This window comes from Coloeus monedula (assembly GCF_965178545.1).
Source record: "Coloeus monedula genome assembly, chromosome: 30".
Taxonomy (NCBI): Eukaryota; Metazoa; Chordata; class Aves; order Passeriformes; family Corvidae; genus Coloeus; species Coloeus monedula.
Window position 1 is genome coordinate 1,195,096 of NC_138810.1, and position 139,536 is coordinate 1,334,631.

At 53.4% G+C, this 139,536-nt stretch overlaps 8 protein-coding genes and 1 pseudogene across 9 annotated transcripts; 8 read left to right on the forward strand and 1 right to left on the reverse strand.

Moving 5' to 3' along the window:
- Positions 1 to 6,706: 6,706 nt before the first annotated feature.
- LOC309583466 (keratin, type II cytoskeletal 4-like) lies at positions 6,707 to 12,130 on the forward strand (the record flags this gene model as incomplete). The annotated part of the gene is made up of 9 exons (XM_082299164.1): positions 6,707 to 7,168; positions 8,128 to 8,342; positions 8,715 to 8,775; positions 9,391 to 9,486; positions 10,074 to 10,238; positions 10,318 to 10,443; positions 10,680 to 10,900; positions 11,159 to 11,187; positions 11,652 to 12,130. The coding sequence occupies 9 exons, from the start codon at positions 6,707 to 6,709 to the stop codon at positions 12,128 to 12,130; spliced, it is 1,854 nt and encodes a 617-aa protein (XP_082155290.1).
- Positions 12,131 to 26,997: 14,867 nt separating this feature from the next.
- On the forward strand, positions 26,998 to 33,569 carry LOC309583465 (keratin, type II cytoskeletal 6B-like; the record flags this gene model as incomplete). Its single annotated transcript, XM_082299163.1, has 9 exons — positions 26,998 to 27,543; positions 28,685 to 28,899; positions 29,935 to 29,995; positions 30,269 to 30,364; positions 31,097 to 31,261; positions 31,756 to 31,881; positions 32,444 to 32,664; positions 33,024 to 33,052; positions 33,166 to 33,569. The coding sequence occupies 9 exons, from the start codon at positions 26,998 to 27,000 to the stop codon at positions 33,567 to 33,569; spliced, it is 1,863 nt and encodes a 620-aa protein (XP_082155289.1).
- A 4,829-nt stretch (positions 33,570 to 38,398) lies between these two features.
- On the forward strand, positions 38,399 to 43,767 carry LOC309583459 (keratin, type II cytoskeletal cochleal-like; the record flags this gene model as incomplete). Its single annotated transcript, XM_082299152.1, has 9 exons — positions 38,399 to 39,154; positions 39,972 to 40,192; positions 40,985 to 41,045; positions 41,562 to 41,657; positions 41,764 to 41,928; positions 42,050 to 42,175; positions 42,475 to 42,695; positions 42,808 to 42,842; positions 43,232 to 43,767. The coding sequence occupies 9 exons, from the start codon at positions 38,399 to 38,401 to the stop codon at positions 43,765 to 43,767; spliced, it is 2,217 nt and encodes a 738-aa protein (XP_082155278.1).
- A 6,044-nt stretch (positions 43,768 to 49,811) lies between these two features.
- On the forward strand, positions 49,812 to 55,676 carry LOC309583467 (keratin, type II cytoskeletal 5-like; the record flags this gene model as incomplete). Its single annotated transcript, XM_082299165.1, has 9 exons — positions 49,812 to 50,381; positions 50,947 to 51,161; positions 52,781 to 52,841; positions 53,458 to 53,553; positions 53,811 to 53,975; positions 54,350 to 54,475; positions 54,673 to 54,893; positions 55,201 to 55,235; positions 55,384 to 55,676. The coding sequence occupies 9 exons, from the start codon at positions 49,812 to 49,814 to the stop codon at positions 55,674 to 55,676; spliced, it is 1,782 nt and encodes a 593-aa protein (XP_082155291.1).
- A 7,502-nt stretch (positions 55,677 to 63,178) lies between these two features.
- Positions 63,179 to 67,449, forward strand: LOC309583471 (keratin, type II cytoskeletal 75-like; the record flags this gene model as incomplete). The annotated part of the gene is made up of 9 exons (XM_082299169.1): positions 63,179 to 63,673; positions 64,614 to 64,828; positions 65,342 to 65,402; positions 65,597 to 65,692; positions 65,936 to 66,100; positions 66,279 to 66,404; positions 66,646 to 66,866; positions 67,110 to 67,141; positions 67,253 to 67,449. The coding sequence occupies 9 exons, from the start codon at positions 63,179 to 63,181 to the stop codon at positions 67,447 to 67,449; spliced, it is 1,608 nt and encodes a 535-aa protein (XP_082155295.1).
- Positions 67,450 to 71,965: 4,516 nt separating this feature from the next.
- On the forward strand, positions 71,966 to 75,600 carry LOC309583470 (keratin, type II cytoskeletal 75-like; the record flags this gene model as incomplete). The annotated part of the gene is made up of 9 exons (XM_082299168.1): positions 71,966 to 72,451; positions 72,822 to 73,036; positions 73,317 to 73,377; positions 73,486 to 73,581; positions 73,827 to 73,991; positions 74,259 to 74,384; positions 74,776 to 74,996; positions 75,238 to 75,272; positions 75,392 to 75,600. 9 exons carry the CDS (start codon positions 71,966 to 71,968, stop codon positions 75,598 to 75,600), a joined length of 1,614 nt encoding a protein of 537 aa, XP_082155294.1.
- Positions 75,601 to 78,201: 2,601 nt separating this feature from the next.
- LOC309583381 (keratin, type II cytoskeletal 75-like) lies at positions 78,202 to 83,740 on the forward strand (annotated as a pseudogene). Its single transcript has 9 exons — positions 78,202 to 78,437; positions 78,826 to 79,002; positions 80,881 to 80,941; positions 81,580 to 81,675; positions 81,839 to 82,003; positions 82,371 to 82,496; positions 82,618 to 82,838; positions 83,112 to 83,146; positions 83,544 to 83,740. The product of its transcript is annotated as a keratin, type II cytoskeletal 75-like (transcript).
- Positions 83,741 to 99,953: 16,213 nt separating this feature from the next.
- Positions 99,954 to 109,111, reverse strand: LOC309583472 (keratin, type II cytoskeletal cochleal; the record flags this gene model as incomplete). Its single annotated transcript, XM_082299170.1, has 9 exons — positions 99,954 to 100,141; positions 101,017 to 101,051; positions 101,564 to 101,784; positions 103,143 to 103,268; positions 103,723 to 103,887; positions 104,569 to 104,664; positions 105,291 to 105,351; positions 107,791 to 107,999; positions 108,725 to 109,111. The coding sequence occupies 9 exons, from the start codon at positions 109,109 to 109,111 to the stop codon at positions 99,954 to 99,956; spliced, it is 1,488 nt and encodes a 495-aa protein (XP_082155296.1).
- A 14,835-nt stretch (positions 109,112 to 123,946) lies between these two features.
- KRT80 (keratin 80) lies at positions 123,947 to 138,362 on the forward strand (the record flags this gene model as incomplete). The annotated part of the gene is made up of 9 exons (XM_082299173.1): positions 123,947 to 124,267; positions 127,259 to 127,473; positions 132,950 to 133,010; positions 134,078 to 134,173; positions 136,571 to 136,735; positions 137,112 to 137,237; positions 137,427 to 137,647; positions 138,095 to 138,150; positions 138,222 to 138,362. 9 exons carry the CDS (start codon positions 123,947 to 123,949, stop codon positions 138,335 to 138,337), a joined length of 1,377 nt encoding a protein of 458 aa, XP_082155299.1. The 3' UTR covers positions 138,338 to 138,362.
- Between the last annotated feature and the right edge of the window lie 1,174 nt (positions 138,363 to 139,536).

Sequence of the window (139,536 nt, forward strand, 5' to 3'; positions counted from 1 at the left end):
CCCATGAGGGACTCCCATTATGTTTTCCCACAACAGCGATTCCCATTGGCTCTGGGACTGACCAGGGATGTGGGTCTGGACAGCCCAGAAGATTCAAGTCCTCCTGCAGTGCTGCATCCCGACCCCACAACATTTGTGCCTCTCACAGAGGATTCACTTCCAGAAGTGCGGCTGGCTCCGTAGCCAGGAAATTTATCCCTGGTGCTCCTGGCTGCATCCCCAGGAGAGAGGAATTTGGGGCTGGAGCTGGGGGCTCAGCCTTTCTGGGCACTGGGGCACTTGGGAGGTGTGGGAAGAGCTGCAGGGCTGCCAAGAGCATGGGAAGCTCTGCTCAGCCATGAGGGATGTGTGGGCCAGGGGTGAGGATTTGAGCTGGACCTCCTTGTCCCAGATCTGAACTTCAGCTGTGAGGGTCAGGACAAGCAGGATTTAAGAGCTAAAGTAGAAAAATGAAAGTCCTGCTTCACTTTTAGTGCTAAAAATAACCTCAACTCCACCTCAACAGGAGGCAGAGGCAGATTGGGTGTGAGAACAGTGGAGCATCAGAAGACCACATCAGAGAAGCTCCACCACCGGGATCATATCAGAAAGGGACACTTGAAACATTAAAACCCCCAAATCCTTTTGATTTCCACTCTTTCTTTAAAGGGTTGTTGGTTGTGTTGGGGCACTTATCCTCTTATCACTCAATTCCTGTTTTCCCATCAGGCTCTTTTATTTTTCCTGATTAAACCTTCACTATCTCTGTGCCAAGCCGTGAGATTTAATCCAGAATCTTTTCCCTAAAGTGTTCTGGGAAGTGTTTCTGGAAAGGAGCTCATCAAAGTCTCTCTGATGTAGCTTTAGGAGGGTGACTGGAGTTTTGTGGTGGGACACACGGGGTCACAGAGAGGAAGGAAGGGCTGTAGTGATGTCCTGGGAATGATTGGTCATCCGTATGCAGGCAGGGAAGCCATAAAGGAAATCTTAATTCAGAATTCCACCTGCTGGAGTCAGCAAAGATTAATTACTCCGCTTGTGCTCCTTGGACATCCATAAATTACACCACCCTCACTTCTCCTGGGATGACTCAATGGCTTTAAACCTTTTGCTCCTTTTACAGTAGAACTAACACATTACCATCTGCTTTTAGGTGTTTACCAAAAGTACAGAAATGCCCATTCCTTAATTGCACAAGACATATGGAATGATTAGAAGTCTTAATTAAACAGAGGAGGCAGAGCTGTCTGGAGAGAGTAATGGAATCATGGAATGGCTTGGGATGGGAGGAATCGTAAAGCCCATCCAGTTCCACACCCTGCCGTGGGGAGGGGCACCTTCCACTAGACCAGGTGGCTCCAAGCCCCTTCCAGCCTGGCCTTGGAGACTTCCAGGGGTGGGGCAATGTGGATCCAATGATGTAGATCCAGTCTTTGGCTGGTGTAAATTTAAGCTCTTTTAAGATGATTTGCACCAAATTTGGCTTCTATCTGAATTCAACGGGTGTTTAAAAATTCAGAAGGAAATCATTTCAGTCTTTGTATTTTTATGCCATGTCTGCCACAGACGTGTGACAACAAAACACCTTTTTTTTTTCTATCTCTGCAAAATCTGCTGGAAGAGGGTATTAAGGGAAAAAAACCCCGTAGTGTGCCTGGTTGGTTTTTCAACAGCATTTTCGAGGTCCTATGAGTACTATTCAGGCTTTCAAAAAGATCAGAGGGAGATCTTTTTGTTTCATTGTACATTTGAACAGATTAAAAAAGAAACCAGATGTGAGTAACATAAATCAACATAAAATCAATAATAAAAAAAGGACTAAAGTGTTTTGTGATTAAACTGATGAAAGAGCACAACAAAGAAATGAACCTCAGGTGGGGCAGATACATTTTACCAAAGGGAAATCCAGAGGGAAGGTCTTTCCTTGCCAAAATTATTGGCATTCAGAACTGGAAGAGCTTCCTCTCCCCCCACACTCTCATGTGATAAGAAGTTATTTCCCAATCAAATATGAGAAGCACAAAATAAATCAGGCTCAATCTTTAATGAAGGAAACCACAAGAAAGATTTGACAAGAAAAGAGCAATCAAACAGGTATAAATATTCATTAGGAGGGCTTTGATCTCCAAAGGTTTCCCATTGGAAACAGACCGTCCTCTCGCTTTTTATGCAAGGGGAGAATAAATCAGGGCAATGACGCAGAAGTAGCGTTGTTTCCTTGCCTCCAAACTCCCCTATCACCATTTCAAGATGTGATAAGTTAATTTGGCAAGTGCTGAACTCCAGCCTGGCCTCTGTGAACATCAGACGTTCTGCAGCACCTCCCAAAGCTGCACCAATCCAATCCAATCCAATCCAATCCAACCCAATCCAATCCAACCCAATCCAATCCAATCCATCCCAATCCAATCCAACCCAATCCAATCCAATCCAACCCAATCCAATCCAATCTGACCCAATCCAATCCAATCTGACCCAATCCAATCCAATCCGACCCAACCCAATCTAACCCAATCCAATCCAATCCAATCCAATCCAACCCAATCCAATCCAATCCAATCCAATCCAATCCAATCCGATCCAATCCAATCCAATCCAATCCAATCCAATCCAATCTAACCCAATCCAACCCAATCCAATCCAACCCAATCCAATCCAACCCAACCCAACCCAATCTAACCCAATCCAATCCAATCTGACCCAATCCAACCCAACCCAATCCAATCCAATCCAATCCAATCCAATCCAATCCAATCCAACCCAACCCAGTCCAACCCAATCCAACCCAGTCCAACCCAACCCAACCCAGTCCAATCCAACCCAACCCAGTACAACCTAATCCAACCCAATCCAACCCAATCCAATCCAATCTAATCCAACCCAATCCAACCCAATCCAACCCAATCCAACCCAATCCAACCCAATCCAATCCAACCCAATCCAATCCAATCCAATCCAATCCAATCCAATCCAACCCAATCCAATCCAATCCAATCCAATGCTTTATTTGGGCATTGAACTTTTGACATAACAAGAGGAAGAGCTTTTCTCCTTCTGGCTGAATACGCTTCCCACCTTCCACAGGCAGTTCCTTCCTTGGGGTGGCTCAGGGAATCTCTTCAACTGGAAAACAACTTCAACCAGATGGGATCAGCAATCTTGTAGATTTACAGGGACATTTCTGTAACCTTTTAACAACTGAGGTCCTTTTTTCATCTTTTCTAACACCTTTGCTGTTCCAGGCAGTGGGATGCCATCCTGATCCAGGATTCCCATCCATCCGGCATTCATTTCCACTGCAGGAGGAAGAAAACAACAGGAGGAAGATCAAACCAAGCCTTTGCTTTGTTGGGAGCCTCAGCTCTGATGCCTCTGATCGCAGGATCGGGTGATGTGGCACCGGGAGCCGAGCGGATCCAGGAGCGTGGGATGTTGGGGCTCTCATTAGGACTTCAAAGGTGCTGAAGAAATTTAGTGCCCAAAGGGTGGGACTCATTTCACCTCCCTCAACCTCCCCAAGCGGGCGCCGGGGCCGGTGTCTGGTTGTCTAGACGGCCTCTGGTCTCCAGGAAGAACAGAGCGAAGGAGCTGCAGAGGTGGATTCCTCCCACCTGCTTGTGCTGCCTATTTCAGGAGGTGATGAATCACTGTCTGGAGATGCCAGATCTCTTTCCATCAGCCAGAGAAGGAGTCTCAAAGAGGAAATTAGAATCCATGGCCAGTTTGATGGCTGAAGGAGGGAGGAAAGTGCACCCAGGCCCAGTGTTTGATGAATTTTACGAGGAATATCCCTTGAAAATCCCAGTTTTGACTTCTCACATGGAGTAGGGTGAGGTCAGTGAGAGGCAAAAACACATGACCAGACTGAATTACCTTGGATAACTTTGGCTTTAGGATACAAGAGGCTGTACTAATCAAATCAATCCTCCAACACGTCACGAATGACTTGGACAAGACTCTGCACAGTCCAAGAAACTCTGTAAAAATCCATGTTCCGACCCAATCTTACATGGATCAAATGGTGTTGGCTTAAGCAGGTTCCTGCCATTGTCCAACCTGACTGTGAGGAGCTCTCGATGGCTGAGGATAATTACAGAGCCCTTTGAGACTATCACATAAAACACCTTCTGAGAGCTCGTCCAGAATCATCTCCAGAGGCAACAAACAAATTAGTGAACTCCAGTGTTCCTCTAATGAATTCCCTTTTCGGCAGCCCATTCAGGGAGTGAAATGCTGACAAAGGGAGTGATTGCAAGTTGTCAAAATGACTCATCCAACCCCTCATCAAAATATTTTCCTTTTTGGCTTTCTTGCTCCTTCCCTTTTATTGGTTTGGGGTGGGTTTTTTTTTTTGTTTTTTTGGTTGTTTTTTTTTTTTGAGTCAAAAAGCTGCAAGTTTTTCTTCAGGGTGCTCTCCCCTATCCTACATCCACATTCACAAAAACAAACTGGTGATTCTTGAGGTCTTACACACCATTTATTATTCCTTGAAAGGACCTAAAAGACGTTAAATGAAGCTGCCTTCCCACTGGGATCCAGAAGAAAAACAGGAATTTGGTCAACACACAAATTTTAGCCAATGCTGAGCAACTTTACCCCAAATCTCTTCCCTCTCAAGAACTCAGAGGCTCTGGAGAGTTTGGGAGCTGGGGCTGCTGCAGCACAGCTGTTTCACAGATGTTTAATTGCAGCCTATGCTGCATTCCAGGTGTCTCCCACACATCTGACTGGGATAATGGGGTGCAGAGAGGGAAACATCTTCAGCCTGACTGATGAGCCTGCTTTCCTCCACAGGGTTCCGAACAACCGCTCTTCTTTGGAGTCAAATCTGCATTTTGCGTCTGATAAATCTGTTTAGAACTTCAAGGACCGGGGAAGTGCCAAACTGCATCTTGAAGCCTCTCCTATTTGTTTAATCTGATATTTCCAATTGTACTGGCAGCCCAGTTTGCACCGCAAGCCTGAACTACTATAAACAAAGGTGTAATCTGAACGTTGTAAATATCTGGAATTATCCCTTTCGGGTACAGCAAAAGTAGCAGTTTACACAACTAATTCATACCACCAGCCCCTCAAACTCGCAGAAGTTGCAATTACAGGTCCAATTAATGGCTTTGGGGATCCTGGGGCTGCAGTCACGTCCCACGGTTTCCATGTGCATCTTCTTCTCAACCACTTGATATTAGACAGTTGCGTGTTTGGAGGAGGTTTGGCATAACTTTTATGATCCTGACTCTTGGAGAATGTTTTTGGAAGGGGTTAACGAGGATGAGGGAACATAAAACCTGGGTGTCTCCAGCTGCTATCCCACTGTATAATATGGACATTCCTCCAAGCATTGCTCCCTTCAGAAGGCAGGACCAAAAGGGTGTTCATTTGTTTGCTCTATAATGTCCTTTTTTTCTCCCAAACTTCATCCGCAAAGAGCTGAAAGAGCCCTTTTGCTTTGACTTTCCAACAGCCAGTTTAGAGAAGGTCTGGAGAGGTTTCCTGCCTCACTTCCTTGGGCTGGTGATTAGGAGAGAGGGATTCATTTCCCTGGCGTGAGTCAGAGCCTTCCCTGGTGTCCAGCCTAATCCACTCATTAAGACTTCCTCTCTTGGTGCAGAAAGCCCAGCCCCTGCGGAGAGCAAATCACCCCCATTGCCCTGAGCACAGCCCGGGGGACTCCTTCCCTCAGAGCTGTCTCCCTGGGGAGTGTCAAGGACATGTCTGGCAAAGTCACCCAAATGCAGCCGTCACTTGGTGAATGGGGTGGATCTCACCAAGCTGGAACAGATTATTGTTCCCTTTTTGTTCCCAGTAGAGACTTCCAGGAGGTGAATCTGAAAGGGCTTTGACACCCAGCCTTGGGAGAAGCTGCAGAATAGTGAAAGCCAAAGAATTAACCGTCACAAATAAGAACTTGCAGCATAATTCTAGAAATAACTGGCACTGATGGCACAGAACACAAATCTATGAGCAAATAGAAATATGTCACAGATCCTGGATGAAACCTGGATGGTTCACTGGTGTTTCAGGGAAGGTCATCTCGAAATGCTGGACATTGCCAGGATTCTGCACATTCCCAGAATTCCCAGAATTCTGTGATTCTGTGCATCTATCTGGGGGATATTTTGAGTTTTTGCATACAAATCCAGACCTTAAACTCAGTGAATTTACTGGTGTTTCAGATACAGAAAGGATCCATCACGAGACAACTTCCACAGTGTTTGTTGTTTTACAGTTGACTTTCTTCTTTTATTTTTCCTTTGAGTTACTTTTCGGCAGACAAAATTGTGAAATTACCCCCACAAAATGCAAGTCTGCAAAACATCCCATCACACACACAGCCTTATGAGACACAAAACCCCAAACGACACACTGCAAACAAATCACAAAGAGCTCCTTCAAAAATGTTTCTAAACTATAATTAGCACTAAGTTAGGGGAGCGCTTCAAACTGTAATGTATTCGAAGGCAACTTGCAAAGAGAGCACTTTTAGATTCCTTTTTATTTCCTCAGTAGTTACTATTTGCTGGGCTGGTTTGCATTTTGAGGAGCATTTATTGCTGCAGGGCAAACCAAACCCTTAAGTGCTTAAATTAACGTCCTGATCCTATCAAGGCCAGCTTCCCAAAATATATATAAGGGGCAGCATCCCCGCGTCGCTTCAGTGGGATCCCTGCTCCTCTCCTGCACCAGAGCAGCCCCATAACTTTGCTATTCCACCTTCAAATAAGCCACGATGAGCAGGCAGGCACCGACAGTGAGATCTGTCCTGGGACGAAGAGGCTTCAGTTCAGCCTCGGAGATTTGTGGTCGCAGCTACGCCGCGTCCGTGAGCCAGCCCGTGCGGTGCGGCGCCGGTGCCTACAGCAGCAGGAGCGTTTGCAACCTGGGCGGGAGCAGAAGAATCTCCTATGTCAACGGGGGCTGTGGCACCGGCTGCTTTGGGGAGATGGCGCTCGGAGGCATGGGCTACGGGAATGCTGGAGGAGGAAGGATTGGCCTGTGCGGCCCCCGGGGATACAGCATCGTGCGAGGGTTCCCCGAGCGCAAGGCCGACGGCATCCAAGGGATCTGCATCGACGAGCGGCTGCTGAAGCCTCTCTGCGTTGGGGTGGACCCGCTGGAACATGAGATACGCTGCCAGGAGAAGGAGCAGATCAAGACCCTCAACACGCAGTTCGCCTGTTTCATCGACAAGGTGAGTCCAGACCTGCTCCAGAACTGCTCTTCCTTGAGGAAAACAAAACCTGACCAACCCCTTCCCAAACCCATCTCGTGCCACGAGCCCATCAGCCAAAGCCCCAGTCCAGCTCTGCCATGAATCTCTGAGCTGGGTCCATGCAGGGGTCCAGCTTCCCACAGAGAATTTTAAGATAATTCTAAGAATTTTTAACAACTGATAATCATTTTAAGAGCATGTTGGTCCAGACTGAGATCTTTTTAATGGGGCTTATTTCAACCATGTCCCTGTCCTGGCATTCCACGGCCTTTGAATCATGGCCATGGTTGCACTGGACTTTCTTGCAGGTGTCTCCTCTTGGACAGTCTCAGTTCAAATTGGATTTCTCGCTGCAGCTCAGGTGGAAGTTACAGCCCTGACAGGTTCCTCATTCTGTCCTGTGTTAAATAATTCCAGTAATTCCCTCCTCTCTTTGACTTTAAATATAGTGACAGTTCCAGAAACATTCCTGAAGGCAAAGAAGGTTAATCTTGATCCAGACAAGATCAGGTTAGAGATCAAATCTGATCTGTGACCCAAGGATCCCTTTGTAGAACAAACAGAGAGGAAGTAATTTCACTATCTGGGGACTCAGTTTTATCCTAAAATACATCAGAGGCACCATCTGGAGGAGTTTTGTTCCTAATAATTGTTAAGAAAGGCAGATTTAGATACCGGGCTCCTGGATTTCTAAATAATGTAGACATGATGTATAGATTTCTAAACCATTTAGATGTGCAAATTCTAGATTTTGAATTAATTCAGATGTGTGACATAAAGATTTCTAAATAAGGGCAGACAGCTTCCAGATCACGGTGCTGTATCAGCTCTCACTTCCTGAAAATCCTATTCCTGCACTTGTGGTTAAGAGCAGAGAGTTAAACAGGTGTTGAGTCCCTGCCTTCACCTCTTGAAGAATTGCTATTTTTTGCCTTCAGGTCCGATTCCTGGAACAGCAGAACAAAGTGCTGGAGACCAAGTGGGGCCTTCTGCAGCAGTATGTGCTGCCAAAAAAAGGGAAAAACCTGGAACTGTACTTCGAGAATTACATCTGCGACCTGCGGAAGCGCCTGGACTGTTTGCTGTGCGAAAAGCAGAAACTGGGCAGTGAAGAATGTGCCACGAGCCAGCTGGTGGAGGAGTTCAAGTGCAAGTAAGGACCTTCTGGGCTCCTCTGGCTGATGGCATTTTGCTTTTCTGGTTCATCTTGGGTAACTTCTCCCAGACTTGTGCATGTCCCCTCTGGGAGTACCACATTCTTCTGTCTCACTGGTGAGCACTTTGCATTGGTAATGTTGTTGTTGCTCATGAGGAAGCTTCTGATCTTGGGATGGTTTAATGTTGGTCTCCAGACACTGATCTGGCAGTGCCTGGTGGCAGTCCCTGTGCAAGAGAGAGTTGTCATTTGTACCTGGTAATTATTGTCATTTATACTGGAGGTTATTGTCATTTACACCTGATGGTTGATGTCTGAGGGTCTGAGCATTTTTCTTTCCTCAGCCCTTTTCTCCTCCTTTTCCAACAGGTATGAGGAGGAAATCAACAGGCGCACAACTGTGGAGAATGAGTTTGTGGCACTCAAAAAGGTGAGAAGCTGAAACTACATGAGTGGTTATACCTGTGGTAGGTTTATTTGGGGCAAAACTTGGCTGAAATAGTGAATTATTAACAAAAACCCACAAAAGTGTTATGATGAGCTGAAGGGAGACTTAGAAAGAGGCACACGTCTGGGAAAAGAGGCAAGTAAAAATAATGTCTCCTCAAAGTTGACATCATCAGCATTACAGCACCAGTTTTGTTGCCTCAAAAACATTCCTGAAGTGTGGGAGGGGGACAGACCAGGACAGGTCACACTGGAACACCGGGTTATTTCTGGCTGTCTCTCCACATCCTTTATTCTTGGACATCAGAAAAGCAGGAATCATTTGAAGAATATTAAAAAATTGTGTTTAAATACTCATTAGTCAGTTGTGGGTTTGTAGCTGCATCCTAAGTGATAAATCAACTAATTCCTGTAAGTCGTGTTGGAATGGTTTCGTTTCCCTTCAGGAGGCACCGAGTATCCTGACTCACCCTCTCACACCTTTCTGCTCTTGAATCTTGTTGAGACACATTTCTGTCTTGTTGGTGTTGCCTCTGTGTATTTCTCCAGCATTTACAGCCAGGTTTGGGCTGGAATGTGTGTGTCTCCCCTCTTGCAGGATGCAGACTGCATCTTCTTGAACAAGGAAGAGCTGGAGGTGAAGGTGGATCTGTTAAGGAGGCAGCTGGAGCTGCTGAAATGTGTGTTTGAGGAGGTGAGTTCCTCCGGTCCATCCTGGCACTTTGATGGTCCTGTCTCTTCCTTCAGGTGCTCCAAATTTCTCCTGCTTGAAACCCCACTGGGATGTATCTCATACCAAGCCCTGAATAATTAAAAGCGTGAAAGTACAAGGTTGATGTAAAATTAACATGATGATGCTGGAGATAGGGTGGTTCTCCCTTCCTTCATGCAGCTCCAGGTAGGAATTGGCTGTGTCCTAACTCTACCCTGGAGAAAAGATGCGTCCGTCTCGTTCCTCCGGATTGCAGCTGCCTGATTAGAGCTGAAGCAGCTCCCAGCTCGGTCCTGTCATTAAATCACTCAGGCAGTTGGAGATGAGAGGATACCAAGGGTTAAGTCACTCCAGTTCCTTGCCCTTGATGTGGACAGACTTGCTGCAGGTCAGCACGTAGGTCAGCAGTCACAGGTGGCAACTCATCCTGCTGCAGGATTTTCTGCTGAGCCATCCCGAGGGACATTTCTTGACTTGTTCTATCCCTCAGCCGCTCTGTGTCGCAGCCCTTCCCTCCCTGCAGAGCCTGAGAGGTGAAAAGAGCTGACTAAGCCCTTCCCATCCCGCAGGAACGGGCCCAGGTTGATCGCCAGCTCTGCGACACTTCGGTCATCGTCAAGATGGACAACAACCGAGACCTGGACATGGAGAGCATCATCAAGAACGTCGAGTGCTGGTACCAGGAGATCGCCCAGAAGAGCAAAGAAGAAGTCGATGCTTTCTACCAGACCAGGGTGAGTAAGAGGCCACGAGGGTCTGTGCCTGGCAATGTCACAGGCCCAAAGTGACGACTGTCCTGTTTCTTGGTTCCAGTTTCAGGAGCTGCAGGATAAGAGAGGGAAATACTGCGATGACCTGCAGAGCAACAAGTGTGAGATTTCAGAGCTGACCCGGATGATTCAGAAGCTGCAGTGTGAGCTGGAGAGCGTCAAGAAGCAGGTAGGAGATGCTTCCAGAGACAGCTCAGACACAGGGCAAGGTGATGCATTGATCTTTATGAGACTTGAGATCTGCTCTGGGCCTGGTTGGAAAGTGAAAAGTGGGTGGAGAGGGATGTGATGCTGGTGGGTTTTCCCTGTTTGCAATTGGGAGAGGAGGTTTATCCAAAGCCAGAGTGTCCAAGAACTAGGATAAGAAGCCTTGCAGATGCCTGCACTATTGTCCTCCCCCGACAGGTATCCTGCCTGCAAACCTCCATTTGTGACGTTGAGCAGCGCGGCGATTGTGCCCTCAAAGATGCCCGGGAGAAGCACGTTGAGCTGCAGAACGCTTTGCAGAAGGCCAAGGATGAGCTGGCCTGCATGCTGCGGGACTATCAGGAGCTGCTCAACGTCAAGCTGGCCCTGGACATTGAGATTGCCACCTACAAGACTCTGCTGGAGGGTGAAGAGAGCAGGTGGGTGATACTTTTCCCTCCTGTGTATCTGAGGCTATGGCAGTTCCTGCTCCCAAGTGAATTCTACAGCTCCAGGATCTCCCCAAGCTCAGAGAAACTGGACCTGGAGAGATGCCTGGAGGCCATGGAGGCCACATGGGTGCCAGCAAAAACAGTTCCTCTCCTAGGGATAGTGAGGCATGTTCCAACAATGGACTAAGTGGGCTGGATTGTGGCTGGGAGTTGTGAGTAACATGCATTTCTCTTTTCTCCCTACAGGATATGTGTGGGGAACCCCGTGAGTGTGTGTAAGTAACTGCACATTTTCAGCCATGAAGATTTCTTGTTTTAGGAAAGATACCCTTGGGAGCAGCATTATCTGTCTGCCCCAGGTCCCTCTGCCTCCCTTTTCCACTTCTGGAAAGTTTAGCTCCAGAAATCTCAAATACCTCTGAATTTAAAAAAAACCAGCTCTTTGAGTGAGGGGAAAAGGTCAAATTCAAGACCCTTTTCTGCTCTTGGAGGCAACAAGGAGATGTCCTGGTGACCATGGGATACATATTGAACCTGGGAGGGAACATGGGGAGGGGGAGAATCCATGAGTGGATGTGCTGGGACACGGGGGAGGAGTTGGAAGGCGCAGGGCTCAGAGACGTGTGACAAATCTGGAGGAGATCAGGTTTGGTTGGTTCTGTCACTCAAGACCAGCCTGCCGTGTGAAAGTCTCCCAGTTTTCCTCCCTAACTGCTGATTCCCGTGGGCTCTGTTGCAGCTGTGGTCAGCAGCGGCTACAACATCCCCGAAGACTGCGGGATGCTGGCAGCCAACGGGGCCGCGTGTGGCTACGGCTCCCTGGGCAGGCGGGCCGGGAGACACAGCTCCCAGAGCGGCGGCTTCAGCTCCCGGAGCGCCGGCATCCACCCCAAGAGAGTCCTCAGCTCCGTGGCCAAGCAGTGCATCCCGGAGGTGTTCTGCCAGGCTGGAGGGGTCAGCTGCAAGGCCGGGGGGTTCAGCTCCCGCAGCGGAGGGTACCCGGCCCGCCCCGTGGTCAGCGCCGGCAGCGGAGCCCTGAGCGCCAGGATGGGGCCGTGCCAGGCCGGGGGGGTGCTCAGCTTCGGGAGCCAGGGCTGCGTCATCCGGCAGCTGGGGGGGCCCCCCGTCGTTGTGTCCAGCAGCCCGGAGGTCGTGGGGTGCAACAATGGCGTGGTGGGGAATTTCGGGGTTGTCAGAGACCCCTGCGTGGTCCCGTAGGGCGGCAGAGCCCCCGGACAAGGGCGCTCGGGTGCCGAGAGGATGCAGGGTGATGCCTGCCCGTCAGCAGCAACGCTTGTCACCAAACCCATTCCACATTTATGAACCCCAGATTTATCCCCCCGAGTTTTGTTTTCAGAGTCCCCAAGCCTAAAGACTCCTCTACAAACTTCTCCTGCCGGTGCTCAGCACAGTGTGATTTCTGACTTAATTTAGGTTTTCACAGCTTTAAGGGTTTGTTTGTTGCGCTGCTTCCCCGTCTTTTCCCATAACGAGGATTAATTAACAATATTTCCCCCTCCAAGACCCCTCTTTTTTCTTCCAGCTCCTCCCAAAGCATTTCAGAAAAGAGAGAGAGGATTTAACTGTTTAACTTTCCCAGGAGACACTGCAAAGAGCAGACTCCCTTTATTTTTATCCTATCTATTTTTGATCCAGGAAAACCCCGAGCTGCAAATTTATGCTTAAATCCGAAACAAAGCAATTTTCAAAGGACCTGCTGGTTACTCTGTAGCCATCAGGGTTTTTTGTGTGTGGAATTTGCTTATGGATGAACACGTAGTACTTCAGTTTGCTTCTGCATGTTGGGGTGGCTGGTTCAAGGCCTGCTGATTTTTAGACGAGATCACCCCCTTTCCTTTTTCATTCCCCCAAAATGCCAAGGGAAATTACTGGTGCATAAATTGTCCACATTGACACCTTGTACAGCGTGAACGGAGCTGTTCCCGTTGACTGCTCAAACTTCCCAGCTTCTCACTGTGTCCTCAATAAATTGCTTTGAAAGGACATATTTTGTCTCTCAATTTTTCCATAGACAATATTTAAAGGTGAAAATAGACTCTGGGGAGAAGTAAAGAGAAGTTTGGATTCTCTGTAGGCAGTTTGGGACATGGTGGGGCTCAGGTGCCACTGGCGTTTGCTCTGGTTTATTTATCTCCTCAGAGCATATCACATAAGACATTTTAGAGACCAATTAACAATTGATGTCAAGGATTTCCAGAAACCTCCAAAATAATCCTGAGCACCACATGGTGGTGTTTTCTAGCCTATTGCAACCTCCTAACAGCGTATTGGTTTGATCCTTCCATGTCAGACCAGTTGAATGAAGATGAATTTGACACTGCCCTTCTGGGCTCACAGGTCTGGTGATCAGGGCTGTGGGACCAGAGTCATGTTTCAGACATAACAACTTCGCTTTAGTGGCTTTGGGGATGACAAAGTGTTATTTGAACTGTATGACTTAAAAGGCAATGAGATCTCTTGGCCATAATGGGGTGGGATTGACTTTGCCCTGGCTTTGGAGTCTCCCATGTTGAGCTCAGCAGGGTTGCTGGGGGTTTATTTCATGGAAAAAATGACATTTCCATGGGGTGATTCATCTGGCCAAACACAGGTGCCTAATTTAGCAAGAAATGCATCGAGCTTGAGGCTGTTGGCACCAATGGGATCTGTCCCAGCTCTGGAGGCAGCCCCGGGCAGGGGGATTAACCCAACACAGGCGTCCCATGCCAGGCGCCTGCAAGTTCCCAGGAATCCTCCCTGCCTCTCCCCGCCAGACCTGCAGATGTTATTATCACAGGGAATTTCTTCCCGTCTCCAGCCCAGGAAGAATTACAGGTCACACAACCCCAGTAATCTCCCCACTCTCACAGGGCAAAATTCTAATTACAAACCTGAAAAAAGGGACAATTAAAGGGCGACACGGGGAAGAAGATCAGCACCTTTGGGGAAGGGCAGGGGATGTCATTTCCATGCTGATAGTGGAAAACGCTTCATCCAGCTCTGACCAGCTGCGTGTCAGACCCTGCTGGGGTGAGGTGGATGCTTGTCCTCCACCTGTGCCCTCTCTCCAACGAGGAATCCCAGTTCAGCAGTTTCATTTTTAATTGGCTCCAAGTAGATGGGATGGAGCCGCCTCGGTGGGGAATTCTGCCTCTGAGCTTGCTTCATTCACCACCTGCAAATGGAATTTGGAACGAGGAGTCCCTCACTTCAGGCAGCTCCCATTAATTGTGTGAACATCATGGATTCCCCATGTGGTGTCTGGATGTCACTCAGCCTTGGCCAAGTGTCCAGGAAACAGTGCAGCCCCAAACTTGGGTCTTGTGTCTGTGAGGAGGCCTGGCCATCCCTTCACAATCCATACCTGGAATGACTTGGCTTGGCTTTGTGCCAAGGCCACTTTCTGCTAGGTTTTGCTAAAAAGAGTTTCTTGAGGAAGAGGAGGGGGAGGAAGCCCTGCTTTGGGGCCGGAGTTTGGTCCTCACCTGCTTGACCTGACCCATTGGTCTTCCCTCTTCTCAGCCTTTATGGCCTGGAAAACCAGGAACTGGCTTTGCGTGGCATTCCCAGCTCAGAGGCGTGGGAGCCTGGCAAGCCCCAGGATTTCCAGAGCTTTCCCCCCCTGACCATTAAAGTCAGCCACCGAGGCAGCCCCAGACTAAGAGAGGACTCGAGCCTGGGCTGTCCCTGCAGGGCCTTGGGCTGAGCTCAGACAGGAGCCTGAAATATTCCAAGGGTGACTCTTCCCATTCCCGACTGAGGAAGCAGGAGGTGACTGCCTAATTTCAGAGGAATAATTAACTTTTAGTGGCCTGAATAATAGAGAGAAGAAAGGGAGATGATCCTGCCTCACCCAAAACAAGGGCAGCTCCTTTCCTCCTCCTCCTGGAGCCAACACCCAAATATTCTAAGCTATAATATTAGCAAACCAAAGAGGGAAATGAAGGCTGCATTTATTTTTCTTTCTCTGGCTACAGCTCTTAAGAATTTTATCACAGGAGCAAAGGGAAAAGGTTCACCTCAAATGGTTTTCAAGCCATTCATTAAAGCTGTAAAACAAGCTCAAAATCCTCTCCTGGCAAGGGATTGCTACTTGTCTTCCCAATATAAATTCTGTGTTTTAATCTTGGGGATTGTTTTGACTTTATTATTTTTATTTTCTTTTTAGTCTTAAGGAGTGTTTTGACTATTTTTCCCTTTCCAATAGCAACAAGTTCAAACACTCATTATAAGTTGGGGAAGTGGATTTTCTGTCAATTAAAAATAACCAGAGAAAACATTTTGATATTGGAGCAATGTCTCCATGAAGTTCTTCTAGAAAAAAGAAAATAAAAATACCAATCCAGGAATTTTATTCTATTAAATGTCTTTGGTTTGGTTGACTAATCGAATAAAATTAACTCCATCCCAACCAAACCCAGGACACCAAACCAAAGCCCACCATGGTCAAGGAGATGAAGAAGAGAAGGGGAAGAAGCAAAACCATCCAGGCTGAGTGCATGGTCCAGGTCCTTTCCATCATCCAGGGGACACATGGACCACTCAGAGGATTCCCCCTCCAAAAACTGAACATGTGCTGCCAGAAGAGCAGCATGAGGAGAGGGGAGACTCTGCTCCCGCATCAGGAACCTCCTGCAGACACCTCCCCACCCTTCCTAACCAGCACCTTCCAGTTCAACCCTCCTGAGCAGGGTGGGACAATTCTGCTGTAAATTCAGCTTTAAAATAGCAGAGATTTCTGGCACCGACCCACCCAACCTGAGCTTAATTTATAGACTAGAAAGGTGAGGGTGGGGCCTGGTGCAGGTTGCCGAGAAAAGCTGTGGCTGCCCCATCCCTGGAAGGTCCAAGGCCAGGTTGGACAGGGCTTGGAGCAGCCTGGAATGGGATGGGCTTAAAGATCCTTCAATAAGATTCTTCTTCTCCTACATCATCCCTCTGGACTGAATTCACCAAGACCGGAATGTAGGAAGAGGAGGAAGAGGTGGGACTCTGACCGGAACAGAGAGAAAGCCGTCTCCCAGAAGTCCTGGCCACAGCGTGTCCCTGCAGCACAAGGCAGGAACAGCAGCACAACCGCAGCCCTAGGGGGAAGAACACCCATCTCAGTAAATATTCGAGCTGGTAATTAACCCCCACAGAATTAATGGAACAAGGAAACACTCTCCGAGCCAAGGCTGTCATTTAAGCTTCTCCACTTGCTCATTATTCCCCGTGTGTGAGAGGTACCAAAATGTTTTCTTTATGTCAAAAGCTGACACCAACCACCACAAGCCAAACAAAACCGGGCAGGCTCAAGAGACGTTTCTTTCATCCAGCCTGCATAAGGAATCCAAGATAAGGAATATTTTCTTAAGTCTGCCACTGGACAGGCTCTTTTGCTGGCTTCTCTGCCCCTTCCTTCTCTCCTGACCTGGAATAGGATAAAGATCCTGAACCTCTGCACTTTAGAATTGAATGTGGAGTTTTTGAAGCCTTTTAGCTCAGGAGCAGCAGAAAAGGGAAAACCAAACTCATCCAGCCTTTGAATCAACAGTAACAGCAAAAATTGGATCAGATTCACTGGAACAAGGACCCTCTTCGGGCTTTGTGGAGAGGGTGGTGGTGGAGCACGTCAGAAGGAGGCGAGAGGAACGTGAGGGGAGGACATTTGTGCCTTAGGCTTGGCTTTAATGATCTCAGAATCTGGGGAGTGCAGAGATTTGGGGTTCTGGTAGCAGAGGAGTTGGAGGATGAATCCTGGTCATGGTGATCCCAGTTGCTCTCACTATGCAAACAATGAAATGGCCGGAGCATGAGCAGAGGTCTGGGGATGAATCACCTGGGACTGTGAGAGATAAAGAACTCTCAGGAGCAAATCTGCCTCCTTTGCTGATAAGGCAGCAGTGGGATCTTTGCTTTACTCCACGGTGGATTCCTTACAGAGTCAAACCGGAAGCTGGACAGTCCCCAGTCACACCAGAATGGTTTGGTTTGGAAAATCCCACTTTAAACCAAATCAACCTGTGCCATTTCAGCTTCTGATTTTAGGTGTTAACAAAAAGGTTTAAATGTCTCAGAATTTCCTGGAGGACAGAAGGTGACTGATGAGTCCCCATCCCTGGAGGTGTCCAAGGAATGACTGGACGTGGCATTCAGAGCTCTGCTCTGGGTGACAAGGTGCAGATCAGTCCCAGGTTGGACTTGATGATCCTGGAAGGCTTTTCCAGCCTCAGTGATTCTGGGATTCTGTGATGCAGATGCAGATTTATGGCATCTTTTACCCAGGGAATGATTATCAGGGCTGATCTGGGGTTCCTTGTTTTTGGGTATCCAATTTTCAGTCTGTTTTCAGCTCCTGCGAAGTCCAGTGGTTTTAGTTCCCCTTTGCGACCCCAGATGAGATGGTCCAGCTCTTCTCCTGAGACACTGCTTTCTCTTCACTACCAAACACACCATTTACTACAACCCTTACTCCACTGTTACTCATTCCAGCACACAAAGGTGGAGCCAAGTGGGGGACTTGTAGCTGCACTGACGGGAAATCCAAGGTTGGATTTTCATCCCTGCAGCCCCAGGAAGGCGGGAACAAATGAGATCCAAAGAAGCTGCAACAGAGCAGATTGTGGATAAAGGCAGGTAAGAAATTAGTCCCTAATTAGTTCCTCCTGCCAACACTCATTCCTTGCAGTCAGGCAGCTCCACAATCCACTCTTTATTCCAAAGCAAGTTGTTCCCTGTGATGTGGTCCGTGTTACTAACGGGAGGGAGGGGGAAGGGTTTGGTCAGAGATCTGACTTGTGAATGGGTGGATCAAGGCAGGACAAAGATATTCCAGGCCTGTGGTCCAGGCTTAGCGTGTGGTGGAGGATTCTCCACCTCCTTGGATAAAACAAAGTGGGATCACACAGGGTTTTTTCCTCCTCTGCTTAACACAACTTTCCTTTTAAGGTGGTTTTAGTGGAAATCCCAATTTTTTTTTGATTCTTCAGCCCTGGAATATGGGGAACATTGGACTTATTTCTTTGGTGGCCAAACCAGACATCTGGGTAAATTCTGATCTAAATTTAAGTTGTTCAGGGTTTCTCTTCTACAACCATGAAACCTTCTCAGAGATTTACTCTTCCCAAAGCACAGATGAGCAGATTTATCTCTGTAAAAGTTGGACTTGGTGATCCTTTTGAGTCCCTTCCAACTGAGAATATTCTGTGATTCTGTGATTGTTCCTCTCCACTTTTTCCAGGGCTTTGTCATTGAGGTGGCTCGAGGAAGCTCCCAACCACAGACAACACCCTCCACAAATCTGCTCAGAAGAAAAGAAGGGAACCCAAGCCCCAAGCAGCCATGCAAAGCAGCCGAGTGTGAACCAGAGTCGCTGGTCCTGCCCTGGCTCTGGGAGCTGCGGGGCAGGGTGGGCTGGGAGAGGCAGGGACTGCTGAGATGTGTTTGAAGAGCAGCAATCCCTCCCTTTCTGTCCATAGGGAAATGCAGGTTGGGTTCGCTTTTTTCCTTGGAACACCCTTGTGCTCAGCACAGCCTAGAGCTGGGCTGTGTTACCCACCAGGGGTTATGGGCTGGTTCTGTATGGGAACAAAAATACCACCAATGTTCTTCTGTCTCCACCCAACACTCGCTGGCCATGGTCCAGCTCAGGAGGGGGATTTGTTCATTGCCAGGATTAAAGGAGGCTTCGGTGCTTTCCTGTGCGGTGAATCAGCCGGGTCTGGGCTGTAGCTGCAGGATGGAGACTCCCATTAGATAATTAGTTCTGCATTTCCCCGAAAGTGCTGCAAACGAGGGGTTTCACTCTGGACGGCGGCTTTTCTACAACCTTTAGGCACAAGGTTTGTGATGCCTCCACTGCTGTGGAAATGGACAGTTTTTGGGATATAGGCCCTGTCGGAAATCCCAGAGCACAGCCCAGAGCAGACTTCAAGGCTTTGAACCATAAAAGAAGGAGGAATCAGCTACTGAATATTATTGCCCAAGAGCAGCTTCCAGCTCTGGAGGAGCCCAGATGTTGACCTGAGATAAGGAATTAAACAGGACCTCTGCCAGCTGCCTTGAATTGGGCTATTTTGTACAACAAAAATTAAATTGGCAGCTACTATGTGAATAAAGTAAGGGGAAAGAAGGGAAAGGATAAAAACCGTTCAGATTTTAAGGTTCTTGTTCAGTTTTGGGGTCAAAGAATGAGGATTCAGGGTAAAGGAGTGACCACTCTGCATCCAAGACCTCTGGATTCAGAGTGGGGGCCAAGAGCCTGCCCTGCAGAGCTCTGCGTGTGACAGTGATGAGGGTTTGGGTGGGAAGGAGGTGCTAAACCCTGCGGGGTAACAGGTAATTATGCCAAACCCAGTAGCAATCTCAGAAGCAACTGGTCCCCTTTATCATGAACTCTTGGAGTGACTTGAAAGGAGTTGCTCAAAGGAGCAGTGACGTTCTGGGGACAGCCCGGGGTGTTTGTCAGCCCTTAATGAAATGAGGCTGAGGAAGCCACAGCTGTCGTGCTCAGTAATTAAAGGGAAAGTAAAGCCTCCCATGTGTGCTTTGGGAGCAGCCTGGCTGCAGACGGGATCAGGAAGGCTGAGCTGAGCAGTGACAGCATTGCAAAAACGCCCAGGAGGAAAAAAGACATTAAATTATCTCCAGGTGAAGCCAAGGAGGAGCTTGGAATACCAGGGGGGCAATTATTGGGATGCCTTGAACATCAAGCTGGCTTTGGATCATTGAGATTTCCACATGCAAACCATTCTGCATGAGGAACAAGAGACGCAGGTGCTTCACACTTCCTGGGATCACACGCAGTGCCCAGCAGGTGGATTTCCCCATGGGATATTAAGGGAGAAAATTCAACCACATTATAACAAGAACAAAGGGAATAACAAGGCCAAACATCGATGTGTGTTTGGTGCTCTGAGAAATTACCTGAGTTCCCCCAGTGAGTGTCCCCAGTGTGTCTGTCCTGCTGAGCTGAGGGGGAAGAGGGAGCCTGAATCACTTGGGGTCTCCTGAGCTGGAAATGAAAATGTGAATTTCTAACATCCCACTCAGCACAGTTTGCTCAGAAAAGTGTAGGTTTACCTAATCGTTTTCTTTCATCCTTCAACAGAGCATGGCCAGAGAGTCCTGTTGGTAGGAAACAGGGATTCATGGAATGGGTTGGGTTGGAAGGAACCTGAAAGCCCATCCAGTGCCACCCCTGCCATGGGCAGGGACACCTCCCACTGTCCCAGGCTGCTCCCAGCCCCAATGTCCAGCCTGGCCTTGGGCACTGCCAGGGATCCAGGGGCAGCCACAGCTGCTCTGGGCACCCTGTGCCAGGGCCTCCTCAGCCTCCTGGGGAAGAATTTTTTCCTGATACCTAATCTAAACCTGCTGTCTTTCGGTGGGAAAGACATTCCCCCTTGTCCTGGCACTCCCGGCCCTCAGAAGTAGTCTCTCTCCATGTTTCTTGTTGTTTCCTTCAGGCACTGGAAGGCCACAATTAGGTCATCCCAGAGCCTTCTCTTCTCCAGGCTGAGCAATCCCAGTCCGCCCAGCCTTTCCTCACAGCAGCTGCTCCATCCCTTTAATCTCCATGGCCTCCCCTGGACCTGCTCCAGCAGCTCCACGTCCTGCCTGTGCAGGACCCCGGGGCTGGAGGCAGAACCCCGCCCTTGCCTGATGCCCACACTGGGGCTCAGCCCAGGACAGGATTCACAGGAGGATTTTCCATTCCCATTTCTCTGCGCTGTTTCTTGGCTTTCTTTTCCAGTCATTCACTGCTGGGTTTTCTTGCAGCCCAGGTTCCCAAGCCTGGTGCCAATGGATGTTGAGAGGGGATCAGCTGGGTTTCAAAGCTAGTATGGGCACATCTCTGGCCATGGAAGGAAGAGTTTCCCAAAACAGGAGATCTAAGTCAAACAGTGAAGGAATCCCCATCAGAAACAATGAAATCAGAGTGACTTGGCACCTCTGAAGGAAGCTGTGGCTGCCCTTCCCTGGAAGTGTCCAAGGCCAGGCTGGATGGGGCTTGGAGCGGCCTGGGACAGTGGGAGGTGTCCCTGTCCATGGCAGGGGGCAGAATGAGATGAGCTTTAAGGTCCCTTCCAGCCGAAACCATTCTGTGGTTCTATGATTCCATGGCCTTAGAGGGGGGAGGGATCATCACTCCAGAGGTGCCATGGCTGTTGCTTTCCTTTATCTCCAGGAAAGTGTGGTTTCGTGGCTATTCAGGGTGTTAATCTCTGGAAATGGAGGTTCCAACCCTGCAGGCTTTGCTGAGCCAGGGACATAAAGAGTGTGGAGCCCAGTGATCCATCTGGCTGCTCCAGGGCACTGGAGCTTTAGGGAGCGTTGGAGCAGGTGTTCCTGAGCATTAGGGCTGCAATGGAGCTGGTTGCCAACTCCCCCAGGACAAACCCTGCCTTTATCTCCACTTACTCCAGTGGAGAAACCATCCCACACGGCACACGCACCGAGCTGCCAGCGCTGGGGTGACACACCGAGGCTTTCTGTGTGTTGGTGGCAAAATGAATCACAGGAGTGACTCCAACCATTCATTAAGGTAATGGGTACATCCTCCAGAAGCTCAGCCTTCTGTCATCTCCTTAATCTGAGTGTCCATCTGGGAAGTTTAATGAATAGGTGTTCACCACACCATTGTTACTTCTCCTGCCTCGAATTTGTCCCTTTATTTTGCTGAGGCAGCTGTGGAGAGATAAGAACGTCTGCTCTTGGATCACCCTGCCCGGGCCCTGCTGACTCCTGTCTCCACGTTCTCCTGCAATGGTGGCTTTAGAAAACAATCTTTTCCTTGATGATCCCAAGCTCTCTCGTTGACTGTTCATGGTCTCTCTCTTCAACTTGGTGCCTGGTTTTTAGGCAGCTGAATTTAGGTAAACGACTCATGCTGGAAGTGTTTTTATTTACTGGTTATCTCACCTGCAGAGTTGTTTTTACATGGCCTGTGAGAGGCTTTGACCTCTAACCAACATCTCTCCTTATCCTTCTTCACTTTTAAATTCAGCACAGAGATCGTCTTGCTGATAAAATCTCAGCATTCTCTGCTCCACTGCCAATAAACAGCATGAAATGTTTGTGCATTGGCTCCACTTCACTTTTGCTTTAAAAAAAACCCTAAGTTTACGAAATTAACTCTGTTACATCAAGCACCTGCTCACTGAGCAGCTCCTCCCTGTGGTACTACAGATACTGGTGTGACACACAGACAGATTTCCAGACCTATGGATGGGAACTAGTTGAAATTCTGTGGCTGAATTTCCCTCCTCCCACACTCTCCCCTTTCACTCAGCTGCTGGAAGGCATCTCCGGAGTCCCCGGCTGGCTGCATGCATGAAGGAACACGTTTTCTGATTAAAACCATCTGTACCATAGAAGAGATGAGACAACTCTCCTGTGGAGCAGCACAGCCCTATTTCCCACCTCCAAATCTGATGTCCTCCCCGTGGGTGATTTTTTGCCAAAAGCCACTTCCAGTGGACACCTCGTGCCCTCAGGGGGCTCTCTGTCCACAGGGCGACTCCCTCCACTGCTCCTTCCCAGCTGCTCTGCTTTCATCCCGACACCACCACTCCGGTCCCACCCCATTACTTGGAGCCCTCCTGGTCCCTCAGCCCCGAGCACTGGCACAAAGTTGTCAAAATGCCTCACAAATTCCTACACAAAGGAGGAATGTTCCAAAGGAAGGGGGTGGGCAGTTGTGGTGGTTGGTACAAAACCTCTTTGTCTCTTGCGAAAGGTGACTCCATGTGCTCCTCGTGTGAGACATCACCTTGGGGAGGGGCATTTTACAGACCCATGGAATATCCTGAGTTGGAAAGGACACACCAGAATCATCAGTCCATCTCCTGGCCCTGTACAAGACATCCCAAAAATTCCAAAAGTCATGTGCCTGAGAGCACTGCCCAACATCTCCTGGAGCTCTGGCAGCCTTGGACCCGTGACCATTCCCTGGGGAGCCTGTTCAGTGCCCCACCACCCTCAGAACGTTTTCCCAATATCCACCCCTACCCTCCTGACACAGCTCCAGCTGTTCCCTGGGTGCTGTCCCTGCTCACAGAGAGCAGAGAATGGAGCTGCCCCTTGGGATGAAGATGCAGCCCCTGATGAGTCTCCCCTCAGTCTCCTCCAGGCTGACTTCATATAGACCCTCCAGACTCTTCCCCATCCCCTTCCCCATCCCTCTGTCCCTCCTTTGGACCCTCTCCAACCTCTTTAGGTCTTCCTTATATTGTGGCACCCAAATCTGCCCCCCAAATGGAGGTGAGGCTGCCTCAGCCCGGAGCAGAGCAGGACAATCCCCCTCCCTGGCCTGACCGGGCTGGGCCCGGTGCCCCCAGGACAACAGTCCCTGCTGGCTGCCAGAGCACACAGGTGGATCCTATTGGCTCATTTTGTTCTCTGAGCAGACTGTCACCACACCCAACACTGGTGATGGGACCACACAGGTCACCTACAGTCCAGCATGAGGAAGGGAGAAGTTTTGGGAAGGTCTCACCTGGAAACACCTCAAGTGCAAGTGGTGCATATGGGCAGGAATCATGGAACAGCCTGGAAGGAACCTCAGGAATTATCTTTTCCATCTCTTTGCCCCAAAGCAGCATAAATGGACAGGGACGGTCCAGGCTGAGGGTGACGAGCGGCTGTGGAGCAAGGTTACTGGTTCCCAGTTTCAGACCATCATCTCTACCCCAGTCCCCACTAATCCCTGTCTGCTTTGATGTGGGAGCCGAATCAAGCTGCACTTAAGAGATGGGGAACCTTGGGAGAGCAGGACGAGCAAAACCAGCAGGAGGTGTCCCGGGGGCCTCGTTAACCCTTTTAATGGTGACTTCGTGTCCCTTCTGCAGGGAGCCACAGAACCTGCCCAGCCTGCAGGGAGGGAGGGAGAGCACCACCACCACCAGGCCCCGACAGCTGCGTTGTTCAAGGAGAGGGTCTTAAAAAGCACTTTTCTCACTGGGACATAGCAGACTCAGGAGGCTGTCAGATGGTTTTTCCAGCCAGAATCCCAACAAGAGGTTGGAAATCCCCCTAGGCTCTCCCTGTCTGCAGGGGTGGCTTAGCAGGTCCCAGTTTAGTAGGTGCTTAAGCAGAATGAATTTATCTGGGCACATGTAAATATTGAAGGTGTTAAAGTCTCATGAAAGCCACCACAACTCAAGGAATGTTTAGGGCCAAGCAGCTCAGGGGTTTCCCCTGTAAACCTGGGTGGAAGCTGTAGGTTTAAATCAAAGATGAATCCCTGAGAGAAGCGGTTTCATATCCTCCTTGGAAAGAGGGAGGTTGGTCCCTCTCTGCCAACACCATCTCACCCACAACCAGCCAGGACAAAGTGTGAACACATGAAAATATCTCAAGGAAGATGACCTGTGCATGAAAGTCATCACAACCCTTCTGCTGGGAAGCCCAAATCCCACTGGAGTCCTTCCTGCTTTGAAGTCGGTGGAACCTCCACCGTGTGACTCTGAACTGGCTTTGTGAAAGCTCAGCAGCTGCAAACCACAAGCACTGCCCTGGACTGGCTCCCTCTGATGTGCAAGGCTGGGCACCTGGAAAAGCCACTTCTTAGGGATACGAGCAGGAGCCAGAGGTTGAATATCAGGTTTGTTGTGGAGGAACAGCCCGACAGCTCTTCATTCACTACAAGGGATTGCTGGGCTTGCAGCTGGAGGAGGGTGATTGTCCCATGAGCAGCATTTTCCCTGTTTTCCAACAAACCCAGGGATCTGGAGGGTGTGCAGCCCTGAAATGTGTGTCACCCGTGTGGCACAAGGCACTCCATGGTGGATGGCTGAGCAGAGACATGGGGGATAACTGGGACCTGAGCTCAGCCAGACGCAGATTTCTCCCAGCTGGAAAAACTGGGAAGTTGTTGTCCTCAGGGAAGAAGGGCTGTGTCTTTCTTGCCGTGAAGAGGAGCTGGAGTCTCTCTGTGGTCCTGCTGGGCAGCAGAGCTCGGAGCAGCGGCTGGTCCTGGTCCCGCAGCTGTGCAGGGCTGAGCCACGGAAAGCAGGACTAGAGCCCGGCTTCTCCCTGTTTTCAGCTTGCTCATGGTTGTGCCGGCCTAAAAAAGTTCATGAAAGTCATGTCTGGACCTCCCTAAGGGCTCAGTGCTGCTTTGTCCTATCCGTGAACACCCTGTCCCCAGGCAGTGCTCCACGTTTGACTTCAGACCACACACCCCGTGTCCTCTCCAGGGATTGCACCAACACTTTGGCTCAAAATAAAACTCATTTCCAAAATACTTCTTCTCTTTTCACTTGCATGCAAGAGGTCCCAGTGCTTGGATTACCTCGAAGTGACACGAAGGATGTGGTGCCCAAAAGCTCATTTGATTTCCCCAGCTATCTGCAAATGAGAGTTCTGGGGGAGTGAAACGCGTTCTTGGCCACAACAGGGGGTTGGAATGAGATGAGTTTTAAGGTCTCTTCCAACCCGAACCATTCCATGACTCCATGATTCTGTGAAAGTACATCTCATTGCAAGATGTGCATCCCAATATACTCCGACCAGCATAGCTATAATGCAGCGACTAAGCGATTATCATTAAATACAGTATTTTGATCATTTCAACCCATTATTAGACCTGTTAAAAAAAAAGGAAAGACCCTTCGAGGAAATACTCCACAAATATTCTAAATATCCTGATTCTTTTTCCTGACTTTTAATTCAAGACAATGCATTCCATGTCGACAAAAGCACTGAGTCCTCCCAGAACCAGTTCATTTTGCCCCAGCAAAGATGTAAAGATTTCTCAGGGCAAGCTCTGCAATTCCATGTGTTTCTGTGATTAGACCCCTTTTTTTAAGGCAAAAAAGGAACCTTATTTGTTTCCAAGAAAACTCAAAAATCTTTTTAAGAATTTTAATTAAGACAGGACGATGCCTTCTCATTACCAGTATTACTGGAGGGATTTAATGTCAAAAAGGTGTGTCACGGGAACACCAGGCAAAACCTTCTCTCCAGCTGATATTTCTCAACCTGTTTGTAACACTTCACTTCCCTACTTTGTCACTTCTCCTGTTCTCGTGAATCTGCTGCGTGCCCCAGTCCCATCACTCCCAGATTCGAAATTTAGCACCTTCCCTGGGCACATAACTCAGCAATAAATCACTGCCATTTCCCAGAAATTCCTTATCTTCAATTCCGTGTATTCTGAGCGGCAGAGGAAGCCCCGTTGGGCCCTGGCACAGGGTGCCCAGAGAAGCTGTGGCTGCCCCATCCCTGAAAGTGTCCCAGGCCAGGTTGGATGAGGCTTAGAACAACCTGGGACAGTGGAAGGTGTCCCTGCTCACTGCAGAGGGTGGGATGGGATGAGCTTAAAGGTCCCCTCCAACCCAAACCATTCCATGATTCCATGATTCTGTGAAACCCCAGCTTCCCAGAGCATCCTCCCCATGACCAAACTCATCCTCGGCACCACCTCACGCTGTTCCTTCTCCATGAATACAGAAACCACCAACCCCATCCTGCTGGTCAGCACCTGAATTCTCTCGGAGAGCCACAGCCATCCCCACAAGAGGAAGGAATAAATGCTTACGAGAACACTCCCAGCAACGTCAGTGCTGAGCTGGGATGGATCCGCCTTCCCTCTCCCTGTCACCAGCGGTCATTGCCCAACAGCCTGCCCGGAGCTGGCCACGGACCCTGGAAGGGGCGGCATCGCCACGACATTTTGCAGGAGGTCTTGAAACGTAATTAAACGCTGTGGTGAAACCAAACCGTAAACAAGCCATGAATAAAACCCCCTTGAATTATTTTGCTAAACTATAATTACACAATAAGGAAGCAGATTAATTAAGTAAAATATAAGTCCTGAAACTGAAGCTTGCAAGCAAAGCAGTTTATTTTAATTTCCACATTATTTCATATGAGATAGAAGTGTTTGCTGTGGGTTTAAAATGTTGGAATCCATTCCTTGCTGCCAGGCAGACCAAACCCAGTGGATAAATTAAATTTTTGCATCTGAGGCACCTCCTGAAATGTATATAAGGAGAAGGGCTCTGCCTCAGAGGAGCTAAAGGAGATCTCCTTCTTCCAGTCCCTGCTCCTCTCTTGCTCCTCCGCGTCGCCGTTACTGCCCGCCCGCCCCAGCCACCATGAGCCGACAGTGCTACACCTCTGGCTCCATCCTGGGAAGACGAGGCTTCTCCTCGGCATCTGCCGTCTGTGGCCTGGGCAGGGCCAACAGCAGCTCGGCCTCCGTGTGCCAGCCCGTGGGACGGAGGTGTGGGATCGGCGGCTTCAGCAGCCGCAGCGTCTGTGACCTGGGCAGAGGGCAAAGGATTTCCTTCGGTGGGAGCTGCCGCAGCGGCGTCTACGGCGGTGCTGGCGTTGGGCGCTGCGGTGTCGCTTACGGCGGGGGCCGCTTTGGCACCGTCGTGGGCTTTGGGAACTGTGCGAGCTTCGGGGGCCTGGGCAGCTACAGAGGCCTGGGGGATGGCGTGGCCGTGGGGGGCTACGGCGGTGGCATCGGCATCGGCCTCGGCGGAGGGAGGTCCGAGGGGATTCGCGGCGTCAGCATCCACCCCGAGCTCCTCAAGCCCCTGTGCGTGGGCGTGGACCCTGAGGAGTGCCAAGTGCGGACCCACGAGAAGGAGCAGATCAAGAACCTCAACAACCAGTTCGCCTGTTTCATCGACAAGGTGAGAGCCCACTTTCCCTGCCCCGCGTCCCTCAGCTCCCAGGGCTGCATGTCCCCAGAGACAACATTGGGAGCTATTTCTCCTGGTACCCTGGTATTTAAACATTTCTGATGAACCATGGTGGTCCTGGCCTGGAGACCCTCTGGATTTAAGCCCTGCACCAAGGCAACACCACCAGTGTTGTACCTTTGGATGGTCACCAACCTGCTAAAGAGCTCAGTCAGGAGCAGCTCCAAGGACACAGTAAATGCAAACCTGTGAGTGATGAGATGGAGACACAGAAGGATAGGAAATTTTAATCCAAGTGTATAACCTGATGTTGCTCTCACAAACCTATAAACTCCAAAGGACTTCTGCATTCTTAAAATAGTTTGTGTTTCATGAAGGTGATGTGGAAGGATGAATTTAACTAAAACGGGAGGAACTATTTTAATTTCTCTGTCCCTCTACTCTGTGAATTAAATGATTTGGTGAGTTCCTAAAAAGATGCAATTTATCATTGTTTTCTTGGCTATGTTTAAGGGTTTTCACGACTGTTTAGAGAGCTGTTATGGGAAAGAATTTTTCAAGCAGCAAAGAAAATCTGCTCTGTCTGATCTGATCTTGATTTTCCTGGAGAGTTGTTCTGCAACTGGAAAGACTGAATCCACCCAGGAGCAGCAACTCCTGCTTCCTCCCATTTGTAATATGACTTATTCATGACCCATCAAGGTTTTAGAGAGCCCTTTAATCTAGCAGTGAAAGGCATGATAAGTATCCATGATTGGAGTTTAGATCAGATACATCCAAATGAGGTCCTGGATGGAGCTTTTAGTGCTGAGAAAGACTTGTTACTGCCCTGGGCCTGTCAGGAGGCCAATGATCCGGTTCTGGGGGAGAAGGGGAGGTGTCTGGCTGAACCAGCGTTGGTTGAACCCAGGACTGGCCTCAGCACAGAGTGAAGGCACTGATGTTGCTCAGCCTGAGATTCGAGTCCTGGGTGGGACCAGTTTAGCTCAGAGAAGATGCCGGTCCCATTCAACCCCCTGAGACAGCAGCACCTGGCCATTTGCAATTCTGATTTGATTTTCACGTTTCCCTTTGGGAAGTGGAGAAACCCTGGCACAGGAGGGCCTGACTCTCCCATCTCTTCCCTGCGCAGGTGCGGCTGCTGGAGCAGCAGAACAAGGTGCTGACCACCAAGTGGGAGCTGCTGCAGCAGTATGTGCTCCCAGCTTCCCGGAGAAACTTGGAGCCTGTGTTTGAGAACTTCATCTGCAACCTGAGGAAGCAGCTGGAGTGTGTGATGGGGGAGCGTGAGCGGCTGGAGAATGAGGAGCGGTGCCTGCGGGACCTGGTCCAGGAGTTCAAGTGCAAGTAAGTCACGCACAGGGAAGCAGCAGACCCAGACACTGCTGGCCTGGGGGTGTTCCTGAGTGTGAATCTACGGGAATTGCACTGCATGGATCCAAAAACTGGGGCACAGGGCAAGGCTCCGCAGTACTGGGTGAGTTTCCTGCACTGGACACCCAGTGCTGCACTGGGAGATGCTGGTGCTGGACTGGGAGAGGTTTTCAACCCCAGTTTCTTTAGGGAGCAGGATAGGAAACCATTTTTCCTCAGCCTCCTGCACAGCCCTGTGGTTTGCCATATCAAGTCTCCCCCATCAGCTGTGCTTGTATCTTCCCCAGTGCCATCCATTCCCACAGAACCCTCAGCCAAATTTCTCCACCCCACTCTTTACCCACATCATGTTGGGATACATTCTCTCTTCCCAGAGGGAATGTGGGAATTTCTTTTTCTAATCTAAGCTGCAGATACTCCTAAAAATCTCCCTGTGTACTCTGCTAAGCCACAAACCAGGTCACTGGATCAACCTTTGCCCAGAGTTCATCGTCTCAGGTGTTTTTTCTTGCTGAGCCACCACCGAGCAGGTCCAAGTCACAGAATCAGCATCTTGTGAAAGTTCTTCCAGGTCCCAATTACTGAGTCATTATGCCCTGACTGTGCTCCCGACTGCACCCTGGAGTTTCGCAGGTTGCTCAAGCTCCTGACCTTCCCCTGGGGCATTTTGGCCACAGTCTCCCCATAAACACTCTGAGCAGAGTCCTGCATGCTCTGGAAAAGCATCTCACAAAGCAGCAGGGCTGGAAGCAGCAATCCAAGCCTCCAGCTTTGCATTTCTGGTGGTTTGGCTGGATTTTCCTCTGGCTTCAGCCACCCAAACCGCTGGTTTGGCTAAAACAGATGAATAAATCCCAGCGAGGGGGTAAGAAACAGCAATGAAGCAAAAATAGTGATAAAAAATGAGGTGCAAAGAGAAATCTCATTTTCCATGGTCTGCACTGGCTGGTTGGGTGATGGAGACGGGACCCCCAGGGCTCAGCATCCCCCCACTCCACTTTCCTGCAGGTACGAAGATGAGATCAACAAGCGCACGGCGGCGGAGAATGAGTTCGTGGTGCTCAAGAAGGTGAGTCAGGAGCAGCTGAGGGTAGCCAAACCCTGGGCGTGAGGCCTGTGGGAGAAGTGGGGGGTCCTGGCACCGTGGCACAGCCTGATGGCCCAAAAATGAGGCAACCCAAGGAATCTGGAGGGCCTTTCTGAGGTTTTCAGCACATGCAGCCCAAACCCAGATAGTGCTAAGGGCTGGAAGTAGTGGGGTTTCTCCAAATCTAAAGAAAACCTGGGGTTTGCCACAGTCGCTCCTTCACCTCTTTTCACCTAATTCCTGGTATCTCTCCAGGATGTGGATTGTCTCTACCTGACCAAGGAGGAGCTGGAGGTGAGGGTGGGTCTCCTGCGGCAGCAGCTGGAGTTCCTGAAGTGCATCTACGCTGAGGTAAGAGCCCAATCTGCTCCCTGGGGGAGGCATCATCTCCTGCCCTCCCCACCCAAGTCTTACACCAAGAGTGCAGGGAAAGGTGTTCTTCCTGAAAATCCTGGAATTGCAGCCCAGAACTCTGGCTTTAGATGTGTTTGATAACAACACTGTTGCACCTACTTTGGGAAGGCAAAGGGGGTCTTGGTTGTCTCCTACTTTGCTGCCCACAAAGGGGTTTTTGCCTGAAAACCTCTCAAATTCTAATCCAAACCATCCCTGGGTCGGCTGAATATTTTTAGCACTTGTTCTTTTTACATTAGTCAAAATATTTTTATGAAAATATCACTTCTGTCTAAAATTCCATGAGTTTTTAACAAAACACACAGGGGACACTTTGCACTGACACCTTTTTGAGCTAAACCCCTTTAACTGGGGGCAGCGGGGCCCAAAGAAGCCAGGCCTGAGGGATTCCCAGTCCAGCAGAGCACGGGCACAGCCAGGAATGCAGGAGTGGGTTGCTCCAGCAGGATTCCCCACCCTTCCTTCGGGAGCTGCACGCAGCCATCCCACGTTGTGCCACCAAAACAGGTCCCAGCTGCCAGGTCTTGCTGGACACGAGTCACCCAGCTGGAGAACCCCATGTTGGGAGGTCATGGGAGAACCTCCTCCAACCAGACCTCCCTTGCTGGGGTTGCCACTGGCCTGGCTGGGGCTGGTTGAGGGAATGGGACTGACACTCTGGTCCTGCAGGAGAGAGCTCAGCTGGACTGTCAGCTGTGTGACACCTCTGTCATCGTGCAAATGGACAACAGCCGGGACCTGGACATGGAGGGCATCATCAAAAGCGTGGAGTGCTGCTACGAGGAGATCGCCCAGAAGAGCAAGGCCGAGGTGGAGGCATTCTACCAAACCAGGGTGAGTATTCCATGAATTTTCATGACAGACCATTTCTGAGACCGTTTATGAGACCATTTCTGAGACCATTCCCGTCCTCCATGATGCAACTTTAACCCACTCCACATTGTGTACTAGCTGCAGTTTGCTATAGAAAGTGCCAAAAAAACCCAAACCCAAACCCAAGCCAACCTTCAAAGTGTGGTTTGAGACATTTCGGTACAAGCAGAGCAGATCAGGGCGTTCAGAGATGTCCCCTTTGTGCACCCTCAGGTGCATCCCCACTTCCCAAAGGGCAAATCATAGAACCCTAAGACTGGAAAAGACCTCCAAGATCAGCAAGTCCAGGACTCACCTGAGGCTGTCACCTTGTCCATGCTGAGGCCATGGCTGGGTGGTGCCCTGGGGGCACTGACCCCCGTGCAGCTCCAGAGATTTCCATCTTCCTGGGAAGGTAGGGGGCCTGAGAAGGGGAGATTTGGGTGCATTGACATCATCCTCTTCCTGTGCAACAGCTGGAGGAGCTCCACAGCAGCCGGGGCAAGTTCTGTGATGACCTGAGGAACAACCAGAGTGAGATTGCCGAGCTCAACAGGATGATCCAGAAGCTGCAGTGTGAGTCGGACAACGTGAAGAAACAGGTAGGACCAAGGGATGGATCCAGCTGGGAGCTCAGCTCCTCCGTCAAAGAGCATCGTCCTACCAGCTCCCACCCTGTGGAGCTGCAAAGAACCCCCCGCCCCAGATTAGATCTGTTTTAACTTCTCATCTGCTGGTCATGCACACTAAAAAGCAGATCTCTCCTCACAAATAAGAAGTGCATTGGTTTGGCTGTGCCAGAATCAGTGTTTGCTGTGGGCTCCCACCCAGTTGCAGCCAACAGATCCCATCACCTTCATCCCAAAAAGCTTGGCCACCACAAATCCAGCCTAAATCTTGTCTCTCTGGCACTTCCTGGCTGGGAAGTAAGGGGTCACATGAGCAACCCTGTGGAGATACCCCTTAATATCACCCCGGCTGCCCTCTTGCCCAGAGAAAATGTGGCTGGAAGTGTCTGGGGCCAGGTTGGATGTGGTTTGGAGCAGCCTGGGCTAGTGGAAGGTGGCCCTGCCCATGGCAGGAGATGGGACTGGATAGGCTTTGCTTTGCTTTACTTTACCATACTGAAGCTTTGTGGGAATGTCCTCCTGTGGCTGTCCCCAGATCTCAGCCCTGCAGACGGCCATCTGTGATGCTGAGCAACGGGGGGACTGCGCCCTCAAGGATGCCCGGCAGAAGCTGGTTGACCTGCAGACAGCTCTGCAGCAGGCCAAGGACAAGATGGCCTGTCTGCTCAGGGACTACCAGGAGCTGCTCAATGTCAAGCTGGCCCTGGACATTGAGATTGCCACTTACAGGACGCTGCTGGAGGGAGAAGAGAGCAGGTAGGAGCAGCCCTGGATGCACCTTGTAAGGAGGGTCAGCAAAAGGCAAAGGGAGGGAAAAGAAATGTTGCACCCAGGGGTACAGAGGGGAACAGGGCCCCTTTTCTATCCCCATGGGTGTAGGAGGGGATCATCCTCTCATCCAAAAAGAGGATGGGATGTTAGTATGACCATGGAATTCGGGACCCAACCCTGCAGAGCTTTGGTGGGCAATTTGAACAAGCACCTCTCACCCCGGTGCACCTAAAGGGCTGAAGGACCTGTCAGGTTTCTAAGGAGGCAGTGGCTGGGCTCTGCTTGCCTGCCGTTTGCAGAATATGTCCCTAAATCCACCTCTGAGACGTTTCTTTCCTTGGCAGGATATGCACTGGCAACCCTGTGAGCGTAGGTGAGTTAATGAACCCCCCGTCGTTTCCTTACAAGCCTTTTAAGCCTGTAACCCTCCTTTGAAGCCGGGTTTTCACTGCTCTGGGCATAACCGAGCCTGTTTTTCCCCCGCAGCCGTGGTCAGCGGCGGGGGCACGGTCGGGGAGTGCCGATCCCTGTCTGGAATCGGAGGCAAATGCACCGTCAAGACCGGAGGGGCCGGCGCGGGGCTGGGCATGGTCTCGTCCTTCGGCAACGCCGGGTTCAGCACCCGGAGCGTGGATTGTGTCCCCAAGGTCGGGGCAGGATTCGGGGCCAGAAGCGCCGTCAGCTGCGTGGGGAGGGAAGTGCTCACCGGGGTGGACGGGGTCCAGTGCGCCCCCGGGATGGGCAACCTGGGCAACCTGGGCAACCTGGGCAACGTGGTGTGCGCAGGGGTGGAGCAGTGCGGCGCCGGGCCCGTGCTCATCCCCGGGCCCCCGGGGGTCTGCGGGAACAGGTTCAGCACATCCGTGCGCGTGGTCAGGACGAGCCGGTAGAGACCGGCGGGGCGCGACACGGCAGATTTTATAATAATCAGCATTTCTGCAATAAAACAGTATTCCCCCTCCCTCTGACAGCCACAGGGATCACACAACCATGCGCTAGGACATCGCTCTGCCTAAACCCTTTGCCCGACAAACCCCACCCTCTCTCTGATGTCTTTCTTGGGGGAAACGCCCCCCTGCCCCCCTCAGCCAGGTGAGATTTTCATTTCAGAGACCATTCCTGTCTCCACACATCATCTTGGCTTTTCAATCACCCTTCCCTGCTCGACCCCTTTCCAGCAGAGACTAATGCAGCTATTGCAAAAGGATGAAAAATTTGGTCATCCCAACTTCAGAGAAGCCACAATTTAATTGTCTGAGACGAAGCTGCAGCTGTAATTTAACTTCTTTAATGACAGCAGAAAAATCCAATTTTTCCTGTTTACGAGAGGGTTGGGAATGCTTATGTAAATTGGTCCAGGTTGCTACACCGTGTTTGGTAGAGCAGATTTTAATTATGCCCCGACGAGCACCTTATATTTCTGTAGTTAAATGCATGCGTTGTTTTTCCTGTGTGTAATAGACGGAGTTAAAGCTTTTAATGTGTAAGTGAACAGAGTTATTACCCTTCGCTTACTCCAGACTTTCAGCTGTACCTTCAATAAACTCCATGCATAATTCATGCTGCACTGCCTGGGCTTTATTTCCCTCCCTGATATTGCAAATCATAGAAGTTTCCTCAAACCTGGGTCTCCAAATGGGTGGAGTTTGGAGCTTCAAGAAGTTTTTGTCTGCTCTCCTTCCTGAAGCACCTTTGCATACCTTTATTCCATCCAATGATCAGTGTGGCCACAAGGAAGTCTGGAATGAGGCTCTTTAACCATCCGTGGGATAAGCAGTTTGCTTGGGATCTCTCACAGTGTCTGGGATCTCTGGAGACTGAACAAAAAGGCAGCCAGGCACTTGTTTAAAGAAATCAGTGAGAACCAGCTCAGGGAGTAACAGGAAAATAATCCTACACCACACCTGTGAAACCCTCCCACGAGAGTGGGCTGATTTTAGAAGAAAGTAAGAGGAAAGTGCAGCTTCCCAAAATGCAGCACCAGGGGCTCCTTCCTCAGCCCTCACCTTCCTTAAAATATGTGAACTCACACAAAGAGCAGGGGCTGGACCTGTGGCTGGACATGCCCCTCCATCATCCCTTCCAGGGAGGGAAAACCCTCTCCCACAATTTTAGGAAACTGGGATTTAGGAGAAATCACATCGCCCTCTCCCCTTTCTCTATGAGGGTCGTAGAACCATGGAATATCCTGGGTGGGAAGGGACCCACAAGAATCATCTAATCCACATCCTGACCCTGCACAGGACACCCCAAAAATCCCACCAGATGCTTGACTGTTATCCCAATGCTCCCTGAGTTCTGCAGCGTTCCCAGTTCCCCTGGACAGTGACCCACTGATGGGTCTCTATGACTTGGCTGTGAGGATCTTGCCGTGGTGCCAACTCAACCCAGCCGGATGCACAGCTGGAATCACGGGAAAACCAAGCGGCCCTGCAGCTCCTCCCTTCCCACAGCTCCCCATGGCACAGCCCACGGCCCCTGAGCCAGCTCTGCTCTGCATCACCCTTGGAGAAATCCCTCTGTCCTCGTCCAGCCTGGAAAGGCCCAGGGTGTGGGCAGGTTCATCTGCCCTTGAAAGGCTCACCGAGAACCAGGTGCTGTCATTTATTCCCCGATGTCCCACTCCACTTCCAAGACTTCCCTGCTGGCTCAGGGCTTCTTTCCCTCGACCTCTCCTGGGCTGGAGGATGAGCTCAGTCCCCATCCCAGACTCAGTCTGTCCTTGCTGCTGGGATGGGGATGAACCCACCATGGGATGCACTCTGGCCTCTGCTGCTCTCCCAGCATGGGGCATTCGGGCTCCCCTCGTGGTTTATTGGATGTGATCAACAGGGAGCAGAGCACTAATTGTATTTTAATAAATGCCACAGTGGCTGGGGGGTGGTGAAAGCCAAGTGGGTCAGCCTTGGTGAGAAAGCAAAACTCACCCCCCTAAAAATGTTTTTGGAAACATCTTCATCTTTTCTGCTCCATGAACATGACTCGGGCTCCATCTCATTTCTATGTAAATACCAAGCAGAAACACCCAAACAAGAAGCTTTCAGTGCCCCAACAGCTCATAATTTATGTTGATCACCTCCCTGCAAAGCAATACCTGCACACCAAACACCAGCCAGCTCCCCGGGGGACAAAAGCAGCCTGGCAGCTCTTGCATTTCTGGGAGAAAACCTTTAATCATCCCTGTCCTCAACTCCCAACTATTGCAAAACCCATGTTTGCTGCTGCCTGCTTGAAGATGTCCATGTAGATCAGGGTATTTTGGAGAGAAAAAAGCCGGAAATGTGCGTTTGGGATGGATGGAGGTCAAATCTTGCACAGTGTCACTCCCAGAGTCTTTCGTAAATTCATAGAGTCTAAAACAGTGGATTATCAGAGAGGTTGGGATAGAAAGGATCTTATAAACTGTCTTGTTCCACCCGCTGCCATGGGCAGGGCCACCTTCCACTATCCCAGGGGATATCCTAGCCTGGCCTTGGCCACTTCCAGGGATCCAGGGGCAGCCACAGCTTCTCTGGGAAATCCATTGCAGGGCCTCCCCACGCTCACAGGGAGGAATTTCTTCCACATATTTAACTGTGACTTTCCCTCTTTCAGCTTGAACCCAGAGGCTGGCAGAGTTGATCCAAGCAGACACGTGAAAATGCCACATCTGCCTCTGGGTTTGGAGCCCCAGCCCTCGGCTCCTCCACACCACCAACCAGGCCAGCAAGGAAAGGGAGCGATTTTCAAGTGGCCTTCGCAGCGCTCGCATACCCTGTGGATAACGAGCCGAGGGGAGAGGAGTGTGGGAGCCTAAAGTGACAATTCCCTCTTTCTTGTTGGCAGCCCCACCTTTAATCCCATTACATTCATTCTGCTCTAACATCTGATCTGAACCCGTTCTTCAGCTTCAGGACAAGCTGCCTTTACTGGGGTCAAGCAACCATGAAGACAAAATCTCATTTTCCCATCGCACCCTGGCTTTGAATTTTATGCAAATCATCGAAGCAATGGATGCTCATGAATTTCAAGTGACATTCCAGATTCAGACCCACATTTTCCAAAAAGAAACAAGCTGACCTGTACCATCTGGGAATCATTTCTCACTGCAAAGGGAAATTCTCTTTCAGTGCCCCAGCTCTCCCGTTCGAGCCTGCCTGGCAGCCTTTCTCCAAGCATAATCAGACACTTGGTCTTCTGTGTTCAGTAGCAGCTATTTCATTGTTCTTCCAGAGATGCCAGTGAGAGTTTAGCTCCTCAGTGATTTTGTAGCACTGGGGCACAGGGATGCGTTTTGAAGGGCAAGTAGAGTCCTGTCCTGTAAATGTATTTAAGCTCCAGTTGTGCAGAGTGCAGGCAAAGCCACCAGGACAGCCCCACAGCAAAAACCAGCTGAGCTCTGACATGCAAGGGATGAAACACTCTCAGCACTGCAGTTCCACAAAGTCTGAGATGCCAGAAAGTGTCACCACGCCCTGTTGAATTTGATCTTTTTTCCCAAGGACTCCAAGAAGTAAAATAGGGAGAATTTGTGGGAGTATTTTTCATGCTGGTTAAATCTGCTTTTGGCAGCATTTTGAATGGAAGGTTCAAAGGTCTTTAAAAGAAATCAGAGCGGGAGAGAGCCAGAAACTCAGGACTGACTACATCTTAAAGCAGGCAAATAACATCGTCCCACAGAGCTGGGCAGAGAGTTTTTCAGAAAATCTGCCTCTTCTTTTGAAATGGTTTTTAGGTCAAAATGAAATTGCATCAGTCACATCAGCTAGCTGGAGAAATCCCAACCCAGCCTGTGGGTGGGATGGAGTTGTCCTCTGGAAATGCAAAGAAGAGAAGCCTAGAAAACCTGCCATAGGCTAAATAACGAATATAAATGGACAAAACTTGAGGTGATATTTAAATCTGGAAAGGGCAAAGAGGAAAACTTGATCAGGACCACTTTGTGAAGTCATCCCAATGAGATGGTCCCTGCCCAGGGAGTGGGAACAGCAGACTGGATCAATTAGAGCCCCAAAAGGGATGTCAGGTTTCATGAACATCAAGCTGCCTTCTGCCTTCAGGTGAAGAAACCCCATGAAATATTTTTGTTCAGATTTAACCATTCTGTTCTCACTGTCCTTCACTCGAGTTAGTCCAGAGGACTCTCCACTGATCTCTGTGTTGATGTGCTGCATCTTTTAATTAGAATTGGGGGATGCAAGACTTTATTTCTGGTTTTATAACATTTTAAAATTATTTTCTTTCACAGTGAGGAAATTACAGAATCATGGAATCCCAGAATGGTTTGGGTTGGAAGGGATCTCAAAGACCATCTCATTCCACCCCACCATGGGCAGGGACACCTTGCACCAACTCAGGTTGCTCCAAGCCTCTCCCAACATGGCCTTGGACACTTCCAGGGTTAGGCAAAAGAATATGAAATAAAATAAACAATCTCTGTGAGGATACAGAGGCTTTGCATCAGGCTGAGCTCCCCTGCCAGAAATCTGGGCGTTAGGTAACTCTTCCAGCTGAGCAGATCCAGCCCTAGGAGGTGTGTTTGGGTGCAATCAGGGTTTAACAAGTCTCAGGGAGACAGCTGCCTCCTGGCACGTCAAAACCATGAAGGCACTAAATTGATCACTGGACTTCCATGCAACCAAGCCCAGATCCCTGGGGGATAAAAGGGGCACCCATATTCCCTTTCCTCAGAGAGCTGTGGAGTCTCTCTGGCTGTGCAGGGCCCTTCTCTGCTGCCGCGATGAACCGGACGCTCAGCATGAGGGCAGGAGGTGGAGGCCGATCCTACAGCGCTGCCTCGGCCATAATTCCAAGCAGCAACAGGGCTGGCTTTAGCTCCGTGTCACGATCGGGAGGAGGCGGAGGTGGCTTTGGGAGGCTCATTGGAGGAGGTGGTGCTGGTGCTGGTGGAGGTTTTGGCAGCAGGAGCCTCTACAACCTTGGTGGTAGCAAGAGGATTTCCATCGGGGTTGGAAGCAGCTTCAGAGCGGCTTTTGGGAGTGGAGCTGCCGGTGGCTCCGGCCTGGGAGGTGGCGGTGGTGGGGGTGGCTATGGGCTTGGCGGTGGCGGAGCTGGTGGTGGGCTTGGGCTGGGGCTTGGTGGTGGCGGAGCTGGTGGTGGGCTTGGGCTGGGGCTTGGTGGTGGCGGAGCTGGTGGTGGGCTTGGGCTGGGGCTTGGTGGTGGAGGTGGTGGATTTGGCTTTGGTGGAGGTGCTGGTGGGCTTGGCTTTAGTGGTGGGCAGGGAGGTGGTGGAGGATTTGGCTTGGGTGGACTGGCGGGGCTGGGAGGATTTCCTGGGGGGCTGGGTGGTGGCAGGAACCCGGTGGGATTTTCTGGTGGCCCATCTGGAGTGGGTACAATCCAAGAAGTGACTGTCAACCAGAGTCTGCTGGCACCACTGAACCTGGAGATAGATCCAAACATCCAACAGGTGCGGAAAGATGAGAAGGAGCAAATCAAGACCCTCAACAACAAATTTGCTTCTTTCATTGACAAGGTAAGACCTTGCTGGGTGCTGTGGATCTGTGGTAGAGGGGGAGTGGGGGTCTAGTAGGTACAAAAATAGGACTTCAGAGATCTCCAGTCCTTCACCCATTTCCTCCCTGCATGCCTTTGTTAATTCCCCAAACAATAATGTCCTTATGAACAGTTACAGGGGAGAAAACAAGACAAGAAAATTGTAGGATTAGATCCAGATTTTGTGCCTGAGAAATAACACAGATTAGCTGAAACGGAATAAGCCAGTTTTGGGTCCAGGTCTAGGGGCTCAACCAAACTCCCTCTCTGGGCAATCGCAGCAGATGTGTTGGTCCTTGTTTATTGCCTGCAAGGTGAAATCCTTTATATATTGACCCAATTAACTCAACTGCTCAAGTCCTTCCTTGGCTTTTAATTGGATAAATATGTTGTATGTGTGAGCAAAAGGAAAGGCAATTAGGCCTTTTTGCATTAGTACTCAGACCTTAGCTTTAACGAAGGAACATAAATACCTTACAAGGAAAGAAACCCCAGAGGGTGTGAAAGAAGAACTTCAGTGTCTGATGAAGAAAGACCTGAACCCAAGTTTTCTTACCATTGCTTGTTGGCCTCCTAAATTAAATTGCCTCTGATGGGAACTCTCCACTGAGGGTGGATTTGCTCAGCTACAGGCTGGGCTAACACAGCCCTGGATAATCCTGAGGATATTCCCAGCTTGGAAACTCTTACCTTGGGAATCCCTTGGCTCCTGCTGTGCATCAGTGCCAGTTACTGAATACTGGCTGTCAGCTCACAGATATCTTCTGCCTAAGCCTCTTCTGCTTCCCAATGCTCAGGTTCGCTTCCTGGAGCAGCAGAACAAGGTGCTGGAGACCAAATGGACCCTTCTGCAGGAGCAGGGCCAAAAAAACAACTCCAGCAAGAGCAACCTGGACCCGCTGTTTGAGGCCTACATCAACAACCTGCGGCGGCAGTTGGCCAACCTGCTCAATGAGCGGGGACGCATGGATGGGGAGCTGAAGAGCATGCAGGACCTCGTGGAGGACTTCAAGAACAAGTGAGTGTGAAATGGGGTGTAAATGGTTCAGCTGAACATTGAGCAATGGGAATTTTCACCCAGAGGGTGGTCAGGTGCTGCCCAGGCTCCCCAGGGAGTGGGCACGGCCCCAAGGCTGCCAGAGCTCCAGGAGCAGTTGGACACTGCTCCCAGGCACAGGGTGGGATTGGTGGGGTGTCCTGTGCAGGGTCAGGAGTCAGACTCAACGATCCTGATGCATCCCTTCCAACTCAACTGAATCTGTGATTCTAGAATTCTGTCATTCTATGATTCTTTGATTCTATGGTTCTATGATTAATCTCAAAAAATTCAAATTCTGAAAGGCAAATATCCAGCCTGAAGTATTAACAGAGATTTCTCCAGGAAAGGGGAAAAACTTCCTCCAGTTTGTACTCCAACGTGTAACATAGAACATCACTAATCACCTCCAATACCCCTGCTCAGACGTATCTCTCCCTGCAGGACCCATTTTCCTCAACAGCACCAAAAAAGGTCCATTGACATTTTTCCCAGCAAAAAATGGAGACTCAGCCAGGACACAGCACCTCGTGATGGCTCTTGCAAAGCAAAATCCTCTAAACCAGCTTCACCTTCCTTGTTCTGTCTGCATTAAGTCAAAAATGTCCTTTCAGCCCTTTGAGAAATGGGAATCTCACACATTTGAGCTGGACAATTCCCAGGAGGCTGATATGGAGATGCCACCCCCAGTCCACATCACCTTGCAGTCCTACGTGGACACCTGTTCTGCTTCCCGAGGTCTGACCCAGCACCTCTTTCCCCTTACCCCTGCAGATACGAAGAGGAAATCAACCGGCGCACGGCAGCAGAGAACGAATTTGTGGTGCTCAAGAAGGTGGGTGAGACAACTGATTGCTGAGCCAACCCCAACCATTGCACGGACTGGGAATATCCTGAGGGATGAGAGATCTCGTGGAGCTGTGTCCTCATCCTTTAGAAGGGTTTTAAATCACTGTTTGATCGTGGTATTGCGGGAAAGGAATGGAGGGGCTTGTAGGAGGGAAGCAAAATCTCCTCCCACTCCCATCCCACAACACACCCAGGTGCAAAGCAGACCATGTAGAGACAGAGGGGATCAGTAGTGCTGGGAATCCCAGGTACCAAGGCCAAAGAGCCAGGACCTCCCTCCTTATCCATTTCCAAATTACACACAGCACTTCTCTGGGGCAAGAGGTGCCCTCTTGGTGCTCTTCCAGAGGGGTGTGCCAAGCACAGCTTCTCTACCAGGCAGCAGGGGAACGGGCAGCCTCGTCTCCAGGCTTGGCCATTTCTTGGCTGTGCCAAGGAACTTCTTCCTGGATGAGCAGAGGATCCAGGTGCCACAGGTGCCCCCATAGCTGCTCTTTTCCAGGACGTGGATGCTGCTTACATGAACAAGGTGGAGCTGGAGGCCAAGGTGGATGCCTTGAGTGATGAACTCAACTTCCTTCGAGCCCTCTACGAGGCGGTACAGACAAATCCTCAATTCCTGTCCTGCCACTGTCCTTGGCTGGGGACTGCCACCACTCTGGGGGTTGGGGGAGGTAAGTGCAGCTCCCGTGTGCTTCCCACAGGAGCTGGCCCAGCTCAGTGCCCAGGTGTCTGACACCGCCGTCATCCTGTCCATGGACAACAACCGGGACCTGGACCTGAGCAGCATCATCGCCGAGGTCAAAGCTCAGTACGAGGACATCGCCAACCGGAGCCGGGCCGAGGCAGAGGCTTGGTACCAAACCAAGGTGAGTTGACCCATCATTGCCACAGGAAATCCCTGCTGTCCCTAAGAAGGGCTGTTTGAGCCACGTCTTGTCCAGCCAGACACCTCAGATGGTTCAGGTTCCATCTTCCTTCTCACCTCAGTTTGAGGAGCTGCAGGCTACGGCTGGGAAACACGGTGATGACCTGCGCAACACGAAGGGTGAAATCTCAGAGCTCAACCGGCTCATCCAGAGAATCCGCTCTGAGATAGAGAACACGAGGAACCAGGTAGGAATGGCAAAAGGAGCCGACAGAGCCCCATTCTGTTGTCCCTCAACACCACAGCTCAGCTTTGTTGATTGGGAACTTTTGCACCGTCACTGAAGGTGTTGAACTCCCTCCTGGACAGGGCTCCACACTGTAAAATTTAACTATTGAGTGGTTTTCGCCAGTCTGGCTCTTCAACTCCAGCCACTTTAGCTCAGCCGGAACATTTTCCATGAACACCCCGGCCAGAATGGGTTTCTTCCTTGGGTGACTCTCACTCAAAGGGAAGAGCAGCTTTCCAAGCCCCCTCTCCCTTGCAGTGTGCCACCCTGCAGACAGCCATCGGAGACTCTGAGGAGCGCGGGGAGATGGCCCTCAAGGACGCCAAGGCAAAGATGATTGACCTGGAAGATGCCCTGCAGAAAGCCAAGGCTGACATGGCCCGGCAGCTCCGGGAATACCAGGAGCTCATGAATGTCAAACTGGCCCTGGACATTGAGATTGCGACCTACAGGAAGCTGCTGGAGGGCGAGGAGAGCAGGTGGGAACAAGATCCTTGTGGGGATACTGGTGATTATCACTTTTCCCATCAGAGGTTGGTTCCTCTGCCTGTCTCCGTAATTTTGCTCTAATGTCCTCTAATCCCCCAACAGGCTCAGCGGGGAGGGACTGAACCCCATCAGCTACTGTAAGTATCACAGTTCTGGATCCCAAAGTCTGGCTTTGGGAACAAGGCCTGGGAGCAAGCTTGGGAAAAGGGAAGGTTTGCCCCACATAGGATTTTGGATCCCTCCATTGTCATTAGGGGCTTGTGCAGGGGATGGAAGTTGGGCTCAAGTCCTGTGGGTGCTTCCTGGAACTGGGTGACTCCCCAGGGAAGCTGTGGCTGCCCCATCCCTGGATATGTCCAAGGCCAGGCTGGATGGGGCCTAGAGAAACCTGGGATAGTGGAAGGTGTCCCTGCTCATAGCAGGGGGTGGGATGGGATGACTTTTATGGCCCCTTCCAGCCCAGCCCATCCCATGATTCCATGACTGCCGAGCAGATGTCCAACCCTCTGGTTGCTTTTCCTTGCAGCAGTCATCAGCTCCAGCTCCGGCATGGCTGGTGGAGCTGGCTTAGGAGGAGGATTTGGTGGACTGAGCCTGAGTGGAGGAGGCGGCGGAAGTGGTTTTGGCCTTGGAGGAGGTGGTGGAAGCAGCTTTGGTCTTGGAGGAGGTGTTGGAAGCGGTTTTGGCCTTGGAGGAGGCGGCGGGAGCAGTTTTGGCCTTGGAGGAGGAGGCGGGAGTGGTTTCGGTCTTGGAGCTGGCAGTGGAGGAGGAGGAGGAGGAGGAGGAGGAGGAGGAAGCTACAGCTTTGGAAGCGGAGGAGGACTTGGATTTGGGGCTGGAGGTGGTCTTGGAGGTGGATTTGGAGGAGGGAGTGGTCTGGGCACTGCTGGCAGCCACAGCCATGCTGGAGGCAGCAGCAGCGCCCTGAGCACCAGCGGAGGGAGTTTCAGCTCTGGAAGTGCAAAAGGCACCAACCCAGGTGTGAAAATCGTCTCCAAAACCTCCTCCAGCAAAAAGAGCATAAAAAGCCAAAGCCTGAAGAATGCCACAGAGCACGAGTAAAGCCAAGCCCAGACCCTCCCGTGGTTCCTCTGTTCCTCCTGCCCCATTCTCACCCACCTCCACCCCTCCAGCTGCCTCTGCCCTGCTTCTGCTCTGTAGTTCCCACGCATTTGGATCTCAGGTCAAGAAAAGCAGTGGAACACACGGCAACCAGAGCTCTCCAAGTCCCTGAAACAGGAGTAAAAGGAAAACACAGGCTTAAATTATTGTTCTGAATGGGGAACTGATTTGGTTTTCTACTTGTTTGTTTTTAATAAGGCCAAGCAGTTTGTGATTGTGGCCACCCACAGCCATCAGCTAAAACAGAGCAGATAGCAGGGAGGGTTTTAGCTCAGTTCTGGCCCCCAGAAGCCCAGGGATGGGCTGGGAATGTGTGTTTAGCTCACCCTGCCTTGCCTTCACTGCTGGGATGAGCCCAACTTGCTCCTTCACAGGAGAAGCTCATCTTCATCACAGATCTGGGGTTTTTTTCTGCTGTGTAGAAATCCCCCTGGAGGCCACTCAAAGATCCCAGGCAGTGGCTTGTAATGTCCCTCTTAAAATATCCTTCATTCTGAGTCACTCTTGTGAGATGGAAAATCCCTCTTTCCTCCATTCACAGCCAAGTTTTGAAAGATAAGATTCTTCCAGATATTGCCAAGTTTTGCTGCTGAGTCAGCTCAGGCTCTTGAGCCTGACCAGGCGTTCAGAGCACTCATGTTTGAGCAGCAGCCTGAGATGCCTCCACCCACAGATGAGAATTCAATGTGCCACGAGCTTATCAAAAAGCTTTTCCCAGATCACTCTCCCATTCCTGTTCTTTCTCTTCTTAAATGAGTTTGCCTGCAGTGGCACCTTACACGTAACCTCAGGGGTGGTTTCTGTCAGAGGATTCACCAGTGATTGATCCAGAACCGATAGAAAAGGGCTTGTTTTCAAAATAAAAGGATTTTTAAATTCTAAATAACGTTTGAGACAACGAGTCCTTCAAAAGCAAGTCCATTGTTTGCAGTTAAATGGGGGTTTTGTTCTGTCCCATGCAAGGTTTTGCTGGAATGTCTTCAAAAATTCCCAAATCCTTCAACAGTCCCAGTCTTGCTGTCTTTCCCCACGACCTTGGTTGCAGCAGGTGGGGAGAGTCTGAGACTGTGAAAATCACACTGGAAAAGCTTCCTGAAGGGCCCTGTCCACTGCTCCTGGGGGAATTCCAGCATCTCCTCTCTGTGTGGGTTCCTCTGCCAAAATAAAGAGCTTTGGGCAACTGGGAAGTGCAGCAGGTTCCAGCCCAGTGCATGGGAAATGAGGCAGTCGAAAGCAGGATCCCAAAGGAACTCCAGAGTCCCAAATCTATTTTCCCCTTTTCTGGTGGAATTTACCCCTCTGGCCTTCCACTGTGTCTTTGTATTTTTGGAAAGCACCATTAAAAACAAAAATTGCAGCTTTTTATACTTCCGCAATACTGATGCGACTCCATGTTTCCCTTCCTCTCTCTTTTTGGAATGTGTCCAATAAAACCAGATTGTAATTTATTTGTTCTTTTTATTTATCTTTTTATTCTAAACCAGAACCAGCAATACAAAATATTCCCAACCTTCATCAGAATAAGCTGGAGGCAGGGAAAAGCTTTGGAATTCTGATTAAATTATAATTAAAATCTTGAAATCAGTTGTCCAAAAATAAATTGAAGAATTTGAGAAAACTGGAGGAGGAAGACGAGGAAGAGAAGGAGGGTGGAGGTTTATCCGTAAGTGACAAGCTAATTAATCACCAGTCATTTCTTAACTTATTGGGGTTAATCCAAAAGCTTTTCTTCTGTGGAAGGGAGGGTTTGGCCCAGCCAGGCAAAACCTCAGGACTTAATTTTTGCTTTCTTAAAAAGCCAGAGCAATCCCAAGTGTCTGCAGGGCTGTGGGGGAGGCTTTATCTGGAAGATCTGGGTTGGGGATGGGTGCTGGAGCACAACAGCAGCACTGATGCAGATATTTCAGTCAGTCATTGCAAAAGGAGAATAAAACCAAGAAAAAGTGGAGAAAAAACCCTTGGCCAAACGATATTGCAAAGCCCTTATTGAATTTCAAAGGTTCAGACGCTTTGCTCTGCCCTGACCTCACAACATCCTGGCCCTGAATAACTCCGGGCAGAACTCGGGAAGGAGCAGGAGCACAGGAGGGAGCAGGAGCACGGGAGGGAGCAGGAGCACGGGAAGGAGCAGGAGCACGGGAGGGAGCAGGAGCACGGGAGGGAGCAGGAACACGGGAAGGAGCAGGAACACGGGAGGGAGCAGGAGCACGGGAGGGAGCAGGAACACGGGAAGGAGCAGGAACACGGGAGGGAGCAGGAGCACGGGAGGGAGCAGGAGCACGGGAGGGAGCAGGAGCACACATGCCAGCGTGTCCCGGCAAGTTCAAAGGAGACGCTTCAGCAAAACCTCACTCAAACCCAGGTGCACCAAAACATGGGAACATCTCATCCCCTTTGCCCAGGAAATCAGAGGAGCCTCAGAGAAAGACCAAATCCAGGGACAAAACTTTACTCAGAATCCCAGAATAGTTGGGGTTGGAAGGACCCTCTGGAGCTCATACAGTCCAACCCCCTGCCAAGGCAGGGACACCTGGAGCAAGCAGCACTGGAGGGCATCCAGGTGGGCTTGGGATATCTCCAGAGAGGGACAATCCATGCCCTCCCTGGGCAGCTCTTCCAGAGCTCTGCCACCTCCACAGAAAGAAGTTCTTCCTCGTGTTGGGGTGGAATTTCTTGTGTTCTAGTTTATGGCTATGACTTCTCCCTGCCCAGGAAGGTGGTGGAATCACCATCCCTGGAGGTGTCCAGGGAATGACTGGACATGGCACTCAGTGCTCTGGACTGGTGATGAGGTGGGCATCAGGCACAGCTTGGACTCGATGATCCTGGAGGGCTTTTCCCACCTCTGGGTTTCTGGGATCCTTGTCCTGTCGCTGGGCACCACTGAACAGTCTGGCACCATCCTCTTGGCACCCCTTGGAGACGTTCACATGGATTGATGAGAGACCCTCTCAAACGAGATCTTTGTATGGATATTTGGATATTCCTGTGGTTGTTTGGATCCCCTGTCAAGTCCTCTCTTCTCCAGACTGACCATGCCCAGCTCCTGCCATTTCTCCTCATCAAAGAGATGCTCCAGACCTCTCATCACCTTTGTGGCTACCACTTGACCCTCTCCAGGAGCTCTTTGTCCTTCTGGAGCAGTGGAGTCCAGAGTAGAACCCAACACTCCGGACATCGCCCCACCAGGGCCAAGTAGAGGGGCAGGATGCCCTCCCTGACGTGCTGGCCACGCTCTTCCCGAGGTATCCCAGGATGCCATTGGCCTTCTGGCTGCAGGGATGCACTGCTGGCTCATGGTCAACCTGTCATCCACCGAGATTGCTCGGTCCCTGCTGTCCAGAGGATGTTGCAGACAGGCCAAAAAAACAGTGAAGGTTAAAAATAAACTCTGAGTCACCTCGATTTTTGAGCTCGCTGAATTGCACAGGTCAGGTGTGAGGATTTAACACAGCTCATGACACCCCAACCTTAACAAACCTGGAGAGATTTTAACATCTTTTTTCCAGCCCCTGCTGTAAAAAAGAGCAAACTGGAGCTCAGAGGCAGCTGAGCTCCTGCAGACAGGAGCCCTGTTCCTCCTCCCCTTTCTCTGCAGTGCCCTCACCTCCCAGGCAACCCCCCACAACATGTCCTGCCTCTCCACAGGGAACTGTCGCACCTGAGGGGCCAGCACAGCCCCCCTGCAGCCCTGAGCATCTTCAGTGGGACACTGCATGTGAGCGACGCAAACCAAGAAAGGAAAGTGTGAGGGACCGAGAGATTTCACAGGAATTTTCCTTGTTTTGGTGCCTAAAACATAATTTGCTTTGCTCTTCCAAATCCTTTGTAATATTCCAGTTAATTGCCATTGTCTGCAGCAACAGGCTTTCCTAGAAGAGCTGGGGAAGTAATGACTCCCTTCCACATGAATCCTTTCGCTCTGCTTTAATTAAAACCTGAGCTCCTGTTCCCAGGTGTGACTTTGCATAAGCGATTTGGGAGTCAAAGGCAGGTTCCCTGCCTGGCCCCTGTCCACAGGCTCCCAGCACAATTGTGCCAGTTCACATGGGCAGGCGTAGGAAAGCAAATCTCCATGGATGTGCCATGCTTGGAACAGAGTTTATTTATTTTCGGTATCACTCTGTTTATTTTCAGTGCCCAGAGGTCTCATGGCTAAGGTTCCTGCCGCTGTGAAATCGGGGATCGTTGGGTTTGGATGGAGCCTGGGGTGAAGTTTTCCCAGCGAAATGCTGCATTTCCAGCATGCAGGACATTGCCACATCTCCACTCCCGGGGCGAGAGCACCCCCTTGCTACAGCCCAGCTGCCTCCCGGTCAGCGGGAGGGATCTTGGATCAGCCCACCAGGGATCGGCTCTGATCGCGCCCGCGGGCGCCGGTGACTCACTATTGGAATCGGGAACACTCGAAGGAGATGGGAGTTGGGAGCGCTGCTGTTTTCTGATTCAAGGAGACAAAGCCCAACCAAACCCAACCAAACCCAACCAAACCCCTCCTGCTCAGGTTCTTTCAAGTTCCCAGACGGAAAAAAAGCAGAGGTTGGAAACACATCAACACAAACAAGCTCTGAGATGCAGCCGAACCCCTTCAGCTCCTCCTTTTGGATTGAGCTCCAGCACTTTTTGCTCACGCAGATGAATTTGGGAATTTTTTTGGCTCAGGGTCTCATCTCTCTGTCTTTCACAATTCCTTCGCTTGGTTAAGGTGGGCAGCCCTGACCAGTGGGCAGAATCCGGTTCACAAAAGTATTTGGGGAATGAGGGTATTTCTTTTCCTGTATCTCATGTCCAGCTCTTCATGGACACAAGAGTAGGATCCCCAACTCTCACGCCTTTACACAGCCCAGACTCATTGTGGGGGTTGAAACTCCTCCACAAGGGTTCACCCAGGAGCAACATCAAGAGGCAAAAGCTATTTTAGAAAGTTTCTCCAACTGTGTGATCTCAGTGGAGTGAAGGAGGGGGTGGGAAGGAAAGTGGGTGAATTCCCCTCCATGGAACATCTTGGAGAGCCAACAATGACGTGGAAACTGTTGGATAAATATAAGGTGGGGAGCAGAAAAAGTGATAAAAATACCACTTCATAGGGAGCTTTTGAACCCTGAGCCTGACAAGGAGGTCCTACAGAACCACAGTCATTTCAAGCAGCTTTTTAATAGTGTTTTATAAGGAAAGTACTACTTAATCTATTTTGACGTGATTTTGGAAAAGCCATTTACTTGCTGTCTTTCAAAGTCATGTTAACTATTTCCTCAGTTTCCCCTGGAACAAGGGGAGATGATTTTTGGTGAGATCCCAGAAAACACTGCCATGACACAGCTTCCACTCAGCTCATCTCTTCAAGCCCATGATCATTTAGATCCAGAAAAAAAAATCAAACCTGAATATTAAAAAAAAAAATCACAACATCAGCACTGATCATTAAAACCACCTTCAGACCCAACTTTCCCGAGCCAACAACAGGACATGCATGGCCAGCCACAGAGCTGGAAACCCTGGAAAAGCCCCTATTTTTCTTGCCTATGCAACGTGTTAAACCTTAAAATTCATCTTGCAAAATCTTCGCTTTGCTCAAGCGAGCGAGTCCTTGGCTTGCCTGAGGGAAAGCGGCTCCCAGGGTCTCAGGAATCATGTTGCATCCTGCCCCTGAGTGCAGACCTCGTCCCATTCAATTCTAATTTAATGACTCAGAGCGGCGGCTTTGGTGGAGGGGGGAGCTCCCTCTTGCCGTTACTTTCCTGCCTGCAAACAATGCATTTTTCAGCGCCTCGCCGTAGCCGAGGTGTGTTTGACAAGGCAAGTTGCTGCAAGGCACGTCAAGTTCTGAAGTCCCGTGCCAAGTTTTCCAAGCAGATAAAAGAGGAGGCTCCCAAGCTCTCCCATTACAGGGGTTTCTGTCTCCATTGCCCTCTGCTCTTTTCCTGCTGCGCAGCCTTTTTTTGTTTTCCTGTCTCCTACTCTTTGTCTTCCCAACTGAACCAGCCATGAGCCGGATCTCTTTCAGATCATCTACTGGAGGGGGCATGAGGGGCTTTAGCTCAGGCTCTGCTATCGTAGGAGGTGGTGGTGGTGGGACCAGAAGCAGTTTTAGCTCTGTCTCTGTCTCCAGAGTTGGAGGAGGAAGAGCTGGAGGTGGAGGAGGCTTTGGAGCTGGCGGTGGCTTCGGCAGCAGAAGTCTCTATAACTTAGGTGGAAGCAAAAGAATTTCCTACAGCTCGGTTGGTGGAGGTCTACGGAGCGGAGCCGGGGGTGGATACGGCTTTGGTCTTGGCTATGGTGGTGGAGCAGGAGCTGGCTTTGGCTTAGGAGGAGCTGCTGCCGGTGGTGGCTATGGGCTGGGAAGTGGATTTGGGCTGGGAGGGCCCGGATTCGGTGGCCGAGGTGGCCCCGGGTTCCCTGTTTGCCCACCTGGTGGCATCCACGAAGTGACTGTCAACCAGAGCCTCCTGGCACCCCTCAAGCTGGATATCGATCCGGAAATCCAGAAGGTGCGAACGCAGGAGAGGGAGCAGATCAAGACCCTCAACAACAAATTTGCCTCCTTCATCGACAAGGTGAGAGTTTGGTCTGAACCATCAAGCCAGGCATGCTATCAGTTGCCTCAGGAAAAAAACTTCAGGAAGAAACTTCCTTTGGATTTAGGGACTTGCCTGAACTGATCCCAGCTGAAAAACAACGTGGGCTTGGCTGAAAACTGAGAACTGTTTCATGTTTCCTCTTAGCAAGGATGAGTTTTTCAGCGCCTTTATTTTGTTGACAAAGTAATTCTCTCTCTTCCCTGTAAAAACCATCCTGGAGTGGATGGATCTTCTTCTCTACAATGGGATAGAACCAGTTTAAACCAGGAAGGTGGGCTGAGCATCTACTGGGGGGAGAAACATTAAAGTTGCAAGTACAGGTGTTTGGCCTGATTAAAACTCCTGAAAAAGCCTTGCTAAACATCTCCAGAAGCTTCTGATACTTTTGAGAATCCAATGCCCTAAACTGGGACACTCCTAATAATTCCCCTCTGATTGTCCCAACGTCTGTTGACCTTTTCGTTGGTGATCCCACCTTTTCCTGGCAGTTGTGAGGTTTTCTGTGCTGTCCACACATGTCCCTGGTTTTGTTCCTCCCCAGGTGCGCTTTTTGGAGCAACAGAACAAGGTGCTGGAGACCAAGTGGAGCCTCCTCCAAGAGCAGGGTCACACTGTTACCAGGAAGTCCCTGGAGCCCATTTTTGAAGCCTACATCAACAACCTGCGGCGGCAGCTCGACAGCCTGGTGGGAGAGAGGGGCCGCCTGGACTCCGAGCTCCGCAACATGCAGGACATGGTGGAAGACTTCAAGAACAAGTAAGGAATCGCGGTCTGCAGCGTAAATCATTCCAGCCAGGAAAATCCGGGCAGGTGGCTCATTCCTGCTGGTGCACACATGGTGTTTGATCCGGCTTCCTCTTCCCAGCATGAAACACGCTCCCAGAATTACGCCTTGTTATTTTACATTTATCGCGAGCAAGATCAGCGTTTAGCACAGAATTCCCAGGAAACGGCTCTAGTGTAACAGAGGTCATGGTCTGATCCCTGGAGTCTCCTGAAATAAAATACCTGGAGACAGAAAAATTAATAAATTGTGAGAATATTAGGCAAAACCAGAATGAAACTTAGCCATAAACTTCCAGCTCAAAAATCCCCCATTTCCCATTTTGTGAAGGAAATTCCAGCCCTTCTCGGGGGCCCAGGTGAGTGCTCAGCCTGTCAGCTCCCATCAGCTGGAAGATGATCAGCCCTTTGCCAAAAATTTCCCTGGGGAGGGATTTAAGCCCCTGCTGAGCCGCAGGATCTGGTGGAGGGAGGACGGATCATTCTCGGGACACACCAGTCAGCACCTGCTGCCTGGAGGGGGTTTTTGGGGGGATTTTTAGGTGAGGCCGTTGACTTTTATTTGGCTGAGCAGAATCTGTCTCTTCTTCAACCAGCCCTGGCTGACTGCAAATTTGAGAATCACCCTGCAGGGCTGGAATATGTAAATATTAGGTACTTAAGAATGGGAAGAGACAGATTTTTGAGAGAGGGGCTGAGGATGATGCTTAGATACAACAGGAGGGAGTGGCAGAGCCTCTGGTGTAGTTTTGGGTGCATTTGAGGTCTTGAAAAGTGTTCTAGGCTTTTAGAAATACTGGTCAGGCCCCAAATGATCAATTCTACAGCCTGGATATCAGAGTTACCTCCTGGGAAAGAGAACACATTTAATTTTCAAGTCTAGAATTGGTTCCCAGTCCACTGGCTAATTCCCACCTCTTCCCTTGTCCACTCAGAGCTCCGTCTGCAGGGAAAGCTCTGCCAATATCGGTGAGAGGACTGGCACAAACCTGCCTTTGAAAGCCAGGTCTTTGTCTCAAGAGCCTGCATGTTTTGTCTACTTTCTAGCTAAGCCCTGCCCTGATTATCTGATGAGAGGATGTTGCTCAGAGCCATAAAAAGTTCCACAGAAATGCTGTGAGAGCTGTAATGATCCTCTCTTGCATAACCATGGAGTTTTTGTTTTAATTAAATGCTGCAGTGGGTTCTTCAGAGCCATTAGCATTATTATAATATCAAATATCAAATGACTGCTTTATTATACATTTGTAGGCACTGCAGAGCAGCTTTGTTGAAAGCCTTTTGCATAACTTTGCTTGGAGCGAAGGTCACGGGGAATGGCTGCTCCTGCTGCCTGCCAAAACGGGCTCTGAATCTGCACATTTGTGTATGAGCTTGACTTTATGGGCAGTGATTAAAATATATTAATTTAACTGGGACTACTCACACCATGGAGTCCCACAGTTCAAAGACAGCAATATTTGCTCTGTGTCTGCTCTGGATAAACATGTGGGAGTAGGGAATATATCCATGAGCCACAACTGATGATTTGGGAACGGGGTGCTCCCACCTCTTCATTCCATCCAAACCCCCTCACTCTTTTATCCCGGCAGATATGAAGATGAGATCAACCGGCGCACAGGTGCTGAGAACGAGTTCGTGGTTCTCAAGAAGGTGAGTGGGTTGGGAATTATGGGCCAGGAACTGGAATTAACTCACCTTGCAGAGTTCAAGCAAAGCCGGTGGGAGTTGGGGTCCTGCACCCTCATGGCTGGGTTGAGCTGTGAGATCAGCACATCCTGGGCTAGGTCCTCCTGAGGCCAGGAACGGGCACAACCTTCTCTGTGCTGATAGAGCTGCCCTGTTTTCTGGTCTCTTGTAGCTCAGCTCAACTCAGTCTCTGGTCATCCTTGTGAGTCAGAGCTTTGCCTTCTGCCCAAGAACCTGGTTCTGGCTCACAGTCGATGTCCAACATTACATTAAAAATATACCTTGATCACAGGGACATAAAAATGAGCCTAAGGAGCTGCTGGCACTGGCACAGGTTGCCCAGGGAAGCTGTGGCTGCCCCGTCCTTGGAAGAGTCCAAGGCAATCTGGTCTATGGAAGGTGTCTCTGCCCATGGCAGAGGCGGGAATTGGATGAGCTCTCAGGTCCCTTCCAGCCCAAATCATTCCATGATTCCACGATTCTATGCATAACAGACCTGGAAGCAGACATGGTCCTATTGGTGTCCTGAAGCCCCTTTGGGTTCTGGTTTCATCAGAAACCATTGGTATCTTCTCTTTAGGACGTGGATGGTGCTTACATGAACAAGGTTGAGCTCCAGGGCAAGGCTGATGCGCTGGCAGAGGAAATCAACTTCCTGAGAGCTCTGTACGAGGCGGTGAGTGGTTCCTGGAGAGCATCCCCCTGCTCCTGCCCCATGGATCCCACACCCGGGGCTCTATGGGAGCACAGGAAAAGGTGGTCTGAGCCTTTTGGAAATGATAATGCAGAAATAAGTTAGAAAAGGGCAAATGGAGATGGAGCAGGGGAAACGCAAGAAAACAGCTTGGCAGGGAGCACTCCCAAACCACCTCGTCTCTGTGCTTTTCACCATGGATGCCAAACCATTAACTTCATTTTTTGCATCGTTTGCAGGAGCTGTCCCAGATGCAGCAGCAAGTGTCCGACACCTCCGTGGTCCTGTCCATGGACAACAACCGGAACCTGGACCTCAACAGCATCATCGCCGAGGTGAAGGCACAGTACGAGGACATCGCCAACCGGAGCCGTGCCGAGGCTGAGGCTTGGTACCAGAACAAGGTGAGTAACCGGGGTGACACTGAATTCTGTAGTCAGAAATGATCAGAAATTATTTCCCATCAGCTGAGGGGAGACAGGGACGAGATATTCGAATGTTTTGACCTTGGGCTTGCAGAGTCACTGGTAGAACTGGCCTTAAACACTTGCCCTTCCAGGTTCTTGTAGGTGACAATGCTCGGGCCCCCTGTGCCATCAGGCACTGCCTTCCTGGCACATATTGAGAGCTAAGGGCAAGTGCCATTATTGCATGGGCAGATTTCAGAGGAATCTTGTCCCCCACTCACATCCAGACCTGCACTTTGTTCCCTGAAGTCCCCTCACCCTTCCCTGAGCTCCTGGTGCTCACCAGTGCTCTCCTCCTTTCTGTGTACCAGTACGAGGAGCTCCAGGTCTCCGCCGGGAGACACGGGGACGACCTGAGGAACACCAAGATTGAGATTTCAGAGATCAACCGGATGGTCCAGAGGCTGCGGAATGAGATCGACAGCGTGAAGAAACAGGTAGGAAGGGGATGGTCCTGCTGAACAGGAGGAGGTGGGTGGGAGGCGATGGTGGTCAGGCACAGCAGGAAGAGCCATCAGGAGCCCTCAGTGCCATCCTGGGAACCACCAGCCAGTGTCCACAACCCCCCAGCAATGCTTGGGAGAGTGGTTTGGGGGGTCCAAATGAAACAACTGCCTGTTCTCCCCACTCCCAGTGTGCCAACCTCCAAGCAGCCATTGCTGAGGCCGAGGAGCGCGGGGAGATGGCCCTCAAGGATGCCAAGGCTAAGCTGACTGAGCTGGAAGATGCCCTGCAGAAAGCCAAGGCTGACCTGGCCCGGCAGCTCCGGGAATACCAGGAGCTCATGAACGTCAAGCTGGCCCTGGACATCGAGATCGCGACCTACAGGAAGCTGCTGGAGGGCGAGGAGAGCAGGTGAGGACAGGTGGACCTGCTGTGTGCTGGCCAGGGACCATCTCCTTGGGGTCAAACAGCTCTTCCCAAGGGGCTGGAGCACCAGGGTGGACAGAGGGATGGTTGAAATTGTGAACTGTGTAGGCAGAGTTTTGTTTCTCCAGCTCTCGGCACTCGATACTGATAAAAATGAGCATTGTCACCTCTCACCTGTAACACAGACACACCCCACCAGAGCAGAGGCCCTGCTGAAGGCCATGCAAGCCTAATTAGATGGTGCCATGGACAAGGTTTTGGCATCATTGCTCACTTCCCCCTTTCCCAACAGGCTCGCTGGAGAAGGAGTCGGAGCTGTCAGTGTCTGTGAGTATCACCCCCACGTCCACCTCTTTGTACCTCCTCCCCTTCCACCTCTTCCCACCCACCCCTCACCAAGGGGGGGACACTGCAGGTCTCCCCACCTCGGGGCTCCAGCCGTCCCCTCACGTGGGTGTTTCTGGTTCATTCCCAGCCGTGGTCAGCAGCTCCAGCGGGATGGGCTACGGCGGCGGGAGCAGCCTGGGCTTGGGCGGGGGGCTCGGCCTGGGTGGCGGCAGCGGCAGCGGCGGCTACACCATGAGCAGCGGCGGTTTCGGAGGCGGTAGCGGAGGCTTTGGAGGCGGCAGTGGAGGCTTCTCTGGGGGGCTCAGCTACGGCGGAGGCAGCTCCTTCAGCTCTGGGAGCAGCCGGGGCATCAGCTCCAGCACGGGAGGCAGCGTCAGGATCGTTTCCAAGACCACCACCAGCAAAAAGACCATCAGATAAGGCTGGCAAGTGCATGACCGTCGGCAATTGCGGCCTCCTGCCCTGCAGATCATGGTGTAAATAGCTGCGCTAGAGCCTCTCCTTCCTCCGTCCTTCACCTCTGGGGCAGCGGGGGGGACCAGGACCCCTCCGTGAGAATCTGGAGCACCTTTGGCTGAAGCACAGGTTGTAACTGGCTGGGCATGGACCCTGCGGCGCCCCTCGGTCTCTCCTCAAAGTCAGGCGTTTAAAGCAAAATGGAAGCACTGTGTGGAACGGGGACAACCATTTCATTCATCCCATACCAAGGGTGAATCACAGCCTTGTGGAACCACAGTCCCGGGTCCTCAGCACTGAAAACACCTCCAAGAGGCTCTAAAAGCCTCTGTCCACAACATGTGTTACAACCTCCAAAGGTTTTGTCTGCAATTTAAGATTTCTTCCAGCCCCTTCTGTTTTCTCCGGCACTTGTGGGAAAGGTTTTTGCTTTGTGTGTATAAGATTTCTAACTCCTCGTCCTCGTGGCTGCAGCCTCCTCACTTCCAGGCCTAACCTACTGTAAGGTCCAATAAAAGAGCATTTGTCATTTTTAAACTCTGCTGGGTTTTGCCTTTTCTTCCCTCCTCCTGCTGCAGGTGTTGGTCTGTGCCGTGGCCCTGCTGCACTGGGGATGCCCTGAAGGCAGTTCCTGAGACAGGATTGGCTCCTTGAGGAAACAAAACTCAGTTTTAGGACTTGGGCTCTAGGACAAGTCGGGGCAAGTGGAAAGGAGGGTAGGATGAGCAACCTGGTTTATGGAAGATGGCCCTGCCCATGGCACGTGGGTGGAACTGGATGGGCTTTAAGGTTCCTTCCAACCCAAACCATTCCATGATTCTATGGATGTAGAACTGAGGCACAGGAAGGAAAAACTGCCTCAGAACTGAGCCAAAAGCTGGATGAATCCCACTGTGGTGGTTACCTCCAAAGTTGTCCTTTCTGTCTGTGACTGCAGGAGGAAGGAAGTGCAGGGAAGTGGGAAAAAAGAAGGTGATTCCCAAAGGTTTATTTGGGATTCATGAGCTGGCTCATGCAGGGCATGGCTCTGCCATTAGTTTGTACAAGCAGGAGTAACTTGTACATCAGTGGAGCCCACCTCTGGCATCAGCACCACGACGAGGACACAGCGAGATTGGCATCGCAGCAGGAAGGGGACAGAGCAGGTGGGCATTGCCCTGATTGGGAAGAGCAGCTGGAGGGGCAGGCACAGGACAAGGCACCCAAAATCTGCACACACAGCCTTTGCACACCGAGCTTTCCCTGGGACGTGCAAATATCCCATGAAACATCCTGGCTGCTCCTCCGCAAGGGCAGCTTCAGGGCCTCAGGTTCATTTGGAGTCCTCCAAGGTGTCCACAGTACTCGGTCTCCCAGTTCCCACCCAGCCCCTGGGAGGTTTCCATGACCTGCCTGGGTGGGGGGTTTCAGCCAAGATCCCCCACCAATCCCAGGCTCCCTCCCATGGCTCCACAGGCACCTCCTGATCCCGCTCCCTGGCAGGGCCAGGTGGGGATCCCGGCAGGAATGGGGCAGCACCAGGCAAGGTGGGAATCCAGCCCCAATGGCAGGACAAGAACCATGGGCAAGGCAAGAGCCAGGGCAGGAGGGAGCAGATGAGGAAGGACCCACAGCCCTTTGGGAATGCTGGTCCCAAAAGGAGATGGTCGGTGCCCATTGACCTATCCCTCAATGCCTGCAAACTCCAGCTGGGGCTGCAGAGGAGAGGAGGCATCAGCCAGAAAAAGTCTGCCAGAAAAAGCTCCTCGTGCAACTTTCTGCCCCAGAGCGGCTTTCCAGGGAAATGCCTCCGAGCTCCCACACCAACGGGACCCCCTCGTCCATCACCTGGCCCAGGTGTGAGAGCCCTGGCCAAGCCAGGCAAGCATCTCCAGCAGGTGGGGACCCAGAGCAGGGAAAGGGACAGTCCCGCCCAATGGTCCTGTGGTGGGATGAACATCCCGAGGCTCCACTCCAGCACCTGGGAAGGGCCTGGAATGATGTCTTGGGACAACAACCCATTTGCACAAGGGGAGGTTTTATGGAGGGGGAATGGTTGGGCTCCATTAATTGAAGAGTTTTCTCCACTTTTCAAGCATCTGGCCTTGTTTGTCGGACAGGTTTGAGGGAATAGGGATAAGCTCCCAGAGCCAAGGTGGTGGCTGGAGGCAGAGCAGCCCAATTTGTTGGGTTTTATTATTGAAAATGTCAAATCTGATGGTTTTTGGTTTTTAACCCCAGTGTGCACAACACATTGGACCATGGGCCACATCAACACATGGCTCCACCACCAATGAATTCTCCATGAAATATCTTTGCCAAATCCTTACCCATCCCCGTGGCACCAGGACAGCTCCTGAGCCTCCATGAGCCAGTGCTGAGCCCGTCTCCTGCACTCTGAGGCTGAGGATGCAGCCAAAAAAGCCCTGAGCAGGTCTCTGTGTCCTCTGTTGCCAGTGAAGTGTTCTAAGAGCCCATCCCGGCACAACTTTGGGAATTTGCAGAGCAGCAGCAAAAAGCTGTATGCAAGTTCCCTCCTCCTGATCTGCAGAGAAAAATTTGACACACTCAAGTCAAACATGACACGTGATTTTAGCTGGCACTGAAACACTGGGTGAAACATTTCTTGAAACCAAACATTTAATTTCAACGTTTTCTATGGGAATGATCCTGTCCTGAAACACTGAACTTAAAACAACTCCCCTTAAATGAATTCCAAAATGAAACTTTGCATCTTTTTTGACTCAAAAGCAGAATTTCCATCAAGAAAAATTATTTTAATTTGCAAATTGTTTATTTGCACAGGCTGCAAATGAAATAAGATATGAAATGGCTGCAGGGAAGGCAACACAGGATGCAGCAAATCCAGAGTGGAACAATATTCCCAGCTGCCATCTGCTCAGCTGGAGCAACATCCTGCTGCCCAAAGCAGTTGGAGGTCAGAAATGGAACCAATCCCAAGGATCAGCAGAGTGGTAAATAAACATGACACCCCTGGAATTGCTGCCCTGTGATTGGATCCACTTGCCAGGACACACGGATAATCCTTGTTTATCTTCCCAGCTCCTTGTCCCACCCAGGTTTGTTTTAACAGGGAGAAATTAAACTCCGTGCCAGCGCTCTGGATCTTCAGAAGGAAAATCAAGCCAGGAGCAGGATGGAGCTGAGGGATGTGGAATGTGCACAGAGCTTGCCAAAACTGTGGGACTCCCCAGCGACACCATTCCAGGGCTCTGCGTTCTTTACTGGGAGGAAAGACGTGCCCCAGGGCCAGGAGAAAGGACGGCGTGGGACAAATACCCTGCGGCCGCCTTCAGCCCAGCCTGGGGCAGGGGATTCCCCAAAGGCATTTCAAGGAGATGTGGAGGATCCAGGTTCCTTCAGGTGCCACCAGCCAGACACCAGAACAGGATAAAGGAGGTACCAGACCCCTCTGAAAGCCTGAGGGAGAACGAGCCCTCCCAGGTGTGTGCAAGGCAGCAATGATGGAGATGAACTTCCCAAAGCCTGGGCTGCAGCGGAGTCTCCGTGCTGGCACAGAAAACAATTATCTGAGGAAAGCAGGTCACACCTACACTTCAAAGTCACCCAGGAGCTGGAGCTGCCTGGCCTCCAGATACTGCTGGGAACAGGCTCAAAGGACCCAGCACAGGGCAATACCTATGGGAAAACTTCTGAGGAGCTCATCCTAATTCATCCCTTCGGGAAATGGGATTCATGGACACTCACCTCCCACCCAGAGGGGCCCGGCCCCACAGCACAGGGATGCTGTGAGTTCAGTGGTCTCCTGTGGAAAAACCTCAGTCCTGCTGGTCTTCATTAACGTGGGATAAAATAGTAAATTACAGCCAAAATGAGTCGGGTTTGAATTTAGCTTGGAAGCCCAAGTTTAACCAAAGGCTTTAATTTAAGCAATTAACTTAAATTACAGCCTTGACTTTGCTGATAATTAAACTGAGATTAGGTAGCACAGGTGAACCAACGCAAGGTACTTTGACACACTCCTGTTTTACAAATATGGTTATTTTTGCAAACAAAACACAGAGAAACATCCAAGTATTTCAGCCTGAGAAGCTGCATCAGATGAAGGATTCCGAGGTGGATTTTGGACAGGAGCAGTGGAGCAGAGGGACGGAGAGGAGGTGATGAAAAGCTGTTGGAGACATCCCTGTTCACTCAACCACAGGAAAATGGCTCAGATTTCTCACTAAAGGGACCAGAGTTGCATTGATTGCCCTGACAGAGGCAGAACTCCCTGATCTCAGAGGAGAGTTTTTACCTTGACAGCAGCATGGTGCCAGACACAAATTCAGCCAAGACTTTACTCCCAGGTTTACAGCGTTGGTAAAGTGTTCTCCTGCCTCTTGCTCTGGGCTTGCAGCGACTGCTCATCCTGGTGGGAAGAAACGAGGAGAGGGAGGGAAGGGAAAGGCTCCAGAGCCTGCCCAGCCTCTCTCACACCGGGGGGCTCTGGCACAGACACAGCTCCTGAGGTGGTATCAGGAAAAGCTCCCGAGCAGTGGGTGAGCTCCAGCACCATCCTCTGCATCAGGAGGTCCCTGCACCAGAGCAGCAAATCTGTTCAGTGCCTGGAGCTGCAGGAGCATGGGAGACACTCCCCCGGGAGCTACCTGGAAACTCTGTTTCATCAACAGAGCAGGGTGGGGACCCCCCTTTCCATCAGCCCATACCCCAAACCTGTAGCTACAGCTCCTTGTGCTCCCAGTTCTGCCTTTTGTAATTACCTCTGACATTCCTTCCGGATGAGTGACAACCGCATCACCTCCACCCTGGCAGAACGTGGAATGGAAAGAAATTAATTCCTTCTCAGTTGCTTGGAGGAGCTGCTTTATTATTACTGTTATTAACCATGGGCTCCAACGCACTCAGTGGATTCCTTAGCCAAAAAAAGACACGTTTCAGATGTGAAGGAGCCCGAGGGGGAAAAGGAAAGCACTGACACATCCCACTGGGAGAACTGGGGGGGCTCTGCCCTACACAGCCAGACTCCCCACGTTGTGCATCTCCCTCGGGAGGGAGGATCTGCCCTTTGGTGCTGATCTCCACTGGAAAAATTGGAATAAAGCTTCTTTCAGGTACTCAGAGTTAGGGGAGATGGAGAGAACTGAGAGAGCAATCCCCAAAGGAACCATGGGCTGGCAACTTCCAGCTGCTTTGGGGTATCTTATGGTCATGGAGTGGTTTGGGTGGGAAGGGACCTCAAAACTCCATCCCATCCCATCCCATCCCATCCCATCCCATCCCATCCCATCCCTTCCATGGGCACCTTCCACTGTCCCAGGTTGCTCCAACCTGGCCTTGGACACTTCCAGGGATGGGGCAGCCACAGCTTCTCTGGGCACCCTGTGCCAGGGCCTCGCCACACTCACAGGGAGGAATTTCTTCCCAGTATCCAACTTAATTTTCCCCTCTTTTAGTTGGAAATCTTTCTGCCTGGGAGTGGAAGCCAGCACACCTTTTGTATGTGGGAATGAATCTCATGACTTCAAGTCTGTCTGTTGGTGGGCAAAGCCCCCAAACTGATCAACAATCCTTCGAAAAATGCCCTTTGGACACAGACTTTGCTCACAATCTGTTTGCTTCCAGCTCCCAGGGGTGCAGAGTCAGACCCAGCGACACAGCCCCACTGGGCAAAACCTGCAGCACTCAGCCCTTCCTTGCAATAAAAGCTCAGTCTGACAATAAACACAAAACCAACCTGACAATCCCCATCTAAGAATAACATTTCATTAAAAACCTCCATGGCAAAAATCGTCCCTCAGACAACTGGAAACAATGGGGACACAAAGGATTTCTGGGTGTTTCCTGCACCTGCATGTGTCGCCAGGCAGGGGCAGATGGAAGCACAACTGCCCCCACCATGGTGATTCCTCATTATTCCATCGATTCCTCATTATTCCGTTGATTCCTCGTTATTCCATTCTTCCTGTGCTGCAGCAGCAGCTGCTCTGGCCTGCAGCCAGCACGAGGAGAAGCTGCTCAATTTCAACCTCTTCTGTAAATAAATTAAACACAAGTCCTCTTTTCCCGAACAACACAAAACACCACAAGCCCTTTTTGTCCCTCAGAATGAATTATTTTTCACATTTTCATCTTTGATTTTTACTCAAGCCACCTGTTAAATGCAAAGGGCTGTGTTGGTACCTGTGGTGGGAAAGGAAAGATCAAGGATGTCCTACAGTGTCCTGTGGATCTGGGCAGAGGGAACCCTGTGGAGCAGTTTCCAGTGGATTCAAGCAGGCAGGATCACACTTCCAGATGTGCTGAAGGAGCTGATTAAATCCTTGGGAAATGACATTGTGTTTATTAAGTGTGCGTTGGGAACAGCCCCGGAGCGCTCCATTTCCACAGAGCCAGTGGAGTCAAAGCAGTTCCCATTCCCACAATCTTTCCTCCTATGCATTTATTTCTGAGTTGTTTGTTTGTTTATTTGTTTGTTTTCATCCTGCTAAAATAAAGTCCAAGCCCTCAAACCCGAGGTAGCAGTACATGTTTGTGACAGAGCTCAGTGGCAGCTGTCAAAATCCACACAGGAACAAAAGGATCTTGTCAAAATATTCCATTTTTATTTGTGTAATTATATTTCTAAAAACGATGGAATAAGCCTGGAGAAGCAGGATTTCCAGCAGGATTTCCAAAGGGAGATGAGGTTTGTAGGGATGTCAGCAAAACTGGATCTGCTGATCCCTGTGGTGGCTCAGAAGGGACCATGGAATCTCAAGACGGTTTCGGTGGGAAGGGACCTTAAAGATCATCTTGTCCCGTGGGCAGGGACACCTTCCACAGACCAGGTTGCCCCAAGTCCCATCCAGCCTGGCCTAGGACACTTCCAGGGATGGGGAATCCACAACCTCTCTGGGCAAATTTCACAAGAACTTTATTGCAAAGCTATCCCAAAAGGCCGGGATGAAACTATTGACTGCAGGGCTGGCTGCGGAACCGGCACCGATCCCACTCCTAAAGCACAGGGATTTAAACTTTCCCAAGCCCTGCTTGTGAACAAAAGAAGGGGTGAAAGCAATCCCGAGGGGTGAAGTTTTCCAATGACACAGGTGTTGAGTGACAGGCACTTGAGCGGTGTTTTGCTGCTGGTGCCCAACGTGACTCATCAGCACTTTCCAGCTTTGAAATGGGGACGAGTCTGGCTGTCTACAAAGACTGGCGACAGTTATTCCCAAACAATTCCCTGTTGCTGAGAACCTGGCCTGTATTATTTCAGCTGGGCGTGTGTGCAGAGTGAGTTCACTCTCCAGAATGCTGTTGGACATGCCAAGCCTAATTCATCAGAAAGATGATCCACCTCATCCAACCCATCCCAGGCTCATACATGCATAAAAGGGCTCTCCCCAGCCCTTGCAGAGCACAGGTTCACCTCTCTCCTTTCCCTCCTACTCCTTGCTCCAGGCCAGCACCTTTGCTCCTTGATTCTAGCTGTAGCATCCATCCCAACCCAAAAAGCCCCAGCAATGTCTCGCCAGTCCACCGTGAGGATTCAGAGGGGGAGAAGTGGCTTCAGCGCTGCTTCAGCCGTGGTCCCCAACACCTGCCGGACCAGCTTCAGCTCCTGCTCCGTCACCCGCCTGGGCAGCTGCAATGCTGGCAGTGGCTTTGCCAGGGTCGGGGGGGGCTTTGGAAGCAAAAGCCTCTACAACGTTGGTGGCTGCAAGAGGATCTCTGTGGCTGGAAGGGGTGGCAGCTTCTATGGCTCCGCAGGGTTCGGTGGTGGCGCCGGGAGCATGTACGGGGGTGGCTTTGGTGTTCCAGCCAACCTTGGCTACGGATACGGGGCCTTTGGGGGCGGCCCTGGATTCCCAGCTGGGGGCATCCACGAAGTCTCCGTCAATCAGAGCCTTCTGAAACCGCTCAACTTGGAGATTGACCCCAACATCCAACGGATCCGGAAAGAGGAGAAGGAACAAATTAAAACCCTCAACAACAAATTCGCCTCCTTCATCGACAAGGTGAGATCTGAGCTTTCCTAAATATCTGATTTTTTTGACAGGGACACTTTTCTTTGCTGGTTGATGAGGACAAAAGCTGATCGAGGAGGAATAGAAGTGAGGAATGAGACTTGAAGATGCCCTGGAAGCTCCAGGGAATGGCACCTGTTCCATAGCGGTTGCCATGAATTAATCACCCAGTGTTTGAGTTCCTCCTCGTTTGCTACTCCACATCTCACAGGCACTGAGGAAAGAAAGCTCCAGAGGACAATCCCAGCCTTCTGGAGACTTTCAGGAGCATTTCAGGAGCCTTAGGAACAGCTTTGTAGATGATTAAATGAAATCCAGAAACCCACCTAAAATGACCAAGAAATTGGCACAAGGGAGAAGCAGCTTCTCACTGCTCGAATTCCCTCAAAGGCATTTAAATCTGGCACCAGAATGTTTGGGGTTTTAGTTCAAAATATCAAAATCTGATCCAACTCTGTCTGTCCACCACATTTCACTGATGCACAAGAACATCTGCTCAGTTCCTGGTCTGGTCAAGCAGCCCCTCCTTGGTTTCAAGGAAAACGCTGCAATATTTTGGACGTTTAGTGGGGTAGGGGAGCTCTACTGAAGGGAAGGAGAAACAGCACCTTAACAACGTTATTTTAATTAAAAAGCAAGCCCTGCTTTGCTCCTTATCTGATTTTGCTCACACTTTTCACACGAAATCCCTGTACCTGGTCTCAATTTAAACAACGAATAGGAAGCCAGAAAATCAAGGGTTGTTCCAGAGTTTGTAACACTGAACAGGGTCCCTGCACTCAAATCTCCCAACAGACGAGAATTTGGCTCTGACAACCAGCTGGAAGGAGCATTTCACCCTCTCAGCCAGTTCTGAGACCCTTCTATTTGCGGGGAGAGTCTCCCCAGTCTCTGTCCTTTCCAAGCCCCTTCAGGATAATTCTCCTTCCAGGTCCGATTCCTTGAGCAACAAAACAAAGTTCTGGAAACCAAGTGGAGTTTGCTGCAGGAGCAGGGAATGAAAACAGTGAGGAACAACCTGGAGCCGCTTTTCGAGACCTACATCAACAACCTGCGTGTGCAGCTGAACTCACTGCTGAGCGACAAGGGGAGACTGGAGGGAGAACTCGTCAACACCCAGTACCTGGTCGAGGACTTCAAGAAGAAGTAAGTCTTGAGCTAATGCTCTACTCACCTGGGCAGGTGCAGCCTTTCTCCTCTCAACATCCTTAAACCAACTGGGGAACCCAGGAGAGTCCAGGAGCCTGGAATTCCCGGCAATGACATTTTCTCAAGGAGAAATTTTCTCAGTAACGGAGTAACAGATCCGAGTGCACCAACTTTTAGGGAATAATTTGGAGCATGATCAAAGACTTACTGACTAAATTACCTACTGAGAGGGAAAAATTACACAGTAGGTCTGAAAGTTTCAGGGCAGCACATTTCATTTGCTTAAAACAGCAGAAGGAGGATGACTAATGGCCAGAAATAAGTAAAAAATAATGGATTCGTTCAAATTGTTTTGATGTACTTGTTTTAACTGGTTCAGCTCCTGATCTCTCATTGAGGGAAAAGAGCATCGTATGCAAAATGCTCTGAAGGAAACTCATTCCAGCAAACTCAAATCACCTCTCTCTGTTGCCTGCCCAAACAAAAGCTCCCTGTGCCGTCCTCCTTTAGGTATGAAGATGAGATCAACAGAAGGACCATCGCAGAGAACGAATTTGTGACACTCAAGAAGGTGAGAGCAAATTCCAGGGCACTGTGGGATGGCTCATTGTAGAGCTCTGATCACCTACTCAGCCACAAATCTGTCCATTACAATTCCAACCCCTTTAGTTTTTTTTATGGTTCCTTCCCTGCACTGTTATCACAACGCATGTTCCTGATTTACTGATAGCGGTGCAAACCACCCAAAAATCTCTCATCCCCCAGGATGTAGATGCTTCCTACATGAACAAGGTGGAACTCCAAGCCAGGGCAGATGCGCTGAGCGAAGAAATTAATTTCCTGAGAGCGCTTTACGAAGCAGTGAGTACAACCAGCTCCAAAACATCCTGGCCCTCAGTGAAGAGCTTCTCTCCCTCCGCTCCTCTGAGAGCTTCTAATCCCTTCCCCCGGGAGATGCTAAATCCTTCCCCTCTGTAGAGTTGCACCACCACCTGAGCTGTTCAGATAATGATCTGTACCAGCCTCTCCCAGGTCTGCAGCTCACCTGGAAGGGTGAAAAGGCATCTCCCAAGGGAATTACCTCATTCCCTGTGCTCTTTGCAGGAGCTGTCCCAGATGCAGACCCAGATCTCTGACACCTCTGTGGTTCTCACCATGGACAACAACCGGAACCTGGACCTGGACAGCATCATCTCTGAGGTGAAGGCGCAGTACGAGGACATCGCCAACCGGAGCCGCGCCGAGGCCGAGTCCTGGTACCAGACCAAGGTGAAGGATCTGGGGTTTCCATGCTCTTATCTTCATATCTTGTCTGGAACTGATAAAGACTGACTCTTCCAAGAAAACCTTCCCAGCTGCTGGCCTGGGCTAAGGAGGGGCTCTCAGGTTCCTGGTAGTTCTGAAAATGGTGGATTTTCCCTTGACTGATGGTTCCTCTCTGTGACAGTACGAGGAGCTGCAGGCCACGGCTGGCAGGCACGGGGACGACCTCCGGAACACCAAGCAGGAGATCTCGGAGCTCAACCGCCACGTCCAGCGACTCCGATCCGAGATCGACAGCGTGAAAAAACAGGTAAAGGGCAGCAAACCCCACTTTTAGCCAATTTACCCCCGGACTTGCAAGGGAGGGGAAGGAAAAGATCGGAGCAACCTGGGCAGTTCTGCTCAGTTTGACCCTTTTTGGCTCAAAATGAAAACTGTCACTGAAACTGGTGGAGCTGATGGTGCTGGGATAAAACCTTGTGGCTGCAGGGGAGGTGAAGAACAGCCTGGGTCTGGGGTGGGGACTTTAAACAGGGCTCTGTGTTCCGTAGTGTGCAAACCTGAAAGCCGCCATCGCCGATGCTGAGGAGCGCGGGGAGCTGACCCTCAAGGATGCCAGGGCCAAACTGGCCGAGCTGGAGGACGCTCTGCAACAGGCCAAGGCTGACCTGGCCCGGCAGCTCCGGGAATACCAGGAGCTCATGAACGTCAAGCTGGCCCTGGACATCGAGATCGCGACCTACAGGAAGCTGCTGGAGGGCGAGGAGTGCAGGTGGGTGGGAAACATCCAGCCCTGGGGCTGGGGATGGCACTGGAGAAGCTCAGCATTGCTGGAATGCTGAACAGGGGGCACAGAGCTGGGCAGATTGGCCCAGATAATGGAAATAACAAAAATCTGCAAATGATGCTGTGATTTTATTGTTCTCCCCAAAGGCCTCTGGGAAATGTATCTTATTGTTCCCCCCCAATATCAGCAGACTTCTAATCCTCTTCCTTGTGTTCCATCCCTGAACAGGCTGGCTGGAGATGGAGTCCCAGTGAATATCTGTAAGTCTCTAAAATATAATAATTACCTTATTTAAACATAAATTGTTCTTGTTTCTGCACCAAGAACCCAATGCCCAGAGATACTGAAACATTTCCTTCTCCTTCTTGCAGCCGTCACCAGAACAACGGTGGGAACAGGATACGGCGGAGGGAGCAACCTCAGCATGGGAGGGGGGATCTGCAATTTGGGGAACAGCTTCAACTGTGGGAGCGTTCCCGGGGTGAGCAGCACCACCCTCGGAGCTGGCAGCAGCTCCAGCATGAAGTTTGTCTCCAGCTCCTCCACCAGAAGAAGTTACAGGAGCTAAAATTCTCCTTCCAGTCAGTGCCACGCACCAGAAAACACCGTAACTGGTCCTTTACTGGAGCGTGGCGGGGTCGGCACGACCAGGGCCACCTGCACCCCAAGTCCTGTCCCACAGGAGCCCTACTTTAGGAAGTCTCTCTCAGCTGTGTTGTCTCGCACATGTCGTGTTGGGCTCAGCCCTGGAACCTGAGTCTCACTGGGTTAAATTTGCAGCTCGCTTGCTCCAGCTCAGCAGTTTTTTGGCCGGATTTTGTATATAAAATGTGTCCCATGACTGTTTGTCTCTCTTCACTTTCTGGGGTTTGTCTAATAAAAATGCACATGTAATTTATTCTATTTTGTGGTCCTTTTAATTAAAGAGGTGCAAGAGCAAATGCAAACACAGGTAGCAAGAACTTTTCCTCAGGCCCTGACCAGTTAAAGGCTCGGGTTTTTGCTCCTCACTCAGATTTACTGAATTTCACTGTCAGCAGCCAGAACACCCCAGCCCAGCAGAGCCTCAGAGGGAGGTTTGGGGTTGATTTCGACATTCCCTCCCCACCATGAAGGGAAAACACCTGGAAGCCAAACACCAGGACACGCCAAGGCAGGCGTCAGGTATAAGGGGAAAAGGCCTGAGCTTCATTTGCTTCCAGCTCCCAGCCCATTCAGCATCCAAGAGCCTGGATCCTGGGGGTGGGATCCCAGTGCCAGGTGTGTGATGTACTCGCACAAACCTTGAACAAGAGGAAACTAATTCCCAGGGAGCCAGAGTAACCCCCTGGCCTGTTCAGGTGACTCACCCATCCCAAAGCCCTGGTCTCACCCACGCCTTGGAGCCAGCAGTGCCAACATCTGCCTGAGTGGGCTGAGAGCCCTCCCTGGCTCAGGTGCTCAGTTTGGGGCCTGGTGCTGATGTTCCCTCTCCTCTAACCACACGGAGGGGCAGGATCAGGGCCATACTCTGGGCAATAGGAATCATGAACCAGATATGGTCCTACACTGAACTAAATGTCACTTATCCAGTAGCTACACAAACACCCAAGAAAGGGATCTTTTTCACTGTTGAAAAGTGAAGGTCTTCAAGATGCAGCATTTCTTCATGTTTTTAGGATATGTTTTGAGAAGGTGGAAGAAAAAGCAGAGGAGGTGTAGGGATTTCAGATGTGGTTCTGACTAATTGGGAGAAATTAACGGAGAAGTAAAAGCAGAGAAACATCTGCAGTGACAGATCTCACCGCTGGAAGGTCACTTGAATGGAGAGATGAGACTGGACAAAATACCCCAGCCCTCACTCCCTGGATTTTAATAGGTCCAAGTAAGGAGTAGAGAGGCCCTCGTAGGAAAATACTCACGGGTTTGGGGAAATAGAAGGGAATTGGCAGTGCTGGAATGACAGACTGGATTCAGGGTTCCCTTCAGGACCAGTAGTCTCCCACAGTTTTCTCGGATGCCCTGCGCTCTGCAGGTGTATCCCTGAGGAAATCTCCTTCCCGAAATCTTGCAGGCTTGGTTGTGGATCTGCTGTGGGTCCCCACTCCTGCTGCACCAGCTCTCTCAGCAGCCTCCAGGGAAGGAGCAATATCCTCCCTCGGAGCAGCAGCCTGGGCCAGGTCAGCCAATGGCCTTCCTGCTGCTGCCCAAACACAGCCTCTCTAACCACGAGGATACGGAATTGTGCAACCCCAGAATCCCTGAGGCGGGAAAAGCCTTCCCAGCCCATCGAGTCCAACCTGTGCCTGATCCCCACCTTGTCCCCAGCCCAGAGCACTGAGTGCCACCTTCAATCCCTCCTTGGACACCTCCAGGGATGGGGACTCCAAACCTCCCTGGGCAGCTCCTGCCAATGGCCATGGAGAAATTCCTCCTGATGTCCAACCTAAACCTCCACTGGCACAGCCTGAGGCTGCTTCCTCTTGTCCCGTTGTTCCCTGGGAGCAGAGCCTGACTCTCCCCTGGCTGCCCCCTCCTTCAGGGAATTCCCCTGAGCCTCCTTTGTCCAGCTCCCTCAGGAGGAGGGACCAGACCCTTCCCTGCTGCTCCAGCCCCTTCCCCAGCTCCGTTCCCATCTCTGGACCCACTCCAGCCCCTCATGCTGTGAGGGGTCAATACACGGGGCATTAGTGGGAGTCTTGGAGCATCCACCACCAAAATCCAGCTGGGGAGTGGGAAGGACGTGGAGGGAATTTTATGAACGGTGTTCTCAGACCTTTTCTGCCTGTGAAAACTGTCCATGTTCCACAGAATCATCAGGGCTGCAAGAGACCTTCCGGATGAGCCAGCCCAGCCACCAGCCCAGCACCACCATGACCACCCTAAACCGTGTCCCCAAATGTGGCGAATCACCCTGATTTGGGCTGGCAACAGATGGTGAAATACCAGAACCTGCCCCAGAAGGGACTTTCCGTCATCTGTGACACCAACACAACACTCAGTCCCACGTCCAATGGGGACATCAGAAGGTACCATCCCCTGCATGCACACCTGGGTCACGGCACAGAGAGGACAAAGCCTTTGATCCAGCCAGGGCCGGAATATTTGTTCTTCTTGGGCATCACACCTCTGGATACTCAACCAGCCTCCAGCTGAGCCTACAGCTCAAGAGCAGGGCCCTGGTCACCTCCTGCATCCCGTCAGATTGCAGCCATGACCTGGGGCCGGTGTTTCAGCAGAAGATGATCCCCATTAATTCCAGCCCAACCCAGATTAAAGCCTTAGTCATAATGACACGGATGGTGCTGGCTCTCAGGGGCCTGGATTTGCAGTGTGTGGAGGGAGCTGATTGCAGGTTGGTGCCACTAAGGGTTTTACAGAGTTCTTTAGCACAGCCCGAGGCTCAGTCACAGGAGCTCCTCTCTCTTAAAAACGGCTGCTTGTTGTAACACACAGGAGCTGAAACACTCCCAAGACAGTTACTGTCATTCCAGGTTGTGTAATGGAAATGTTACAAGAACAGGGAGTAAAATAGAAATAAAAATCAAAAAGCTTGGCTGAAAGGCAAAAACAGACGATGGGAAACCACCTATTTCCCTCCTGAGAGCTTCTGGTGACCCTCACTTTTCTGTCCAGCCGCCACGTGTGCCAGGACAAGCTCCTGAAAGATGCACCTGCAAACACCTGCAGCACATCCCGGTGCCTGGACATGGCTGGGGAAAGCCATGGATTCCCAGGAATGCTCTGTGGGAGCTCCTCCAAGGGGTGGCTGCTCAGCTTGGGCATCCGCGGTGGAGACAAACCTTGACAAACCCCAGGGGCTGCAGGGGCTGGGAAAAGCGCGTCCACCCCTGGGCATCCGGACAAGGCACTGGGAGAGACCTGGGAGCATCTTGCCTGCTCTAGGAGAATCCCCTGCGCGCCAGAGCCAAGGCACCGTGTCCTTCACCAGGGCAGTGCCCTGTTTGGCTTTTCTTGGAAGCCACAGGGCATAGGAGTGAAGAGAGGTGTCCGTGAGCAATGTCGTAAGCACCGAATTTCCTGGTGAGTAAGGGATATCAGAGGAGGAAGACAACAGGCGTGGGGAGGGCAGCCTGGTAACACCGTGTAGAGACAAGGTTGTCCCATGAGTCAGGAAACAGCTCAAAAATCCGGGTAGGTGAAGCCCTGAGAAATCGCCGAGTCAGGGTTTGTGGCATCACAGATGATGGGAACTCCCGTCTGGGGCAGGTTCTGGTATTTCACCATCTGTTGCCAGCCCAAATCAGGGTGATTCGCCACATTTGGGGACACGGTTTAGGGTGGTCATGGTGGTGCTGGGCTGGTGGCTGGGCTGGCTCATCCGGAAGGTCTCTTGCAGCCCTGATGATTCTGTGGAACATGGACAGTTTTCACAGGCAGAAAAGGTCTGAGAACACTGTTCATAAAATTCCCTCCACGTATTTCCCACTCCCCAGCTGGATTTTGGTGGCGGATGCTCCAAGACTCCCTCGTCACCACCCTGGCTCTCCCTCCATCACCTCTTTCCCTCTCCTGTACCAGTTCTGCTTTAAAGAACTCTCGTTTGGGCACGAGAACAAGAGAAAAATTTCCATCAGGTTGGGGCCTGAGGTGCTGATGCCACTCTGGAGTTTGCTCAAAACCACAAACCATGATCAGAGACTTCTCAGAGCTCGGACCTTGCACCAGGAACCAACGTTCCAAAATCATCCAAATCAACCTTACACAACTCGGGTTGATTCATCCATGGACTGGAGATGAGCGAGCACTTGCCCAACAAAGAACCATCTCCCGCAGCAGTGGAAGGAGGGAGTGGGAAAGCGGTGGCTGCAAACAGGAGCTGAGCAGCCACTATCGAGGTTTTCTCAGATATTTCAACACCAAAAAAATGCAACCCCTGCACTTTCTTGAAAGCGCTATAGGTGCTCATGGTGAACTCACCGTGGGTGTGCCGGGCCTGGTTAATCAGCGGGATGAGCTCCACGCCGGAGCCGTCCCCTCCTCATGAGGGTATAAAGGGCCAGTCCCAGGCTGGGGGAGCACAACTTCACCTCCAGCCACTTCCTCTCATTCCTTCATTCCTTGGATCACTCCTGGCAGCTGCCATGTCCCGCCAGTGCACCGTGAGGAGCCAGGGCAGAACCGGCTTCAGCGCTGCTTCTGCCTTCATCCCAAACACCAGCAGCTCCAGCCTCTGCCTGCGCCCTGCATCCCAAGCTGGAAGCTGCGGTGCCACCACTGGCTATGGAAGGTTCCCCGGAGGGTTTGGAAGCAGGAGCCTCCACAGCCTTGGCGGATGCCAGAGGATCTCCGTGGCTGGAAGAGGTGGTGGCTTCTATGGACTTGCAGGTTTTGGTGCTGGCACTGGGATCTCCTGTGGGTTTGGTGGGGCAGTTGCTGGTCACTTTGGGTTTGGTGGTGGCCCTGGATTCCCTGCTGTCCCAGTCGGGGGCATCCATGAAGTGTCAGTCAACCAGAGCCTTCTGAAGCCGCTCAGCCTGGAGATTGACCCCAACATCCAGAGTATCCGTAAGGACGAGAAGGATCAGATTCAAAATCTCAACAATAAATTTGCCTCCTTCATCGACAAGGTGAGACCTGAGATTCCCGGTTGTGCTGTGGTGATTCTTTTGTGGGGAAGCACAAACAAGGGTGAATTTTAGCTTTATCCACAATTTTGCTGCCCCTGTACTGCAGTTCTAACATCAGCAGCTTGGGAACAAATCCTGAGGGTTTCCAGCTTGGAGACCATTTACATCTTTCAGGAATGCTGAGACCAGAACACAGGGACAAAGTGGTGTAAGGACGTAAGGAAGCAGAGTTGGGAAAGAGAGCAGGAGTGTTTAAATCGTCAGCTGCTCCCCAAGGGCTGAGAGCTCCCACCTTCCAGCAAGTGAATCCTCGCAGGATGTCCCTCACGTCTCCAAGGAAGACCATCCTAAAACACCCTTCTCTCTGCAGGTCCGATTCCTTGAACAACAAAACAAGGTCCTGGAGACCAAGTGGGCCCTTCTGCAAGAGCAGGAGAACAAAACAGTGAGAAAGAACATTGAGCCCCTCTTTGAGACCTACCTGAACAACCTCAGGAGGCACCTGAGCAGCCTAATGACAGACAGGGAGAACCTGGAAGGGGAGCTGAGCAAGGTGCAGAGTCTCGCTGAGGACTTCAAGAACAAGTGAGTCTCTTCATGGTCTGCCTGGGCCTGGGTGGACTGCAACAGATGCAGAAAACAAGGGAAAAAAGCCTTTGTGCTGATTTAATCTTCTGAGTAAGGCCTGAGCTTAATATAAAATATTGCTGAAAAGTCACAGGCAGAAAATTATAGGACAAAAAGACCAAGGTGCCAAACTGTACATTAAAAAAAAAAAAAATTAGAGGTCCTCTAATTAGTCCATTAGAAATTATGAAATTATTTTTAAACAAGCCTAGACCACCCCTCCACCTCCATTCCACAGATACGAAGAGGAGCTCAACAAGCGAGCGGCCGTCGAGAGCGAGTTCGTGACCCTGAAGAAGGTGGGTGGGACCCACACGGCCTCCCGGCCCGGCAAGAAATCCCTTCTCCAGCTTTTCCTCTGCTTCTCTGAAACTCACCTGATTCTGCTGATGTGTTTCCTCTCCTAGGAGGTGGACACTGCCTACCTGGACAAGACAGAGCTGCAGGCCAGGCTGGATTCCCTCACGGAGGAGATCGACTTCCTCAGAGCCCTCTACGAAGCTGTGAGCACCAGCGCTTGCATTCTTCTCCCAGTCCTTGCCTTCCCTTCCCGTTTCAGAGCCTCAGGGCTGATTATTTTCCCTTCTGTTGCACTAAATAATTCACTGGTTTTTCCATTTCACATTTCTGCATGAAGCTGTCCTGGAAACATCCTTTTGTTCACCCCTCTAACCCCGGGGCTTTCCATCCTCTGAGCAACGTTTGTGTCTCACCCTGTGACTCCTGGGAATATTTGCTGCTTTTGCAGGAGCTGTCACAGATGCAGACCCAGATCTCCGACACCTCCGTCATCCTGACCATGGACAACAACCGGAGCCTGGACATGGAGAGCGTCATCGCCGAGGTGAAGGCGCAGTACGAGGACATCGCCAACCGGAGCCGCGCCGAGGCCGAGTCCTGGTACCAGTCCAGGGTAAGTGCCTGGGAAGGCTTCTGCAGTGGGAAAACCACCCTCACATCCCCAAATTCCCTCGGGGAGATGGGTCCCACTGTGATTCTGAAACACAGAATGTCTTCAGATTTAATAACCCTATGAAATTTGGAAGCGTTAATTTGGGATTGGGAACACGCACACATTTTGGAGTGCAAACACCCCCAAACCCACACTCTAAATCCAGCTTATTATTGGGCTCTAAATCCCGCTTATTTTCCCTTGACTGATGGTTCCTCTCTGTGACAGTACGAGGAGCTGCAGGCCACGGCTGGCAGGCACGGGGACGACCTCCGGAACACCAAGCAGGAGATCTCGGAGCTCAACCGCCACGTCCAGCGGCTCCGATCCGAGATCGACAGCGTGAAAAAACAGGTAAAGGGCACCTCCAGTGCATCAAATGTAACTCTTACTGTGACCTGACCGCTGGGTTGTCCAGGGAACAAAAATAAATTCATCCAAGGGAGTTCTGCTAAATCAGGAATGAACATGACAGGATCTATATCAGAGCAGTGACATCACCAAGAGTTGCTCAGTGTGATATCGATGACCCCAAGGAGATGCTGAGAGTTGTGGAGGTAAATCCAGATGGTGACCTGGCTCAGAACATGGATCAGGTCAATGGATTGAATTCAATTCATGGATCAGTGATAGTTAAGACCTATTAATGTTAACCCAAATATCAGACCTGGGATCGGGACCTCAGGACACAAAAAGCTGGACTATGCTCTCAATAAGGAATGAAAACCCGGATTTTCCCCTGCAGGTCACTGGGCTGCAGACGGCCATCGCCGACGCGGAGCAGCGCGGGGAGTTGGCCCTCAAGGACGCCAGGGCCAAGCTGGAGGAACTGGAGACAGCCCTGCAGAAAGCCAAGGCTGACCTGGCCCGGCAGCTCCGGGAATACCAGGAGCTCATGAACGTCAAGCTGGCCCTGGACATCGAGATCGCAACCTACAGGAAGCTGCTGGAGGGCGAGGAGAGCAGGTGGGTGGGATTTTATATTCCAGTTTTCAGAGGTACAGTGCAGTTGCGGACCCTGGTCAGGTTTAGACCCACATTCAGACCTGGGAGTGCCTGTGAAGAGGAGCTGTTTGGGAAGAGCAGCCTATCATACAAACTTCCCACCTTTCAAAAATATTCCAAGGAAATCTTCCTGCCTTTGTGAGCAGGTCCTGCTGACAGGTTCCCCTTGAACCCTCACTGGTTCTCTTTTGCTCCCTGACAGGCTCTCTGGGGAAGGTGCTGGCTCAGTGAACATCTGTAAGTAACTTTTAGAGAGAGTTTGGCACTTTCTCATTTACCTCCCACCCCTGCTCAGAGCCCATCCCACTCATCCACTGCCAGTGGATGTCTCTCACGAGGGCGTTTTCCTCTGGCAGCCATGACCAGAACCACTTCAGGAATGGGATATGGAAGCGGGAACTGCCTGACCTTCAGTGGCGGGGCTGGAGGTGGGGTCTGTGCTGGACTGGGAATGGGCTCCAGCTCCGCAAGCGGACACGGCATGGACGGCTCGTGCATGGTCGGAGGGAGCAGCTCCAGCTTCAAGTCCATCTCTACCAGCTCTTCTACCAGGAGATGTTACTGAGGAGCTGACTCCAGGCCCCAGTGCCACCAGTGCCGAGGCTTCTCTTGGGTCCAGTCCTCACTCAGCTCCTTCAAAAGATTTGGAAATCAAACCCATCTGTCATTATTTATAGAAAAGATGCTGTGCTCCCATTTGTCCTTTGACCATCCAGATTCCTCATTTCCCTGTGCTTGTCTAATAAAAGGCATGTGGAATTAATTGTCGCATCCTCTTTTTAATTCCAATTCTTTTCTCATACCCTGGGGCAAAGAGTGGTTGGTGCAGCAGAGTAACTTTGCTGCTTTGAAGGTAAAAATGTCACACACAAGTTGAGACAGCTCCTTCCTCTCCAACTCCATGGACCTCATATCCAACAGGAATAGAACATTTGGATGTTCCATTTCCGTGAGGATGGGAAGATATCTACCCTTCCTACTTGGCACTAGAGAAAGTCCTTCTATCTTAATTCCTACGTTACAACATCTCAGCCTTTTATGCCACGGTGGTCGTGCCCAAACCTCTGTAACCAAACGGGGTGAGTCACGGAGGGATATAAATCTGTGTTTCCCAAGAAAATGAGTGCTGCAGCTCATCTGTTCTGCACACAAACCTCCTGCAGGGACTGATAAAACACTGCCATTACCATAATGAGAAATGGAAAGGACCCATTAAACCCCCAAAGTAACCCTCTTTGGGAGGAATAGTGTCCCCAGAGGAGGCTGTGAGACAGTGAAAGACCCTCAGGGCACTGGAAAGGAAGTGGGTCATCCTCTTCAGCACCTCCCCATCTTTCTCCAGCCTCTCTGGTCCACATCCCACTGGCAGCAGCAGAGCTGGAGTTTGCTTTGTTATTTCAGTGCTGTCCAGCATCAAGGCTCCATCCAGAGCTACAGGGATGGGGAAGGGTCTGCAGGGGACCCACAAGGAGCAGCTGAGGGCGCTTGGTTTGTCCACCTTGGAAAAGAGGAGACTGAGGGGAGACTCCTCAGGGGCTGCAGCTTCATCCTGAGGGGCATCTCTGAGATCTCTGCTCTGGGGACCAGGGACAGGACCCAGGGAGTGGCTGGGGCTGTGCCAGGGCAGGCTCAGGCTGGGGATCAGGGAAAGGTTCTGTCCCAGAGGGTGCTGGGCACTGTCCAGGCTCCCCAGGGAATGGGCACGGCCCCGAGGCTGCCAGGGCTCCTGGAGCGTTTGGACAATGCCCTTGGGCACAGGGTGGGATTTTGGGGTGTCTGTGCAGGGCCAGGGGTTGGACTCGATGGTACCTGTGGGTGCCTTCCAGCCCAGGGCGTTCTGTGACTCATCTGATGAGCAGGACTTTCACACCTCAGGCTGTTTTCTCTCAGGGGACCCTGGACTTTCAGAATTCTCATCATTTTGCGTCAAAGCACCCGGGCTCCCAGAAAGGCGCTGGTGTGTCCCAAATCCCCACCTTTACCAGCAGCACCTCAGTGCAGGTGAAGTTCTGCCTGCAAAGCTCAGGAGTGCAGACCAAGACAGGAACTTCTTGCCTGGATCAGCAGAGGTTGTCACTACCCCACCATGACTGGAAATCTGGGGGCAGTCAGGTTTCTTTCTTTAGCAAAGCACATCGAACTGGCATTTTCCCCACCTCTGGATTCCCTCTGGCAGCAACTTCGGTCTCATCAGCTTTAAACTGAACAGGAACCACTTTAACCAAGCTAAAACCAAACCCAAAGGCAACTTGTGGATGGAAATGGATTTTTTTTTTTTTTTTGGCCCCACCAGTAATCTCCTCTTTGAAAAACAGCTTAGAAAACACAGGTTAGAAAGTTTTACGAGCTGTCGCTGCCAACCCGCGGCATTGGAGTGGGTGGGGGTGGCTGGGTGCCAGATACCGAACCCATGAGCTCACTCCCTTGAGCTGTGGTCAAGCCCAGCTCTCCAAAAGAATAAAAGGCTGAGGGGACTCCTGATGATGCCTTTTCTTGGTCTTAAAATCAAGAGTCATACACGATTAGAAGGGGAAAAGGGATTTTACCTTGGTATTTATTTTAAGGATCCTTAGGTGCACACGTCCAGGTCATGCGCATTGAGATGCACCCCGCCGAGTGTGTCCCCCCAACATTGGGTATAACATTATAAGTTTTACTAATTAGCAGATCTATCAAAGATTCCCCAGTGAGAGGCTCAAGTGAGCCCCTCCCTCCCCAAGGAACCTTCCCCTGGATGGTTCTATCTTGGTTTACAGAATGTGTTCTGGAGAGGACCTTGGGCTCTGGGCCACACTGATCCGTGGCTACAAAGCTTCCAAAATGTTGAGTCTCTTAGCTTGACAAACAAGTCCAAGAATGGAGGCAAAAAGCACTGAGAATACAGAAGTTGTAAAAAAGGTATAACAGGGGTATAAAAGAAAAGGCAAAAATCTTCATGGCATCACTGATCCCAACTCCCGAAGATTCCTGCTCCTCTTCCACCTCACCTCATTGTCCTCTTCCGGTGTTGGGTCTCTTGGAGCTGGGTGCTGCTCCCTCCACCACGCCCGCCCAGCGCAGCAGCTTCGGCTGTGCGTCCGTGTCCCACGGCACTGCTGGAGGTGTGGGAAGGGCCACTGGAGCCTTCAGCAGGAGGAGCCTTCACAACCTCGGGGCGAGCACGAGGATGGCCGTGAGCAGAGGGCCCTGGGCTGCCAGACCAGGACACAGCCCAAGGGCAGGAGGCAGAGCTGGAGGAGCAGGGCTTGGATGCAGCCCTGGAGGGATCCAAGAGGTCAAGGTCAACCAGCGCCTCTTGGTGCCCCTGAACTGGAGGTTGACCCCAACATGCAGCAGGTGCAGCAGGAGGAGAAGGACCAGATCAAATCCCTCAACAACAAATTTGCCTCCTTCCTCGACAAGGTGAGGCACGTTCTGCTCCTCCAGCTCTGGCATTGCCTGGAGATGGGGTCAGGGAGTTCTAAATGTTAGAAATTTAATTCTTAATCATTAAAGCAGGGTAAAGGGTTTTGTTCAGGATTTTATTCCATATCCAGACTGTCCCTACAGCTCTTTTTGACAACCTGGATGCGGAGCAAATTATTTCTCCAGGTTTCCTTGCAGTTGAATATTTCCCCTGGCTCCCGAATCTTCCTACCAATGATCTTTTGGTGACACACCCATCTAATCATGCTTTAAATTACAGAAAATATTTACAACCCCTGCCATATTAAACCTCCATTCCATGAAAAGCAAGGCAAGTTTTGAGTTGAGGATGCTGAATTATTTATATTGTTCTGATGGGTTTCAGGTGCGGTTCCTGGATCAACAAAACAAAGTTCTGGAGACCAAATGGAGCCTCTTGAAAGACCAGAAAATGGTGCAGAATAACCTGGAGCCCATGTTTGAGCTGTACATCAGCAATGTGAGGCGGGGAGAGGCTGCAGCTCAGCTCCGAGCTCGAGGCCATGCAGGACTTCAAGGTCAGGTAGGCAACCCCCAGAAAAACTCCAGTTTTCCTTCACTCTGTTCTTCCTGTGTCAGTGAAAAGGCCGAAGACAGCCCAAAAAATGTGACCTCAGAATCATGGAAAGGTTTGGATGGGAAGGGACATTAAAGATCATCCCCTCCCACCCCTGCCAGGGCAGGGGCACCTCCCACTGCCCCAGGCTGCTCCAAGCCCCAATGTCCAGCCTGGCCTTGGGCACTGCCAGGGATCCAGGGGCAGCCACAGCTGCTCTGGGAAATCCATTCCAGGCCCTCCCCACCCTCACAGGGAGGAATTCCTTCCCCATATCCCATCTAAATCCCTCCTTTTTTAGCTTAAATCAGAATTCGTTCAATGTATTGGAGAGTTTGAGCACTTTGGAAAGCGAGGAGTTACCTCCCACCCCAGGGAAAGTCGCCTGAGCGAGAGTTTCAGCTCAGCAACTCTTTGGGCTGCTGGGAGCAGGAGCTCCCTCTCTCCTCTGCTCTTTGCACTTGGGGAAAACATCCATCCAGTACTTGTGTCTGCTCCCATGGCCACGAGGGATCCACTGGGAAAGGATGGGAATAAATGAGGAGCTTAAATTGTCAATGGGGAACCAGAAAAACGAGAGGTGGGAGAGAGGTGCTCACCGCAGCTCCCAGCAAGGGCACACGCACCCTGCCAGAACCCTCTGCTCTGCCTTCCCCAGGAGATCACATGCCTGACACTCTGTGCCACCTTTCCCAACAGGAACAGTTCCCTCCAGCCCCAAAGCAGCATCAGAACATCCTTGACTGCCTTGGGAAAGGAAATCAGCGCTCACACGAAATCCCTGGACAGTCAAAGGCCACGTCAAAGAAGCAGCTTAGACTTTAGAGCTCTGCTTGTGCCTGAGGAAGTGGCAAATATTCCTTCGGGATCAGGGGATTTGGGGGGAAAGATCAATGACGTCACACACGTTGCTGGGCAGGGACCACCCTCTTGCATCTACACCTACAAAAGGACATCAGGCTCCTGCCCCACTTCCTAGGAATTTGTCCTTCCCACCTTTATCTATTTTAAACTTCTTGGCTCACAGATTTTCTTCCTAATATGGGAATTGGAATGAGATGATCTTTAGGGTCCCTTCCAACCCAAACCTCTGATTCCTCTGGGCCAAACATTAATCCAGCATCTGAACAACAGGCATTTCATTTCCTCTTCCACGTGGCCAAGAGCTTCAAGACCCACAAACTGCTGCAAAGCTGGGGCTCTGCTTAATGGAAATGATTTTCAGGGATGGATATTCCTGATGGGAATAAATCTTCCCCCATGAAAGGGCCAGGAGAGGCTGATGGTTTATTACCTGCACGGACTCCTTCCTTTGAACTCCTCTCTTTCTCTCTTTCATCTCCCCCATTTAATCATTCCATGGGAGCTGGGCATCAGTCCAGGCTCCCGCTGGGTTTTGACCTTTCCCAAGAGCGCAGCCTTGGCTCTCCCTGCCCAGGCCACCCCGCCCTCCTCCCCGGCCATCCCGCGGGAGCCGCGGCGGGATCCCGGCTCTCCTGACTAACCAGGTGTGGCGATGAGCTCACCCCCGGCTCCACCCAGAACGTTTCGGGAGCACCAGGCTCCCATTCATGGGACAAAAGGTGCCTTTAATGAGGGCCTGCAGCTTTTCTAGATGCCTCCTCCCCAGGGGTGCTGCCTTGTCCATCATGATCAGTGACATAGAAGTAGAAACAATAAAGCTCCACCAAGGACTCTGGTCCAGCGCTGTTCCCTCCAAAAATCTGTGGATTGGTGGTAAACGCCCCCAGGAAGAGACCCTTTGGTCTCTCCTCGTGTGAAGAGGGGGTTTGCACGGCCCCTGGGGGAGGCTGTGAAGGGATTCTGAGCTCTCCCTCCCCACAGGTGAGAGGAGGAGATCAACAAGCGCACAACAGCAGAGAACAACTTTGTCGTGCTCAAAAAGGTGAGAAGGCACCGCCACCAAAGCAGGGACAGCTTTGGAAAGGCAAACCGCATTCAAATCACCCTTTGTACCCAGCAATGCCGGGCCCAGAGCACCGAGACAGGTGGAGTCATCCCAGAAAGCAGAAACGCCCGGCTGTGCCAGTGGGGCAGTGCTGGGCCATAATTCCTCCTTGTTTCAGGTCCCTCATCCCAAACTCAGGGGTGTCCTGGTCCTCCAGATCAGCTCTGGGTCATCCAGACCTTGTCGCTTCACCAGACCTTTGTCCTCAGCCTGTCTGTGTCCGTCCCCGACCCCCACAGCTCCCTGGTCCCACCTGCAGGAGACAATAAGAAGCTTCTGCTGCTTCAAGTATCATGCAAAATATCTGTCTGTGCCCTGGCAAGGAAAGGGAAATTCAGTGCTTGGATCCATGGACACCCTCCCTCCTCCCCTCCCAAAAAAAGGTGGAGGGGAGAAATCAGTTCGCTCTTGGCTCTGTTTAAAGGCACAGAGATCAAGAAATCCTCCATTTCTGGTTTAATATGGAATTTCAGTTCTTAATTTAATCTGAAAATCCAAAGGTTTGTGTTAAATACAAAGACTTCATCCAAGGACCCAGAGAAGGCCTGGTCCAACCTCTGTTGTCACCGTTCCAGGATGCAGATGCTGCCTGAGTGAACAAGGTGGATCTGGGGACCAAGGTGGATGCCCTGGCAGAGGAGACAAACTTCCTGTGAGCCCTCTACGGAGCAGTAAGAGTATCCCAAATTTCCCAGTCTGCTATTCCCCCATTTTCCTGGTGTCCAGAGAGCCAGTCAGTGCTGCAGCTCCTCCCCAACCCTCTTCTACACCTTGGTCCAGGACAAACAAACAGCAAAGCATTTGGGACAGAAAATGAATTTGTTTGACTTACAGGAGCTGTCCCAGCTGCACTCCCAGATCTCTGACACCTCTGTCATCCTGACCATGGACAACAACCGGAACCTGGACCTGGACAGCATCGTCGCCGAGGTGAAGGCACGGTACGAGGACATCGCCAACCGGAGCCGCACCGAGGCCGAGTCCTGGTACCAGAAGAATGTGAGGAGGTGAAAACAAGCATGAGATTTTTGTTGAGCATTTCCCAGAGGGTGATTTATACTGGAGAGAACAAACAGCGAGAACAGGGGGAAAAGGTGTAAAATGAAGTGGATTTGAGAGGAGTTCAAATAGTTCCTTGGAGATGTTTGGCAGTTAGACTTGATTGCCAACCTTAACGAATCCGTGGTCCTTCACAATTCCATGTGAAAATGCTGCTTTGATAACGAGAGATGGAGGAGCAGAAGGAGACAGAAGGAGGAAGGAAATGCGCTGAAGCTCAAGGGGATGAGTGTGGTCCTGGTCAAGAGAGGATCAGAGCAGGGTCAGTCTCTGCCTGTCCCCGTAAGCCACCTCCCCGCCCACCCAGTACAAGGAGCTGCAGCTCTCAGCCGGCCGGCACAGGGATGACCTCCAGAACACGAGGGTGGAGATCTCAGAGATGAACTGCCTGGTCCAGCGGCTCCACTCGGACATGGACAGCGTGAAGAAACAGGTACAGGTACAGGACCTCCCCAAACGTGGGGCACTCCCGTCTCCACCCCTGGCTGGAGGGAGCCTGGGAATCGGTATCCAAACCCACCACATGATCACTGGACTTGTTCCTGTCCCCGTAGGTGGCCGGGCTGCAGACGGCCACCCCTGACGTGGAGCAGCATGGGGAGTTGGCCCTCAAGGACGCCAGGGCCAAGCTGGAGGAACTGGAGACAGCTCTGCAGAAAGCCAAGGCCGACATGGCCCGGCAGCTCCGGGAATACCAGGAGCTCATGAACGTCAAGCTGGCCCTGGACATCGAGATCGCGACCTACAGGAAGCTGCTGGAGGGCGAGGAGAGCACGTGGGAGCTCCCCCTGCAAACCAAATCATGTCCAAATCCAGAAATGTTCTCACCTTTGCCTTGCAAGGAACTGAAAGTGCCACCAAATCTTGCAGAGAAAACTCACCCCCATCCTACACAGTTACAGGGGGCATTCCAAATCCTCTTGGATGCTCCCCATCAGACCCAGCCCCCCTTGGGTCTGTTTTCCAAGGTCCCTGATGCCAAAATCTTGCTTGAAATTATCCTAAATAATGAGCCCTGACTTCTCCCTCCATCCTCTCTTTCTTCCAGGCTGGCTGGAGAAGGCCTTGGTGCCATGAATATTTGTAAGTAGTTCATCTCACAAACAGTATACGAAGTGATTCCTCGATTGTACCTGGAATTGAGGATAAGACAAGGAAGATGCAGCTTGTAGTTATTGGCACAAAAATTAATATAATTAGGTTTTGCTGCCTAATTTTTCCAGCCCTTTAGGTGGGACTAGGGACACCAAAGAGCCTGAGGCACATTTTCCTTGATCTTGATTTGAAGGGATTTGTACATTGAGATTGTCCCTTGGGAGACTCCGATGTCTGAGGCCAGGAAGAAAGGCTGGAGAATAAGATGTGTGAAATCCAGGCAGTGACAGACCGTCCGAGAAATAACTGGAATGTGTGAAACTAAAGCTTGAAGTTCCTTTGTGCTCTTTCAAACAAACCCAGTGCCCCTGCTTGCCCTTCGCAGCCGTGGTCTCATCTGGGAGCAGCTGCAGAGGTGGGAACACGCTGGGGCTGGGCTCGGCTTTCAACAACAGGCTTGGACCGGGGAGAAGCGGCGCCGGCTCCAGCTGCCGGGCCGGGGGATTCGGCTCCGGAGCAGGAAGCAGCTCCAGCGTGAGGTTTGTGCCGAAAAGCACCACCCTGAAGAGCCACCGGAGCTGAGCCACTCACCTGGAGCGGGGGAGGGCGAGCAGCGCCGTCACCTGCCAGCACAAAGCCTGGAATCATCTCAAAATCCCCGCTTGCCACTTTGCCATTAAGGGAAAACCTTCCCAGCGCTATTTCTCGGCTTGGGAGCGATCCCTCCCCCAGCTGGCCAGTGCAGCTTGTCAGTGATTAATCAGCTGTCTCATTAACGAGTCTCATTAACGTCAGGGCTCAGCTAGCACCTTCCCAGTGCCCCGGTGCCAATCCAGAGGAGGGGCAAGAATTCGGTTTACCTCTGGTCCGTGGAAGCAGAGCCTGTTCCTTCACCTGCTCCGGGAGAGTTGAGCCCGTGGTGCTCCCTCCCCACTACCCCTCCCTCACTCCCCACATTCCTAAGGAATTGAAAACAAAACGTCTTCCCACGGGCAGTTTCTCCATTCCCCAGTTCCTCTGGCGTTGCCGGCTCACTCCAGGGCTCTCCTGCTCGACCTACATCTGAAAATTCAGCCTTAATTTTCCGTAGGTGAAAGGGCTCTCTCTAATGTCCAATTCGTTCCTCACCCACCCAGAAGGGATAATTTCAAGCCCAAAGCCCATGTGACCCACAGGTGTCCCAGCAGAAAAATCATTCCCCTTCCCAGAAGCTGGAGACGGGTTAGAAACCCAGCGGGGGAAAAAAAGAAAGAAGGAACAACAATTGTTGAACACAACCATAAATTTTACATAACTTGGAAAAACATCTCTGGTTTAGCTTCTGTCTTTTTTTTTTCTTTTTCCTTCACTTTTTATGGGAAGTGGAGGGAGGCAAAGAAGAGGGTTGGGAAATTCCGTGCCAAAATTTAACCAGCTCGTTCCTCCCATTTTCTGCTCCTGCTGAACTTTCTATATGGATTTTATGAAATTTCTTCAATAAACTGCAATCAAACCACGAGCAGTGTGGGGTTTCTGTGCCACCACGGAATCCCCCTACAAGTGTCATTTTAGAGTCATTTTAGAAGATTTGGTCTTGTCACCGGCTGTTGCTCAGAGCCTTCCCATCCCCTGCTCCTCCCTGTCTGTGTCCTGAGAGGAGGGGGAACACTGGAGCATCGGGAGAGGGATCCCAAAGCAGCACCTTGGCAGGTTTTCCACGTTTAACAGCCACAGAGCCCAGACGATGGGGCTGCTTTCGCCTGGCCAGAAACACCACCACCCCAACCAGCCAAAGAGCAGAAAGACAGTTTGGGATCAAAAGTTGTTCCCCAGAAGTATCTCCCTCTGTTGTGGACTGAGAGCGCTTCAGGCTGGAGATGTCAGATCTCCATCTGGAGATGCCAGAACGGCAGGAATGCTCCAAGGGGGTTTAAAACCAAGGAAGATGGATCCCATGGATCAGAGCTAAACTTTTGGAAAGGCTCATTCCAGACGAAGGAAAGCAGTTGGGCTTTATCTCCATCCCCTCTCTGGAGCGGCTGGCAGAGCCACCAGGCCAGGAGTTACCAAGGATGTGATTCCAGGGCAGGGAGAAGTTCCTGAGCCAAGGTTTGGGCTGGGTCAGCCCGGCTGGAGGTGCCGAGATCAGCCCAGCTCCACAATTAAACACCCGGAGACAACGAGCCAACCCCGCTCCTTCCACTTCCCAGGAGATGCCAACTCTCCCAGGCACCCAGGGCCCAACCAGGAAAATGCTGAGCTCTCTGAGCTCCTTTTAGGCTGGATCCCAAAAAACGTGCTCAACTCTCAGAACTCCCACACAGCTTCACCCTAAAACATCAGTGCCTTTTGGGGCTGCGTGCAGGAACTTCTCCTCCATGGAGCAGAACACATTCCCAGGCCATGGGAATGCCAAGAAAATCACATAAAAGCACCTTTAGAAGAGGGATTTCCAGGGCTAAGCCTTATCCCATTGCAGCCAAAGGAATTAAGAGTGTTCCCACCCATGGCACAGAGCCCTGTTGATATTCCAGCAAGGGTGGGACTGAAAATCACCTATTTCATTTCTGCAGGAAAGATTTACCTGCCTTTCCTGCATTTTTGTCCCTCTGAACCCACCTCTTCCACTGAAAAATAAATACATGCGCAGTCCAAACTCACAGGGATTTGCCCAACAATTCCAGCTGAAAGAACGCCCAGGTCTGGTTTTCCTGGCAGCAATTCCCCGTGGAAGACACTTCTGCAGGTGATGAGAGGTGTCATTCTATGGAACGGATCTCAGCTGATTTTGGGATGGCAAAGGCTGCACAAGGATCAGGATCTGCTCCAGGTGCTCGTGGGTGACTTCCATCAGCAGCTGCTGGGGTTGGGCACTTGGAGGTGGAAGGGGGGATTAGATTAATGTTCCTGTTTAATCATGGAATATCCTGAGCTGGAAGGGACCCAAAGGATCATCTGGTCCAGCTCCTGGCCCTGCCCAGGACAGTCCCAAGGATCCCACCATGTGCCTATGTTTAAGCTGAATGATGAGGAGCAAAGTGATGTTTTCTCCTCCTCTCACAGCCATGAGGAGCAGCCCCCCCGCCCCAGGCCTGTGCAGAGGAGGAGTTTGTTGTGCTCTGAGCTCTTTAAACCAAACATAACATTTATTCCAGGCTTTTATGGAGAACAGCAGCCAATGTTGTCAGAAGGAAGGTGAGGCCTCTCCCTCTCCAGAGACTCTAGAGGGACCTAAAGGCCAACTTTTGGGCAGATTTTAATTAGAGTAGAATCCCACCTTCAATGGATCAAATTTAGCCGAGTGTGTTCATTTAGGATGTTTGGACACCCCAGCTGGCCCAAACCCTTCCTTCTCCTCTCTGTGTCCAGTGACATTCGTCATCTTCCTGAGAGGATAAGGGAGTAAAAGGCTTTAATAGCGTAGGAAAATGTGTGTCCTTGAAGAGAGCAGCCCTGGGAGTTTGTAACCTCATTATCTGCTGGCATTAAACACTTTTCTCTTCCATTTCCCAAATCCTTTACACGCTCCAGGACATGGGTTGTGCCTCCGTGAGCAAAGCTGAGCTGAAAGCCAAGGTGGAGTGCCTCATCCAAGGGCACTGAAGAGTCTCGGTAAAGTGGTAGCAGCTTTTCCTTTGCTTTTCCTCCCTGCCAGGGCCTCTGTGGAATTGGGCTCCCACAACCCATCACTAAATCCCAGAGGTTTTTGGTGTTCCAAGCGCACATCAGTCGATTGCTCTGGATTTCAAAGGTGTTACTCCTGCGCTGTTTGGGCAAGATCCCAAAGAATCTGTTCCGTCCTGATGGGGAAGAGAGATGCCTGGGGCTCCATTCTTCAGATTTCCAGATCTGTGTTAAAAAGGCTTTTTAAAGGTTGGTTTTCCCAGCCCCTGCCAGGTTTCCCTGTGTGCAACACATCCTCTGTCCACTCCTTGCTGCTGCTGAGTCACTCGTGTCCCCAGAAACAAAGGTTTGGCCTTAAAGCTCCAGATCCGGGACTGCAGCCCCAAAATCCCCCTGAAGGTTTGATCAGTGACTCATCTCCTCACTGTTTGTATTCCTCATGTTCCTGCTCTCCTCGATGTGAGGAACTGAGAGAAACCACTGGAATGCTGGCAGCTCCTTGAGCTCAAAGACTGAACTGCGGAGGTGATCCAGAGACTGCCCAGAACAGGGAACCACCGAAGCCCAGGGAAGGATGACTCAGGACACTGAGGTGTCCATCGCAAGCCCAAGTTGTGGTTTTCCAAACCTCTTCCAGAGCACGGGAACAATAAAGGCAGTTCTGATGGGATTGGGTTGAGCTGCCCCTCTCAGGCTTGTGAGTAACCTGAGCACCGAGTAAAGGGCCAATGGCTGAGCTACCACCAGCTGTAACATCAGTGAGGGCACAGCAGAGACCATCACCTCCGGAGCTGCAGCAAATCCCACCGACACCCCACGTCCCAGGGTGTGACACTTTCCAAAGCATTTTCCAAAGCACTTTCCAGCATTTAATCCAGGCATTTGAGGACCAAAATGCCTCTCCAATCACAAGATCCTAAATCCCCAGGGTTTTCCCCAAATGGGAGACCTCCCATGAATGAAGATGAGGTTTTGTGCAGCCTCAGGTCTCATCCAACTGCAGGCTCAGCCACAGCTGTGTCCAGCACCTTCGCCACCCCAGCCAAGATGAATTGGAACATTCCCCATCCCTGGAAGTGTCCAAGGCCAGGTTGGATGGGGCCTGGAGTAAGCTGGGATAGTGGAAGGTGCCCATGGCAGGGGTGGAACAAGATGAGCTTTAAGGTCCCTCCTAACCCAAACCATTCCATGATTCCACAATTCTATTTGGCTTTACTCACTCAAAACATTTCAGGTTTGGGCGGGGTTTCTTTGGAGTCTATTCGACAACATTTCCAACACATTTCCCTGTTGCATTGGAGAAGCTGCAGCTTCACCCACTGCCCCCTTCTCCTCTGGGATCAGACCTCTGCAGACCCCTCCTCCCACAACCCCTCCCTGGGATTCCTGCCCCAAACCATTCCCAGGCATGGCTGTGTTGGTTGGCTCATCCAAAGCAGGAGTTCCTGAGAATGAAAATGTGGAGAAAGGAGCTGCAGCCAGAGCCCCAAAACACAACCAAAGTCTGGAGCAACACGAGGATTGAGGAGAACCATAAGGTTAGCTCAGGATCTTCTCCTGCCCAGATCCCCTCAGCATGTCCAAGAGCCCTGGAGCCGGAGCATCCAAGAGCTCCCAAATACCTCCAACAAAGCTGGGGATTGTGGCTCCAATCCCAACCAACCATGGGACAGGGAAGAGGAAAGAAACATGTGGAACAAAACCAAACCCTTCATCTGAAACTTCACCTTTCCCTACAAAACACCACCCTTCCACGCAGGGACATGGCCCCAACGCCATCTGGTCCTTCCAGGGACCCAACACGCGCAGGAGCAGCAGGAAGAACCCAATCCCAACACCACGATGAGGGCAAAAGGGAAGAGGGGAAGGCCCTGCCCCAAATCAGGTGGGACCAACCTTCAAGTGAGGGACAAGGAGATGCTGCTTTTCCAAGGATTTGGCCAATGAGGGCCCAGAAAAAGCCACCAATGTTCCAGGCATTGGTTTCGGTTTCAACTAATTAGCAATTTCCTCAAATTAATGAACGTGTTGGAAAACACCCCGATCAGCAACTTGCAGGAAAACCATCTTGCAAAATAGATTTGGCCCTGCAGATGTTTCCCAGCATTAAAACACAGCGTTCTACGTTTTTCTAGGTAGAACCAACAACAAAATGGTCATTTACCCTTAACCTGCCAGTCAGACTTTCTTAATTCCCAGGAAATTCCCATTTATTGCTGAGAGTTTTATTAACCAGTAGGTTGAGTCACTCTCTCCTTCAAATCTCTCTCGAAAGCAGAGGGATCAGCAAAAAATTAGGATCTCCTTGGATAAAAAGCATTTTACACCTTCAAAGTCTCAATTTCAGTTTACCCAACCAGTAAAAAAGGGGAATTTTCACCTGAAAATAATTCACCTGACCCAAATTCCCTAATTTTTGTTGTCCTGACACAAGGCCTAACTATGGCCCCTGTGACTTTAAAGCGTTCCTCAAACCTGAATGGGACAGGCCAGGTGCTGCTCTGGCTGCCAAGCACAATAAATGTTAATTAGTCCCCATTCTTTGCATCACAAACATTTTGTGGAAGTTTCATTCAGCCTCGCCCTGTTTTCCACACAAATAAAAGGGAAAGGTGCCCTGCAGAGAGAACTGCACCCAGGACTCTGCTGCCAGCACCAACCCCTCTCCCAGCACTCACCATGTCCTGCTGCTCCTACTGCACCAGCTCCGGCCATGCCAAAGGGAATTTTGTCTCTTCCTCTGTAGCTCTTCCCAGGAACTGGTGCGCCTTCAGCACTGCCCTGTGTCCCTGGCGTGCTCTGGGCTGTTCCAGCAGCAGAAGCTGTGATGGTCCACGGTCCGGGCCCAGAAGGGCTGGTGGAAGTTGTCCTTCTCCAAGACGTGGACATGGTTTTGGTGCAGCCAGAGCAGGGTTCGGTTACAGCAGTGCCAGCTTCGGTTCCAGGCTGGGCGGAGCCTCACAGCCCTGCACCATTGTCCCCATCATCATCATCCCCATCACCATCATCCCCATCACCATCACCCCATCACCATCGCCCCCATCACCATCGCCCCATCACCATCGCTATAGGAGAAAGGCTCACGAAGGATGTCTGGACTTCAGGCAGCTCTCTTGAAAGCTGTTTATTGCATAGGTGAAGTTACAGCAGCTCAGGGAGTGGGTATCCAGAGCCAGCCCTACAGCTGCCAGCTCCAGCTGTAGGCATACCTGAAGCCGCTTGCTGTTCAAGTTACAAAGCATCAGATACTTTTCTTTGCAGAGTATCTTAATACGTAACAACCAATAAGCACCACACACAATACCTTTACATTTGCCTATAGCCTATCATAGCTACTACCATCACCATATTATAGTCATTATTATCCAATCACAGGAGTAAGTAAGTTACGATTTAAGCTTACAGTGGAAAATTCTAAAACCTCTTTTCTTCTTGCTGCATCGACATTTCTTGTTTGCCTGCGATATCTCTCTTTTTGGTGAAAACATGTTTTCTACTTACTTATGCTCTTCTTGAGACTTATTTACCTGGTGAAAAACATGTATTTTAGTCACATACCTTTGTCCTAATCATAAAAATCTCCTTCCAACTCATCTCCGACCTTTGACTTCTCAGCTATTCAGTGCTCACTGGTTCAGCAAAACATCTTTTACTCTATATCAAAACTTGCTTTCATTTCTATCTCATCCTCAGTTTCTACATTCAGAGATCTTTATGCCAAGCTTACATGTCGGGGTCCCTTCCCCCCGGCCGTGTGGTCCTGGGAGAGAGGCCCTGGGGGGGAGGCACAGGATTTCCCTGCCCCTGGTCAGCCTCGTTCCCCATTGGTTGTTTTGTGTTCCCCTGCGCGGCCAAGGACCCTCAGGTCCCGTGATTGCCGCAGTTCCTCAGCAGAGCCCGGGCATGCGGCTGGGAAAATAAACATCTCTCTGAAACATCTATCAAGAATCGGTCCGTATCTATTTCTTTTCCACAGGACTCCTGGTTTGATACACGTTGCAGCAATCCCCACACTGTAACAAATGGTGGATTATGTGAGCAGAATGATCCCGTCTCTAAGAACAGCAACTGATTTGTGAGTAAACTCTGGATTTCTCTTCTTGTTTGTATTTTGCTGTTCCATCTCTAAACTATGGAGGAACTGTGGAAAGACTCTTGGCTCTCAGAGCCGCATATGGACATTTATCTTAAACTTGAAAAGATTCTTGAACAACGATTTGTAAATTTTAGCTTAATTCAAGCTCAAAAGGAACTGAAACACTTCCTGGCATGGTTGTTTAAGAACTTTTTCTACGTTTCTTGGGATTTGATTCTTACCAAAGACTTTTGGAACACCATTTGGACCCAGTTAATTTTTGAGTCAAAATATATGCCGATGGAAGAATATTTTCATGAATATTATTTAATTACCGAGACTGTTGAGCAATATCAGCTGTGTCTTGGCAAAGGGAAGTGTGCCTCAGAGTCCGTGCAACCCAGGCCACGTGGACTGAGCGCTCTGCGAGCAGCAGCGAGGCAGTTCCCGCGCGTGGGAGGAGCGACGCGAGCCGCAGTGTCGGCGGCAGAGCGAGGTGCGGCGGTGCCCGCCCGGCCCCGTGCAGCGCGTGGTGGAGCGAGCCCCGTGAGAGGAACAGCGCGCGGGCAGCGGCTGGCGGTGGCGGTGGAGCGGAGCCGCGCCCGGCCGAGACGCGCGCTGGAGCAGGGCACGGGGGGGCCGTCGCTCGGGGGCCCGGCTGAGACGCGGGCGCAGCCCCAGGCAGCGGCAGCGCAGCTGAGAGCAGAGGCGGCGGCGGCGCGCGGGGAGCTGAGAGGCGCAGCCCAGCCTGGCCCGCGCGGCCCCGAATGCGACCCCGGGAAGAGCGCGCAGGCACCAGCAGCCCCGACAGCCCTGGCAGCACTGACAACCCTGGCAGCTCCAACAGGGGAGTGAGTGAAAGAGAAAGCGAAAATGCAGCGAGACAGAAAACAGCAGCCACTCGGAAAAAGGAAAAGATCATCGTAGCTAAGGTTTTAGGAATAGTAAAATGGTATAATGTTAAACAAAATTATGGTGTTATAACGAGATGTGACAACCAAGAAGACATATTAATTCATAGAACTGCCATTAAAAAGAATAACCCTGAAAAATACGTCCCAAGTTTAGGAGATGGAGAAGTGGTAGAGTTCAAATTTGTGCAAGGTAGAAGAGGGTTACAAGCAGTAGAGGTCACTGGGCCTGATGGTATTTCTGTAAAAGGCAGTATATATGCTAAAAATCGCAGTCATGTTAGACAGTATCTCCCCTACAGTCTCCCTTTCCTAATCCCACCTTTCCCCTTTATCCTATATCCTATTAACCCCAGTGTATTCCCAATCCATTTTTTCACCCATGGTTTCCCTCACAAAACCATGTCTTTGCCAATTGTTTCCCCAAAAATCCCTTTCCAATGCTGAGTGGGGGATGAAAAGGGGGAGGGAAGAAATTAAACCCTCTCCTGCCCCAGTTTCCCCACAAAGCATGCTCAGAGAGTTCTGTCTCCCTTCTGTCAGCCTTAAGATGTTCCAGAGGATCTGTCTGGACATTTAAAGACTCAGGAGGGTGGCTTGTTTTGTTTTGAAACTGTTCTTGTTATGTTTATCCAGTTGTTTTCAATGTTAAGTTTTAAATCTCTTTTTGTAAAAAATAAACGGGTGAAATGTCGGGGTCCCTTCCCCCTGCCGTGGGGTCCTGGGAGAGGGGCCCTGGGGGGGAGACCCGGGTTTTCCCTGGCCCTGGTCAGCCTCGTTCCCCATGGGTTGTTTTGTGTTCCCCTGTGCGGGAAGGACCCTCGGGTCCCATGATTGCCGCAGTTCCTCGGCAGATCCCGGTCATGCAGCTGGGGAAATAAACATCTCTGAAACATCCATCAAGAATCGGTCCATATCTATTTCTTTTCCACGGGCCTCGCTGTCTGATACGCTGTGCTGCAGTATCCCCACTGTAACACCTACATATCTGTGAAACTTTCTTACCCAACTTTCATCCTCTCTAACAATCGCCCCCTGCACGGCCCCAGAGCAGCTGCTCTGGCCGGAGCTCGATCCCGGTGTGCAGACGGTGAAGTACCAAGAGAAGGAGCAGCTCAAGACCCCCAACAATGAATTCCTTCCCTCACTGGCCAGGTGAGCTGAATCCCCCCAGCTCCACTTTCCAGGGTCTGGAGTCCAAGGGAAGAGCTGGGCATGGGAAGGGCACGGAAAGGGCACGGAATCCTGGCAGAACAACTCATTAGAGACATCGAGGGAACTTGCACAAGCTGCCAGGGAGAACCTTGGGGTTTACGAGGCCTCGGTGTCCAAGCAGAGCTGTTCTGACCTCTGGGCCTGACTGCGGCAGGGAACAAGCCAAAACCAGTTCCAGCCGCCCTCCAGTCCCCTCTCAGCCCTCTCTGCACAGCCCAAATTTGTTGCAGAGCTGGTTTCAGGAATTTCTTTGCTTTTTTGTGCATTTCCACACAGGTGCCCCCAAACAAAAGCTGCTGAATTGGGAAACGCTGCCAGGTGTGCCAAGAGCAGGAACGTGTCCCACTGCTGGGGCATCAGCACTGGCTTCCACAAGCACTTCACCATGGGATACCTGGGAAAGGACCCACAGGGACCATCCAGTCCAACCCCTGGCCCTGCACAGACACCCCAAAATCCCACTCCATGCCCAAGGGCATTGTCCAGACATTCCTCGAGCTGTGGCAGCCTCGGGGCTGTGCCCATTCCCTGGGGAGCCTGTTCAGTGCCCAACAGCCCTGATCTCCAGGCTGACCCTCCCCTGGCACAGCTCCAGCCGCTCCCTGGGTCCTGTCCCTGGTCCCTGGAGCAGAGATGGGAGCTGTCCCTTGGGATGAAGCCACTGTGCCCGATGAGTCTCCCCTCAGTCTCTTCTTCCCCAGCTGGGCAAACCAAGTGACCTCAGCTGCTCCTCATGTGGGTCCTCCAGACCCTTCACCATCATCTTCACAATCCTCATCCCATTTCCCAGTTTCCTTTCTGGGATTCAGGTTTGGATCCTGGAGCAGCAGAAGTAGGTGCTGGAGACCAGGTGGAGCTTCCTGCAGAGTCACAGTGAGAGCAGCATCGAGGGCATGCTCAGGGCTTGTATCTGGAATTTGAGGGAGAAACTGGGAGCCCTCAGGAACAGCAGAGCCCAGTTACAAACAGGCCTGAGAGCAGCAAAGCAGGGTTTGGAAATCAACAGGAAAATGTGAGTAAAAACCGGAAAAATGCAAGTTCAGGGCTCAAAATGTTGCTTGAAATTTGTTAACAGGCAGAAACACAGGATTTTTAGGGTGGTAAATGGTTCCCAGAGAACTTGTAGGTGGAGATGAAGTAGATTCACCTCCAGTAAATTCCACAGTGGAGTGAAGATGGAAAGATATCCCAGGATCTCAGTACAGAAAGCAACATCCACATTTACAGATACATGGAGGAAGCAGAATATCCCTGTTCCACATTTGCTTTCTCACCTTCCTGACTCAGAAATTCAGATTTCCAAGTGTTCAGCAGCTATTTGAGGTCTCACAAAAGCAGTTCTGCTGCAGAAACCTCTCTGAAAACACATTTGTTTTCCCATGAACTACAAAACGAGCAAAGTATCCCAAAACACCGTCTGGGGAGAGGGAAAAAAATCAGCTTCATTTGTTTCACTTGTGGCCTGAAGGAACTCAGAGAAAGAGGGAATTGTGCTGAACTCCAGCAAAACCTCCCATTTTCCCACACAGGTCCAGGGATGAGCAGAGCCTGCGGACACATGCCCAGGAGGAGCTACTTGTCCTGTGGAAGGTGAGCGAGGGACTCACTGGCTGAACTTTCCCCTCCTGGTTTGGGTTTTTGGGTGGTTGTGGTGGCTTCTTTCCCCGAGGCAGCACAGGAAACAAGTACAAGCAGAAGCTGGGTTTGCTCAAACTCTAGACCCCAAATCCCAGGAGCTGGAGCGTGGTCACGGCACCAACCCTGAGGGCAGCCCTGAGTCTGCTCTCCCTCCAGAATTCCTCTTTCCATCCCCAGTGTGTCTCCAGGACACAGAGAGAGTTCTCTTGGACAAAGCCAGGCTGGAAGCCAAGGGGGGAAGGCTGAAAGAAGAGGGTGAATTCCTGAGAATGTTCTACAAAGAGGTGAGCGGCTTTGCCAGGGCTCCAGCAGTAATTCCCATTTCCCAGCTGGATTTAGAAGCAGGTTATCCCGGGGGAACAGGGCGTGACCCAGGGCTCATGGGTGATTCATTGTGAAACCATCACTGCAAAGAGGGACCTGGCTGGATGGTGGGGGAGGCACCAGTTTGGGGCTGGACTGGGTGCGCGGCAGGAGCAGCCCATGTCCCCACCAGGAGCTCCACCGGCTGCAGGCCCAGATCCCAGACACGTCTGTGGTCCTGCAGAGGGGCAACAGCCGAGATCCACACCTGGATGGAACCATCGAGGACATGAGGGCTCGGCACAGGGACATCGCCTGCAGGAGCTGGGCACGAGCCCTGGCCCGGCAGGAAAACAAGGTGAGAACACCTGGAAAGGGTGGGGTGGGGCCCAGCTCTCCTCAGAACAATTTCAACCCCACAGAAACACCCCCATCCTCCCTGATCTGCTCTGGTTTAACTCAAGATGTCTTTTGGGCTGTGCAACAGCACCTTTTGAGCTGTTTTGTCCATGAGACAAAGAACAGCCTTAAGCAGAGGGAGGGAAGATTTAGATGGGATATTGGGCAGGAATTCCTCCCTGTGAGGGTGGTATGACCCTGGAATGGATTTCCCAGAGCAGCTGTGGCTGCCCCTGGATCCCTGGCAGTGCCCAAGACCAGGCTGGACGGGCTTGGAGCAGCCTGGGACAGTGGGAGGTGCCCCTGCCATGGCAGGGGGGGGACAGGATGAGCTTCCAACCCAAACCATTCCATGATCGTGATTTGAGTTGGAGGAGCTCAGTCGTCACAGGCAGAAACATGGAGAGCTTGAGAGAGGTGAAATCCAGGACAGCTGAGCTGGCACAGATGGTCCAGAGACTGGAGGGAGAAATCAGGATCACCAAGGGCCAGGTGAGCACAGCCATGTGTGGGAATTGCTGCTCCTGAGAATTCCACAGCCATCACTCCTGGTGCTGGAGCAACTTGTAAAGGCTCTTCAGGAGCTGCTGCTGCACCCAGGGCTGAGACAGCCCCACTCCTGCCATCCCTGATGGCCAGGACCGGCCGTGTCCCATTCCATGCAGAGTGCCGAGCTTGGGGCCGCCGCGGCCAACACGGAGCAGTTGGGGGAAAGCACCGTCATGGATGCAAAGGACAAACTCTCCCAGCTGGAAGCGGCTCTGGAAAAGGCCGAGGCTGACCTGGCTCTGCAGCTCTGTGAGTTCCGGGAGCTGAGGAACCTCAAGCTGGCCCTGGCCATGGAGATTGTCACCTTCAGGGAGCTGCTGGAGGGCGCAGAGAGCAGACGGGGGACAGGACTCCAGGACTCCTCAGCTGCTTCCGTTCCGTGGGCTGGGAGGGAAAACTCCTGCACAGAGCGGTCCCAGAGCTGTGAATCCACCAGGCAGTCCTGCACAGGTCAGCTCATCCCATGCAGCCCAACAGAGCTGCAATCGCACCCCAGGAGCCAATCCCACTGTCCCGACAGTGCAATACAGGATCAGGCTCCCACTGGAGGCCAAAGGGGTTGGAATTTGCAGACAATAACGGGACCCTGTTCCCACTGCTCCTTGGGGAAGGTGCATTCCCATCAACACCTGTAAGCTGGAGGATTCACCTACCAAAATCCGCCTCTTCTCCAAGGAATTTCCTAAGCTGGATTCCTTTTCTCTGCCTTTTGCAGCCACTTTCCACTCCCAGCGAGGTCTCTCCTACGTCCCAAAGGTTTGGAATTTGGATTTGGAAGTGCCCCAGGATCAGCACCCAGAAATTCCCACTGGACCAGCAGGGCTGGGTTTGGAGCAGTGGAATCTGAGCAGCAGGAGCAGCAGCAGCTCCCACGGGAAGGGTGTCCAGGAAGAACTGTGGCTCATGGCAGTGCTGGGAACAAAGCCCCACATTTCCCATTGCATGGAGACACAAAAGGGTCTTTTCCATGCTCAAGATTTTTGTTATTTCTTCTGGGGAATCCAGTAGAAAGAAAGGCGAAAATCCCTCGTCACTCCCATTAAAACCAGATCCTTCGGTGTAGTTCCCTTGTCCTTCCATTCCCACAAGAGCAGGGATTGCAATGAGGTGGGAGGGAGGGGAGGCAGCTCCTTGTCCCAGGACCTGACCCGGTCCTGCTCAGCTCATTGGGGTGATCCCCCAACAAAGGCATCCCAACCCCCATCCCATCCCACCCCACCCCACCCCATCCCATCCCATCCCATCCCACTCACCAGTTCCCAGGAGGAGGAGAAGAGCACCAGATCCCACCATCTCCAGCAAGAGGCTGGGAAAGGTCCTCTCCTTGCGGTGCTGCCCTTTATAACCTCACCCAGCCAATCAGGCTTCCCAGGATGGGAGTTTCCCCCTCTCCCACCTCACTCTCCCCTGCTCAGGGGAGCTGAGCCCAGGCCCTGCTGCTTTCAGGCCATTTCATTCCTTTGAAGCATCAGATGAAAGTGTCAGCCAGGACTTGATGATCTTTAACAATTCCCTGAGTCAACCTTGGAGCAGGGTTCCCAATATCCCATCCATCTCTGCCCTCAGGAAGCCATTCCCTGGGTCCTGTCCCTCCATCCCTTGTCCCCAGTCCCTCCCCAGCTCTCCTGGAGCCCCTTTAGGCCCTGCAAGGGGCTCTGAGCTCTCCCCAGAGTGAGGTGAGCACCCCCAGCTCTCCCAGCCTGGCTCCAGAGGGGCTCCAGCCCTGGAGCAGCTCCCGGGCCTCCTCTGGATCTCTGCAGCAGCTCCAGCTCCTCCCTGTGCTGGGCCCCAGGGCTGGGGCAGCTCTGCAGGTGGGGTCTCACCTGAGCACAGGGGCAGAGGGGCAGAACCCCCCCTCCCCCCTGCCCACGCTGGGGCTCAGCCCAGGCTCGGGGGTCTCTGGGCTGGGGCAGGCCCAGCTCTCAGCCCCGGCACCCCCAGCTCCTTCTCCCAGGGCTGCTCCATCTGCTCATCCCCCTGGATCCATCCCGGGGGCTGCCCCGGCCCAGGAGCAGCCCCTGCCCTCGGCCCTGTTAAACCTCGGGAGGTCCCCACAGGGCCCTGCTCCAGCTTGTCCCGGTCCCTCGGGATGGCCCCGTCCTTCAGGGGTGTCCCTGACCCTCAGCTCGGTGTCACCTGCGCAGGTCCCTCAGGGTGGCCCTGTCCTTCAGGGGTGTCACCTGCAGCCCCCCAGATCAACCTCCCTTCCCAGGTCCTGGCACCCAAAAATTCAAGGAGCAGCACTGGAGCCCTTGGGAATCCCTGGTAACGTGCAGAGACCACAATTCCCCCCACAAGTACCCAAAACCACACAGTTCCTGCCCAAGTGTCCCAAAGCCACCCAAAGGATGACAATCGGTGGCACCTTCTCCCCAAACTGGCTCAGAACAGACCAGGTGGGGGGTGCTGGGCCGTGGGGGGCTGGGTGAGAGGCAGTGGCAGAATCCGTCGAGGATTCACCCCATCCCAGAGGAATCAGCATTCCCAAGTGACCCCAAAGCCTCTGGCCCCAGCTCCACAGAGCTGCGGCTCCAGCCAGGGTTTATCCCCCCTGGGCTGGGAGAGGCACAACCTGCCCTGGGATGGGCCCAGCTCCCCCAGAGCCCCACAAGGAATTGTGTCCTTGTTCCGGATGACCCAGATCCCTTCTCCCAGCTCCAGGGAGGCTCAAACATTCCCATGAGGGAGCCAGGGCTGGGAGAGGGACACGGGATCGTGGCAAAGCTGGAAACAAAGCTCCCCACATTTCCCTGGGACACAAAAGGGTCTTCTCCAAGCTCAGGATTTTTGTTGGGTTTTTCCAGGGAATCCAGGAGCAAGAAGGGCTAAAATCCCTCTCCTCCCTCCCATTAAAACCAGATTCCATTTCAGACCTGAGCTCAAACCACGGCTGAGCAAACTCCCCCCGTCCCTCTGCCCAGACTTCAGGCAGGCAAAATCCAGCCCGGAATGAGCTGTGCAACAGCAAACCCCAAACCCCAAACCCCAAACTGTGCCCAGGGCCTGCTCCAGGTGACAGAGCTGGGGCGGGCTCCGGACATGACAGGAAGTGATCCCTGGATATTTTCCAGAGCTCCTGAGCATCCAGGGCAGCACGAAGAACTTGGCTAAGACTGGACATGCAGCTAAAAGGGAAACTTTATTAAAGGACTCATGAGAGACACAAAAAGCGTAAAAATCCAACCCAAACCACACTGCCAGGACAGGGCTGAACATCAGCACAACGACTGGGAGCAGGTCCTTGGAGTTATTTCCCTAAAAACTCTTCCTACTGCAGTAACAACAATTTCCCTGGCATGTTGAAGACCCATTTTGGCAGGAACAAGGAGTTTTTGGAATGGGGCATCAACTGAACCCTCACTGCAGGAGACTCCAGATATCACTAAATACCCTTAAACAGGGGGTGGTAAACAGAGACACCCAAAAATAGGGAATTGATCTCCCATTTCAGTGGGACACGTGGAATTTGAAGCAGTTTTAGATCCCTCAAGCTTTGGGCTTCATTTAAGGAGAGGGAAAGGGTGGGGGAGGTTCTTGAGGAGTTATTTTGCTACAAAGAGCTGGGAATCAATCTGTCAGTGCTGCCTTTGGTCAGAAACAGCTCCAGTCAGAGGAGAATGTTGGACCCCCACCCTGAGCCCATCTCCACAGAAAATAAGGGGAGACCCAAACCTGTTTTCTTCCTGGTATATTTAAAAAACCCAACCCAGGGTGAGCCCTCGGTGGGGGCTGAGGAGCCTGAGGGATTGGAGTCTTCCAAATCCTGTCAGGAGGGAGAGAATCTTCTGGTCTTTTGCAGAAACGTGGGATTTGCCTTTCCAAGGGTGAAATCCAGCCCGGAGCAGGGGGTACCAAGCACAAGGGTAACAGCAGGGATACCCCACCTGCATCCCGGGATAAATTTCACCCCTTCAGGCTTGATCCTGCTCCCAGAGGAATGGTTCAACTCCAGGAGTGCAGGATCAAGCCCAGGCAGGGCAGGGGCAGGGCCTCAGCACTGCAGGAGTTTTGCAGCCAATTCATCCTACAAAAGGCACCAAGACTTTTTTTTCCATCGTTTCCCTCTCTCGGGTGCTGGGAGTGCCGAGCTCCATCCTTGGAGTTACTTCCTGACGCTTCTCCGGCTGGACGAGGTGGTGGTGACGGTGTAGGACTTGGAGGAGCCTCCAGAGGAGAATCCGAGCGCCCCGCTGCCCATTCCCGATCCCAGGCTGAGGATGCCTCCGATCCCTCCTCCCAGGAGTGCGCTGGAGCTGGAATATCCGCCCCCGCCACTGGAGCTGACCATGGCTGGGATGGGAGAGGAGCAAAGGGAACGTGAGCACCTGGAACCTGCACCCAGCTGGGCACCCTCAGGAAAGGCTCCCATGGGATCATGGAACGGTTTGGGGGGGAAGGGACCCTAAAGCCCATCAGAGCCACCCCTGCCATGGGCAGGGACACCTCCCACCATCCCAGGCTGCTCCAAGTCCCATCCAGCCTGCCCTTGGGCACTTCCAGGGATGGGGCATCCTCTTGGATGTCTTGGAAATCCATTCCAGGGCTTCCCCACCCTCACAGGGAAGAATTTCTTCCCAATATCCCATCTAAACCTCCCCTTTTTCAGTTTAAAGTCCTTCCTTCTTGTCTTCCCACTCCATCACCCAACCTGGCTCAGGATCCCCTGAGCTTGGAGAACACATGGAGAACCCCTAGAAAATCCATGGAGAATCCCATTTCACAAACACCCTCCGCTCCTCTCCTGGTGCCCCAAAGCTGTGGGAACGTGGTTCCCCACTTCCCAGCAGGAATTAAGTGGCTGGAAATTGGAGCCGCTGGTTCGGAGCATCCCTGAGAGAGCAGCTCCTGCCCAGGTGAGGATCCAACACTTCCCAAGCTGCACAAACACCCTCTGCCATCACCGATTCCCAAGGCAGGGAATGCATTTCCCAGCAGTGCTTTTCTATCCGTGTCCAAATGGGGGAAAGGAAGATCAGCACTGCCCCAAACGCAATTCCGCCCGGATGAGTCGGGGCTGAGCTCGGGATGGAGCCCCAGCACCACCCCCAGCTTCAGGGTGCTCCCACTAAGGAGGGGCTGAACTGGGTGAACTGGGGCACACTGAGCCCCCTTTTCCATGGGTTTAGAACGAGGTGGAACCGCTACAAACAACAAAATCCACTCACAGATGTTGATGTTGCCAACTCCATCCCCAGCCAACCTGTTGGAAAAGACGAAGGGAAAAGGAGGGATCAGACCCAGCTTTCCTTGGGCCTCGGGGTTCAGGAGGAGGACAAAGGCTGGGATTTACTATTCCAGCTGTACCTAATCCCAGGAAGAGCCCTGGGCCCCCCAGGCTTTGTCCAGCCCTGCACTGACCAGCTCTGTTATCCCCACGGCAGGGGGGACAGAGCACAGAAGTTCTGTCCTAACTCCACAGGGATTTCCACTCGGAAATGTTCTGCCATAGCACAAAACATGATGGAAACCAACTTTTTCTTTCTTTGCTTATTTTCCCTGGGTTTTTTTCCTCAGAATTTGCCAGTTTGGCTCTTCAGCCAAAGCATTTCCAGGACCAGAACTCAGTTTTTCAAAGGTTTCCTTGCCTGCATTTCCTTGTGGAAATGGGAATTGGGCTCTCACAGAGTCCCCAGGCAAAGGCAGCAAAGGGCTGGATCCTTCCTGGGGGGAACACAGGGAATCTTTGCTCACCACCACCCCACCCGTCCTCACCTGCTCTCCTCGCCCTCCAGCAGCTTCCTGTAGGTCGCGATCTCGATGTCCAGGGCCAGCTTGACGTTCATGAGCTCCTGGTATTCCCGGAGCTGCCGGGCCATGTCGGCCTTGGCTTTCTGCAGAGCGGCCTCCAGTTCCTCCAGCTTGGCCCTGGCGTCCTTGAGGGCCAACTCCCCGCGCTCCTCGGCCTCGGCCACGGCCGCCTCCAGCTTCGCTCGCTGCGGGGATGGAGCGGCCACATCAGGGGGCTCCTGATCCCTGGAGGAGGATCCTGCACCCCAAACCTCTGGCTCTGCTGCCCAGCCCCCCTTCGTGGATCTGGAGCCCAACTGGATCCCTGGGACTTCATCCCTGCCTGGTTTTTTGGGCACTGGATGGAGATGGAAACTCATCTCCTTCCAGGTCTCCCAGAAGGAAGACCAGGTTTCTGTCCACTGGCTACGCTTTTTTCAGGTGATCCTCAGCTTCCCAGTCCCCCACATCCCACAGATCCCTTGGGGTTCACCAAAGCTCAGGTTTTCTCTCCCGATTTCCCCGGAGCTTGTTGAGAGCCGGGCAGTCTCTGGCCAACTGAGATGTGGGCGGGTGTGGACTGGAGCACACCTGGAGCTACCAAACACCCAGACCCAGCCCAAGACCAGCCCTGTGGGGCCCCAGGGAGCCCCCATCTGTGCCCCCACAGCTCCCAAGCCGCCGTGCTTGGCAGGAAGGGCTCCAAAGAGGCTTTGTGCTCCCATCCATTGTCCACGGGAGCTGCTGCCGGGCAGCTCTTGGCTTCTGCCAGAGCCTCCCTGCCCTGAAACCAAATATTCCGGGATGAATCACTGGGCTTATCTGGAGCGCTGGGAGCTCCAGGCCAGGCCTGAGCCACGGCCCTGATAAAGTGATAAAACCCCAGTGAAAGCAAACAGAGCTCCCCAAATCCCTGTGTGTGCCCAAAGATGGTGTTCTCTGCTGGGCAAAGGGAGTGGACAGTGATCCCAGGAACAGCAGGGCACGAGGATTGTGTGGGGGCCCCTCTGTGTTCCAGGGGTGATTTCCACTTGTCCTCCCCCAAATCCACCTTCCTGGCAGGGTCACCCTGCTCCCAGTGCTCCTCCTCCCCAGCAGAACTGAAACCCTTCAGGACGAGCAGTGCAGCCACCCTGGAATGGTTCTTACAGACCATGGAATTGCAAAGGTTGGGAAAGATCTCTGAAATCACCGTGTTCAAGGTGGTGTGTGACACCCAGAGCCCTGACACGTTCCTAACATCACAGAAGGTCTGGATTTGGAAGGGACGCACAAGGACCATCATGGCTTGGCACATGACAGCCCTAAAAATCCCCCTAACCCCGAAATTCAACACCTGGCAGCGCTGCCCCAACGCTCCTGCAGCTCTGGCAGCCTCGGGGCCGTGCCCATTCCCTGGGGAGCCTGGGCAGTGCCCAGCACCCTCTGGGGAAGAACCTTTCCTGATCTCCAACCTAACCCTGCCCTGGCACAGCTCCAGCTGCTCCCTCAGATGCTGTCCCTGGTCCCCAGAGGGATCCCAGTTCTGGGGCTGGAGAAGGGCAGGAGAGGGGCCGCTCCTCACCTGGGCCTTGGCATTCTCGATCTCCCCCTGGAGCCTCTGGATGGCCCTGTTGATCTCCGTGATCTCGTTCTTGGTGTTCCTCAGGTCATCCCCGTGTTTCCCGGCTGTCACCTGCAGCGCCTCATACTGGGACAGAGCAGCAGGACACAGCGTGATGGGGTCAGGATGGCAGTGAATGAGCGGGATAGAGCCCCCCCCCATGGCACAGGGGCCACAGGTGCTGACAGAGCTGGAGATCAGGGAATCATGGAATGGTTTGGGTGGGAAGGGACCTTAAAGCCCATCCAGTGCCACCCCTGCCATGGGCAGGGACACCTCCCACTGCCCCAGGCTGCTCCAAGCCCCAATGTCCAGCCTGGCCTTGGGCACTGCCAGAGATCCAGGGGCAGCCACAGCTGCTCTGGGAAATCCATTCCAGGGCCTCCCCACCCTCACAGGGAGGAATTCCTTCCCTCTGGCAGTGGGACGCCATTCCCTGTGTCTCATCACTGCAGGCCCTCTCCAGCTCTCCTGGAGCCCCTTTAGGTGCTGCAAGGGGCTCCAAGGTCTCCCTGGAGCCTTCTCCCCTCCCAAAGCTCACCTTGCTCTGGTACCAGGACTCGGCCTCGGCGCGGCTCCGGTTGGCGATCTCCTCGTACTGCGCCTTCACCTCGGCGATGATGCTGTCCAGGTCCAGGTTCCGGCTGTTGTCCATGGACAGCACCACCGAGGTGTCGGAGATCTGGGCCTGCAGCTCATTAAGTTCCTGCAGGATAACCAAGACCATTAATCAGCGAGGTTTCAGGGCCCCTCTTTTGGAAGCCAATTAAAAAGGGAAACCAAGGAGAGAAGGGAAAGGGAGGCAGATAAGAAGAATTTTATCAATATAATCATTAATTAGGAGAGAACCAACCTTGCAAAGCCCAGAGCAACAACCAACAGCAGAGCTGGAGCTGCTTATCCCTGCTTTAGCTGCTTATGCCACTGTTACCCCATTCCTTAGACAACAGCCCAGCTGGCTGCAGAACCTGGAGGGGCCAAATTCCAGCACCTCTCCCAAGGATGTGTCCAGCTCAGGCAATCCCTGATCTTGCCAACAACGGGGCGGAGGAAGGAGCCTGGAACAGCCGCTTTCCTTCATTCCTCTCCCACAGCACCACCTCCCCCAGCACCAAATCCCCGCTAACCACTCGTTTTCCTTGTTTTCATACAAACAGCATCCCGAATAGAATGTCTGTCCCGTTATGTCTGCAATCCATCCACCCCACATCCCAGACAGGGAGAAGTCCGTGTGACAATCCATGGGGATTCAGAGGAATCGCTTCACTTGCAGGTTTAGTTTTGCTCATGGAAGGAAAGACTCCGTGAACCCATCGCGTGTCCCACGTTCATTTTCCCAGTCAGCATTCCCTGTTCTCCCCCTCTGAAGGAGCAGAAGGGTCCTCACCGCCTCATGGAAAGCCCTCAGGAAGTTGATCTCATCCGTCAGCGCATCCACCTTGGCCTCCAGCTCCACCTTGTTCATGTAGGCAGCATCCACATCCTGGAAAAACGAGGGATAACCCACTGAGACTGGGGAGCTTGGATGTCTGAGCCCACCCAGCCTCTGGTGGCTTCCACAGGAGAGTCCCCAAACCAGCTCTGGTGTCCCAGTGACACCCCAGGGGCAACAATTCATCTCCCAGGGCACTGAACGCTGCTGGAGTGCAGGTCCTGAGAGTCCTGGGGATCCCCTGGATCCCTGATCGTCAGTTCAGTGTCAGGTTGGACATGGAGACCTCAGGAAAGATGCCAAAGAAAGATCTGGCATCATCTCCAACACCTCTGGCATCCAACACCGCTTCCCTGCGTGTGTGGAGACCTCAGGGCCTCCCCTGAGCTGCCTTTGGCAGGTGTGGGATGGAATTCTGCCCCTCAGAGCTTCAGCAGAGCTGGAGGAAACTGCGAGTAGGGCAAAGAGCGAACTGCGAGCTGGGGAAATGGGGAGGAAGGGCTGATGATCAATCCCAGGGAAAAGCTGTGGCTGCCCTGTGCCTGGAAGTGTCCAAAGCTGGACGGGGCTTGGAGCACCCTGGGCCCACAGAAGGTGTCCCTGCAGGGGTGGGCATGGGATGGACTTTAAGGTCCCCTCCCACCCAAGCCCTCTGAGGATTCCCTGACCCACGGTACCTTCTTGAGCACCACGAACTCATTCTCGGCCGCTGTGCGCTTGTTGATCTCATCTTCGTACCTGCCAAAAAAGAGGGATTTTTGTGAAGTTAGAGCCTGGATAAAAGGAAAAACATCCCAGTGGAATGTTATCCCAGTTCTCTTCCCCATCCCTCCATTTCTTGGGAGCCAGCCCAGCAATTCCCCAAGGCCGGTGTGCCGGAGGTGCCCCAGGTCCGCTCTGGAGGAGCTGCTCCACACCACCACCACCACCTGGAGAGCATCCCCTCCCTGCCTTCCATAACCCCGGAAATTCCTGTGCTTCAGAAGATTCCTGCTCCTCCTTCGGGGAGGGCCCAGGCTGTGCCCCCACCAACCCTTCAGGGAGCCAGTACAAAGCAGGAGAGACACAAACAGATCCCACAAACTCCTCTGGGCTGATCCCAGCACCTGCTGGAGCTGCTTCCACTCTGCACTTCCCTATTCCAGACTGCTGGGAACATTTTGCAGGTGTTGAACACACGGCACTGTCCTGGGAAGAGCCGAAGGTGATCAATTACCCTCATTCTTCTCCAAAGCCTCACCAAATTCCAGTCTTGCTGAGTCCCCTTCTTTAGGAGCTCAGCCTCAGATGAGGGGCTCGCCTGAAATCTCCAAGACTTCACCTAAAGGTCTCCAGCAGATAAAAATCCCTCTCCATGGACTTAACAGGACCAGCACTGATTTGCAAACCTGGATCTTGGAGCCCACCTGGACCTGTCTGTGCATTCCCAACCAGCCCAAACCTCCAGCCCCACCCTGTTCTGGGGACCTGGAGCCCAAGAGCAGAGCAGGAGGCACTTGGGCTGTTTGGGAATTGTTGTTGCCAGGTTAAGGCTCTTTATTTACATGGGCCCTGCATGGCCAGAGCTGGAATTTGCCTTCCAAAGCAGGAGCTGCTTCACCTTCCCAGCCTCCCTGCCCCTCCCTCCTGCTCCGACCTGGAATTGTGCCCATCCACACCAGGAGCAATGGACGTTGCCCCTTTGGAGGTCAGTGAGGCGCCAGTGCTATTCCAGAGGAATAAATCCCGGGAAATGACGCAGAGGTACCACCTCTGCACACGAGGGATCAGCAGACAGAGGTAAAAACACTGAATTCTTCTGGAACAGATCATCAAATTCCTCATTTCCTGGGGTCAAGCTGGTCAATGAACTGGCAAACCATGGAATCATGGAATGATTTGGGTTTGTAGGGACCATCCCATCCCACCCCTGCCAGGGCAGGGACACCTTCTGCTATCCCAGGCTGCTCCAAGCCCTGGCCTTGGGCACTGCCAGGGATCCAGGAACAGCCACAGCTGCTCTGGGAAATCCATTCCAGGGCCTCCCCACCCTCACAGGGAGGAATTTCCTTCCTAAATCATCCAATATTGTCCTGAGACCCCTCTGGAAGCCCAGGACACTCTCAGCCCTCGGCACTGAGCCCCGGGGGCAGCACGATCCCGGCTGGCTCCACACCCTCTCCCACTGCAATTCCTGAGTGAGGGGCTGGGTCTCATCCCTGGAGCCTTTCCTCCCCTAAATATCCCCTGGGAATTCCTGTGGAAACCAGACCTACGTAAAAGAGGCCACAAGCACCCCCAGAGCACATCACGGTTTAGGTTTTCCATTTATAAATAAGATTTTCTCCATATAAATGGGGAGAAGCAGGTTCTGCATTCCAGTTATTGCATCCTAATTCTGCTCCTAATTCCTGCTTCCCTTCTCTCAGCACACAGAGGGTTTGGCTTCCCATGGATCTGTAGGCTGAAGGAATAAATCCATGAGTCCATGGATTGAATCCATGGGAAATGTAACCAAGCTTTGGGGTTTCATCCCTCTGGGTGCAAACCAGCTCCTTGCAGAGATCCCAAGGCCGGCTGCGGATGAAATAACGGAGACGCAAAAACCGGGCAGGGCTGGGGGAGCATCATTCCCGAGCAGCTCCTTAGGAATCTCTGGGTGTTGCCTCTCCCTAAACACACCCCGGGATTATCAGCTCTGTTTGTTTGCAGTTCCTGCCTGATCCAGTTTGCCAGCTCCGTCCTATTCTTCCCTTCCCTTCTCAGAGGCATTTCCCAGCTGGGCTGGGACAAAGGCCACCTTTCTTCTGGGGCTCCTCCCAGGTGACACTGAAAAGTCACTGAAGAATTGCAGGGCAGCTGCCCCATTCCCTGCCCAGGGAATGAGCCAGGAGCTCCTGCGGAACTCTCGGGGCTCCGGCCGCCCCGAAGAGCCACGTGTGACCCTGAGGAGGCCCCAAAACACCACTTCCAACCCTGACGAGGCCCCAAAGCAAAGCCAAGGGGACGGGGGCACTGGCCCAGGCAGGAACAAGGTGCCAGAAACAACGAGCAAGAAGAATCCAGGCAGCTCCCCTGGACTAAACATCTCATTCCTGGCCAGGAAACATCTCCCTCCCTGGCAGGGGAGCCGGGGACATCCGTGCCCAGCCCTGCTGGCACCTTCACCACCCTGCCAGGGGGACACTGATACTTTACTTGGTCTTGAAGTCCTCCACAAGGTCCTGCATGTTCTTGAGCTCTCCCTCGAGGCGCCCCTTGTCCGCCAGGAGCCCGTCCAGCTGCCGCCGCAGGTTGCTGATGTAGGCCTCGAACATGGGAGCGATGTTGCTTCGTGTCGTCTTCTGCTCCTGGAGGAGGCTCCACTTGGTCTCCAGCATCTTGTTCTGCTGCTCCAGGAACCGCACCTGGGAGGGAGCGCAGGGATCATTTGGGATGGTGGGAGAGAGGGGAGCTTACACTACAGGGGATGGAAGGACTGGGCTGCAGGCGGTAACCCTATCCCAGGAATTGGGGTGCTCGTGGGAAGCACCGGAGGAGGGTCATGGAGACCATGGGGAAGAGGCTGGCTGCTCTGGGACCTGGCTTGTGACCCTGAGGCTTTGGAAGAATTAAAGAAAAGCAGATTCTGCTGGGCTGACACTTGACAGAAACCGGCTCCAGACCTCAAAGCCTCCAATTGCTCCAACTCCAGGGCTGGATTCCTCACATTTTGGGGATGCCAGAGCGGGATTTACACAGGGTCAATTAGTGCAAGAGAGCCAGGTTGTGCAGGGCAGCATAAACACCCAGGGCAGGCCCTGGTTCCAGCTGCTCTCCGGGGACAGCTCCCTCCAGGAGCCTCTTCCTCCCCGGGTTGGGTGCTGGGGTGGGGGTGCAGAGCCTGCACCCCCATTCGGGCAATGCCAGGTGAATCAGGGCTGCAAAGGCAGCCCGAGCAGGGCAAATAGCTGTTCTGTTGGCAATGCCAGCAGGCCTTTAATACATCGAATAATAAGAATTATTTGGCTGCAGTGGGCAAATCCCACCCCGTTCTCCAGGACTGATCCTGAGCCCGTTCGTGATTCAACCAGTTCTGGGTCCCAGCTGCCGTTCAGCACCCCCAGAGCTCTGAGCCAGCCCAAGTCCTCACCTTGTCAATGAAGGAGGCGAATTTGTTGTTCAGGGTCTTGATCTGCTCCTTCTCCTCCTTGCGGACCCTCTGGATGGTGGGGTCGATCTCCAGGTTCAGGGGCGTCAGGAGGCTCTGGTTGATGGTGACCTCCTGGATGCCGCCGGGGCTGAGGCTGCCCCCGAATCCCGCTCCCCCGTAGCCGTAGCCCGAGCGGACGCTGAAGGAGCTGCCCCCTCCCAGGGAGACCCTCTTGCCGGCAGAGCCCAGGCTGTAGAGGCTGGCGCTGCCGAAGCCGCCGGCGCGGCCGAGGCCGGAGCTGCGGGAGGTGGACACGGAGCTGACCCGCACCTGGCCCAGGGCTGGCCCGGCGGCCGAGCGGGAGCTGAAGGTCACGGAGCGGGACATGGTGCTGCAAGGGCCGGTCGGGATCCCTCAACTCTTCCAAAGCTCAGGGAGGCTGCGCTGGAGCCCAGGGGAGTGAGAGCGCTCCCGCTGCCTCCCCTTTTATCCGTTAGAAAAGCTGGGCTTGGCCCAAGGGCAAAGCAGGGATCATTTTACTGCTCGGAGCTGGGTGTGCCTGGCTGCATTCCCACCCTCCGGCAGGAGAGGGGAAGGGCCGCGGGAAGGGACAGGACACACCTGGCGCCGTGTCCCCGCTCGGTGCCACCCGTGGGGCGAACGCCGAGCTCTGGCCCCCGTTCCCTACGGATTCCCCGTGCCCAGACGGGGCTGTTGCAACGAGCAGGGGGGACACGGGGAACGCACACGGATTTGGAAGTGCTGCAGGCGGGTTCTCCCCTGGGCACGGCCCAAAGCTGATAAAGGGGCCCCGGCGCCAGGTCCTGCCTGTTTAATATAAACCAGAGCACTGCCCGGGCCCTGCCAGCGGCACCTGAGCTCGCCCGCCCGCCCGGGGGGATCTGTTCGCCCTTCCCTCTCCTGCTAAACCCTCAAATAAACCCTTAAAACCGAGGGGGGTAAGGAGGGTTGCATCCCACCCAACATTTAGTCCACACTCAAACGGAGACAGGAATAAAATCCTGGTTTAACGTTCTGGGTCCCTGCTTGAATTCTGGGGTTCTGTGAAGAAAAAGCAGAGAAAAAACTGGGTTTCAGGGCTTTCAGCATTTCTAAATAGTCCCAGCAAGCCTCAGCTCTCGGCTATCAGGTCGTAAATTCCCCAGGAGATTTCAAAGTCTGGCCTGAAAGTGTCACCCTTCAGCTTTTCTGTCCCCAGGACAGGGAGATAAGGCTGGCTGCAAACTCAGCCTGCTCAGAATCCACCCCTCCTGCTCCGGGGGAGAGGAGAAGCCCGGCTGCTACGGGAAATTCTCTTTTTAAAGAGGGAAAAGGGGGAATTCGAGCCAGGAAGAGAGAGATGGGGCAGGATTCCTGCAGGATTCCTGCCAGTCCTGCACCTGGCTCGGCTCCCATCACAGGCTGGACTCGATGATCTCAGAGGTCTTTTCCAGCCTAATCGATCCTGGGATTATAAAAATAATCCACTGAGTGTAAAAGAAGTGGAGTGTTCCAGACAGGCCCTGCACCTCTCCTGGGGCTGGGGGACAGGACAGGGGTCACTCTGTCCATCCACAGAGGCAGTGTCCAGCCTCACACGGACAGGCTGCTCCTGGAACAGCGCCGGGATGTCCCGAGAAAACGGGGATGGAAGCTGAGTGTGGGACCGAGGGTCAGGCTCCGGGTGTTACCAGGCTGGGTTCCAGCCGGGATCAGCACACAGGGACTTTTACACACCACGAGAGGCACAGGAGGAGCAGTCCGGGCAGGTGAATCAATCCAGGCAGGTGAATCCAGGCAGGTGAATCCCAACCTGAATCCCAAAGCTGCTCCCAGCAGCCTCCAGGAATCCCAGTTCGGCACTGGGGCGCTGGACTGCACCCTGCATTTGGGTGAGGGTGAGCCCATCTTCCTCCAAAGCCCAGCCTGCCTTCCGTGCACCTCGAGCAACCCAGGTGCGATCAGAGCGCCTCATCCCCTGCCCGCTGTTCCCCGTTTTGCTCCCTTCCCCCCGCCAGGTGGATTTTCCCCGGCTGAGCCCCGGCTGAAGCCAGGTGGGGCAGGGCAGGACGTGGCCACCAGAGGTGTCCCAGGCTTTGTTGTGTTGTTGTTCCATGGCAACCCGGGATTGTTCCACAACCGCTCTGACCGGTAAATTCCTCCCAGGCCTCGTGGGTGACCCCAGGGGTTGGGGTTTGGTGGCACCGAGCTCACTTTTGACTTTTTGGGGAGTGAATTCCCTGCCTGCCACGCTGGGAGCCGCTTCCCGCCTGGCCCTGCACACCCAGGACTGGCTCCGACACTCCCAGAGCAGCCAAACTCCCACAAACGACCAATCCCTCCATGAATCCTTGGGAAAACAAACCAGGCTCACAATTCCAGCTGGAAAGTGCCAAAAAAAAAAATTTAACAAAATCAAATATTGTCATGGAAGAGGAAAACCTTTGCAGGTGAGTGAAATTATGTGTTGGGAACGGGTTCTGGTGGGATTTCCACACCTCCTGGGTTATCCCAGGGGATCCCTCCTGCTGCCTGCCTGGACTGCCGTGTTTGGATTGAAAGCGTTTGGGAGCAGGAGCGTCCATAGGTTCTGTTTGCACAGGCCCTGCTGGTGATTCTGATTCCTGATCCAAGGGGCTCTGGCCCTGGATCCCACATCCACTGTCCCCACACCTCGCAGCGTCTGGGCGGGCTCATGGCTGGGGAATGGATGTGGGATATGGGGATCAGTCTCCAGGCTCAGGGGAAGCAGGAGGCTCTGGGAGATGGTGACCTCTGGATGGGGCCCTTGGGGCTGTCAGAATCCCAGAATCCCGGAATGACGGAGGTTGGAGACGCCCTCCCAGATCATGGAGTCCATCCTGGGACCGATCCCCAGCAGAGCCTTGAGTGCCACATCATTATTCCTTGGATAGCTCCAGGCATGGGGACTCCCCCACTGGAGTGCCTGACCATCCTTTCCATGGAAAAGTTCCTCATGATGTCCAACGAAACTCTCCTGATGTCCAGTGGCACTGCCAAGCTCTGATTCCTGCTAAAGCCACCCAAAATCAATGGGAACACAAGAGCACCTTTCCCAAGATCCTGAAGATCTCCCAAGGCTGCGATCCCAGATCCCTCTCCCAGGATCAAAGCAGCCTCACTAATCAGAATCTCCAGCTCATCCTAATTCCTGTGAATAGAGACCGGCCCAGAGGGAACTTGTTCTCCTGGGTCCCAAAGGCAGGCGCTGGACGTCACCAGGCAGGAGTTGGCCTTGGTGGCCCTTGGGATCCAGCTCAGGATATTCCACGACTAGAGGCACAACCTGATGCACGGATTATCGGGATGAGGTGGCCGTTTATCAGGGTTTTATTGACTCCAGGCCCATTTCCTGTGTCACCAGGCCATAAAGGCAATGGAATGACACAGCTCCAGCCCAGACATCGGCAACAGGGAGTGCCCTTTCCAGCCTGGCAACAGCTGCTGATCCGCGGGGATCACCTGTTCCAAAGGTTGGTGCCTCCTTCCTGCCGGCAGTCGGGGCCCTGTGTCCCAGTGGATGTCCTTTAACTGGGGCCTGATCCCGTGTTCTGCCCCGGCCGCTCCCCAAGCCCTGCAGTGACTCCTGTGAGCCCAGTGGGATTCCCCCAGTGATGGGAATCCTGGAATCTTTGGGTTGGAAGGGCCTCAGAGATTATCCAGGGCAATCCCCTGGCACGGACAGGGACAGGGACAGGGACAGGGACAGGGACACCTTCCACCATGCAGTCACCGCCTTCCCGGCCTTATCCCGCAGGAACGGAACGGCCAAAACCCTCACGGTCCATGAAGCCTTTTCCGAGGACCCGCGTTCCCTGCACGGCCTCTCCCTGCTCCAGTGCCTTTCGCAGAGGCCCTTGGATTGTTCAGGCTGCAACTTCATCCGGATTTACTCATGGAAACCACATTTTCCTCCCCTCTTTTCCAGCCCTGCACCGGCACAGGAATCAGGGCTCTGCCAGGTCCAGGCTCACCCAAACGGCTCCAAGGCTTCCAGGAACTCTTCATCCGGGAATTCCTTCTGCTGCAACACAGCAAAACCCAAAAATCAATTATCGCAGGGACCACTAGGAACAGAATCATGGGATCATGGAATCGTGGAGTGGTTCGGGTGGGAAGGGTCATTAAAGCCCATCCAGTGCCACCACTGCCATGGCAGAGGCACCTCCCACTATCCCAGGCTGCTCCAAGCCCTGTCCAGCCTGGCCTTGGGCACCTCCAGGGTTGGGGCAGCCACAGCTGCTCTGGGAAATCCATTCCAGGCCCTCCCCACAGGGAGAAATTTCGTCCTAAATCATTCAATATTGTCCCTAAGTCCCGAGGCCCCTCAGGGTGCCCAGGGCACTGTCTCAGCTTGGCTGGGGTGACAGATCCAGCTCCATGTTCCCAAGGCTTCCCACAAGCTCCGAATGCCCTGCAGGAGCTGCATTTCACCTCTCCTCTGGCTCTGCCCACCCTGCTGGGCCTGGGAAGTTCTTGGCTCAGCTCTTGGCCACTCCTGGAAGCTGCTGGCCCTGAAATCCATCCCTGGGGAAGAGCTCCTGGAGCTCAGAGCTGCCCACACTTGTCCTGTTTGCTGCAGCCCAAGAAGGCGATCAGCCAAAATCCCAAAGGTTTGGATACAGCGCAAAACCAGTCACCAGCACGGCCAGGAACTGGGGAGCAGCAACAGGACCCAGGGAACGGCCGGAGCTGCGCCAGGGAGGGTCAGGCTGGATAGTGGGAAAAGGTTCATCACCCACCTCACCCAGAGGGTGCTGGGCACTGCCCAGGCTCCCCAGGGAATGGGCACAGCCCCGAGGCTGCCAGAGCTCCAGCAGCATTTGGACAACACTCTCAGGATCAGGATTTTGGGATTGGGGGGATTTTGGGGTGTCCTGTGCAGAGTCAGGAGTTGGAATCGATGATCCTCATGGGTCCCTTTTATCTCAGGTTTTTCCATGATTCTGTGAACAACCTGGACCCCCCAAGGAGCTGCTCCTGCTGGAATCTCTCCCCCCAGCCCCTTCCAGTGCTCAGTGCAGCAATGGGGCTGCCCTTCCCCCGCGGATGGAGCCCCACGTTCCTCCTGCCCTATTTGCAGAGCAGCTTTTCCACCCCCACTGCTCTGCCCACCGCCAGGAGCTCCTGGACACACCAGGAAACCCAGCCCAGACTGGGATCCTTCCCAGGGATCCTTCCTGGGACATGGATCCTTCCCAGGGATCCTTCCCGGGACATGGAATGTGGCCTGACACATGGAGAAGGTATCCCAGCATCCCAGCCGTGCACTTTCCCCCTCTCCAGCTCATTGGACAAGGGTTTAAAGCTGTTTTTTCCCCTTTCCCCCAAATTACAAGACCTTGTGGTTACAAGAAATCCTGAAGGAATACAGATAAATATAGTTATAATTATGGATAATCATCATTACCTGGATACTTTTGACATGAAAGTTGAGAGTCCCTCCCACAGCCAAAGCCTTAAGGAAAAACAAACAAACAAATTAAAATTCGGTTCTCAGTGCTGGGGTGAAACTGCCAGCGCTGGGAATGCTGGGCTCAGTTTTTCTGGGAAGGACACATCTCAGGAGAGGATGGAAAGCTCCTGTTCTCTCCTCACAAAGTCCCGGCTGACTTTGGAGTCTGTTGCTCTGCCCAGGCTCCAAGGGCTGATGGAAGCTCTGCGGATCCTGCCAGGGACAGAGCAGAGCCCAGACACCCTGAGCTACAAACACACGGAATCCCAGGATTCCTGAGGTGGGAAAAGCCCTCCCAGCCCATCAAGGCCAAGCTGTGCCTGATGTCCACCTTGTCCCCAGCCCAGAGCACTGAGTGCCACCTCCAGCCCTTCCCTGAACACCTCCAGGGATGGGCACTCCAAACCTCCCTGGGCAGCTCCTGCCAAGGCCTGAGCGCCCTTTCCATGGAGAAATTCCTGCTGCTGTCCACCCTGAGCCTGCCCTGGCCCAGCCTGAGGCCGTTCCCTCTCCTCCTGTCCCTGTTCCCTGCGAGCAGAGCCCGACCCCCCGGCTGCCCCCTCCTGTCAGGGGCTTGTGCAGAGCCACAAGGTCCCCCCTGAGCCTCCTTTGCTCCAGGCTGAGCCTCCCCAGCTCCCTCAGGAGTTCTCCAACTCCTTCCCTGCTGCTCCAGCCCTTCCCCAGCTCCATCCCCATCCCTGGACTCACTCCAGCCCCTTGGGGTCTTTCCTGAAGTGACACAATCTGGGCTGATCTGCCCCAAAACACAGAATCATGAGGGAATTCTCCTTTCTCCATCCCTATTTCTCCAGGTAACCCTTCCCAAGGGGAGGCTGCTCCTGGACCACCCCTGATGGTCCCGTGTTCCCATCCCTCCCTGGCTGGACTTGTCCCTCCTGGGATCCCTGAGCAGCTCCTCCCATGTCTCTGCTCCCATCAGCTCCAAAGCCACGAGGCCCTTTCCGAGCAGATGGAAACCGTGAGGTCACCCCGAGGGAACCCCAGCTTATGGGAGCTGGAATAAACCCAGGACAGAACTCAGGACTACTGCAGCCTCTGGGACCCGAGTCCCACCCAGGCTGGAGGGAATGGAGCCAGGAATGGGGAGCAAGGAGGGAGATGATCCAGCAGAGTCAGCCCAAAAAAACGCCCTTATCAAAGCCCTCCTTCCTCTCCTTGGGCAGAGTCAATGGCACGAAGCCACTTCCCACCAGTGGATCCCATTTCCAAATCCAGGAAGGATTAAGGCTCTCGCTCCCCCCAGAACACTCAGATCCCATCGGCAGCCATCCCAATCCCTCTGTGCAGCCCTTGGCAACGGGAATTGTGGGCAAGGACTGGGGGTCTCAACGACTCCCACAGTTTATTGACACAGGAGACACGAGGATGGAGCTGCTCCTCACCCTCCGCCCCCAGGGGGGAATTCCAGGACCTCTGGCAAAATCAAATGGATTTGTTGCTCCTAAGGGAGAAAAATAACATGGAAAAGGAACCTGGAGACAAACTGTCCTGCAGGAAGGGCATGGGAGAGGCAGGAGGAAAACCGGCGTCATCTCCCTCATTCCCCACACACTGAGGGACGTCACCAACGCGTGGCTCTGCAAATTCCTTGGAATCTTGCAAAAAGTCCATCATTTTCAGGGCAAACTGTCCTCCTGCTCCAGAGGGTGGACAGGACCAGCCAGAATTCCAGAGGTGGCACCCCCGTGTCCAGGAGGACGAGGGATGACCCCGGGGTTTGTTCACCTGGGACGTTTTCTACGTGCAACCTCAGGAATTTCAGAGATTTGACTGCTCACAGTGGGAGGCTGAAGGACCTTCCCGAAACAGCTCCAGGCTGAGAACCCAGAGCCCACTCTGGGGCAGGAGGAAGGAGCAGGAGAGCGGAGGGGCTGGGAAGGAGCGCAGCCTCCGCCCCGTGAGTCACTGTCTGCATCGGAGGGACGGGAGCAGAGCAAACAAGGGACATTTTACGAGGATTTTACAGCTGCTGTGATCCCGGAGCCATCCCTGCCCCCGAGGGGCCGGTCCGGCTCGCAGGGGTTCTCCTGCAGGAACTGCAGAACCAGGGAGAGCCGAGCTCCCAAATCTGGGGCTTTGGCCTTCCCACCTGTCGCTCCAGTCAGGGATTCTATCGCAGCAGGAGGAGCTGCTCCAGGGCCAGACTGAGCCCAAAGATGACAGAAGCTTCCAGAAGGAAGGTGCCGTTCCCTCCTTGGCTCTGGTCCCCTCCCGGGTGGGACCGGGAACCAGGAAGGACGGGGAGCAAAGGGCAGGATTGCAGCCTTGGAGCTGGTGGAGCACAGGGTGGGGCCCGTCTGTCTCGGGCCCCTCCTGATCAATGCGCTCAGCGCTGACAACAATAATTAAAATTTTAATTGTAATGATAATTGCCTTGGACCCACCCACGCTGCCGAGGACATCGATGCCGCCCTGGGAGGGGAAGAATGAGCAGGTCCAGCATTCCACGCAGCAGGGGCCACACCTGGAACCCTCCTCCCCACACCCACCTGCATCCCAAACCCAGCTCCAGCCTCGAGCTCCACCTGTGGCACCTCCCACGGGAGGAGAGAGGCTCAGCAGGAAAAGGAGACAGGGAAAAACAGCGCCAGGAAAAAGAAGAGGTGTCCGTGATGCCCAGAGGAGCTGCGGCTGCCCCATCCCCAGCAGCGCCCGAGGCCAGGCCGGACAGGGACAGTGGGAGGTGTCCCTGCCGTGGCACGGGTGGGGCTGGATGGGCTTTAGGGTTCTTCCCACCCGAACCACTCCACAATCCCATGCTCAGGATGTTTCTTTCCTGCGCTCCGTGGGCTCCAGCGCTCCTCAGTGCAGGGGAGAGCTTCACCCACCCAAAAAAAGGGCGAAACAGCCCCTCCAAGGCAGGATGAGCTCCCGGTTCCCGGAGTGCTCTGGCTGTGACTCAGCTCCTCAGAATCTGAGCCCAGGAGTTAAAATTCGGGATGACTCAGCCCTGGTCCTTGATTTTACAGGGATTACAGGGTGGCCCTGGCACACTTCACACACGTGGGGACGGCCACGAGCCTCGGGCCACGTCAGCCCAGCCTGCCGGGGCCAAGAGCAGCGGAGCAGGAGGAGATTCCTGCTGATTCCTGCTCTGCCTCCAGGTGCTGGCTCGAGCCTGCATCCTGAGCCCGCATCCCGAGCTCCAAACCCCCCGAGGGCACAGGCTCGGTGCCAGATTTCCCTCCGAGATGCATCGGGAGGGGCGGCGGCTCCAGGAATCCCCCAGGCCCACCAGTGCCCCTCTGCAGGAATCCCAGCGCTGACCCGGAGCAGGGCTGGGGCTCGGCCCCTCCGCGCCCTGCGGGGCTGCACCGCAGCATCGGGGATTTGGGAAAACGTCTCCATGGAAAAGGGCGTCCAGCAGGGCAGTGGGGGAGGCCCCATCCCGGGAAACGTTCAGAGGGAGAGTGGATGTGGCACTTGGGGACAGGAGTTTGTGGGCATGGGGGCCAAGGTTGATCCTGGAGAGCTCCAAGCACAACACTTCCATGATTCCATGACTTAGGAAGCAGGACGAGGCACGCCAGGGATGCTGTGGTGAGGTTTGGCTCTGCCCAACCAGAAAGGTTCTGGTAGCACAAGGGGAAAAGTGGGAGATGGATCCAATGTCTCATTCTTCCCCTCCCAGGGCGGCATCGATGTCCTCGGCAGCGTGGGTGGGTCCAAGGCAATTATCATTACAATTAAAATTGTAATTATTGTTGTCAGCGCTGAGCGCATTGATCAGGAGGGGCCCGAGACAGGAAAAAATGGGAAAAGCAGACTTTTTTTGCTGGTGATTTGGGCGTGTGGCCCTGGAAGCTGCAGGCACAAGGCCCTGGTTCTCCAGCTGAGGAGCTGCCACCTGAGCCCAGGGGAAATTGTCCCTCAGTTTGTCCCCAAACAGCTGCTGCCTCCAGCAGTGGCACCATCCCCTCTCCCATTCCCACCACCCTCTGCTCCAAGCTTGTGGGTGAGCCCAAATCCTCACAGGGGAAAAACCACACCCAGAGATATCCCACCCCCAAAGCTCCTCCTGCTGCACAGATTTTGGGAGCGGAGCTGCTGCAGCTGGGATCGCTCTGACCACAAATCCCCAAACTGGGGCAAGAGGACGTTCCTGCGACTCCAGATGCAAACATCCCGCTCTAACTGCCACTGGGATGTCACAGGCCCTTTTGTTATCCCAAAAAACCCCGATCCCAGTGTATTTAATGCACAGAACCTGTTGCAAAACAGGGAGCTGGCTCCTAAACCCCCGGCAGCTCCGGAAGAGCCAGAGGCTCCCAGAACCCGCAGCAGCAGCTCCTTCTTTGTGCTCCAGAGCCTGGGAGTGACACCCAGAGCAAACAAAAGCCTCATTAAAGTGACACAAGAGCCGTGGGGATCGGAGCTGGCTCTGGGCGCTGTTGAAGGGAATGAAGTCATTTGCTCCGGTGGGGATTGGGAAACACCAAGCTGGAAACGCTCCCTGGGCCCCAGTCCTGCTCCTTTCATTAGCGGGACCTTGGGAAAGGAGGAGCCATTGGCCGCAGTGCCAGGACTGGTTGTTGCAGAGGGAACTGGGCACCTCCAGGCTCCCAGTACAGCCCAGAGTGGAGATTATGGACAAGAGAGAGAGCTGGGGATTCACGGAATGGGTTGGGTCGGAAGGGACCCTAAAGCCCATCCAGTGCCACCCCTGCCATGGGCAGGGACACCTCCCACTGTCCCAGGCTGCTCCAAGCCCCAATGTCCAGCCTGGCCTTGGGCACTGCCAGGGATCCAGGGGCAGCCACAGCTTCCCTGGGAAGACCATTCCTGGACTTTGGGGCCATCTCAGGTGAGAAGAGAGGGTTTGGAGATGAAGCAGAGCCCCCTCAGCTGCTCAGCACCCCCAGCGTGGGCAGCAGGGGGGGTTCTGCCCCTCTGCCCCGCTCAGGTGAGACCCCACCTGCAGAGCTGCCCCACGGCAGGGGTGGCACTGGATGGGCTTTAATGGCCCTTCCCCTTCGAACCATTCCAGGACTCCATTCTTTGATCCCGGCAGGGAGATGGGGCTGGGGCACTTCCAGCACCCAAAGCAGCTTCCCCACCCCATGGCACAGCCACGGCCACCCAACGTCTCGGCAGAGCCAGCAGCACCCGGCAGGATTGGTGACATCACCAGCCCTGCCTTTAGTCGTGTTTAGGACTTTTTTCAATACCTGAAATTTCCTGGAAGCTCCGTGAGCCAAAGCTCAGCTGAGTGGGAAATGCTCCTGGGAGTGAAGGTGCCGTGGGCAGGTCCCGGCCGGCCTCGCCAGCCCCAGGGACATTCCTGGGCTCTGACGCCTGCTTGGGGCCGAGTTTCAGCTTCCCTGTGTTTCACCCAGAAATCAGAAAGAGCCTGATTTGGGATTCCAGGAGAAAGGAGGGAAGAGATGTGGATGGCTCTAGGCAGGCACGGAAAGCAAGGAAAAGAGGAGGAGGGAGGGGGAATGGGACACGAGAGGGGAGAGGAGAAGGGAGGAGCGAGGGGGCAGAAGGAACAAGTGAAGATGAGAGAAGGGATAATGAAGAGGGAGAAGGAGCAGGGGTGGAAAGGAGCCTGGGAGGGTGGCAGAGCTCCCCCCAGCCACCCCCAAACCGGGGTCCACAAATAGCCCCCAGTCTGGCAAGGAATTCTCCCGTTCCCAGCCCCCACAGCCCGATCCCAGCACGGGGGAGGGCAGAGGGAGGGCTGCGGTGTCCCTCCCGTGCCCACCCCTGTCCCTGCAGGGTCCCCCCCGTGCCCACCTGGGGCTGGACAGTGTCCCCCGAGGGCCACGGACCTCCCTCAGCCCCTCTGTCCCACCCTGGCGTGGCCTGGACACGTCCCCAGCCCGGCCCCTTCCCTTCTCCAGAGCACTGAAGGGGGTCTCAAACGCCCAACCCAAACTGGGCAGTGCCCAGTCCCAAACTGGGAGCTCCAAGCCCAGCCCAGCCCCCGGCGCAGCACGAAACGCCCGCCCCACCCAGCCCGGGGCCAGCGGCCAAACTGAACAAACCAAACCACACCACACCACACATTTCACAAAATAAATCCTCTCCTTCTTCTGTTTCTCTAAACCTGAGCTGACCTCGGGGAGGCTCCAGCAGCAGAACCGGGAGCTGCTCTGCCCTGTCCCACCTGTGCCCCCAGCCCCGGCCGTTCCCAGTCCCACCTGTGCCCCCAGCCCCGGCCGTTCCCAGTCCCACCGCTGCCCCCAGCCCCGGCCATTCCCGGCCGTGGGTCACCAGCCCGACACAGTTCCCACTCCAGGGGCGATTCCCATTCCAGGGGCAGCTCCATCACCTGGCTCCTGCTGACCCTCTCATTCCCTCCAGAGCCCCCTCAGTGCTTCTCCTCCTCCTCACTCAGCTCTCTTGGGGCTGATTCCCAGTTCATTCCTCACTAATAAACCCCAATTACTGGGGAGCCTTGACACAGGAATGGTTCCACTGCACACATTGAGCCACTGACCCTGAAGGGCAGTTCCAGGTGCTGGCAATGACCCCCAGGGCTCCAGGGCACGGTCACATTTTGCCCAGGTTTGCCCGAGGGGGTTGAAGCACCTTCAAGGCTCCTGGGGATGGTTTAAATCTCCCCGTGCCCCGCCCTGAGCCTCAGCCCCCCAACCAACCGCACAGAGTGACCCAGCCAGAGAGGGAGATCTGGGATGGCTCAGCACCCAACCACAGCAGGCTGTGAGCACCTGGGGAGCGGCAGAGGGAGGACACAGCTGTCCAGCCGGATGGGACTGGACCCTTCATCCCTTTCTCCACCTTATCCCCACCTTCCTTTGTCCCTGTCCCTTTCCAGCAGGATTTCTGTGCAGCCAGGAAGGCTGAAATGCCCCGTTTTGGGGACCAGCCCATCCCAAACTGAACCAAATACCTGGCCAAGGAGGAGCACCGAGAACATCAGGAAGGGCAGAAGCTGCCTGAGTCAGCTTGGCCTCTCCCCGGGGCAGGGAGGGCAGCAGGGGCAGGAGCGAGGGGCAGGAGCTGAGCTGGGGACAGGTCCTCCCTCCTCCAGAGGAGCCACGGGATCCTTCCCTACAAACACCAAAAAATGCCCAGGAGCAGCAGCACGGGCGCTGAAATCAGGGTCCCCCAGCGTGTCTCCCCTCCACGGGACTCCCCCGGGCCCTCTGCTCACCAGGGGGGACAGCAGGAGCTTCAGCCTCGAAAGGAGAGGCCGAGTCCTCTTCCCACACATCCCACGTCACCTGCAAACCCCTTCCCGGCAAACCAAACCCATCCTGCTGGAAGGACACAGCTCTGGAAAAGCCTCACCCATCTCCGAGCAGAGTGGCTCCAGTGATCCCAGTGAGAACCAGGGTTCCACGCTGCTTTTCCCAGGAGTTCAAGGCAGTTTTCATCCTGAACCATCCTCCTGCACCTTTCTGTGGCAGAGGCATTCAGGCCCATCTCCAGCATCTGATCGGGGAATCATGGAACGGTTTGGGTGGGAAGGGACCTCAAAGCTCATCCCATTCCACCCCCTTCCACTGGTTCATGCTGCTCCAAGCCCTATCCTTGGATGCTTCCAGGGATGGGGAGGATGCGGGACACAGGACACGATGCTGTGCCGGAGCTGGGAATCAAAAGGCATCGAGATCCATTTGGATCCCATCACCTGCAGAGCTTTCCTGGGCCTGGGGATGCTCTTTGAGCCAAACTTGTTGCTCCCATGGACTGGACCAAGCTCTGGAAACTTCATTTCATGGAAGAAAAAGGATGAGGGAAAGAACTGATCCCTGGAGGAGAAAGGAGCAGGGATTGATGCTCGGACAGGTGGGATGACCTGGGATCATGGAACATCCCACCAGGATCAGAGCAGACACTGCTCCCAGCCTCTACTGCCCCAAAGCGCCCTCACTCCACCTGCACCTGCTTCCCTCGCAGGGATCCAGCCTTCCAGGGCCATGCCCAGGGCCCTCAGCACCATCAGGAGCCCCAAGGCCAAGGGTGACCCCTGACCCGATGCCCACTGGGGTCCCGTCTGTGCCTGCAGCCGCAGAGCCATCGGAGAAGCCCACGAGGAAGGGAAAATCTCACCGCTGAGCAGGAGCCACGAGCTTTGGCTGCTTCCGGACAGGAATTTGGGATTAATCATTAAAACAAACCATCAGGATTACCCTGAAAAGTCCTGCCAAGGACCCACTGAGTGAGTGACCTGGTGTTCAAATGGATCTTCCCTGGAAAGGGCATTTTGGGAAGGGGGACATGGGAGAACACCCCGTTCTTGGCAATATATTGCAGTTCCACCTGAAGGGAAGGTCGACCCTGCAGGAATGGGTCCCCTTCCCTGGGAAGTCCTTCCCAAACTACAGCAGCTCCTCAGCAGACGTTTCTTGTCCGAGCACGTCCGTGGCAGATCCAGCCTCACCTTCCCTCACCTCCCTTGGCAGGGAAATTCCAGTGCTGGGCAGAACCAGAGCAGCAAAGCAGCAGCTTTCCCACAAAATGGAAATTGGGATGGCCAGAGGAGACCATTCCCCGTCTCAAGGATGCCACAAAACGAGGCAGAGATGGGAGTTCTTCTTTCCCAAGCTTCGCAGGAGAAACGGAGCCAAAGCAGAAAACCATGTCCAGGGTGGGTTTGTAGCAAACAGGGATTTACGGGTGGGACACCAAGAACTCATTGAAATTCAGAGAGTTTTGGTGTCTCCAGCTCTTACAGGGCTTTTGGGGAATGGGAATGGGGCAGTCAAAGATAGACTTGGGCACCGGAGATCCACCTCGGGGTCCAGAGGTTTTGAGGGTCTCTGGTGCTGCCAGAGCAGATGAGTGAGCAACCTCAGCACTCTTGGACCCCACTCCCAGGGGTCTCAAAACCAGGCCTATCCTCCCTAAACCAGACCCATCTTCCCCAAAGCCAAACCTACCATTTCTAAAAACAGATTTACCCTCCCTAAAACCAGACCTATCTTCCCCAAAGCCAAACCTACCATTTCTAAAAACAGATTTACCCTCCCTAAAACCAGACCTATCACGCATAAACTAGACCTAATATCCCTACAACCAGACCTAACATGCCTAAAACCAGACCTATCCTCCCTGAAACACTTGGAGCACCAGACCCTTCCAAGCTGTGCCCATGTGGGGACAGAGCAGGAGCAGCTCCGGCCACGCCGAGCTTGGGATGCATTTCCCAACTCCTTCTTTAGCCGATTCAGATTCTTTATGGTTTTAAACCCTCATCTCTTACAAAAAAGAAAGTATCACTGTTCCTTCCTGCAGATTTGGGCTGGAAAGTGGCCAGGGGCTGATCCCGGCTCCGTGTGCCAAGTCCCTGTGCAGAGCCGTGCCTGGAGCAGTCCTTCCCAAGCCCGGCACCTTTGGTTCCTTTCCTCACCTTTTAAGGATGAGGGAAACAACTGCTGGGGCCCGGAATTACCTGGGAGGATTTGGTTTTGCTGCAAGGGCCGGAGCCCTCCTCCCACAAACAAGCTCCTGAAGAAAGGAGGGAACAGACAGAGGAGGGAATAAGAAAGAAAAAAAAAAAAAGGGGGAAAAAAAACAACAGCCAAACCAAAAAGCCAACAGGTTGATCTGGATTTCCATCAAGGGTTCCACCCTCCTCCGTTTAATGAACATCGCAGAACAGGTGCTTGGAATTCATTACCAGCCCACGAGCCGGGCATTGCACCGGCCCAGCTCCGCGGCTCCCCGGCTCTCCCTCCTCGGGGGCGGCAGCAGCAGCCACAAACCTTCCGCCCTTCTCTGCCTTCCCCTCCCGGAGCCGCGGCCCGGCCATGACCAACCCCTGCGCTGCCTTCTCCAGCGGCTCGCTCTGCTCCGGGGAGCTGGCGGCGAGGATGAGCCGCGGCAGAGCCGCCGGGAGCCCGTCCCCGGAGCGCCGCAGCCCCGACGGGGGGGCCAGCGACGGCCCCGGCTCGGTGGCCAGCGACGGCCGCGGCTCCCCGGGCGGCCCGCGCTGCTCGCCGCTCTCCAGGGACGGGAGGCTGCCGGCCCCGGTGCGCCTGGACATCGACACCGCCTTCCAGGCCGTGCGGCAGCAGGAGAAGGAGGACATCAAAGTGCTCAACAACCAGTTCGTGACCCTGATCGAGAAGGTAGGGCCAGCTCCTGGCTGGCGTGGGGAGGGGGCGCAGGCACTGCCCAGGCTCTCGGGGACCCACCAGGGCCTGCAGCCACCCCCGGCCAGGCTGGGAACATCCGGCTAATTACCCAATTAGTGACTTCTTCCGAGCTCTCTGCTAACGAGGGCAGCAGCATCCCTGGGGCCGGCGCTGTGTCCGGGGGCTGTGCCTGTCACCCCGGGGAGGTCCTGGGGGACCCCGAGCAGCCCCGGCAGAGCCGTGGAGGCTCCGTGGACAGGGGGGGCTTTGGCCCCGGAGTGGGCGAGCAGCCACGGGCAGTGACGCCGATTATGGCGGCAGCTCCAACTCCAGCTGCTGAAGAGAGCTGGAAACTCATCCCTGGAAACTCATCCCCACCTGCAGCTCGGCACCGCGGAGGGCCGGGGAGACCCCCCGCCCACAGCCTGCGAGGTGCCGAGGAGAGGGGCCAGGAAAGCGTTGCTTTCATCTCTGCGCAGCCGGGAGAAGCAGAAGTTTCTCCAAGGAAAACAACTCCCGGTGCAGGCAGGTTCCTGCAGAGCCCTGCTCCGTAAACAGATGTAATCTCTGGGATTGCTTCATGCAGCTCTCCCTGCCAACCTCCAGTGGCCGGGGATTGATTCATTTTAACTCTCCGAGGACCTGAATTCACACTGGGAAGGAGAAGGCTGTGGGAACGCCTCCAGTGGGTCTCTCCAAGGGGCACAGTTGTGACCAGTCACACCTGGCAGTGCCAGCAGGGCCCAGGCCTCGCACAGCCTTTCCAGGATCGTGGCATTGGGAATTTGGAGAACACCTGGTGTGGGAAACACCCACATGGTGGAGGCTGGAATTTGGACTGTCCAGGTGGAGAGGTTGGGGTTTGCTGGGCCCTCAGAGCAGGGATGGGAGTAGGGGAAAGGGACAAAACCCCGCGTGCCTGAGCCAGGCCTGTTCCCGGGCAACGGGGAGGGAAGAACTGAGGGAGTTCCAGGTTTCCCAACAAACCCAACCCAGCGACCTCCTGATCCATGTGGATCCTGGGACAGGGACACCCCCTGGGCCGAGGTCTCTGACTTCAGCTCCTGAGCTCCTTTGAAGGCTTCAAGAGCTGCATCAAGTGGCAACTTCAGGCACCTGCCCCAGGCCCTCATTCCAGAGGAAGGGAATGACACTTCCCTGTCAAAGAGAACTTGGCTTTTTAATCAGGAATTCAGATGTTCTCGATCTCCAGCAGGTGATTCCAGGGATAATTGACCACACAGCTACAGGAGTTTGGTGCTGATGGTTTTCCAGCTGTTCCAGATCTGCTGGCATTTATTTTCCAGACAGATGGAAAAGAAGACAGGGAAAAGCCAAGGCCTGGAGCCCCTGTTTGAGGCCCTGCCTTTATCCCAAGCAGCCCAGAGGGGAAGGCCTGTGAGGACCAAACTTTGGCCACTTCTGTGTTCAGGCATGAAATTCCAGGGAATGAGGCCAAATCTGGGTGATCCCTCTGCAAAGCTCCTGCTGAAAGGCTCTGCAGGGGAGGGTTTCCAGTGAGGGGGACATTGCAGAAGTCGCAGAGTCAAGGAATGGTTTGGGTCAGGAGGGACCTTAAAGAACCTTCAGCTCCAAGCAGATGTTGGAAGCCAAGATGGAACCAGTTCAGCCCAGGGATGGTTTGGGAACAGGAATGTGAGGGATAAAAGGAGCAGCTGAGGATTAGGAAGGAGGTCAGGAATTAATTAAAGGTGGACTTGGACCAACAGCCGACACAATCCATTCCCATCCCAGGAAGGAAGGATGAGGTCTCCAAGAGTGTGACCTGGAACATCCCAACACTCCGAGCCCTTCTGCTGGAAACTCCCAAGCGCTGGAATGGCTTTGCTCTGCTTGGCTGCTCTCTCTGTTTGGACAAGAAGGATTTGGAGAAAGATGGTGCCACATCTGGGTTGGCAGCTGGAATTCTGCCTCTCCTTTGGACCCCAGGCCAAGGCTGGAGGTCTGATGGCTCCTGCCCCCAGTGCTCCCAGTGCTCCCAGTGCTCCCAGTGCCCCCAGTGCTCCGGGCACGGCATCAGCCCTGAGTCATCCTGGGATGTACCACAGGAAACTGGGAGGCAGCTCCGGCATCTCCAGCCAAAACGTGACTGGGGTTGCTCCCAGAGGTAGCAATTAGCCAATTAATTGGAGTTGGCCAAGAGCTTTTGAAGATGAGAACTGTTAAACTTGGAGCGTTACTGGTGAGATTGGGAATATTGGGAAAGAGGAGCAGGTTCCTCAAAGGCGGGCGGTGGAAGGGCAGCGTTGTCCTCTCGGAGCCAGCACAGGGAGCTCACCTGGAGTCTGTAATTACCTGGGACGTTCTCCAGAGCTTTGTCTGAGCTGCTCTGCCATAAACCCGGACCCTGATTCATTCCCTGAGCCTCTCCATGCTGTAATTCCTCACAGTCCAGAGGGTTCCCTCTCTTTGTGCTCTCTGGGGCAGGAAATCTGCCCTTCGCTGACCCTGGACATCCCTGCGTGACCTGGGCCGGAGTGTGCACCACGGACTGGAGTCAGCACCTGGATCTGGAGATCCTGGAGGGGTTTGCAGGAGTCCGTGGTCACTTGCAAAGGTGACAGAACTGACCATTCCTATGGTCAGTGACTCCTTTACCCCGATGTCACTGTGTTTATCCTGATGTGAACACGTTTATCTTGATGTCACCGTGTTTATTCCAACACCACCGTGTTCTATTGTGAAATTAATTAGTGGGTAACGCGTAAAAGCCCTAAAAGTCCCCTAAAAGAGAGAGGTGTCCCTGCCCTGCCAGGGGGTGAACCTGGGTGATTTTTAAGGTCCCTTCCAACCCAAACCATTCCATGATTCCATAACCCTCCATCCTCAGGCCTAATTTTGAAGGGATTCCCTGGAAATCTGCTGATTCCAGCAGCTCTTCTGAAGGTCTCCAACATCTCCTGCCCTGCCAGGCTTTGAGTGTGGCTCTTGGTGTCACTGACACCTCTGAAACCTCTCCCATAGGTCCAGAGCTTGGAGCAGCAGAACAAGATCCTGACGACCAGGTGGAACTTCCTGAAGGACCAGGACAATTCCCACTCGGACTCGGACATCAAGGCCATCTACGAGCAGTACATGAGCAAAATGAACCAGGAGATGAAGGCGCTCAACTACGAGCAGGAAAACCTGGAGTCGGAGCTGGCGAAGGTCCTGAGCACCATGGACACCTTCCGGAGCAAGTAGGTGTCTCTATCCATATCCATCCATATCCAGGGCGGTTCAGCTGGGGCACAGGCAGCAGCGTGGGATTGATTTGACTCAGCCAGCTGAGATTCCCAGGAAAATACTCCTGGTTCGGTGTGCACAGAAGTATGGATTTGAGAGTTTAGGATCACAACCTCTTCCTGGTTAAGGAGAGGTGAAAGGAAAGCCATAACAATGGAATTCCAAGGAGGGCAGGGTCTGAGAGGAGCCTCTGCTGGAGAACAGCTCAGGGAATGGCATTGCTGGAGTGACAGCCATGGAAACAGGGAATGTTTATTCTCCACACAATTATCCCAAACCAGAACTTTGTCCCCAAAGTGATTTCTGGACCAGGCTGCTCAGTACAAACAACAACGCTCCTGGCTCCTGGTGGGAACTTTGGGGTGTCCTGGGCAGGGCCAGGAGTTGGATTTGATGATCCCTGTGGGTGTTTTCCAGCTCAGGATCTTCATCATCACAGAATGGCTTAGGAGGGACCTTAAGGATCATCCAGTGCCACCCTTGCCATGGGCAGGGACACCTTCCCCTCCAAGCCCCGTCCAGCCTGGCCTTGGACGCTGCCAGGGATGGGGCAGCCACAGGGAAATCCATTCCAGGGCCTCACCACCCCAGGAGCCAACATCCCATCCATCCTTGCCCTCTGGCAGTGGGAAGCCATTCCCCGTGTCCTCTCCTGCCATCCCTTGTCCCCAGTCCCTCTCCAGCTCTCCTGGAGCCCCTTAAAGTGCTGGAAGGGGCTCTGAGCTCTCCCTGGAGCTTTGTCCTCTCCAGGCTCACACTCATCCCATCCCACCCCTGCCATGGGCAGGGACACCTCCCACTGCCCCAGGCTGCTCCAGGCCCCATCCAGCCTGGCCTTGGGCACTGCCAGGGATCCAGGGGCAGCCACAGCTGCTCTGGGAAATCCATTCCAGGGCCTCATCACCCTCACAGGGAGGAATTCCTTCGTAAAGAAGGAATATTCTGTTCCATGAGTGTGGGATGCCTTCCTTTCCCCCTTCACCTGAAGCATTTCTGCCAAACTCTGCTTTGACCTAAAGGTTGAAATTGTGCCCCAAATGGTCCTGACCGAGAGCAGGGAGGCAGCTGAAGGTCGGGGGAGGTGCAGCTGCCTCTTATCTCCGGGGAGCTCCTCTTATCTCTGGGGAGCTCCGAGATGTGCAGATAAGAGGGAGCAGCTGGGCCATGCCCGGTCCCGGAGCAGACAATGCCTCCCTCATTATGGGGCTCATTTGCATCCCACAGGAGAATCCCAAATGAGCGCCTTTCCCTCCCAGTGACACCGGCACCTTCCCGGAGCTCTGGAGGCTCCCGTGGGATTTGGGACTGTCCAGCCCAAAGTGGTGCCGAGGGATCCCTGTTGGGATCCAGCCCCGCTCCCGAGGTGAGGCAGGAACATCCGTGTCCTCTCCAGGGAGTTCAGCCCAAGGATTCTCCAGCTCCTCAAGCCCTGCTCGAGGTGGCTGCAAATCAGGGAAGAGCTGACAGCTCCTTCCAACGGAGACACAGCAGTGAAATGCCTGAATCAGCTCAGAGCAGGTTGGAATCATGGAATCATTCAGGGTGGAAAAGCCCTTGGAGATCATCGGGTCCAACCATCACCCCCCCACCACTGTGGTCACTACTGCCCGTGTCCCCAGGGTCACATCCACACGGTTTTGGACACCTCCAGGGGTGGGGACTGCCTGGGCAGCTGTGCCAGGGCTGGACAACCCCTTCCATGGAAATTTTTCCAGATATCCAACCTAAACCTCCTCTGGTGGAACTTGAGGCCGTTTTCCCCTTGTCCCTGGGAGCAGAGCCCGACCCCCCCCCCCCCCCCGGCTGCCCCCTCCTGTCAGGGACTTGTGCAGAGCCACAAGGTCCCCCCGGAGCCTCCTTTTCCCCAGGCTGAGCCCTTTCCCAGCTCCCTCAGGAGTTCTCCAGCTCCTTCCCTGCTGCTCCAGCCCTTCCCCAGCTCCGCTCCCAGCTCTGGACTCGCTCCAGTCCCTCGGGGTCTCTGTTCTTGGGAGGTCCCCAAGCCCCAGCATTCCAGGGGCCTCAGCAGTGCCAAGGACAGGGAATGTTCTGAGGAATTAGACAGGAATAAGAACCAGGAGTTTGATTCTTCACCTTACACTGAAATCATCCTCCCTGGAGCCCTTCAAGTGACACCCAGGTGCCTAAAAATTCCTAAATTCCTCGTGGGAGGTGCCTGCCTGCTCTTTGTTTGGATAATTCAAAGGTCAGGACCTGCCATCCCTGCCTGGAGCCCCTGGCCCTCCCTGCTCTCCCCCAGGGAAGCAGAATCCCAGACTGGTTTGGGTGGGCAGGGACACCTCCCAGTGTCCCAGGGATGGGGCAGCCGCAGTCTGTGCTCAGATCTGCACTCAGGAATTGCTTCAGGCATTCCCAGCTCCCGGCACTCCAGGGATTTCCAGCTTGACTTCTTAGGGATGAAGGTGCTCCCAGGAACAGGCGGCCTGAGAGTTCTCTCCATGGGATTTCTTGTGACTTTTCCAGTGACTTGGACAATGGGATGAGGCACGACGGGGATGCTTCATCCCTCAAAAGCGATTCACAGGGAGAGAACTCCCAGGCCCCATCCAGCCCCAGCCCAGCCAAGGGGCATTTCTGGAGCAAATCTCTGCACAAACCGGGCCAATCTGGGAGGTTTCTTTTCTTCAGGGAATTCTGGGGGAAGAAAAACACAGAACCAGTTGGATTTCCCAGTGAAGTGAATCCCTCAGCCGGGCTGGGGCATTCAGGATGGAACACGGGAACACCCAAAGTCCTCCAGGCTGGGAAATGTGCCTGGGGGAGTCCCCCTGTAAGGCCCTGAATCCATCCTGAGCCAGGGACCGCTTCCCAAACCCAGCGGGATGGGACTCACTGGGACACTCCCACCTGCTGCCTTGGACCAGCAATTCCAAACGCAGGATGGATGGAGGGAGGGATGGACTGATGGATGGACAGGGGACAGGCACATCCAGGAGGGCCCTAAGCCTGCCTGAGCTCCGGTTCCCTGGATTTTGCTCCATGGAAGGAGCCCGGGGCGAGCAGACGCCGTCTCAAGTGTCCTAAGTGTAGGAAGGGCTGGATTTGCCCTCCTGCAGTGCCCCGGGATTGTCTCCCGGGAGATAAATGCTGGGATGTGCCTGTGGAATGCTCCAGCCCCGGGTGAGTCACGGTCCTGGGAGCGTGGCAGGAGCGCGTTGGGCCGGCCGGGCCGGCTCTGCTCCGCCGGGAGCGGGGCTCTGCCAGCGCCCAGGGCTGCGGGGACAGGCTGGGACACACTGGGACACACTGGGACACACTGGGACACACTGGGACCGGGCTGAGCTGCGAGGAGGAGGAAGGAAGGAAGGAAGGCTGCAGACAGGCACTGAGCTTGGTCCTGGCACAGCGGGGCTGAGAGTGTTCCATGGGGGCTGACGGTGTTCCATGGGGGCTGAGAGTGTTCCATAGGGGCTGACAATGTTCCATGGGTGCTGAGAGTGTTCCATGGGTGCTGAGAGTGTTCCATGGGGGCTGAGAGTGTTCCATGGGTGCTGAGAGTGTTCCAGAGGGGCTGACAGTGTTCCATGGGGGCTGATGGTGTTCCAGCCATGCTCACCTTCCAGGTGAGCAGCACAGACCAGGCAGGTGAATCCCATCAGCTGCTGCTGCCCAGCCTTGGAAAAGCAGGGAAGGGGAGGGTGAGTTCAGCACCGAGGGGGACTCAGGAGGAAGCCCAGGAATGCCCAAAGCTGTGGCTGTCACAGCCCCCTGCCCTCACAGCCCCCTGGGCGAGGGAGCTGCAGCTCCAGGGAGCTGCTCCAGATTGTCCAGGTCAGCTCCTGAGCACGACTTCCCCCCTTTCCCAACATCTGCTCCCTGCCCCAGGCACAGCTCCCTGTTCCCACACGTTGTGCACAGCAAGGAAGGCTCCCAAAAACCTCCTGGGCTCCCAAGAACCTTCTGGCTGGATGTGCCAGACCCCAAACAGCAGCACACGGCTGCATTCCCGATGTCCCTGTCCCCAGTCTGTTGGGACATCCCATTTTACCTCATTCCCAAGGTCTCAGCCTCCCCCAGATCCGTCTGGTGACGTGTCCAAGCAGCACTGAAAGTCTCAGTTCACAGCCTGGAAATGGGGTCACTTTGGGGCCCTTCCACCAAGAGAGACCCCGAGGGGCCAGAGCGTGTCCAGGGATGGGAACGGAGCTGGGAAAGGGGCTCAGGCTGGAGCAAAGGAGGCTCAGGGGGGACCTTGTGGCTCTGCACAAGCCCCTGACAGGAGGGGGCAGCCGGGGGGGGTTCAGGCTCTGCTCCCAGGGAACAGGGACAGGAGGAGAGGGAACGGCCTCAGGCCGGGCCAGGGGAGGTTTGGTTGGATATTGGGGAAATTCCTCACGAGAAGGGTGTCCAGGCACTGGCACAGCTGCTCAGGGCAGGGGTGGGGTCCCCAAAGCCGTGTGGATGTGGCACCCGGGGACATGGTCGGGGTGGCCGTGGCAGTGCTGGGGGAGCAGCTGGACTCGATGCTTTCCAAGGGATTTTCCAACTGTAAGGATTCCCTGATTCCATGGAATGTCGTGAGCCCAAGGGATCAGGGAAGAGCAGGGAAGCCGTGACCTCCCTGAGAGCTCAGCCTGCTCTGATCCAACATTCCCAACATTCCCAACATTCCCAACATTCCCACCGCGTGTCCAGCGCTGTGGGACACCGACCCCCAGCCCAGCACTGTCCTACTCTGACCAAGCAACTGCTGGGCTCAAAGTGGACCCTGTGGCTTTCCTGGTCGGGTCCCTGGGATTTGGGATCACCACAGCCCTGTCCCAGGAGCCAGCGAGGGTTGCAGTGTTCCCTAATTCCCGCTCATATCCATTTGCCCCTGGCCCTATCCCAGCTGGGCTCGAGCACCTGCGGGGCTCCTTCCTCACAGGAATCCTTGGGACTCCGCCCCATCCCCGGTTGGTTCCCTCCACTCCCTGGGCAGTTTTCCATGAATTCCTTTGCCTGTGCTCTTTCACAAATCACCTGGGCTGAGTTATGACACCAGTCCAGAATTCTCGGAATTTTCACAAGGCAGAGTTTTCTCCCTTGGGAAGACTCCGACCCTGGAAGTGAAACTCCGAGGAAACATGAGCAGAACAGAAAAGGTTTGGGGTGAAAATGGAAGAGTTTGGGCAGAGCCCAATCCCCCCCCCCCCCCAATCCCTTTGTGAGGAACCTGAGGCTGCCCAGCCCCAAATGAAATCCCAGTTAAAGCTCCCTCCCCTCTGCTCTGGGATTCTTCATCCCAAAAGTGCTCCTGGTGTTCCAGGGCAGCCGGAATGTGGCAGCTTCTCTTCACTCCTGCCCACGTTGCCTCAAGGAGGGGGAACATCACAGGAAAAGCAGAAAGTTTGGATCTTTGGGGGTCTCGAGACAACCCTGAGTGTCCCTGAGTTTCCCCGTGGTTGATCCCATGCTTTGGGCACTCCGCAGGTACGAGGATGAAATTCGCCTCTGCAGCGGGATGGAATTCACCTTCATGGAGCTCAAAAAGGTCAGCGGGAAGGGAAGGGAATTTTCCAACTGGATTGGCTGTACCCAGCCCTGCACAGCCAGGGAAGGGCCTGGAGGTGATCCAGGCTCAGCTGGTTTGGGATAACAAGGTCTGGAGGAGGACAGGGAGGGGAGCAGTCCCAGTTCCACAGGAGGGTGAGTCTGGAATGACTCCTGAAAATCCCCCGGCAGCACCTGGGGATCAGCACATCCCCATCCCTGCATCCCGGGATTGCCTGTCAGCCCATCCCCATCCCTGCATCCCGGGATCTCCTGTCAGCCCATCCCCATCCCTGCATCCCGGGATCTCCTGTCAGCCCATCCCCATCCCTGTATCCCGGGATTTCCCTGGTCTGAGGGGTCCAAGCCCTTCCCAGGCCGCCGCCTCCTTCCCGTGTTCTCTCCGGGTGCCATTAGGGTTGGGAAGGGCTGGAATTGATAAAGGATTTGCTTTGTTCCCTGCGGAGGGGCCACGCCCTGGGCAAACCCCGGGCAAAGCTCCGGCTCCAGCAGGAGCCGGGGTGGGAATCCGCTGGAACTGGGATTTTATATCAAACCCGCAGTCCGGGGGCAGGGCAGGGGTGTTGGGAGAGAGGGAATGTTCCCCGGAAATATCCATCCTGGCTAATTCCATGTTTTTTCGTGGCACACTCAGCCAGGAAGGGCATTCCTGGACACCTCCAGGGACGGCTCCCGAGTTTTCAGTGAGTGGAGCCTTTTATGGGGAACAAAGCTGGGAGGGGACGGCCCAGCCCTGCCCGGCGCAGCGGAGCCTCCCACCAACAAATCCCACAAAACAAAGGGAAAAGCTCCTCAAAGGAGCCCGCACCTGCAGTGCAGTCCCAACCGTCCCTGCTGATAAATCCCGGGATGGGGTGGCTGGGAAGGAGCTCATCCCTCCTGGGCAGGGACACCTTCCCCGTCCGGGGTGCTCCAAGCCCCGTCCAGCGTGTCCTGGAACATTCCCAGGGATGCAGCGAGCAGGGCACTCCCTGGGGAGGGGGAGCAGTGGGAATGACTCGCTACAAACCCAGTTACGGACAAAAGGATCCCTTTGCACCCGTGCAGGACCTGGACGCGAGCACCTTGCACCGCACGGAGCTGGAGGTGAAGCTCAAAGGGCTCCAGGAGCTGCTGGAGCTGAAGAAAACCATCTACGAGCAGGTGGGAGCACACCTGGAGAGGGCTGGGGTGCCGTGGGAAACACGGCATTTTGGGGACAGATCCTGGATTTCCACACCCACCGGAGCTCGGCCAGGGTGTCGCAGCCGTGGCCTGGCTTCGGCAGGAAGGATCAGCTGAGGAGTTGATCCCTCCCCTGCACTCAAACCAACACTGGGACTGGGCCAGGACAGTCCTTCTGCCCCAGAGCCGCTGCGGGGGCCTGGGGTCCCCCAGAACAGCCCAGAGTTCCAACCCCATCCCAAACTGGCTGCTGGGGCTCAGCTCCTGCCCACAGGGACGGGGTTTGCCCCAGACCTCGGCCCAGGTGAGCCAAATGTTCAGACTCCGGGAAGAGCCCGAAGCCCAGCACACCTGGAGAGCCTGGGTGCTCTGAAACGCATCCAAGCTCCTCCTTCCCGGGAAAACCAGGGGTCCCCCCCAGTCGGGAATGATTCCAGCCAGGGGGAGGGGCCTCCCTCAAAACCGACCCCAGGCACTGCCCCAGGACCTGGAAGATGTCACCCAGCAGGATCAGCAGTGTGGGAGCACTCGGGGTTTGTCTAAATTCCAGCAATCCGAACAATGACAGTGCCTGATGGAGGAATGTGAACATTCCTTGGGGAAACTGAGGCACAGAGCGGCAGGAGCTGCCTCCCAGCGCACCCGAGCTGCTCTAAAATGAGATTATTCCTCGCGCAAGGCAATTTTAGCACAGATTTTCTGGAAATGAGGCTCTGCTCCAGGATCTCCAGCTGATTTCCCGTGGGTCCCACAAAAAGCTGCATTTTTAACCCCCAATTCGTGTAAAAATCTCATCCCCAGCCTCTCCTGTCTCACCTTCTCTGTGGATTCGATGACAGCAGGTACAGGCACATTCCCGGGGGAGGGAAAATGAGGCAAACTTTGCTCGTTGGGATGAATCAGGAGAAAATCCCACCCTCGTTTCTCATGAATGAATGAGCAGTGTGGGGGTTTTATTCACCAAATGATCCAATATTCCCAATAAACACAAATCTTCTCACCTGCTCCAAGATGAACAAAGAAACTCACGGATTAAACACCGGTGGGATAAAATCTCCCGATTGTCCTGCTTTTTGGGGTATTTCAGTGTCACCCCTGAGCCCTTTGTGTGCCCAGCCAGGGAAGGGAAGGGAATCAAGGAGCACAATTCCTGCTCCGGAGGGACCTGAGTGCCAAGGGAAGAACAAAGGAGAGGGAGGAGGAGAAGGAATTCCTGGTGCAAAGCCGGAGATAAGGGAGCAGCTGCTCCGGATGGAGCCTGGGTACAGACCTGGATCCAGGGGCCCTTCCAGGCTCAGGGTGGGGAATTCTCCACTCCGGGCTCTGTTTTCTCCAGCTGTGACTTATCCAGGGCAAATAAGTGCTCCTGCCTCCCCCCACGCTGCCATTCCTGGGACAGAGGAGAGCAGCAGCCCTGCGGGCCGTGGATGTGTCCAGGGAAGGCTCCTGGCCCCCTGAGGAGCTCTGACATCCCAAAGAGATCCCGCAGCAGAGCTCGGAAAGGGCATTTTCCAGCCCCCCCAGGCTGTGGGACCATCCACACTGCCTTTGTTTTCCCGAGCCTCCCACATCCATCAGGGATGTTGATGGATTCGTGGGTGTTGATGGATATGGGGCCATGATCATCGGCTCCAGCTCTGCTCCTGGGGAATGACCGACTGGACAGGAGAGAATGCCAGGGGAGGTTTAGGTTGGAAAGGGGTGTCCAGCCCTGGCACAGCTGCCCAGGGCAGGGGTGGAGTTCCCAGCCCTGGAAGTGGCCAGGCGTGTGTGGATGTGGGACACGGTCAGGGGTGGCCTTGGCACTGCTGGGGAACAGCTGGAATCTGGTGATCCTGCAGGTCTTTTCCAGCCTTAAGGATCCAGGATTTTTCCTGCTCCTGGAGTGGTCCAAAGGCACCGTTTTGTCAGATTTTTACCAGGTTGTATCCAAAGATCCCAAACCCCACCTTGACCTGAGTCTGGATTTTATGGAGCAAACACCACCAGATTCCCAGCTCCAGAGAGTGAAAACTTGGGAATTCTCCCCATCTCCATGTGGAAGCTGTTCTGCCAAGCACAGCCCACCTGGAGGGTCCAGCTCTCTCTGACTGCTGGGAATCTTGGATATGACCAGATCCTGGGAAGGAGTTCTTCCCTGTGGGAGTGGGGAGGCCCTGGAATGGATTTCCCAGAGCAGCTGGGGCTGCCCCTGGATCCCTGGCAGTGCCCAAGGCCAGGCTGGACATTGGGGCCTGGAGCAGCCTGGGGCAGTGGGAGGTGTCCCTGCCCATGGCAGGGGTGGGATGGGATGAGCTTTGAGGCTCCTTCCCACCCAAACCATTCCATGGATTTCCAGCTCTGTGTTCTCTCTCCTGTTGTCCTGTGGCTCTGCAGGAGCTGGAGGAGCTGCTGACAGAAATCAAGGACATTTCTGTGGTGCTGGGGATCGACAGCTGCTCCCGGCCGGACCTGGGCAGGATCGTGGAGGACGTCAGGGCCCAGTACGAGGCTCTGGCCCTGCGGAGCTGGGAAGAGGCCGAGGCCCTCACCCGGAGGAAGGTACCAGAGCCCTGCTCCGTGCCAGGAAAGGACAGGAGGGATTGGCCTGGAAACGGCCGGATCAGCAGGAAGGGAGGGATGGAATGGAGGGAGGCATGAGGTGCTGTCCTGGATCAGCTCCGGACAGTAAATCCAGAGTTTCGTTACTCTGGGCTCTCCACACCTGGAGAAATCCCAGACATCTCCCAGTGCAGATGGAAATGTCCTTCCAGCTGTCCAGAGAGCAGGAATGGTACTGACCCCGGGAGCTGGGTGAGCCTGGCACAGCCACAGCCAGAGAGGACGGGAACGAGCCCCAGCTCTTGCCCCAAGTAATCCAGGTGGTCCCAGGAACATCCAGGTGATGCCAGGGCACCCCTGCTCCCTCTCCCCACAGCTCACCGACAGCAGCTCCCAGGCCAGCTCCTTCGGGGGGCACCTCCTCGATGGCCGGCGGGAAATCGCGGATCTGAACATCCGCATCCAGAAACTGCGCTCCTGCATCGTGTCCCAGAAGAGCCAGGTGTGTCCTGGGGGGGAGACGGGACAGGGGGTCCTGGGGGGGATAACGGGGATAGGGAGGTGCTGGGGGGGAAAATGGGGACAGGGGGGTCCTGGGGGGGAAAATGGGGACAGGGGGGTCCTGTGGGGGATAACGGGACAGGGGTGGAATTCCCTCCCCAAGCCCCCTCCCTCCCTGTCCCCACCGCAGTGCCTGTACCTGGAGGAGCACATCCGTGAGGCCGGCGAGCAGGGGGAGGGGACCCTCAGGGACGCCAAGGCCAAGGTGGCCGGGCTGGAGGAGGCCCTGCAGCGCAGCCGGGAGCACGTGGCTCACCTGGTCCGGGAGTACCAGGAGCTCATGAACATCAAACTGGCCCTGGACGTGGAGATCCTCACCTACAGGAAGCTCATGGAAGGGGAGGAGAGCAGGTGAGCCAGGATTCCTCCGCCTCAGGTGCGGAAGAGATGCACAGGACACCTGGAGGGATGGAGACATCATGGAATCATGCTTTGGGATGGTCCCCCAGTCCCACCCCCTGCCACGGGCAGGGACAGCTGCCAAAGCCCAGCTTGCCCAAATCCCAAGTTCTGAGTTGGGTACTGAGGGTTCGGCCAAAGAAGGAACAAATCCCGGTGGTTCCCAGCAGTTCAATCCCATTTCATGCTCCCAAGTTCTCCTCAGACTCCCCAGGCTGAGCTTCCAGACCTTCTCCAGGTGCTCTGCCCAGGGACTGGGGAAGCCCTTCCTGGTCCAGCCACACCCTCGGTCCTACCCCGATCCCAACTCGCCCAGGCCCAATTCCAGCCAATTCCAGCCCAATTTCACCCCTCGGAGAGAGCTGGAGCCGTGTCCTCACATTGTCCTTCCCTTCCCAGCATGGAGCAGCCCATTCCCACCATCATCAGCGCCGTCCACTCCCGGTCGAAGCCCCGTAAGTGCCTTGATCCCTCCAGCCGGGGGCTCGGGGAGCGATGAAGGGTTTTAACCTCCCCCCTCCTGCAGTGTCTGCCAGCACCCTGCGGCACTCGCGGCTCTTTGCCCGCGGCTCGGGGGACGCGGAGCCGAGCAGTGGGAGCCGGCCCAAGCTCAGCTCCGGAGCCCCCGGGGGATGTTCATAGAGAACGGGATGAACACGGATCCAAGGCACCTGGGAAGCTCTTCCTCCTGAGCTCCAGCCCACACCTGAGGGATGAAGGATGAGGATCCTCTCCGGGCCGTCTCTTGTCTTTCCACCATCCCAGTTCACAGCTCCATTCCCAGTTACAGCAGGAGCCAGCCCAGGACTTCAGGGCCTCTCCCGTTCCCTTCACCTTCCTCTCCAGGGCTCCTTGCCCAGAGGATTTGCCATCCCTCCTTTGCAGTGTGCCCGGCAGGAGGGACTGTCCCCAGCCCAGTTTTAGCAGCTGCCATCAGTCCCTTTATGGTGTTGCCAAACCCTTTCCCTGCTCCGAGGATGATCCCTGACGGGGCTTCCAAGGAAGGCACCATCCAGGCTTCCACACTGGGGGAGAGGGCGGAAAACCCCAGGGATGGATTTGTCACCTGGATTGACAGATCTGGTGACACCCTGGAGGACCCTTGGCCACCTCAGGGTATCTCCCTGCCTTTGAGGGGCCCCTCATTCCTTCTCCAAAGCTAAAATGCCTCAAAACTGATTTCCGTAATCCCTCCCTCTCTCCAGGCTCCGCACAGCAGTTCCAGCTCCTCAAATTGGGATACTGGTTCCTATTTAACTGCACTGGGAACAGCCCCAGTTGGGTGCAAAGGGACCTCAAAGCTCATCCCATCCCACCCCTGCCAGGGCAGGGGCACCTCCCACTGTCCCAGGCTGCTCCAAGCCCCAATGTCCAACCTGGCCTTGGACACTGCCAGGGATCCAGGGGCAGCTACAGCTGCTCTGGGAAATCCACTGCAGGCCCTCCCCACCCTCACAGGCAGGAATTTCCTTCCTAAAATCGAATCCAAATCTTCCCTCTTTCAGCCTAAAGCTGGAAAACTCCCTTGCCTTTGTATTTATTGACCTCAGCTTGTACCTGACCCAGCTGCCCCCTCGGCCAATCCCAATCCCAATCCCGATCCCGGCTCTCCAGAGCTCCCAGAGCCAGCCCTGGAAGTGCCCCATGGCCACAGGTGGGGGATGCTGTGGCCACCCCTGCAGCCTCTTCCCCCCCCCCCCCCCCCCCCCCAGGAATCCCGCAGGATTTTCCTTCCTGGCTCCAGCCATTGCCACGCAGCCCCACCGCATCCCTGGATTCTGGGTCCCCATTCCCACATTCCCGTAGGATAGGAAGCGCAGCTCTGGCTCGCGGGGTTTGGC